The 144,179-nt window shown below is 38.3% G+C and overlaps 1 protein-coding gene across 1 annotated transcript; it reads right to left on the minus strand.

Moving 5' to 3' along the window:
* Positions 1-6,628: 6,628 nt before the first annotated feature.
* WDR44 (WD repeat domain 44) lies at positions 6,629-102,697 on the minus strand. Its single transcript, XM_049872653.1, has 20 exons — positions 102,191-102,697; positions 66,357-66,390; positions 59,551-59,625; positions 55,131-55,767; positions 54,523-54,653; positions 53,350-53,445; positions 51,933-52,069; positions 50,702-50,785; positions 47,352-47,458; positions 46,435-46,586; positions 44,697-44,835; positions 43,243-43,307; positions 28,480-28,593; positions 15,798-15,920; positions 13,627-13,818; positions 13,329-13,430; positions 12,867-12,982; positions 11,599-11,726; positions 11,088-11,222; positions 6,629-7,740 (listed from the first exon to the last, which is right to left on the minus strand). Exons 1-20 carry the CDS (start codon positions 102,265-102,267, stop codon positions 7,646-7,648), a joined length of 2,739 nt encoding a protein of 912 aa, XP_049728610.1. The 5' UTR covers positions 102,268-102,697; the 3' UTR covers positions 6,629-7,645.
* Between the last annotated feature and the right edge of the window lie 41,482 nt (positions 102,698-144,179).

A 144,179-nucleotide genomic window follows, 5' to 3' on the forward strand; every position in this document is an offset into this window, starting at 1 on the left:
ATATGATATATCCATACAATGGAATGGAATACTAGTAGGTAATAAAAAGAAATTAAGTACTGATACATGCTACAACATGGATGAACCTTGTAAACACTATGCAAAAGTCAAAGAAGCCGAACACAAAAGGCCACATATTGTATGATTTCATTTATAGGAAATGTCCAGGATTGGCAAATCCATAGAGACAGCAAGTGGATTAGTGGTTGCCTAAGGCTGGGGAGAGGCAAGTGGGAAGTGGCTGCTAATGGGTACAGGGTTTCTTCCTGGGGTGATGAAAATGTTCTAAACTTGGATTGTGGTGATGGTTGCACAACTCTGTGAAGATACTAAGACCACTGCATTTTATACTTTAAATGGGTGGGTTTTATAATGGGAATGATATTTCAATATATATGTTAAAGATACTCCGAAGATTTTATACTATGGTGAAATGGGTTTGGATCTTAGTATCTGGATATATCTAAACTTATATACTCATCACAGCCTCATAAGCCCTGACATTCAGAGCTCTCAATTTGCTTCATCTTTGAGCTTGCTTGCCTGGTTTAGATGTATTCCATGTATAACCTTAAACACAGGACCCCAAAAAACACAGCCATTGGCTGACCAATTAATTTTACTATTTCCAATTTCCCTTTGTTACTACAGTTTCATTACTTTTAAAATTTATTTTAAATAAAATGACTGCTTGGGGGCAGACGCATTGTAGCCAAGTTAGGGGTTTGTCAGGCCGCTTCTATACAGGTCCATAGCACAAACCTCAAAGATCAATGTACTCAACTTTTAGAGCGCATTTGTTTTTAGAATGTCTTTTCATCAAGAGAAACAAATCAAATTATTCATAACTAAATTAGAAATTACTTTTCTTTGAGAGAACAGATTTCATACTTTCAAATGAATTACTAATTCCTTAATGTGTCACCAAATTTTGTGTGTTCTCAAATAAGTTGGCTTTTTGATAATTCAGAATACTGCTTATATATAAGCAAGGAGGAATCAATATCTGGTTCCATGTTGAATTAGGAAAGTGGGTTTCTATTTAACCTCTGACGTTCCTCCTATTTATTTTTTAAATCAGTAAGTGGCATAGCATTGATAAATAAGAAAATCAGAGAATACCCCCTCAATTATGTGAACAGTCTGGATAGAATCATCACTCCTCTTTCCCATATTAGACAGACTCCATCAAGGGCTTGACATAAACTATGCACTTGATGCTTACTGAATGAGTGAAACCTCCGTGCAGCAACAGGACAAAAGAACTGTAAAACTGCTTCAGGATAATGCTAAACATCAGAAAACAAAGCCGGAAGTGGTCTAGAGAGTGCCACTTACAAAATAGTATATTCACATCATTAAAACCCAATAGATTTTGGTAGAGGGGCAGACAAATGAATCTAATATTAAAACACCTCAGAAGAAAGGTCTGGTGATCCACTTCTGAAAAATCAGCCATTAAAAACTCTGCAGAGCAGTTCTTCTCTGACACACATGGGGTTGCCATGTGTCAGAACTGACTCAGCCGCAACTGATAGTATTAAAAAAGGTAAAGTGGATGAGGGAAAAAAGACAAAAGGACTATACAAAATGTACGCTAGTTGGTAAAGTTGTTTCTCACAGGAGTAAACCAAAAAACCCATTGCCATCGAGTCAATTCTGACTCATAGTGACCCTACAGGACAGAGTAGAACTGCCCCATAGGGTATTCTAGGCTGTAATCTTTATGGGAGCAGATTGCCAGGTCTTTTCTCTTGTGGAGTGACTGGTGGGTTCAAACCACTGACCTTTTGGTTAGCAGCCAAACTGCTTAACCGTTGAGCCATGATACATGTACTTTCTAGCTCTGTCCACTGAGTAGGCCTAGAAGCAATAACAACAAGTAAACCCAGCACCCAGGTCTTGGTTTCTAATATCATTCTCCAATAAAAGGAACCAGGGATCATTGGAGAAACGGCTGATTCTAGGGCTAGGGCAGGGAATGTACAAAATGAACCTGGAGAATCTTATAGTGGCAAAAAAAAAAAAAAAAAAAAAAAAGATGGGAGTATGTCAAAAGGAAACAAGAGCCAACCTGAAAGAGCACTCAATGGCCGAAGCTGGAACAAACAGATCAAAATAAATAGTATAGTAGTGGATTATAACCCAAAGTATAAAATAAATACCCATGAGTCCATGCTGATAAAAATAAATGGTCGAATAAATGGAGAAGAGGTCTATTTCCTGTTTAGAATTCTAAATGCTTAGTGATGGCTTTTGTAGAGTATGGAAAGGGAGGAAAACGTAACTTTACAGTGGAGAAACCTGAACAAACACTACCTTAGCCAGGTCATGTTGATACCCAACAAATATGCAGTATATACCTTTGATATGATGTAATGAAAAGAACAATTCACCTCTGTGGTCTTCTTCCTAAATACCCATAATCAGATATCGGATAAACCCAAACTGAGGGGCATTCAACAAAATACCTGACCAGTACTCCTCAAAACTGCCAAGGTCATCAAAAGCATAGAAAGTCTGAGAAACTGTCAGTTTAGAAAAGCCTAAGGAGACATGATTACTGAATGGATTATATCCTGGATGGGATCCCAGAATACAAAAAGGACATTAGATAAAAACTAGTAAAATCCTAGTAAAGTCTGCAATTCAGTTGAGACTGATGTACTAACGTTTGTTTCTTAGTTGTAATGTAAGATGTTAACACTAGGGGAAACTGGGTGCGCAGGAGATATGGGAACTGTATTATCTTTTCTGGAAATCTGAAACTTTTCTGGAATAAGAAGTGTATTTAAATGAAAAAAAAAAAAATTGTGGTTAAATGCAATGTGGTATCCTGGATAGGATCTTGGAACTGAGGAAGAACACTAGTGGAAAAACTGATGAAATCCAAATAAAATCTGGAGTTTACTTACAAGTAATGTATCCATGTTGGTTTCTTAGTTTTTTAATTTTTTAATTCTGTTGTTGTTTAGAATATACAGAGCACAACAGAGACCAATTCAACAGTCTCCACATGTACAATTTAATGATGTTGATTACATTCTTTGACTTGTGCAACCATTCTCACCCTCTTTTTCTGAGTTGCTCCTCCACCATCAACATAAACTCACTGCCCTCTAAGCCTCTATCTAATCCTTGGACTTGCTGTTGTCACTTTGATCCCATATAGTTCTTAAAACAGCATAATGCTCAAGGCAGACATTTTTTACTAGTTAAGCTATACTATTATCTGGTTTTAAGATGACTTCTGAGATTATCTCAGAGCAACAGTTTCAGGGGTCCATCCAACCTTTATGGCTCCAAAAAGTCTGATGTACATGAGAATTTAGAATTCTGTTCTACATTTTCCCATCTTTTGATCAGGATTCTTCTTTAGACTCCTTCATCAAAATGTTCAGTGAAGGTAGCCAGGCAGCATCCAGTTCTTCAGGACTCACTGGACAGGATGCAGTTGTTTATGGAGACAATTAGCCACACATTCCCTGTCTTCTTCCTATTCCTGACTCTCCTTCCTCTGTTGCTCCAGAGGTTTCTTAGTTTTGACAAATGTACCATGGTGATAAAACTGGGTGGGTATATGAGGACTGTGTATTTTCACTGAAATATTTCTGTAAATCTAACGTTATTCCAAAAAAAAAAAAAAAAAGTTAAAAAAACAGAAATGTAATGCAGAGTAACTAAACACACAAGCAAAATCTATCTGCTTGGACCACCCTAGATAACCTACATGATAATATCTGATTTGTCTGGGACTCTGTGGTGAATCTCTTCATCTCTACACACATCTTCACCACTAGCCCTGTTGTATCAACCTGAATGTATTTCATGTGCATGAAAGTGACTGTGGTTAACGGGGAAGTCTGGGTTCCCTAGGAGACTAGATGACTCAAATCTAGAAAAACAAAACAAAAAGGATCAAGCATCAGAACTGAAGGGAACAAGTGAGAAGTTGCAGGTAGGGAAGGTCTATTATTCAAGAAATCAGTGCCAAAACAAAAGACAGTTAAGATTTTTCAGGGAGACAAAGATTCTAGGTTTTCTCTTTCCAACTGATGTCTTACATGTAAACTCTTTTATCTGTATTATCCTTGCTGCTGGTAATACTACGTTCACAAAGATTGGCCTGAGAATCAAGTGGCTGCTCTTGAAAACGTATGGGGAATCACTAAGTCCTAAACATGTCTTTACCATTAGTCCTTATAACAATTAAGGTAATTAAAAATATTCTGATAACTCAATTGCTTACATCCATGGGGAGATCTGGACTCTGATTCTCAAAACTATACAACTGGAATTGAAATTTTGGAGATGAATACATGAATGTTAAACATACATTTCAAAGAATAAAAAGCCAAATGTCCAGCTGTATAATTTAAAGACCAGGGAAACTGACATGCTAAAATAAGTTGTCATTAAAAAAAAAAAAAAAATTTTTTTAATTCCAATTTAAGTCAACAAGGGAAAAGGCTCAATATGACTCTTCAAAGAGCTTTTAATGATATAGGGCTTTAAACTTATTCATGTAGTACAGTAGTCCCCAACCTGTCACAGCAAGTCCATGATGACATTTTCACCAAAGAAGAAATTGGAAAAATAAGGCAAAGTAATTGCTTCTTCAAAAGCTAAGTGTATTCACTTTAATAGACTGTTCATTGCTCTAAGATTAGAAGATTGTGCTCTATTTTTTGTTACCGTATTAGATTGTTCTCTTTTATGAAGAGGCGATAGATGATAGTAGATGGTGGTAGTTTTTTTTTCTTTGAAGTGTTTCAAGTTGGCAAAAAAAAAAAAAAAAAGAAGTTGGTGCCCTATGTCAATCCCCAAAGTGATATTTGCCCATGAAATCCCAATGTCTGGAAACCACCTCCGTATACTGTCTTTTTTTTTTGGTGAGAGAGCACTCAGGGAACCAATGGGAGGCCGTAAGAAATGTACTTTTGTTGAGTACACCTACTGGCTAGGCACCCAGGTTTACATGTATATGATTTCTCCATAAAGCTTTACAATATGAATTAGGTATTCTCATTTTACAGATAAGAAAATGGAGGTTGATAGCAGATAAATAACTTGTATAAGGAATGTACGAAGACAGGAAGCCAAATCCACATTTCTCTGTCCCTAGAATACTGTTTCCTATAATGCCACATCCCTTGTTACAGAGAGCTTCTAACACTAATATTGAGGAAGAATATTCTTCATTCTAGGAAACCCTGGTGGCATAGTGGTTAAGAACTACAGCTGCTAACCAAAAGGCCAGCAGTTCAAATTCACCAGCTGGCTCCTTGGAAACTCTATGGGGCAGTTCTACTCTGTCCTATACGGTAGCTATAAGTCAGAATCGACTCAATGGCAAAGGGTTTTTTTTGTTTGTTTGTTTATTCTTCATTCTTTCTTTGCATACATTTTGATGTTACCTTTTCAAACTCACTTTCTGACTTGTAATTTTGCAGTGTATTTATATAGTGATAATAAACATTAAAAAAAAAAACCTTATAAGTGTCAGTCAGTATTATTCTCTTAATCTTGGTTCCCAACTTTTTTGCCCTTTTCTTTAAATAAGCATATAAAACTTATCAAGAAATCTTCGTATGGTAACACCCTAATTATCCGCATTTGGCACAACCAGCAGCACCAGGGCAAACCACAAGTCCTCAGGCTGAAGTCAGTGAGAGCCAAGCTGCCTCAAAGAATTGAAGACATCAAGAGCAAAGAAGAAACATGGGGCCAATCATACTGTCACCCAGACCTTGAGACTGAAGATACTTTGTGACTGGTTAGTAAGCCAATGACATGACAATTCAGTCTGTCAGGTAAAGTACATAAGAATAAGAAAGCCAAAATAAGGAGGAAGAAAGAGAGGGCAAGGACAGGGAGAGAGGGGGAGACAGAGTGATGAGAGAGGCCGAAGGAAGTGGGAAGGAGAGCACGCACATAAAATTGGCACTGGAAGAAAGCATGGAGGCAAAACGAAGGCAAACGTGCAATTACCTAGAAAACCTAGAACACTCCAAAACCAAGCAGGATTAAGAAGGGTGAGACTGTAGTTCCCTAGCTTCTAATTTATATACTGAAAACAAACGCAGCAAAGAAATATAAACTTACAGATGAACTCTTAACAGTGTTCATTTTAGAAATATATATTTTTAAAAGGCATGTAGCTGGATGAACCCTGGAACCTACTGCCCTGAGATAATCTTTAAACCTTAAACCAAAAATACCCCGAGAAGTCTTCTTAAAACCAAAGAATAGTTCAGCTTAACTAGTACCAAATGGCTGCCTTGAGCATTGTGCTCTTTTAATATGTATCTATATGGGATCAAAAATGACAAAAGCAACTCAGAAGATTAGATAGGAAGCTTAGGAGGCAGTGAGTTTATGCTAATGGGGGAGGAACAACTCAGAAAAGGAGAGTGAGAACGGTTGCAGAACTTGAAAAATATAATCGATGTCACTGAGTTGTACATGTAAGTGCTGAATTGGTCTATGTTTTGATATGTATGTTCTCAACAACAAAATAAATAAAAAGGGACATAGCTATTGCAGTATAATTTAGGGGTCCAAAATCTGAATTTCTGTTTCCTAAAATTCAAATTATTAAAACAAGAGTTTAGTTTTCTCACATTCTTCAATTTACTGAAGTCATCCAAAAATAAAGCCACATGTTTAACAAGTGTTGGTGACCAACTTTTAATAACACATATTTAATTTTCAGAAACATATGCTTACCATCAACAACATTGTCAGGGTTACACTGCCCCAGATGTTATTTCATTGGTACATTATATCAATATTTACAAAGGCTTTCAAATTCAACAACTCAAAACAAAACAGCTTAATTTTTAAAACTACAATGCTTTAAAAAAATGTAAACATTTCATTTTTACATTATTGTAAAAAAGAAGACTCACTCCTTTATGCAACTTAATTTTTTTTTTAAGTGAGCAAAGCCTGTACTCATGAATAAAGAATGAAAAGAATTCTTTACATAGAAACATTGTGCTCCAGTGTGGCAAGAAAAAAATATATATATATATACACATACAAAGAAAAGAATCAAGTCCACAATTTAGACCACACAAAAAAAAATCTTGTCCCGAAATTGAAAAATTTATAAAAATAATTTACACATGGTTGTCGACCTTGTGAAAACCTGTATAGCATGTTCAAAATCATAACTCAGTCAAAAGATACCACTTTTCCTTAAAAATGAAATTTTGTGCAAAAGAAATAGTTTAAGCTAAAAACAAGACCGTCCCCTAGTAAGAAGCCAAAAGAGCCATGGAAATAATTTAACTCTGTTAGATTTAGTACATATAATCAAAAGGCACACATATGTGATTAATATATTAATATATTTTCATGCAGAAAACTGTGCATGTTCACAACAATTACATAATAAAAACACAAACATAACAAAACATAAAGCCTAATGTTTGGAGATGTTATTCTAGCCACATTCCTTTCTAGTCTACAAGGCCAGGGTTTACTAGATCATCAACACTGCTTCTCAAAAATATACTATATTTGAACAATTTTCAATTAAAAAACAAAAAACGATGTCAGCCTGAAGCACTATAATATTTTTTCAGTTTTGATACATATAGAAACTTACTGATATGCGTATTTTAAATGTGATTTCAAATTAAGATACATTTTTCCTTTTATTAATAAACACTTTGATTGCTCCAGTGAAGTCAGCAGAGAGAAGAACTTCTGTGTTATCTGTCTTCATAACACCTTAAAAACATAAAAAAAAAAAAGTTTTTAGTTGATTTTACAGGGAACATGAAGCCTGCTATGACAATTGTCACATGGCCAAGACCCTCCACCTTTCAGAGGAAAGGTTCTCTGCCTACCTTTTCTGTCTCTTTTTTTGGCTCATTCCGGTATGCTTTCATTGCATTGTACCTTCCCTCCTCTCTGAGGCTCATGTCTACTTACCTGTCTTAGCTGGTCTTTCCCTGGCTTGGGATATAGTCCCTGGGGGCCTGGATGCTCGGTCCCAGGTAGTCTAGGCCTCAACGCCGTCTAATGCTTCATTTCATGGCAAGGGGCTGTTATTCAGCCCCCAGGACTGGAATGACGGCAGAATGCAACCAGCCGGGCAAGTCTGAGGCTAACAGGGGTCTCTAATGAAGTTGACAGTACGGTTTAGTGTAGAGCAAGACATACTGAAACGACTGTAAAATGAAGTGTACACGTTTGCTGTGAATGCTGACAGCACCTTTGCCTTTCAGCTATGTAGCTATGCTGAACAGCAAAACGGCTTACCTCTTATATTTGCCAGTTGTGTAAAAACATTCAATAAAAACAAATTCAGTGTTAACTACCTCTACTGCACATAGGCCAAATTGTAGATTTAAGAAGGTATGGTTAGTAGGAAAGAAAAGAATGCTGACTTTAACTGGAAAGTTGTATACAGGATGTGCTAGGCAAAATGGTTTCACTCAGATTTGCTAAAAACATACCCTAAGCCTTTGAATATTCCCCATCACCTTTTTAGCACATCTCAAAGTGGTGCTGTGCAGTAACAGCAGCAGCAAAGGACTGAGGGAGATGCTGAAAGGACAGAGAAGAAAATAATTCATCATATACATAAAATGCGTCATAAGACACAATGATAGTGAAGATGTTAATGATGTCAACTACAGGCCAGGCTTTTTGCGGAGCACTTCACATATGTTACCTTTAATTCTTACCATCACCCTGTAAACTACGTATTAACACCATTTTACACACGAGGAAAACAAGCTCAACTTGCCAAATATGTCAGAGATGAAGAGATTGGGCAATCATATATACTTTATGATCCTGTACCCTTGGGTATTAAGATTTTAATCTTAGATTACACCTGCTGTTGTGTGCCATCGAGTGGAATTCACTAATTAGATACCAAACCTGTTGCTGTCATGTCGATTCCGACTCATAGCGACCCTGTAGGACAGAGTAGAACTGCCTCATAGGGTTTCCTAGGCTGTAATCTTTATGGGCACAGATTGCCAGGTCTCTTCTCCCATGGAACCGCTGGTGGGTTTGAACTGCCCAACTTTTTGCCTAGCAGCTGAGCACTTAACCATTGCGCCACCAGGGCTGTCTAGACACCTAAAACCAAACCAAACCCATTGTCGCTGAGTCAATTCCAACTCAAAGCGACCTTACAGGACGGAGTAGAACTGCTCCATAGGATTTCCAGGGAGCGGCTGGTGGATTCAAACTGCTGACCTTTTGGTTAGCAGCTGAGCTCTTAACCACTGCAGTACCAGGGTTGCTAGATAGGTACAAAACAGCAAACACAAATCTGAGTATGAGCCTTTAAAAGTTGTACCTCTTTAAAAAGGACCCAGCGAAGTAATTGAACCTTAGTTCCATTAGAAGTTTAAAAAAAAAAGAAGAAAATCAATGTACTCTTCGTTTTTCCTCAAATTCTAAAAGCTGGAATTTCCTGTGGAATATATAAGGGAGAATGTATAGAGGGTAAAAAGGTATCACTAGAAAAGAGAAAACCAAATGACTAAAGTTAGAAGACAGAAACTGGATTTGGTTCTGAGAAGATAAAGAAAATAGAAATATTTCCAAACTAGGTATTTTGTAAGGGTTTAATAATTCTGACTCAGTGTATTTTTAAATCTTTTGTAATTAAAGATGTGTTACATTGAAGTTAGACTGAAGTTCACCTTTGTTTATCAGAAATTTTTTCATTGAGAAAAGAAATTGATAGTATAAACACTACCACTAGGGAAATGACTTGAGGTTAAATTAAAAAATACTTTTGAGTACTTTTCTGTATTCAAATATTTTTTTAGAAGTACCCTTTGTATTTTGTATCTATTGTTGTAGCTTTAAGTCTCTCTAAAAGGCCTGGCTGTAATCTCTAGAGTTAGAAAACACATTAAGAAGCCATTCTGTAATTGATGTGACTAATACAAACTTGTTTTCACTAACTGGTCCACATTTGCATGGCATTACTATACTCCTAATGACTAACAGTGACCATTTTTACATAATTAGCACTCAATACCACTTGTTGATGGTTTCTGTTCACTTCAGAATCTGAGGATTTTATATAACTGGAATTACTACTCATTCTCAAAGCCTATGCTGCAAATGGCAAGAAATTAAAACCCAGTGCCATGGAGTCGATTCCAACTCATAGCAACCCTAGAGGACAAAGTAGAACTGCCCATAGAGTTTCCAAGGCTGTAATTTTTGTGGAAGCAGACTGCCACATCTTTCTCCTGAGAAGTGGCTAGTGGCTTTGAACCACTGACTTTTCAGTTAGCATAGCAGCCAAGCGCTTAACCAACAAGCCACCAGGGCTCCTTGGCAAGAAATTAGTCTTGTAAATAGTTACCTATCCTGAAAACCTGAGAAGCTGTTAAATTGTGACAAGCAGAAAATAACAGTTTGTATTTTAATTCATTCATTTGACATACTTTTATTAAGTACCTAGTATATGTAGGCACCCCAGTGGTGCAGTGGTTAAGCGTTAGGCTGCTAACCAATAGGGTGGCAGTTCGAATCCACCAGCTGCTCCTTAGAAACCCTATGGGGCAGTTCTACTCTGTCCTATAGGGTTGCTATGAGTAGCAATTGACTTGACGGCAATGGATTTGGGTTTTCTTTTAAAATATGAAGGCAAGCACAGTGCTACCAAAAAACCCCACTGCTATCAAGTTGATTCCAACTCAAAGCGACCCTATAGGACTGAGTAGAACTGAACTGCGATACAACAATAAATAAGACATATAAAGTCTCTGTCCTCACGGAGATGATAGTTTAGTAGCAGAGATAAATGACTGAAGAAGTTTTGTATTCCTATGTCTTGTTTGCATTTCTCCAAAAAGAATGGTTGGCCACAATTAGAAAATTCCAAAATTTTCATTTTTAATTCCCAGTTGAATTTAAAAGAAAAACTTCAGAGGAATATGTTACTGAAATATTCAGAAATGGATATCCTACAACCATTATGTTGTAAACAATATTCTTTATACTCATGAAAACCTCATAATACCCATTACTAGGAAAGTGAGGCTACTAAATGCTGACTAGAAAAAATACAGGCCAAATTAAACAACAGTGCCTACCAGACGGCATGGTATCCAAAGCCTCAGGATCTTCATCTTTACCGTTGCCTTCTGATTTTTCAGATTGCACATCCAAAGATAACATTAAACTTGGGTTTGGAGCAAAGATTGCCGATGTGACAACTGCATTATGAGCTGAGAAAAAAACATTTACTTCAGCGTTAACTGATAAACTTGATACTAAACATCAAGACACACAAAAAGTGTGTATATTATATGCCAAATATCTTTTAAATCTAATAGCAAGAACCATCAAAAAGAAACAAAACCAAAAATATTTTCTAATAAAATACCACATACAAGTTCTGAGATTCCATGACTTCTCAAATTTTACAGTGTAAGTTCTTCCTTAGTATAGAAAAATCAAACAAGTAAATCCAAACACAAAGCAAAAGCAGTCAGAACTGCCAAAGTGTCTCTCTAAAATAATGCCTATACAAATTTACTTCCAATACATCTTCATTCTAACTTTATTCACAAATAAGACATGCAAAAGTAGGCATTAACTTACCTTTAATACCTTCCCAGAAGTCATTACGATCTCTTCTGACTGAAGTAAACTTGCTTAGGTCATGGTAAGTACTCCAAATATAAACATATTTATCTTCTGAGCCACTAACAAGGTAACTAAAATCATGGCTAAAGGCAGAGGAAGAAGAAAAAAAAAAAAAATCAAAATTTTGTTTAGGTTTTGCTCTTACCAGTACTTCCTACTTTAAAATTCCTAAAAAACACCTGAGAGAGCTTGTTGAAAATGTAGGCTCCTAGTCTCACTCCTTACTTTGGATGCTGAGGTCTGATATGGGGCCCAGGCAAACTGTATTTTTATCAAAGCCCTAGCTGGTTCGCCCACACTTAGAGGAACACTGGCCTAAGGAATGAAAAACTTTACCAACTGAATAACTGGGTAATTACTAGGCAAAGCAAGAAGAAGGGAAGAACTGATAAGTGCTGAATGCAAGAGGGTTAGAGGGAAAAAGGGGTGGGTAACCCTATTTCAAAGGAGCCCTGGTGGCACAATGGTTAAGTGCTTGGCTGCTAACCAAAAGGTTGGCAGTTCAAACCCACCAATGATTCCTTGGGAGAAAAACCTGGCAATCTGTTCCCGTATAGATTTCCAGCTTGAGAAACCCTATAGGGCAGTTCTACTCCGTCATATAGGGTCACTATGAGTCAGAATTGACTCAACGGTAATGGGTTTGGTTTTTGTTTTTGGAAAGGTATAAATACAGAGACATTGGGCTTTAGGATGATAAAACGCTTTATTAGCTCCTGTACCTAAAAGGATCAGGATCACTGGGCAGGGTGGGGTGGGGAAGTAAACCTTCTTTTAAGGGAACTGGAAAAAAGAGGGTGAGAACGGCTGCACAACTTGAAGAATGTAATCAACGTCACCAAATTGTACACGTAGAAACTGCTGAAGTGGAGTAAGTCCTATAGTGTATATTTTCAACAACAAAAAATAAATTATTAAAAAAAAAAAGTACATAAAAAGGTAAAAGCAAAAAGCTACAGGTGGGAGTCTTCTAATTCTCATTGTGTAACTAACTGTGTGACTTTAGGCAAATCACTTAATGTTTGTCATCTTAGTTTCTTCATTTGCAGAATATGGGCAATTCTAACTACCATACAGGTGGATGAGGTTAAGTATTATGTAACGATAAAATGAGATACCAGGTGTCAAAGTGCAAAGATAATAAAAACATGAAAACATAAGGCATAGATGAATGAAAAAATGGGAGTAGGGGAGAAATGTTCTAGTCTCTTTTGAGAATTTACCTGAAACTTGCTTTGATCTGGCTGCTGCTATTGACATAACCCTTATACTTCATGGACAGGGACAAATCTCTAAGATCATATAGTCTGATTCTGGAGTCATTTGAAGTTACCAGTATCTACAAATAAGTCAAAAGTGAAAAACATCATTTTTAAGTCTATATTAAGCTATAAGCCAAAAAGGTGCTACACACATGCAGAACAAATACACCTCCCGAACTAGAAAAAGCAGTAGTACCGTATTTTTCTCAAATAACGTGCACACACATATAACGAGCATAGTGCACCTAGGAAAATGTGTGAAGGGATTGCACGGTTGGGAAAAAAATGTATAATGTATGTGTTATTTGCATAAAAAGTGGTATTCCATAGGAAAGGGAATATATTGCTAAGATATTAAGAGCTAATATTCAAGAGCTGACATATAGTGTGGAGAGAGATAGTTCTGAATAGTATATGCAGTACCTTATTTTCTCCAGGTAAAGGCTCAATGCCAGTAATTTTTCTTCCAACCCTGTTGCGCCCTCTGGTAGATCGGACATGTATTTGCGTATGGTATTTCAAATGCTAAAAAGAAATCATAAATTAAAAATTAGAATTAGGAGGAACCTCAAAGATCAGATCAATTTCTCAGAAAGACATGGTATCATTTGCTCCAATTTACAGGTAAGATAGCTAAAGTCCAGAGGATCAACTTCCCCAAAGTCACAAAAGTGTTTTTCTAAGTATTCAATTATATAGATTACATAAAATCATCAGTTACCTCTGTATCATAGAAAATACATCTGCCATCATATGTCCCAATAACTGCATATTTGCCATTCTGACAGAAATTTGCAGCTGTGATCAATTTTGTTTGACCATCTACTTCATTCCACAAAGCCACTTTTTTGTCAGGTATATTCCAAAGGCGGAGCTTTCCATCCAAGGACCCACTTAGAAAATACCTGTCATCCTAACAAGTTGGCAAAAGAGAAAGCTTTCATTTTACCACATCAAGAAAAAGCCGTTAGCAAATCAAAATATTAGAAATAATGTTTAAAACATATAGATCTCTTTTAAAAGTACAAAAGCAGTCTTCAGGCAAACATAATTCTATTCACCAAAAACAGTAACAACAATTAAAAGCCTCCACATTCGGTTTGAAGAAATGATGCTCTCCATCACTTAAACTGCCTTTTCCGCAATATGGATGTTAATAGATGTGTCTGAGTGTGTGCTGCATGGGAGGAGAGTTCTGTGATCAAGTAAGTTTGAGAAATTCTGGGCTGCAGACTTCAGGATTCTCAGAGCTGTTACTAAGTTAACACGCATTCTGAATCTCCAAAAGGGGGATAAAACAGTAGTGTTTCCAATTTCTTTAATCACAGACTTTGTTTTGGTGGGGAGGGAATAAAAACGAACATCTAGCAGGAACATGCTTTGGGAAACATTATCCTATGATGCTATGTTTGCCCATATCCTCCTCTGGGATACATGGAACACTTGGATAAAAGAGAAACACCAGTTAGTGGCCCACAGGAGCAGTCATTATTTTGAACTATGGCAATAAGTCAGTGGAGAAGTATGTCACTATTCAAATTCTCTATTTGACTTGAAACCAGGGGTTCTCAACTGGGAACAATTTGGCCTCATAGGGACATCTGGCAATGTCTGGAGACATTTTTTATTGGCACAACTGTGATGGGGGTAGGGGCCAGGGATGCTGCAAAACATACTAACATGGACAAGACAGTCTCTTCCCCGGCCCAAAATCTTAGTTCCAAGGTTGAGAAACTGTGTTATAAATGAGACCGGTCCTATCATTAAGCTGATCTAATTTTTGATAATATAAGAAGTGAAGATTAAATAACCGGAATGCCAAAACAAGAAACAGTGTCTCTACTCTGTTCAATATTCTTATTCTTACCCAACCCTGAACTTTGAAAACAATATGCTAAGTGAAATGAGCCAGACACAAAAGGGCAAATATTGTATGACTGAATGTATATGAAATATCTAGAACAGATAAATGCATAAAAACCAAAGTTTACTATTGGTTACCAGGGGCTGGGGGATGGGACAATGGGGAATTATGATGTAAGGAATACTGGGTTTCTGTTTTGAGTAATGAAAAACTCATAAAAAGAGGTGACGATCATACAACATGGTGAATGCAATAAATGTCACTAAATTGTAAACTTAAAAATGGTTAAAATGACAAATTTTTGTTATATGTATTTTACCACAATGAAACAAACAAACAAACAAAAGACAATGGGGAAAAAAGAAGGGGCGTTAAACATATACAGATGAGGACATAATCGGAAATATAATTATACATCAGTGGAGGCGTGTGAACGTTGGTGGGTCAGCGCTCAAGTCCTCCACTTGTTTTAATCTAGCTAGTGGAGTCAGCATCAACATGTGATTTCTCTTGTGCTTAAAGTGGCAAAACGCTAATTTAGGCATTGATAATAAGTGATATTGAGATGAACAATGTTTTGACATTTGATAGGAATTAAGTATCTCTTCTAATGAATTTGGGCCTTTGACCCTTTTAATCTTTTCTTGTTTCTTCCTTCCTCCGCCCTGCCAATTTTCCTGCCTATATATTTCCCTTTCTCATTTATCTATATACTGTCTCCCCTTCTTCCTCCATCGTTAGTAGGATACTTTATTTCTTTATACCCTTCATGTCTCATAAAGAATTTTGAGTGTCTTTTCACTGTTATATTGAGAATATAACATTCCTAGTTCTTCTAATTCAGACTAGCAAAATACCGACTTTTCTCAATTTTTACAACAAAATGAAACACTAAATTAAGTTGCTTTTAACTAAATGGCTGTTAATTTTTTTTCCTGTAATCTAGTAGTTGCTCTCTAGAGAAGCCAGGTTCTCTTACCTTCTTTATAGTGTAATAACCACAAAAACCTATATAAACAGTTACTTACTCTTGGATGAAAAGCTATGGCAGTGACAAAATCTATATGTTGAAAACAGCAAAGACATTCTCTTCTGGAAATGTGCCACAACCTGACTGTTTTATCCATGGAAGAAGAAAGAAGAAAGTAGTTCTATGGAGAAAAGGACATTGATCATTTTACCACCATATGGAGAAAAAAACAAAACTTACTTACACAATAAAAATGAACTTCACAGCTATGTATCTCAATAGTTTTATTATTAGTATTGTTGTATGCAGCATCAGAATGAACAGAAGATTATTCAAATCACTTGGAAGATCTCATTTTTTCCCCAAACAGTTAATTACCATATTTCATTGTTCTCAGAATTTTTCACATTAATTATTCTGAAATTAGGGTGAATCTTATGGTTTATGTCAAAAGAAATTTACCAGGCACCATGCAGAGGACTAAGTTGTACCTTAGTTGTCATAGCCTTCATATACAGGAACTTAGCTATGAGTACAAGGCATCTATTCATTTAATTGTCACTTCGGTTCAGTTATTTCCACACTGACAACACTGGTGGACTTCAACTCACATCTGGACCCTTAACTGTCAATTACAATGTTTTTAAAAAGATTGCCCTATAATGCAGCATGGGAATGACAAGTTATTGTGCACCTGTCACATCCTAGGCAAGGCAATTAGACAGTAGAAACTGTCAAATCTCTCAAAATAGATCACAGAATTTTCAAAGCTAGAAGACAGTAGTATTAACTAATTCAGGCAAAGTGACAGCCCATTGCTCAGAACCAAACAACTATCTGTCAAAATCTTCCAGCTGATAGAAGCTCTTTAACTTCCAAACATAATCTATTCAAAGTGGAGAACTATGACTTTTACTGAACTAGGAAACCCAAACGACACCCCAGTATTCTTTGGTATGCTTAAAAGGTGCTAAACAAATCAAGGTAAAAATAATGATGATCTCTTAACTACCACCCCCATGTATCTGTCAGTTTGTTGTACTGTGGGGGCTTGCGTGTTGCTGTGATGCTGGAAGCTATGCTACCGGTATTCAGATACCAGTCACCCATGGAGGACAGGTTTCAGCTGAGCTTCCAGACTAAGACATACTAGGAACAAGGACCCAGCGGTCTACTTCTGAAAAGCATTAGCCAGTGAAAACCTTATGAATAGCAGCAGAACGTTGCCTGATATAGTGCTGGGAGATGAGCCTCCCAGGTTGGAAGGCACTCAAAAGACGACTGGGGGAGAGCTGCTTCCTCAAAGTAGAGTCGACCTTAATGATGTGGATGGAGTCAAGCTTTAGGGACCTTCCTTTGCTGATGTGGAACAACTCAAAATGAGAAGAAACAGCTGCAAACATCCATTAAAAATCGGAACCTGGAATGTACGAAGTATGAATCTAGGAAAATTGGAAATTGTCAAAAATGAAATGGAACGCATAAACATCGATATCCTCGGCTGAAATGGACTGGTATTGGACATTTTGAATCCGACAATCATATAGTCTACTATGCTGGGAATGACAACTCCAAGAGGAATGGTGTTGCATTCATTGTGAAAAAGGACATTTCAACTAAAAGCAAAGAGGTTTCCGGGATAAAATAAATGCTTCAAAGTTCAGCGGACCAGGGGCTGGGGTCTGGGGAACATGGTTTGAGGGGACTTCTAAGTCAATTGGCAAAATAATTCTATTATGAAAACATTCTGCATCCCACTTTGAAATGTGGCGTCTGGGGTCCTAAATGCTAACAAGCAGCCATCTAAGATGCATCAATTGGTCTCAACCCACCTGGAGCAAAGGAAAATGAAGAACACCAAGGTCACACAACAACTAAGAACCCAAGAGACAGAAAGGGTCACATGAACCAGAGACCTACATCATCCTGAGACAAGAAGAATTAGTTGGTGCCCGGCCACAATTGATGACTGCTCTGTCAGGGAGCACAACAGAGAACTCCTGAGGGAGCAGGAGATCAGTGGGATACAGACCTCAAATTCTCATAAAAAGACCATACCTAATGGTCTGACTGCGACCAGAGGAATCCCAGTGGCAATGCTCCCCAGACCCTCTAATGGCACAGGACAGGAACCACCCCCGAAGACAACTCATCAGACATGAAAGGGACTGGTCAGCGTGGGGGAGAGAGATGCTGATGAAGAGAGAGCTAATTAAATCAGGTGGACACTGGAGAGTGTGTTGGCAACTCTTGACTGGAGGGGGGATGGGAAGATAGAGAGAGAGGGAAGACGGCAAAATTGGCACGAAACGAGAGACTGAAAGCGCTGACTCAATAGGGGGAGAGCAAGTGGGAGAAGGGAGTAAGATACATGTAAACTTACATGTGACAGACTGATTGGAATTGTAAGTGTTCACTTGAAGCTTAATAAAAGTTAATTAAAAAAAAAAAAATCTCAAGATCTATCTTGAAGTACGATGCTGTCTGTGATAGGATAACATCCATATGCCTACGAGGAAGACCAGTTAATAAGACTATTATTCAAATTTATGCACCAACCACTAAGGCCAAAGATGAAGAAATTGAAGATTTTTATCAGTGGCTGCAGTCTGAAAACGATCGAACATGCAATCAGGATGCATTGATAATTGCTGGCGATTGGAATGCAAAAGTTGGAAACAAAGAAGGAGGATCAGTAGTTGGAAACTATGGCCTTGGTGACAGAAACAATGCTGGAGACCAAATGAAAGAATTTTGCAAGACCAATGACTTCTTCATTGCAAATACCTTCTTTCACCAATATAAACGGCGACTACACACATGGGCCTCGCCAGATGGAATGCACAGGAATTAAATTGACTACATCTGTGGAAAGAGACAATGGAAAAGCTCAATATCATCAGTCAGAACAAGGCCAGGGGATGACTGTGGAACAGACCATCAATTGCTCATATGCAAGTTCAAGAAACTGAAGAAAACCAAAACAAGTCCATGCGAGCCAAAATACAACCTTGAATATATCCCACCTGAATTTAGAGACCATCTCAAGAACAAATTAGATGCACTGACCACTAATGACAGAAGACCAGACGAGTTGTGGAATGATATCAAGGACATCATACATGAAGAAAGCAAGAGGTCCTTGAAAAGACAGGAAAGAAATAAAAGACCAAGATGGATGTCAGAGGGGACTCTGAAACTTGCTCTCAAACGTCAAGCAGCTAAAGCAAAAAGAAATGATGAAGCTAAAGAACTGAACAGAAGATTTCAAAGGGCAGTTCGAGAAGACAAAGTTAAGTGTTATAATGACACGTGAAAAGAACTGGAGATAGAAAATCAAAAGGGAAGAACATGCTTGGCGTTTCTGAAGCTGAAACAGGAAAAAATTCAAGCCTCAAGTTGCAATAGTGAAGGACTCGATGCGGAAAATATTAAACAACAAAAGCAGCATCAAAAGAAGATGGAAGGAATACACAGAGTTACTATACCAAAAAGAATTGATCAATGTTCAACCATTTCAGGAGGTAGCATATGATCAGGAACCAATGGTAATGAAGAAAGAAGTCCAAGCTGCTCTGAAGGCATTGGCAAAAAACAAGGCTCCAGGAATTGGCAGACTATCAATTGAGATGTTTCAACAAATGGATGCAGCGCTGGAAGTGCTCACTCGTCTATACCAAGAAATTTGGAAGAGAGCTACCTGGCCAACCAACTGGAAAAGATCCATATTTATGCTTATTCCCAAGAAAGGTGATTCAACCAAATGTGGCAACTATCAAACTGTATCATTAATATCACACGCAAGCAAAATTTTGCAAAAGATCATTCAAAAGTGGCTGTAGCAGTTTATCGACAGGGAACTGCTAGAAATTCAGGCCAGATTCATAAGAGGACATAGAACCAGGGATATCATTGCTGATGTCAGATAGATCTTGGCTGAAAGCAGAGAATACCAGAAGTACCTGTGTTTTATTGACTACGCTAAGGCATTCGACTGTGTGGAACATAACGAGTTATGGATAACACTGCCAAGAATGGGAATTCCAGAACACTTAATTGCGCTTACGAGGAACCCGTACATAGATCAAGTGGCAGTTGTTTGGACAGAACAAGGGGATACTGAGTGGTTTAAAGTCAGGAAAGCTATGCATCAGGGTTGTATCCTTTCACCACACCTATTCAATCTGTATGCTGCGCAAATAATCTGAGAAGCTGGACTATATGAAGTAGAATGGGGCATAAGGATTAGAGGAAGACTCATTAATAACCTGCAATATGCAGATAACGCAACCCTGCTTGCTGAAAGTGAAGAGGACTTGAAGCACTTACTGATGAAGATTAAAGATCATAGCCTTCAGTATGGACTGCACCTCAACATAAAGAAAATAAAAATTCTCACAACTGGACCAATGAGCAATATCATGATAAATGGAGAAAAGACTGAAGTTGTCAAGGATTTCATTTTACTTGGATGCACAATCAACCGCCATGGAAGAAGCAGTCAAGAAATCAAAAGATGCATTGCATTGGGCAAATCTGCTGCAATGGACCTTTTTAACCAGTTGCAAGAGCAAAGGTGTCACCTTGAAGACTAAGGTGTGCCTGATGCAAGCCATGGTATTTTCAATCACATCATATGCATGTGAAAGCTGGACAATGAATAAGGAAGACAGAAGAAGAATTGATGCCTTTGAATTGTGCTGTTGGGGGAGAATATTGAATATACCATGGACTGCCAAAAGAATGAACAAATCTGTCTTAGGAGTACAGCCAGAATGCTCCTTAGAAGGAATGATGGCGAGACTGCATCTTACATACTTTGGACATGTTGTCAGGAGGGATCAGTCCCTGGATAAGGACATCATGCATGGCAGAGTAAAGGGCCAGCGGAAAAGAGGAAGTCCCTTAAGGAGGTGGATTGACACAGTGGCTGCAGCAATGCGCTCAAACATAACAAGGACTGTAAGGATGGTGCAGGACCGGGCAGTATTTTGTTCTGTGGTATATAGGGTCGCTATGAGTTGGAACCGACTCGACGGCCCCTAACAACAACAACACTAAGTACTTATGATGCATTAAGCATTGCTCCTAGTACTCTACAGCAACCCTATGAGGTAGGTACATTATTATCTCCTTTATTCATAAAGAACAAGAACACTGAGGTACAGAGAGGTTAAATAACTTGCTTGAGATTACACAGGTCAACACCATGTAGTCCGGCTCTAAAGCCAGGCTCTAACCACTACACTACTGTGGAGACTGGTTAAGTAGAACACATGTTATGAAAAGCAACAAGATGCTTTGTTATTTGCTGAAAGTAATTAAGATTCTACAGTCTCTGAATGTAAAAAGACTAAGTGCAAATAATGAACTTGATACATAACTGTTCTGATAAATATATGCTGGTTTTATTTGTAGCCTAGTGGCGCAGTGGTTAAGAGCTCAGCTACTAACCAAAAGGTCGGCAGTTTGAATCCACCACCTGCGTCTTGGAAACCCTATGGGGCAGTTCTACTCTGTCTTATAGAGTCACTATGAGTCGGAATTGACTTGATGGCAACAGGTTTGCTTTTTTGGTTGGTTTTAGCTAGTTTAAAAAGTGTGAATTTTATACGGTATACTTGTTTTTAAACAGTGTACCTTATAATTAAAAAAGGGAATTTTAAAAGATCAATAATAACTTCTGAAACAGCCATCATTTTTACTTTCAAGATCCACTCACTTCCAGTAGTTTTGAGGAGTATATGCAGAGTTTACTTTAAGATGCCCTGTTTATTAATAATTGTATAAAACTAAACCTGCTGTTCATCAAAACTGACTTAATTCAATTCTTTCTATAGTCCATTGCTTTAAGCATACGAAAGAGAGATTAAGACATCTCTAAAATATTAAGTGAAGATGCTGAATACATGCTAAGACGTGTTCTATTATACCAAGAGGTTTCTGTTCATTACTCACTGAATAAAAAAAATCAAATACATAATTTTCATCAACTAAGCACTGATTTTGGTAGTCAGAGGACCAGAATTCAAATCTAAATTCTATCTATAACTAGTTTTGTGATCGTGGGCCAGTTACAGAGGCCCAGTGTCCTCATCTACAAAATGAAATACCACCTACCTCACGGGGCTGTTATTGTAAGAACAAGGTAATTTCAGTTAAAAAAAAAAAAAAAAAAATTCTAGTTACCTGGTACAAAATAAGTCTTCCACAAATACAAAACACACTATAGATATCAACCATGCTAGACACTGAAAAGAAACAACAGTGAAAGATCTGCTCCTTACCCTCGAAGGGCTTAGAATCTTCTTGCAAATAAGACTTAAAATATGCACAGGAAGTGGTTAAGTAAAAATGAAAGACATTTTAAGAAAAGAACACACAGATAAGTGCTACAAAAATTCAGTGAAATAATCAATAATTGCTTTAGCTTCCAGGAAGGCCTTATGGAGGAAATGGGATTGAAGAAGCATAGTAATGGATGAATGTATTTTGGTTAGGTGGAGATGAAGAAGAAAGATGCTCAACATCTGGGGCTAGAACAGCAGGGATTTTGTTCATTTTTTGTAGTGGTTAAGTGCTACAGCTGCTAACCAAAGGGTGCAGAGTTTGAATCCACCAAGTGCTCCTTGGAAACTCTATGTGGCAGTTCTACTCTGTCATATAGGGTTACTATGAGTTGGAATTGACTCAATGGCAATGGGTTTGGTTTTTGTGGTTGGGTGTGGGGGATGGGGAATGCGAAGACATGCCCATTCCTTAATGGGACACAGCCCTGTTGAAATAACTGTCATTTAGACCAGTGCTTCTCAAACTATTTGTGGTGAAGGACCGTTTTTGTTTTTGATTTCCAGTGAGTTGTAGACCAAAACTATCGTAAAATATGGGGGAAAAAATTATTAGGAAAATGAAATGAAAATAAAAGACATAAAACAGAAGCCCATTTTTATCATCATATAAAATAGAAGCCCTAATTTTTAAATACTAGATTCAACAAGCATACTATTGCTCTGAAAAACTGCCGTAGAAATTTCTAAATGCTTTCTCTCCCTTTCTGTATTTTTCTCTTCACAGACTGGTATTCTACATTGATCTGGTCAGGGACTGGTAAGAAACAGTTAATGGACTGACACCAGTCCTTAAAAATATATACTACTGGCTTCAGGCAAGTAGGTAACAAGATGGATATTAACTCACATTGTTGCTCCATTCTAATTTCATTAAAAAAAAAATCCAGGACAGCAAGCATGGAAGAATTTTAAGATTTCTTAAATCTCTGCAACACATCCAACATTTTGTCATTTTTGTAATTGCTACCTAGTTTTTTTTAGTGATTAGCTGATGAGGCACAGGAATGGGCCAGAGAGTAATGCTCCAAAGCAGCCATGTGCTTTGAATCCCAACTCCCCCATTTCCTAGCTATGTGTCTTTAGGTAAGTTCCTTGACTTCTACTAACCTCAGCTTTTTACCCATAAAGAAACATCAGCTACCTCGTAAGGTTGTTTTGAGGGTACAAATAGGGAAGACGTATACTTTGAGTCCCCCACGTGTCTGTCAGTTTGTCGTACTGTGGGGGCTTGCATGTTGCTGTGATGCTGGAAGCTATGCCACCGATATTCAGATACCAGCAGGGTCACCCATGGAGGACAGGTTTCAGCTGTGCCTCCAAACTGATAGAGACTAGGAAGAAGGACCCGGGAGTCTACTTCTGAAAAGCATTAGCCAGTGAAAACCTTATGAATAGCAGCAGAACATTCTCTGATATAGTGGTGGAAGATGAGCCCCCCCCCCCAGGTTGGAAGGCACTCAAAAGACGACTGGGGAAGAGCTGCCTCCTCCAAGCAGAGTCGACCTTAATGATGTGGATGGACTAAGGCCTTCGGGACCTTCATTTGCTGATGTGTCACGGCTCAAAATGAGAAGAAACAGGTGCAAACATCCATTAATGTATGAAGTGTGAATCTAGGAAAATTGGAAATCGTCAAAAATGAAATGGAACGCATAAACATTGATATCTTAAGCATCGGTGAGCTGAAATGGACTGGTATTGGCCATTTTGAATTGGAAAATCATATAGTCTACTATGCTGGGAATGACAATTTGAAGAGGAACGGTGTTGCATTCATCGCCAAAAAGAACATTTCAAGATCTATCCTGAAGTAGAACACTATCAGTCATAGGATAATACACATACGCCTACAAAGAAGAACCTTTGATACGACTATTATTCAAATTTATACACCAACCACTAAGGTCAAAGATGAAGAAATAGAAGATTTTTATCAGCTGCTGCAGTCTGAAATTGATCGAACACGCAATCAGGATACATTGATAATCACTGGCGATTGGAATACGAAAGTTGGAAACAAAAAAGGAGGATCACCAGTTGGAAAATATGGCCTTGGTGATAGAAACGATGCTGGAGATAGAATGATAGAATTTTGCAAAAACAACGACTTCTTCATTGCTAATACCTTCTTTCACCAGCATAAACGGCGACTATACACATGGACCTCGCCAGATGGCACACACAGAAATCAAACTGACTACATCTGTGGAAAGAGACGATGGAAAAGCTCAATATCATCAGTCAGAACAAGGCCAAGGGCCGACTGTGGAACTGACCATCAATTGCTCATATGCAAGTTCAAGCTGAAAGTGAAAAGAATCAGGGCAAGTCCACGAGAGCCAAAATATGGCCTTGAGTATATCCCACGTGAATTTAGAGACTATCTCAAGAAGAGATTTGACACGTTGAACACTAATGACCGAAAACCAGATGAGTTGTGGATTGATTTCAAGGACATCATCCATGAAGAAAGTAAGAGGTCATTGAAAACACAGGAAAGAAAGAAAAGACCAAGATGGATGTCAGAGAAGACTCTGAAACTTGCTCACGAACGTCGAGCAGCTAAAGCAAAAGGAAGAAACAATGAAGTAAAAGAACTGAAGATTGCAAAGGGAGGCTTGAGAAGACAAAGTATTATAATGACATGTGCAAAGAGCTGGAGATAGAAAACCAAAAGGGAAGAACATGCTCGGTGTTTCTCAAGCTGAAAGAACTGAAAAAAAAAAAAAAAAAAAAAATCAAGCCTCGAGTCGCAATAGTGAATGATTCTATGGGGAAACTATTAAACGACAAAGGAAGCATCAAAAGAAGATAGAAGGAATACACAGAGTCATTGTATCAAAAATAATTAGTCGATGTGCAACCATTTCAAGAGGTGGCATATGATCAGGAACCGATGGTAATGAAGGAAGAAGTCCAAGCTGCTCTGAAGGCACTGGCGAAAAACAAGGCTCCAGGAATTGATGGAATATCAATTGAGATGTTTCAACAAACATATGCACCACTGGAGGTGCTCACTGGTCTCTGCCAAGAAATACGGAAGACGGCTTCCTGGCCAATTGACTGGAAGAGATCCATATTTATGCCTATTCCCAAGAAAGGTGATCCAACTGAATGTGCAAATTATACAACAATATCATTAATATCACATGCAAACAAAATTTTGCTGAAGATCATTCAAAAATGGTTGCAGCAGTATATCAACAGGGAACTGCCAGGAATTCATGCCGGTTTCAGAAGAGGACGTGGAACCAGGGATATCATTGTTGATGTCAGATGGATCCTGGCTGAAAGCAGAGAATACCAGAAGGATGTTTACCTGTGTTTTATTGACTATGCAAAGGCATTTGACTGTGTGGATCATAACAAATTACGGATAACATTGTGAAGAATGGGAATTCCAGAACACTTAATTGTGCTCATGAGGAACCTTTACGTAGATCAAGAGGCAGTTGTTCTGACAGAACAAGGGGATACTGATTGGTTTAAAGTCAGGAAAGGTGTGCGTCAGAGTTGTATTCTTTCACCATTCCTATTCAGTCTGTATGCTGAGCAAACAGTCCGAGAAGGTGGACTATATGAAGAAGAACGGGGCATCAGGGTTGGAGGAAGACTCATTAACAACCTGTGTTATGCAGAGGATACAACCTTGCTTGCTGAAAGTGAAGAGGACTTGAAGTGCTTACTAATGAAGATCAAAGACCACAGCCTTCAGTATGGATTGTGCCTCAACATAAAGAAAACAAAAGTCCTCACAATTGGATCAATGAGCAACATCATGATAAACAGAGATAAGACTGAACTTGTCAAGGATTTCATTTTACTTGGATCCACAATCAACATCCATGGAAGGAGCAGTCAAGAAATCAAAAGACATATTGCATTGGATAAATCTGCTGCAAAGGGCCTCTCTAAAGTGTTGAAAAGCAAAGAAGTCACCTTGAAGACTAAGGTGCGCCTGACCGAAGCCATGGTAAATATTGAATATACCATGGACTGCCAAAGGAACGAACAAATCTGTCTTGGAAGAAGTACAACCCCTTAGAAGGAAGGAGGGTGGAACTGCGTCTTACATACTTTGGACATGTTGTTAGGAGGAATCAGTCCCTGGAGAAGGACATCATGCTTGGCAAAGTATAGGGTCAGCAGAAAAGAGGAAAACCCTCAATGAGGTGGACCGACACAGTGGCTGCAACAATGAGCTCATGCATAACAATGATTGTAAGGATGATGCAGAAGTGGGCAGTGTTTCGTCTGTTGTGCACAGGGTCGCTATGAGTCGGAGTGGACTCAATGGCACCTAACAACAACAACACTTTGAGTACGTATAGTTTGTATCTCCAGCACCTACAACACTACCTGGCACAGCGTAGTGATGGTGAGGATGATGATGATAATAATGGCTAATATTAATTGAACATTTACTATGTTCTAGACAAGTGCTTCATATTTACTAGCTCAGTTAAACTTCTTCTATAACCCTATGAGGAAGCTACTTTTATTATGCCTATTTTGCAGATGAGGCATGGTGACATTAAGTAACTTGTTAAAGGTCACACAGTTATAAGGGGCAGACTAAATAGGATATGAACCTTGGGAATCTGGCTCCAGAGGTTCATGCTCTTAACCACCAGGTTATATTGCCTGCGTAGGTGGCAAGAGAACAGTGATCAACTGGATGTTTTGAGTGGATGGAAAGTACTTGACATACAGCAGGTTATCTGCATAGATTCTCAATAATTCCCACAACCACAGTGTGAGGTAGAGAGTGTTTGCTGCTTTAACAGGGGGAATTTGTGATAATCTGCCTGAGGCCATGCTGTAAATGGAGATACCTGTTGCCACACAGTGTATTTTGACTCACAGATGCCCTACTGGACAGAGTAGAACTGTCCCATAGGGTTTCCAAGGCTGTAATCTTTAAGGAAGCAGACTGTCATATCTTTCTCCCATGGAGTGGTTGGTGGGTTCGAACTGCTGACCTTTCAGTTAGCAGCCAAGCGCTTAACCACTGCGCCATCATGGCTCCTGCAAATGGAGATACCAGAGGTCAAATCCAGATCTTCTCTTTTTAAGTCTCATGCTCTTTTTACTATTTACTGCTGCCTCCGTGAAAGAAACAAAGGGAGTGATGAGTGAGACAGGAAGAGAATCAAGAAATTATAGTGTTCCAAAGCCAAGGAGTATTTTAAGAAAGATCAATAGCATCAAATCAGCAAATGTTAGAGAAAGGTTAAATAGAATGAGTTCAAAGAGATGGTATTAATTCTGACAAGAAGGCTGTCAATGGAGATCCAATTTCTTCCAGTTAACGGTGCATTTCAGGAAAAAATATTGGCTTGCTTTTAGAAAGTAAAAAGAGTGCAAGATTCCCTATATGTGCTGTGTACTTCTTATTCCAGATGAATACGATTATCAGATTAAGGACACGTTAGATTTCCATCTTCTCACAACTCACTGACACAGGGCAGGGAAGGAGAATAATGGATCACATGATTAGGGCTCAGTTTATAAACCAGACTACCTGTAACCAAGATGAGTCCTAAGCTTGTTCCAAGGTGGTTAAAGAAAGACATTATGACAGATGGATTATGAAAACCATCCAGAACATCTAAATAGTTACGACAGGAACAGCGATTCATAAATGGAATGATTCAAAATCTGGAGCTCAGGGAAAGCCTGACTTTCTAAGATATACTAGTGTTATCTTAGTGGACTATGAGGTTCTCCTGACATAGTTAAAATATATGGACATCATTGCTTTTATGCATTAGTTTTTTTCTTGAAATTCTTAATAGATTTGAGATTCTGATACTGATAAATTTTAATACAAAGAAAGCTTAAGGCATTATGCAAAAATTCCAAGTGCTTCATGCTTCAAACACTTTACATAAAATTTAAAATCTCTCTTTACATTTTGGCAAAATTGCTAAGATAGTCGATGAATGGCAAAATAGCTCCTTCTGACAGAATTTTGTTCTAAGGGAAAAGAAAATAACGGAATGAAAATTTACCATTGATTTATAGATTATAATTGTTAAACCTAAATTAGTAATTTCTCAAATATAGTAGATTAATCCCAAATCAGCCTTCGTTAGACAGACCAGACTTCACCTTTGTAGTTGACGTCATACCTTTTTTGTTGAGGACAGTTACCTTGCAAAATTACTATATATAAACATGTATAGGAAGATCGAGATAGAAGTCATTAAGTAATATAAACACTTATTAGCCTAATCTGAGGTTTCTTTTTTACTTAATTTATAGGTAACTCCCACAAAGTATATATGAACATTTGAACACTTGACAATCATACAGATAAAACATTTGTTTTATCCTAAAGTCATAGTTACACAGAATTAATATGTAATTCAAATGAGTATTTCTTACTTTAGACCATGAAAGGTCAAGGAGATCAGCAGTATGTCCTTTATATTTACAAAATGGCCGCTGTCGAAATGGTGCATTTTTATCATCAGGGTCTTCATCAGTTCCACTGCATACCTATTCAGGCATAAAGACAAACTTTAAAATTAAGTTTTGAAACTAGTAAAACAAAGTTTCATACTCCTCCCATCCCATTTGTTCTCTCATCATTTTGTATGATGTGACTGAAATCTTGATTTACTATGAGCAAACTCTCCTTTATGCTAAATCTACTACTCACCACCTCTTCTTTACATCTCCTTGCCCTAACAAACTAAGATCATCCCTGAAAAAACTGCATTATCACAATCTTTTTCCTTCCTTAACGGAGGCCCCACTTTATCCTTTTCTGAGCATCTACTCCTTTAGGAAAGGTGGGAGCCAGCACCAGGGGGTGAATCATGATTGGTATAAACTAATCAAGATTAGCTCATTCCTTTTCCCAGTGATGACTGGTTTAGTTATGGGCACGTGCTAGTTTTTGCCAATTAGACATGAGGAAAAGTTTACGGGGTAAAAGGAGATGGAAGGGGAAGCTTCTAGAAAGATTTTCTTGCTCTTAAAAAGGGACATACAAAAGGGACCTTCTCTCTTTTGTCTTTGAATATTGTTGTCTGCATGTGACACCTAAGACTCTAGCAGCCATCTTAGGACCATAAGGGAACATGCCCAGGAGAACAAAACAACAGGAAAAGAATAGCAAAGCAGAAAGATGGGAGGACCCTGTGTCCCTGACATTACTGATGTGCTGAATTAACCAACCCTGGAACCGCCTTACCTCCAGACTTGATTCCTCATTGTTTAAGCCATTTTCAGTTGGGTTTCTGTTATTTGAAGTCAAAAGCATCCTGACAGAGGTACATAGAAAATGATGCCACACATGTGTGCTGTGCATCTAGTTTATTAACACGCTTTTGTATTCATTATCTGAACGAATCCTAACAACTCTGAGGTAGGTACTAACATTATGAAGATGAAGAAATTAAGAAAAAAAATTGAGACTTAGAGAGATAATAAAGGTCACGAAGTCACCTATATACACCTGAACCAAAGTGGGGATACAGGTTATCTAACTTGTTTGTCCCTGAAATGTTTTAGAGGATGTAGCATGAGCAAAAATATCGAGTGTTAGCCAAGCCGGGTTAAGTAGAATGCTAAGGATGGAGAAAAAAGTATATGGAGATATAGCAGGGGGTCCAGGTGGAAAGGTACTTGAGACCACATCATAAAGAGCCTCGAATTTGCGGTTTAAGTGTTCAGGTATTCTAAGGCAACAGGGAGCCAAAGAGGTCTCTGTAAAGGAAAAATAACACTACCTGGCTGATGCTTTGAAAATCCTGGCAGTGCAGTGGTTAAGAGCTATGGTTGTTAACCAAAAAGGTCAGCAGTTCGAATCCACAGTTCTACAGGGTCGCTATGAGTCGGAATCGACGCGAGTGCAATAGGTTTGGTTTGGTTTTTGGCTGGTGCTTTAGAGAAAGAGAATTCTGGGCAATAAGGTAAAAGATGGGAGAGAGAGACTAAGGCAGGAAGAGCAGTGGATAAATTTAAGCAAGTACGATGAGGGCCTGAACTAGAACAGTGGCCACAGGGGTACATAAAAGCTACCACTATCATATGTCTAGAACTTTACAGTTTATAAAAACATCTTCACATCAACTGTGGAGGAGGAACAGCAATGTGGACTCCCTGGCCTTTTGCCAAATGCTCCTAACCCTAGATGACTGCAACTACTTGCCCTAATTCTAATTCAGACTAATAAGCACTGCTGGAAGACAAAACTAAACAGGCTCGTCCCATTACATAAAATTCAACTTCTTGTTTAATAATCCTTTATCTCCTTTGCATTAACTTCTTAGCATATTTCCTTTAGCAGAGTGTGATCGTTATGTGTCACCTCGGCTAGGCCATGATTCTCAGTGGTTCAGCAGACATTATGTAATCATTCTCCATTTTGTGATCTGATGTGAGCAGTCCATCAGTTGAAAGGGGAGTTCCTTTGGGACGTGGCCTGCATCTAACATATACGAATGTTCTGGCAAAGCTCGCCTTTTGACCTCCAGTTCCTTAGAAAGTGAGCCAGCAGCCTGTCGCCTGACCTGCCGATTTTTGAGTTCATCAGCTCCTGCAAGCACATGAGTCAGAAGAAGCCTCCAGCCTGATGTCTGAACCCACAGGGATTCGGGACTTGCCAGTCTTCACAACTGTGTGAGCCATTTCCTTCATATAAATCTCTTTTTTTTTTTATATACGTACTATGAGTTGCTATCGACCTGATGGCAATGGGTTTGTTTTTTTTTAATATACATATTTATATACATACATGCTTCACTGGTTTTGTTCCTCTAGAGAACTCAGCCTAAGACACAGTGATTCTAGGCCTCTTCTTTACTCCTTAAACATCCATTTCCTTCTCCCTGCATGCTACCCTTTTTCGAAGTATTTAAATAATGTTTTTTTGATTATAAAATAATACATGTTTGGTATAAACAATTCAGAAAATATAGAAAGTAGTAAAACTAAAATTAAAATCACCTGTAAGGTACTCACATTTTGACTATCTTCAATCTTTAACATTTTAAAAAAACATAATTGAGATCACATTGTCTACCTAATTCGGTATCCTCCTTTTTATTATACCATGAGCATTTCCTGTATTTTGTTCTTTGAAAAAATTCACTGGTTGCATAATATGGATGCGCCATAATTTAATCATTTTCCATTTGTTGTTCATTTAGGCATTTCCAACTTTTTTGCTAACATAAATAGCAATTCCATAAACATCTCAGAACATGACTTTTATCCACATTTAACTACTTCCTTATCCTTATATAAGGGGTACTACTGGGTCAAAAGGTTTAAACCTGAGACTTTAATAGTGCCTTCTGTTTACTTAAATAAAAGCAGGGAAGTTTATTAAAGAAATTGGAAAAAAAAAAAAAAAGAGAAGTAGAAAGAATCAAATAAAAACCACTTAAGATCCTACCACTTAGAGATAACTACTATTAATAATTGAGTGTATTTCCTTTAAGTCTTTTATCTATAAATATTTACAGACGCTTTTTAGTAAAAATTGGGATTAATATTCTATGCAATTTCCCATTCTGCTTTTTTACTTTATATTTTATTGAGAACATTTTTTAATGTCATTAAGTAATCTTTTAAAACAATTTAAGGACTTCATACTATTCTACTGTATGAATTATACCATAGTTTTTATTTTCCAACTCTTAGTATTTAGGTTGTTCAAATTTTAGCTACTGTACGAACACCAAGGATTCCCTGGGTGGTGCGAATGGTTAACATGCTTGGTTACTACCAAATGGTTGCAGGTTTGAGTCCACCCAGAGGTGCACCAAAGAAGAAAGGCCTGGCAATCTACTTAAGAAAATCAACCACTGAAAACTCTATTAAATAGTTCTACTCTAATACACACAGAGTCACCATGAGTTGGGGTCAATTTGACGGCCAACTGGTTTGAAGATCACAAAGATGAAAATTATTTTACATATATCTTTGGACATATCTGATTATTTCTTTATAATAAACTACTAAAGGTAGAATTACCAAATAAAATGTTGTCATTTATTTCTATGTATATGTATTTTTGACTTATTATGGATATTTCAAATACACATAAAAGTAGATACACCAGTATTATGAACCCCCTGTATCTAGCACCTGATTTAACAATTATCAACATTTTATCTACCTATTGTAATCAATTCTCATACATTTTTAAATTTATTTTTGCTGGGGCATTTTAAAGCAAAATCTAGGCACCATTAATTTCACCAATAAGCACTTCAATATATATCTCTAACTGATAAGCCTCTTTTAAATATTAACTATCATGCTGTTAAAAAAAAAAAAAAAACAAACCATTGCCGTTGAGTCAATTCTGACTCATAGCAACCCTACAGAACAGAGTAGAACTGACCTATAGCATATCCAAGGCTGTAAAAATTTATGGAAGCTGACTGCCACATCTTTCTCGCACAGAGTGGCTGGTGGGTTCAAACTGTCGATCTTTTGGTTAGCAGCTGAACACTTAACCACTGTGTGACCATGCCATTCCAAAAAACCAAACCCGAACCAATTGCTGTGGAGTTGATTCTGACTCATGGTGACCCCATAGGAGAGAGTAGAACTGCCCCACAGGGTTTCAAAGGAGCAGCTGGTGGATTCAAACTGCTGACCTTTTGATTAGCAGCCATAACTCTTAACCACTGCACCACCATGCCATTACCACACACACAAAAACACCAACGTGTTGTCTAACCCATATTTAAATTTCTTGACTATCTAAAAATGTTGTTTTAAAGTCGGATTGTCATGAAAAAAAGAAAAAAAACTGTAAGACTTTTGATATTTATTAGCACTTACTATATACCAGATAGAAGCGCTGTTGGCACAGTAGTTAAGTGCTTGGCTACTAGCCAAAAGGTCATGGATTTGAACCCATCTGGTTCTCCACGGGAAAAAGACATGGTAGTCTTCTTTCATAAAGATTTACAGCCTTGGAAACCCTATGGCTTGCTCTGAGTTGGAATCGACTTGACGGCAATGGGTGGGTTATGTACTAGATACTGTGTTGGCTACTTGGGATACCAAAATAATGACATATTATCATCTAATTAATAGTCAGAGAATGTAGTAGCATGGAAAAATACATCTTCTAAATAAGTGAAGCATAATTCTTTAAGCACCAAAATATCTGTTTTGATCTTTTTTACTGTTAAATCCTCATTGTTTATAGTGAATAAATTCTTATTAGTCCTAATAAGTAGCAAGATCAACAAAGTGGCAGAAAGGGTCTGGACTAGGATAAGTCTCAAGGGCCACTTCCTAGAGTCTATTTATTCTCAGTATAGCAGCCAGAATAGTTCTTTTAAAATATAAATCAGATTAGCTCATTCTTTGTTCAAAAACTCTTCACTGGCTCTCATGTTTCTTAGAGGAAAATCCAAAGTCCTCTCAATGGCCTATATGCTCTGATGGCTCCCCATCTCTACCTATTCAGTTTGCACTACTCTTCCCATATGATCAATGCCTCATATTCAGATTTCACTCAAATGACAACCTCTCAGTGAAGCTTTAGTCGTCCACCTATTTATCCCTTTGGCATTACTTTATCTCCTTTTTTCCCTCCATGAAACTTATCACCTTTTAATGTATTACAAACTTTACTTATTTTGTTTCTCAGTTTCACTCCATTAGAATTTAAGTTCCATAAAAACAGATTTTTGTCTCTTTTTGTTCACTACTATAGCCCCAGATCCTAGAAAGTGTTTAACACATAGTAAGCACTCAATAAATATTTGTTGACTAAATGAAGGCACAGTCTCAGTCCTCAAGATGCTAATGGTTTAGTGGAGCGGAATGGTTAAGAACATAAGCTCTAGAGACAGATCAGAGCTGGGTTCTAATTCTGGTGCTATATTTACCAACCATGTGAAATTGATGAGTTACTTAATATCTCTAAGCCTTCTTTTCTTCAACTGTAAAATGCGGTTATTTAAAGTACCTAGTTTTTTTTTTAGTATGTACAGGGCTGTTGTGAAGTGAAATAAGACATAAAAGTGCTTAGCAAAGTACATGGCACACAGTAAGCGCTCACAAAATGTTAGCTGTTATTACATAAAGGAATTAATACGGTGCAGTATAGTGCTTTTAACAGAAATATAGGCAAAGTACCATGGGAACAGAAAAAGAGCACATGAGTAATCATGCATTAGATGAAGCAAGGAATGCTTCAGAGAGGAGACTTTTGAGATAGGTCTTAAGTGAATTTACCAAAGAGGAATAGTATATGTGAATACTTGGAGTCAAAGTTTTGTTTTGTAGGGGCAAAAATAAACAACTGAGTGCCTCAGAACACAGGGTTTGTGAGAGGGAATGGTGGGAAATAACAATGAGAGCTGAGGTCAGGTTGATCTCTGAAAGACTCTGAGTCAAGCCAAGGAATTTGGACTTAATTCTATAGGGAGAAAGAGAGACAAAAGGAGTATTTAAAAAGGAGAGTAACATGATGAGATTTATTTTGTAGGAAAATAATTGTACTGGCAGTGTGGATAAAAGACTGAAATCTGGGAGAACAGTGATAATTGTCCAAGCAAGAAATAAAGGCCTGGATTACTGCAGTAGAAATGTAACAGAATGGCAAGATTCCAAAGACATTTCTGAGATCAAATGGGCAGGACTTGGTAAATGAGAAGATGTTGGAGGGAGAAAAAAGAGTAAAATATGATCACGTTTTCTAACTCAGGAAATGGTATGACTGTTAACTGATATCAAGAACACTGCCAAAGGAGTTTTCTTGGAAGAAATATACTTAATTCTGCTTTAGACATATTATCATTGTCGATGTCTGTTTTCCCCTATGCAGAGTTCCTTGGCATGGACTTTCCACTGCATTGCTATATTCTTGGTGTCTAGCACATTGCAGATATTTAATAATTGTTGACTGAATCAAATATAAACCCACATATATTTTAATAAAATGCTGCATGACTACATTCCCAAAAAATTACCTCTTCCGATGATCCATCATGAAGTCATAACCATAATAAATATCTATGCACCCAATGACAGGGCTCCAAAATACATAAACTTTAAACACTGAAAAAAGAAATCAACAGTTCCACAATAATAGTAGGAGACTTCAACACATCACACTAGGTAAAGGACAGAACATCTAGAAAGAAACTCGGCAAAGATACAGAAGATCTAAGGGACACAATCAGCCAACTTGACCTCACAGACCTATATAGAACACTCCACCCAACAGCTTAAAACCACTGGGTAATAGAAGAAATCAAAGATGGAATCAAAAAATTCCAAGAAGCAAGTGAGAATGAAAACACATCACACCAAAACCTCTGGGGCACAGCAAAGGCAGTCCTCAGAGGTCAATTTATACCAATAGATGCACACATCAAAAAAGAAGGGACAAAAATCAAAGCATTAGCTACACAATTCGAACAAATAGAAAGAGAACAGCAAAAGAAGCCCACAACCACAAGAAAGGAGAAAATAAAGATCAGAGCAGAAATAAATGAAATAGAGAATAGAAAAACAAAAGAAAGAATCAACAAAACCAAAAGTTGGTTCTTTGAAAGGATCAACAAAATCAACAAACCACTGGTCAAATTGACAAAAGAAAAACAAGAGGCAACACTAATAACCCAAATAACAACAGACCCAACTGAAATAAAAAGGATCATAACAGGATACTATGAAAACTATACTCCAACAAACTTGGAAACCTAGAGGAAACAGACAAATTTCTAGAGACACACTACCTACCCCAACTACCACAAACTGAAGTTGAAAATCTGAACAGACCCATAACAAAAGAGATTGAAAAGGTAAGAAGAAAAAACTCCCAACAACAACCAAAAAAGCCCCGGCCCAGATGGCTTCACTGGAGAATTCTACCAAATATTCAGAGAAGAGCTTACACCAGTACTACTCAAACTATTTCAGAACACAGAAAAGGAAGGGATACTACCAAATTCATACTATGAAGGTGGCATAACCCTGATACCAAAACCAGGCAAAGACACCACGAAAAAAGAAAATTACAGACCAGTATCTCTCTTATAAATACAAAAATTCTCAGCAAAATTCTAGCCAATAGAATTTGTATCATCATGACCAAGTGCGATTTACACCAGGTATGCAAGAATGGCTCAACATTAGAAAAACAATCAACATAATCCACCTCTCATAAGTAAAAGAATCACCAGATCATCTCAACTGACGCAGAAAAGGCATCTGAGAAAGTCCGACACCTATTCCTGATAAAAACTCTCAATAAAATGTGTATAGAAATTTGTCAACATGATAAAGGGCATCCATAGAAAACCAACAGTCAATATCATTCTTAATGGAGAGAGGCTGAAAAACATTCCCCTTGAGAACCGAACAAGAAAAGGATGCCCCTTATCACTACTCCTATTTAACACGTTGAAAGTTCTAGCTAGGGCAATAAGGCAAGAAACAGAAATAAAGGGCATCCAAATTGGTAATGAAGAAGTTAAACTCTCCCTATTTGTGGATGATACGATACTATACATAAAACTAAATCCACTGCCGTAGAGTCGATTCCGACTCATAGTGACCCTATACACAGAAAACCCAGAAGACTCCATGAGAAAACTACTGGGACTAATAGAAAGATTCAGCAGAGTTACAGGATACAAGATCAACATACAAAAATCAGTTGAATTCCTATAAATCAATAAACAGAATGACAAAAAGGACATCAGTAAAACAATACCATTTATAATAGCCCCTAAAAAAATTAAATACTTAGGAATAAATCTAACTAGGGGTGTAAAAGACCTATACAAAGAAAACTACAAAACACCACTGCAAGAAACCAAGAGAGATCTACATAAACGGAAAAACATACTATGCTCATGGATAGGCTGAGTCAACATTGTGAAAATGACAATTCTACCCAAATCAACCTACAAATACAAAGCAATCTCAATCCAAATACAAACAGCATTCTTTAAAGAGATGGAAAAACTAATCACTAACTTTATACAGAGAGGGAGGAGGCCCTGGATAAGTAAAGCACTAAGGAAAATAAAGTAGGAGGACTGACAGTACCGGATCTCAGAACCTACTATACAGCTACGGTAGTCAAAACAGCCTGATACTGGTATAATGACAGACACACTGATCAATGGAACAGGATTGAGAACGCTGATGTAAATCCATTCAACTACAGTCACCTGATGTTTAACAAGGACCCAAAGTCCATTGAATGAGGAAAAGTCAGTCTTTTTAATAAATGGTGCTGGTAAAACTAGATGTCCATTTGCAAAAACAATGAAACTGGACCCATAGCTCACACCATACACAAAAACCAACTCAGAATGAATCAAAGACCTGAATATAAAACCAAAAATTATAAAGATCATAGAGGCAATAATAGAGTCAACTCCAGAGGCCCTAATACACGGCATTAACAGGATACAAACCATGACTAACAACACACAAACTCTAGAAGATAAGCTAGATAGCTGGGATCTTCTAAAAATTAAGCACTTATGCTCATCAAAAGACTTCACCAAAAAAGAGTAAAGAGTAAAAAAATCTACAGACTGGGAAAAAATTTTTGGTGATGACGAATCTGACAGAGGTCTAATCTCTAAAATCTACAGGAAAATTCAACACCTCTACAACAAAAAGACAAATAATCCAATTAAAAAATGGGCAAAGGAAATGAAGAGATACTCCAGCAAAAAAGACATTAAAGCAGCTAACAGACACTCGAGGAAAAGCTCATGATCACTAGCCATTAGAGAAATGCAAGCCAAAAGCACAATGAGATACCATCTTACCCTGGAGTTACTGGATTGAATCAAAAAAACAGAAAAAAAATAAATGCTGGAGAGGCTGTGGGGAGACTGGAACTCTTATGCACTGCTAGTGGGAAACACAAAATGGTACAACCATTTTGAAAAACGGTATGGCACTTCTTTAGAAAGCTAGAAATAGAAAAATACTATATGATCAAGCAATCCCCCTCCTAGGAATATACCCTACACAGAAATAAGAGTCGTCACAGGAATAGACATATGTACACCCACGTTCATTGCAGCATTGTTCACAATAGCAAAAAGATGGAAACAACCTAGATGCCCATTAACAGATGAATGCATACACAAAGGTACATACACACAATGGAGTATTACACAATAAAGAACAATGATGAATCTGTGAACCATCTCATAAGATGGATGAATCTGGAGGACTTTATGCTGACTGAAATAAGTCAATCACAAAAGGACAAATATTATATGAGACCACTACTGTAAAAACTCATGAAAAGGTTTACATACAAAAAGAAACAATCTTTGATGGTTATGAGGGAGGGGATGGGTGGGGATGGAAACAAACGCTAACTAGACAATAGATAAGTGCTAACTTTGGTGAAGGGTAAGACAGTACACAATATTGGTAAGCCAGCACAATTTCTACAAAGCAAGGTCATGGAAGCTCCACAGACACATCCAAACTCCCTGAGGGACTGAATTACTGGGCTGACGGCTGTGGGGCCCATGGTCTTGGGGAACATCCAACTCAACTGGCACAACATAGTTTATAAAGAAAATGTTCTACATTCTACTTTGGTGAGTAGCATCTGGGGTCTTAAAGCTTGTGAGTGGCCACCTAAGATATTCCACTGTTCTCACCCTGTCAGGAGCAAGGGAGAAAGAAGAAAACTAAAGACACAAGAGAAAGATTAGACCAAAGGCCTAATGAACCACAACTACCATAGCCACCACCAGACTGAGTCCAGTACAACTAGACGGTGCCCGGCTACTACCACCAACTGCTCTAACAGGGATCATAATAGAAGGCCCCAGGCAGAGCTGGAGAAAAATGTAGAACAAAATTCAAACTCACAAAAAAAGACCCAACTTACTGGCCTGACAGAGACTGGAGAAACCCTGACAGTATGGCCCTTTTAGCTCAGTAGTGAAGCCAGTCCTGAGGTTCACCCTTCAGCCAAAGATTAGACTGGCCCATAAAACAAAACAAAACAAAACAAAAGGGGCACACCAGCCCAGGGGCAAGGATTAGAAGGCAGGAGGGGACAGGAAAGCTAGTAAAATGGAACCCAAGATCGGGGAGGGAGAGTGTTGACATATTGTGGGTTTGGTAACTAATGTCACAAAACCATATGTGTACTAATTGTTTAATGAGAAACTAATTTGCTCTGTAAACCTTCATCTAAAGTACATTAAGAAAAAAACAGAGCCAACCCACTGTAGGTTGGGTTTGCCTGGATGGCTCACCAGATACAGTCTGAGTCCTTCTGAACTCTTTGCCTATAGTTTCAGTGGTTACCACCTTGGTGCCCTGGATGTGTTTAAACCTGTTGCTGTTGAGTCAATTCCTGTTCCTGGTGACCCCATGTGTTTCAGAGGAGAACTACACTTCTATAGGGGGGTTTTCAATGGCTGTAATCTTACGGAAGTAGATCGTCAGGAACGGTCTTTCTTCGTTGTGCTGCTGAGTGGATTTGAACCACTAAGAGTGCAAGCCATCTGCAACACCAAGGGGCCTAAGCTATATTTGAGTCACTCCAAAAGTCAGCCTACTGAGAGCTGTGGTTCTGGGTTGTCTGGGGACTTGCACAGTATCTGGCAAATAGCAGGCACTCAGTAAGTATTTGTTGAATGAATGAATGCCTGCCTGCATGGAGCCTAACTTCCCTCAGAAATACACAAATCCTCTCTGTAACTTCCAGATGGAGGGCCACACTGCCTCTATTTACACATTTTCAGTGACCAGGGGTACACTCACTATTTCATGGAACAATGTAAGTTATTTTTGGAAAGCAACACCTTATGAAAAAGTTTTTTCCAGTAGAGCAAAATGCTACCCTATCACTTCTTCCCCCATTTGTCTTCTGGGGTCCCACACACCAGTCTTTGCCCCAGCACAGCTGCTTCAGAATTTGAGACCATGTGCCCTTGGGTCTGCTCTTTGTTAGAGTGAACAAACTGTTTTTTCTTCACCTGTTGCCCATACCTCCCTGATGCACCTCTCTGTATGATCCTGATTTCTTATTTATATTGCTAGTAATTCATGCTCCTGGTGGAAGAGAAACCAGATTTCAGGTCTGTGCAGATGTCAAAAGGTAATGCTACTTAAAAAACAGAACAAAAGACCCCTGAGGTCACCCTGTATCTAAATAACAAATTGGCTAAAAAAATAATATCACCCGTAAGTACTGTAATTCTTTAAAAAATCACCTATATGAGACTAAATGGTCAACAATTACTTTAAAACAAAGACGAGAATGTAAGGGGGCAGGGAAAGTAGATTAATGGAAACGGAACAACCAGGACGAAAACAATGAGAATGTTCATGAATTGTGAAGAATGTAATCAATGTCTTGAACAACCTGCGTAGAAACTGTTGAATGGGAACCTAAAATGCTGTGTAAACCTTCACGGAAAACACAGTAAAATATTATAATTAAAAAAAGAAAAGAAAAAAAAAAAAGAGTTGAAGGCCTAGATGTAAGTGACAATGGTGGAAGAGGGAACAGACTCCACAGGCATCTGGGAATAAGGGTAGAGTGGATAAGAGCTTGTAACTAATTTGACATGTGCATAAGGAAGAAAAACTGATAGCAACCCCAGAGTGTTTGACTGGGTGAATGGGCCAGTAAATAAGGTTCGGAAGAGAGGAGAAGCAGGATTGTGCATAGATGACAGATTCTGTCCACACATTTTATATTTTCATGAAGGTCCATTACCATCTAGCCAGTTACTCAAGCCAGACACCTAAGGAGTCATCCTTCTTAATTATCATCAGTTATTCAGTCAGCAAGTCCTAGAGACTCGACTTCTTTTACATCTTCGAATTCAGTTTATCTTCACTGTTCCTATCTCTGCCGCTATCATAATCTATCATAACCAAAGTGCCCATGTACCTCCTGGATTAAGAGCCTCTTCAGTGATTTCCCTGCCTGGAGCTCCCATCCAACCTACCCTTCGTAGTGGTACCAGAATGCCCTTTCTTAAACAAAACTCTGAACATATTAATTAAGCTCCTGATTAAAACCCTCCAAAGGCCCTCTCTCCTCCCCAAGCTTGCAGGATAAAGTTCCAACGCCTTGGTTTGACACACAAAGCCATTAAAAACCTTGCTTCTACCTACCTCTCCTATGACTCGCTCACTGCAGCCTTTGCTCCGGCTGCAAGGAATTTCTTGTAGTACCTTTAACATGCCATGATGTTTCAGCTTCCAAGTCTTTGTACTTCTCTCAAACAGCCAACTTCTAGCTCAAATATCGTCTCCTCAAGGAAACTTATTATTATTATTGTACTTTAGATGAAGGTTTACAGAGCTAGCTTCTCATTAAACAGTTAGTACACATATTGTTCTGTGACACTGGTTATCAAACCCACGACATGTCAACACTTTCCCTATTACCAACTTTCCTGTCCCCTCTTGCCGTCTCGTCCCTGGCCCTGGGCTGGCGTGTCCCTTTAGTCTCATTTTGTTTTATGGGCCTGTCTAATCTTTGGATGAAGGGTGAACCTCAGGAGTGACTTCATTACTGAGCTAAAAGGGTGTGCAGGGGCCATAGTCTTGGGGTTTCTCCAGTCTCTGTCAGGGCAGTAAAGCTGGTCTTTTGTGAGTTAGAATTTTGTTCTACATTCTTCTCCAGCTCTGTCCAGGAACTTCTACTGTGATCCCTGTCAGAGCAGTCAGTGGTGGTAGAAGGGCACCATCTAGTTGTACTGGACTCACTCTGGTGGAAGCCATGGTAGATGTAGTGCATTAGTCCTTTGGACTAATCTTTCCCTTGTGTCTTTAGTTTTCTTCATTCTCCCTTGCTCCTAAGGGGGTGAGACCAATGGAGTATCCTAGATGGCCACTCACAAGCTTTTAAGACCCCAGACACTGTCTTACCCTTCACCAAAGTTACCACTCATCTATTGTCTGTTTAGTGTTTTAAGGAAACTTTTCTTGATACTCTGATTTATAAGGCTCCTATACTTCTGTAGTACCTTCTATAGGATAAGCAAGCAAGCAAGCCCAGTGCCCTCGAGTTTATTACCACCTAATTGTAATTGTAGTATTTATCTATTTCACTAGCCAGCAGGGTGCCCGAGGCCAGAGACTCTGTTTCAGTTGATTTTATAGAATCTAGCAGTGTCTAGACACATATAGCAGGCACTCAAAAAACATCTTTCAAGGGAGTTCATTTTGAGATCTATTAACTGATGTGCTTAAAAAACATGTGGAAATATCCTAAATATTATTACTTGAAAAGGACAGGTTATAAAAATAGCATGTATGTTAAGGTCCCAGTATTGTTTTAAAAACATAAAGCTAGTGAAAAGAAACAAAGAATTATGGATCTAAGCCAGTTCAGGGCTAGGGAGAGCAAGCAGGAAATCATCAGCTTATAGACGCAAACTGAAGGTCACACAGAGATGACTGAGAATGGTCGAGGACAGAATCCTGAGAAACAGTACCAGTTAAGGGGGTGAAAGAGGGAGAGACAGCAGGAATATAAGAAGAGACCAAGAAGAAACAGGACCATGGAAAACCAAGAGGAGTATGTTTAAAGTCGGAAAAAGTTAGTGTCAAATACTAGAAAGCCAATGGAATCCCAGAAAATATTGCTGAACAGGTGGACAGTTTAGGTTCTCCCTTGCTTAGCGCAGTACATAAGAAGCACAGGTGACAATTTAGGGTAACATTTTGTATTCCGTTTATGTTTAAAATTGGCTGTATGTAACCTTTCAGCTCTAAGATCAAGTGAAAAGCATTAAGATATTTCAACTACCTGAAACTGGTAAAGCATTTATTAAACCAAGAAGAATGAGAAATTAAAATGTTTGAATATTTTTTCTCTTTCCTTAATTATGTATTTGGATATCCATTATTATTATTCTAAAATATCTAATATGGATTTGAGTGAAGGGGATTTTGTTGTATTTAAGTTTATATTTGTAGTTTACTGGCTTGCATAATATTGTTCACTGTCACTTTAAATATCAAATTTTTCATTTACCAATTCCAATATTAGAAAACTCTTGCTTCCAACTCCAAATGTTAATTTTTTAATTAAGTGCATTTATGCAAGAGTAATTTCTGAAAATCAATCAGATACTTTATGGTAAACAAATCAAATCATAGCATTTCATAATAGTAACCATAAAACTATGAACATACCCCTGTATCTGTATCAGATTTTGATGAATTTAGACTTTCCTGAGAAGGTGACGGGGACACACGACCTAAAAACAACATGATCATTATAAAAGCACATGTATGCATACATACATATAATCATAATTAATAATCAGAGAATGTAGTATTCTGGAAAAATACATTTTCCAAGCAAATGAAGTATAACTCCTTAAGCAACAAAATATTTTTTATCTTTTTTACTGTTAAATCCGCATCATTAATAGCAAATAAATTCTTATTAGTCCTAACAAGTAGTGAGATCAACAATAAAGGGGCACAAAGGGTCTGGGACAGGATAAGTCTCAAGGGCCACTGGAAATAGTCTTTTTGTTCCAGGCAGTGAACAAAAGAAATGACAAATGGCTAGGATGAGAAAAATTCACTTATAGTGAACAAAGTTTAACTTATCAATTCACCATCTTTAATGACGTATTAGAGCATAATGTAAGCAATGTCCTTAAAAGCTACTAAAGTATATAGGTCCTAGCTTACCAATTTAGTGAATTCCTCTACATTTCTATGTTCCTGGAGCCCAGGTGGCGCAGTGGTTAAGAGCTTGGCTGCTAACCAAAAGGTTGGCACTTTGAATTCACCAGCCGCTCCTTGGAAACCCTATGGGGCAGTTCTACTCTGTCCTATAGGGTTGCAATGAGTTGGAATCGACTCAATGGCAATGGGTTTTAAAAAAATTTTTTAAAATGGGTTCTATGTTCCTCAAACTGGTGCTTCTACTATTCTATTCTCCATTGTTAGTGGATCTTCACTACCTTTCTCTCATCCGTTAACTTTTTGTTTTCAGCTTTGGCTGATGGGGGTGGTGGGGTGGTGGTGGTGGTAGAGAAAATTTATTGCACAGGTAACTAATTTCAGAAAAAGAATCCCATAAACTTAAAACTCCTATTTCCATTAATGCGTCATACTTTCTTGGTACTTACCACGACACGTTAATATTTTTACATAGCTGTCATCAGTGTGTATACAATATTCTTAGGTTTTGCTTTTCCTTTAACATTTTTTCATATACCTTTTGATATACTGACAGTTCATATTTATTTTCCATGGCTATGTATCCTTTAATCTTTATTTACTAGATTTATATATTATTCTCATTCTTTTTTCTATATTAATCAGGTCTTTCATTTTAATCTAGGGTAGAACTGAAGGTTGCCAGGGAAAACCAGATAATAATAGTTGATGAATATAAGGATGCACTACGCTTGAGAAGAGCCAAAGCTGAAAGCTTTTGTGGTAGTTGTTTTCATTGGGTTTAAAGGTTTTTTTCGCTCTTGACGTCTGTCTTAATTTTAGGTTTGTGGCTGTTAATGGAAAGTAGTGGTTGCTGCAAATGATTCTCAGATAAGAAGGGCATTATTATACCTACAATGTAAAACTTCTAGATTTCTATGGATTTTAAAAGCCCATCAATTAGTGAATACCTTCGGTATTGTATTTCATTCGCATATTGTTGAAGTAGTCAAAAGCATTTTTTAAAGCCCATATTCTCACTACATTGTCTTGTCCAGCTGAGGCAAGTAATCGGCCACAGTGAGAAAATTTCATGGTCCAAACAGCTCCCTATGAAAACAAAGTTTCAAATTTATTTCTTTAAAAGTTGAAACATTAATTTTAAGCCAAAGTTAAAAATCATGCCAAATGAGACATAAGAAGATATTGCTGACATTATTAACACCACTTGATGCTGAAAGCCCAGATGAGGTAGTAGCAGTTTGCCATAATCTAAACTAACAACTTCAAGATCATAAGTCCTGTCCTCATATTAATGGAAATGAGAGTTCTAAAGAGCTTCATAGGGTTTTCAGTGGATGATTTTTTTAGAAGTACATCACCAGGCTTTTATTCCAAGGCACCTGTGGGTGGACTCAAACCTCTAACCTTCCAGTTAGCAGCCATTAGGTTAATGTGCTCCACTGACTGAAAGGTTGGAAGTTTTAACCCACCCACAGGATCCTTGGAAGAATCCTGAGATACTGAAAACAGTGGGGAGTGTGTGTGTGTGTGTGTAGGAGTGTAAAAGAACGCAAACCCTAAGTTGGAAAGGCCAAGTCCTACTACAACAAATACTGTTCTAACACACATCTATGCATAAAAAAAAGATTATCCAAGCTAGAGGCAAAAGAGCTCATTTACTGGAATAGTATTAATTTCCACAAAACTCAAGTAGATTAAGGAATTTGTCATTTGGAGCCCACTACAATGGGATTTCACTTAAAACAGGAAATAAGGAGTCAATACAGTACAAGGAAATTTATCAGATTCTTTAGTACTATAATGAACTCAAACATTTTATGTGTAGCTTATAAGCACCAAAATTTAAATTGTAATCTGGCTGCCATCCACTTATGACAACTTTTAAAGGCTATATAATAAAACAAATGTATTTGGAAGGTAGCTTTTAAAAATCACTTTTTAAAATTCTTATATCCTTTGTATCACACACATTTTCTTTTATCCCCATATAATCTAGAGCTGATTCTAAATATAATAACACAAATGTAGATGAACTGAGGAAAATTCAAGGACATCAGTTTCTTTTCTTAGCAAGGGGAGAAAGACAGATCAAAGTCCACTTAGGAACTGTAAGATGCTGAGAGATGACAGGGTTTTAGATTCCCAGATCAAGGACACACAGCATCATTTTTCTACTTCTGGGTCTTATTGCTGCCTTCCTTGTGTTCCAAACATTTTCAGAGGCAACTGCAATACAATCTGTGCACTTTCATCTACTCTGGTACCTTTTAACTCTGATAAAGAACTTGTACCTCCCACTCCTCGTTTACACCAAGTACCTGACTTTAGAAAACACACTGAGCTTCTGAAATACTTATGTAAAGTATTTCAAATACACTGGGGAACATTTTAAACATTTTTCAAAGTGACACACCAACCCCTAATTCAGCTGCTTTAAAGATTTGTAGCTTTATATTTCTTAATGACACAGGGCTAGAGTTTTATTCAGTAACTTAACTTCTTGAACAATGTTTAAAAGACAGACGTCTGCATTATCTATTCATTAAATCTTATTAATATACATTTGCTCTTCTTGAGTCATGCTAACAAAATCACACACATTACGGAGAGATCAGCCCTATATAAGTGAAAGTATTTCTCCCAAAAGAAACAGTATCAATTCTGAAGTGTAAAAAGGCAGCTTACCATATGTTCTCCACTAAGGTCTTGCACCACTTTGATCTGATCAAAATCGTAAGGTCCTTTAAAACCATGTGCTGCTTTGAATTTAACTGGTCGTGTATACGGCATTCCTTCGTCATCACTTGATGAAGGGTCATCTTGATCAGTATGAAACACTTAACAGAAAAGCATTAATAGAAATCAATACCAGCTAATATGGATATAGCAACTATCATATCTTTATACCCACTACTCACTAACAAAATTTATTACACGGAAAAGCAAAATTTGTCTGTTACTAAATTGCATGCTGGTGAAGAGCATGGAGTCTGGTGTCAGATTGCCTGGGTTCAAATCCAGCTCTGTCATTCATTAGCTATGTGACCACAGGCAAATTACTCAACCTTCCTATGCCTCAGTTTTCTCATCTATAAAATGGAGATAATAATGGGATTTACCTCATAGGTTTTTTTTGAGGATTAAATGAATATAGGTGAAAGTGTTGAGAACAGTGCCTGTACAGAATAAGTACTATGTATTTATTAAATCAAAGAAATGAGTGTAAGAATAATAACGGCATATGAAGTTAAGATCTATGCAAATTTAGAAATTTTACCTAATTTTGAAAATATTTATAAAAAATAAATAGCCGTACAAAACTAATTTATAACTGATTACTAAACGCTCTTCCAGGTGGTCACATTCACAAAGAAGGTACAAATTCATGTTTAAGATGTACAAATTCACTTTTCCTCAAACTCATAAAATGTAGTGACAGAAGAAATAATTTACGATCTATTTAAATATTAAGATATTAGCTATAAAGACTTCATTCTTTTCGATTAAATAGATTAAATAGAATGCTTCTTATAAACTCTAGGTTAAATTTAAGTGATTACAAATTCATTGAATATTCAGTAAAGATGTTCTATTTCATTTACCTTCATCTCTAACACTTTTAACTTTATTTACAGCACGTTCACCATATTCTTCAGCAAGGTGCTTTGCTCTCTTTACTGATTTTCCTAGGAACTTCTTCAGCTGAGTCCTAACCAAAACAAAAACAGAAAGAATCTCCAGAAACATGTCTTATTAACTCAACAATTCATGCATATAACTCATCAGCTGTAAATGGTAAAGTATATTATTTTGAAATAACCTATTTCTTTACATATACAGTAGATGCTTGAGTTTCCAAATCCCTTATGCTATGGAATAAATATATTCAAGTCAATATGGTTACAAAGAAAATACAGGTGCTTCCCCTCAATTTATATATCATATACTCTAGGGTATCAATTTTCAACTGTGAATAATAATTTTCAACTATGGGAGGAGAGTGGCTGGGAGGGATTGGTTAAAGTACATATACCTGGGCCCCACCCGCAGATAATCTGACTTAGAGGGCCTGGGGGGAGATGAACCTGAAATGAAAACTGCTTCAGGGAGTTGTTCTTAAAAGTACATTTCACCAATTAAAATAAAATGTAAAGAGGTATTTACTTAAAAAACAGAATGCTTTGGTAGCCCAAGATACTCTGTTGTCCCGTCTTTTTCAGGTTGGATATTTAGATGTAATAAAACTTGGCTGCACTTTCCCAGTAGGTATGCCTAAACACAATGTAACCCAAGTATGCACCTCAACCTTCTATAAATGGAACTTATTTATTCTTTTTCAATTATCTAACTCCCAAATTTCACATATTACGATAATGAAAACAAACCACAGTATGTGATGTTTAAAACAAAAGAATGACAAATCAGGGGAAAGTTTTTACCAATTCATCGGAGCTTATGATATTAAGGATAGTATTTGAAAAGACTGCTAAGCTATATACACAAAGATGTTTGTTGCAGCACTATCTAGAATAGATAAAAAGCAGAAATAAGTGAAATTTTTATCCACAGAGAATGAATAAATAAATAATGGTATATCTATACAACTTAAAATGATTAAGACTAATGAGGCAAACCTCAGTTCTTTAAATATACCTAGCTCTTTTTTCACCTTGGGGCCTTTGCACATATGGTTATTTATGCCTGGAACACTCCTCCCCTGGCTAATTGAAATTCATCTTTTAGGTCCCAGATCAAACAGCCCTGAACAAAGAGCCTTCCCCTTGGCTCTTCAGACTAGGTTTCCCTGTTACATAGTCTCACCGCACACCACACTTTTCTTCTACAGGAATTACTACAAATGTAGATTTATCTGTGTAATTACAGGTTTAGTATCTGTCTCATTTAACCATAAGTTCTATGAGGACAGAGACTATGATTTATGATTGTCGTGCTAACTATTTTCCAGCACCTAAACACCCACACCTGGCTCATAGAAAGACTGCAATATATTTATGAACTATTGGTACTGATATGAAAAGATGTTGACAACGTATTAGATTTTAAAAAAGCAAGTGGACAAACTACAGGTATAGTTTAATCCCATTTCTGTGAGAAAAAAAAAAACTTCTATGGAAAATGGACCAAACCATGGACACTGATTATTTCTAGAGGTGAGATTAAGACAGACGTCTGTTCATTTTCTGTTTTACACATTTCTTTATTACTTTTGGAAATCAGAGAGCAAAAGATGATAAACCATTTTTAGCAACATTATAAGGTCTCTGATACCTGTAACTCTGAAGCTACATTTTTTGGATAACTACAGATTCATTACTACCTTATAAGCAAGAAAACTGACATTCTAATCATTTTGGAAGAGAATATTTCTAAAATATATACTTCCATGCTTTCTAAATGAATTCAATGTTCAGTAAGTCTCCTTCCTTGAAAACAGGGTCATTGTTACCATCTTTACTGTTCTTCAATATATCCAGGGCCATTCAAATGGATTACAGGTGTACCTTAATGTTGGTTCTCTTCCCACCCCCAGCCTTCAAAGTAGCTGGACAGGGCCCAGGGAAGCAGAACCCTGAGCCAGTCTCTTCTGACCATTCAGCATTCAGTTTAAATGTCATCATTTCCTGTGTGTGTCATGACATGAGAAAAGATTGGAAAGCACTGCTGTACAGAATAGTTGTTCTATGCATGACTTCTTTTATCATTTTTCTGATTCTTCTCTCAGTCAGAATTGTACCTGACGTGTCTTACATGTCCACTTACACATGGTCACAATTTACTGCTTCTATTTTTCTATGAGTTCAGAAAACAGATGACCAGAATGTTTAAGAAATTAGGCAGAAAGTAAGAACAATGGCTTTGAATAAACCTGAGGAGCATTTCCCTTAGAAAGATGCAAAAGCTTTAGTGCATGAACTATGTGTTATCTCTCCTGCGTAATTCCCAATTTCTCAGGTTCCTGAAAAGTTCTAGATATCTGAGGTATTATTACATACTTCAATTTGAGCACATCTTTTCTAAAAATTCTTATTGCTTTCTCTCATACACCTACTCTTGGAAAGGAACACTCAAATGGACAATGTGCTTTGGGCCTCAGAATGAATTATTGTCATTTAAGTGACTTGTGTATGTTGTTGTTGTTAACTGCCGTCGAGTTGGCTCCTACTCCTGGTGGCCCCACGTGTGCAGAGTAGAACTGCACTCCATAGGGTTTTCAGAGTTGTGGCCTTTTGGAAGCAGATTGCCAGGTTTTTCTTCTGAAGCACTTTGGGTGGGTTTGACCCTCCAACCTTTTGGCTAATAGTTGAGTGCTTAATGGTTTGTGCTACCCAGGGACTGCCAACTTGTGTATAGTCCAGCAAAATTAGTATGCCCACCACTGTGCTAGAAGTCAGTTGGTGAAACGAAAGGATGACACAGAAGAACGATCACGATCCTTTCACAGCATACGCTTAATTGTGTAACATCTTGCTTGCTAAGTCAAAAACACTTTAATATATGATACAGGGCAAAAGTGAGTTAATAGGCTAGAGGTATCACTGAAGTTGGAAAAAGAAGACATTAACTATGAGCTGGGTTAGCCAGGAAGAATTTCATAGAGCTGGGTTAAGAAGGACAAACAGGGTCTGCAGAGATGAAGAAAAAGGAACAGACAACTTTAAGGAGGGCAATCATTATCATTCTAGTAACACTTGTGATGCCTACCATGCCTACAGGGATGATTCAAAACTTAGTGATCATTTACTTTATTGTCAGATGCTATAAAAATGACCAACACAGCCTCAAGGAACTCATAACTCATTGGCTGGGGACAGGGAGAGTGGTGGTGGGAAGCCATATGAGCTGGACAGAGCATAGATTTAACACAGTATGGTGACTCTCCTATTTTATATAAAAGCTTGAAATGAAGAAAAAGGATGTACTATAAACTCACGTTTTCTGTTTTAACCTTCCACCATCAGTATCTGTTGACTGAGACTGCAATTTCTCTTCATCATCTGACTGTGCCGCATCATTACTGTTAGGAGGCGAAGAAGCCATGTCAAAAGAAACTCTCCTGTGCATCTGGAAATCTTTATTTATACTTACTATATAATTAGCAAATCTTTACCAGAATAAGAAAAAAAACCTTTGTTAACAGGCTTTATATGATTTTACTTTAAAATATGACCCTGAGAATTTAAGGACTGCAGAGATTGAAGAATAGAATCTTTAAACAAGTTACAATGTACAAAATCTAAGTGAATGTAATTTAGGAATTTATGAAATCCTACTACAAACAAGGCTTTTTGCTGGGCAAAATGTGCTGCACAGACGTTAACTTCCAGATATCTTCTTACCCCACTCATCAGATATATCATGAATTATATTTAATAAAAAAGCTTTTGCTTTTACAAAAAATTATACCTTAGATCCATACACATCTCACAATAAAGTCAACCAATTCGCTCTAAGCCATTTTCTAACCCTCCAAAGACAGTAAAAATAGTTATAAAATTTATGATTCTTCAAGCAAGATTCCAGAAAGTGAGGTGTTCATTCCACATGGCTTTTTGGCATCAATATATTTTTATACTGCCTCTTGTTGACTCGATGGCAATGGGTTTGGTTTGTTGTTATTGCTGGGTGCTGTCGAGTTGATCTGACTGATAGTGACCCAGTGTGACAGAGCAGAACTGCCCCACGGGGACCTCTTGGTTGTAATCTTTATAGGAGCAGATCGCCAGGTCTTTCTCCCCCGGACCTGCTGGGTGGGTTAGAACTGCCAACCTTTCGTTTAGCAGTTGAGTGATTATTGCACCACCAGTGCCCCTTACACTGTCTCTACCATAATACAAATCATTTTTAAAAAAGAAAAACTAAATACTAGGAAATTTTAAATAAGATTTATGTGGTTTTTCTCAAGTAATTGTGCAATCATGAGAGAACAAATTTTAACGATACATAAATTCCAGACTAAAAAAACAGATTAAATGAAATCAAATTAGAGAATGTCACAGTACATAAACAGAGAAATCACCATTTGGACTACCCAACCCAATGCCGTCGAGTAAATTCCGACTCATAGCGACCCTACAGGCAGAGTAGAACTGCCCCATAGAGTTTCCAAGGAGCGCCTGGTGGATTTGAACTGCCAACAAATGACAAATAATGTTAGGCCATACCTTACATATTCCTTAGTCCTCCTCATGATGTGTAGAGTGAGAGGATTAATCCCTGTTGGCAGTTTCTCTTCGGCAAGACTCAAAGGTATTTCTTCTCCAGTATCCAGATTCTTAATCATTACACTGGCTAAAATTTCCTGAGATAAAAAATAACAGTGAGATGATCTATAATGTAATTATTTTTTTTTAGTCCAGAAAATTCTCAAAGATGTAAGCAGAGGATTTTCTAGACACATTCAATATTTTTTCACAATAATTTTTTAACATCTTATTGAGATATAATTCATATACCATAAAATATATCCATTTAAAGAGCACAATTAAATGATTTTTGCATATTCACAGAGTTGTACAACCACTACACCTCTCTAAGTTTACAACATTTTCATCATCCTTAAAAGAAACCGCATATTGACTAGCAGTCACTCCCCATTTCCCTCTCCCCAGCCCCTGGCAAGAGATCTGCTTATTCTAGACATTTAATATAAACGAAATCATATAATACATGGTCTTTTGTAACTGGCTTCTTTCACTTAGCATGATGTTTTCAAAATTCATTCATGCTATATCATTTACTTCACTCCTTTTTATTGTTGAAACTTACTCCACTGTATGGATACACTACATTTTATATATCCATTCAACAGCTGATGGACATTTTGGTTGTTTACACCTTTTGGCTATTATGAAAAATGCTGCTATGAACATTCGTATATAATGTTTTATGTGGACAATGCTTTCATTTTTCTTGGGTACACCTAAGAGTGGAATTGCTGGGTCATTTTTTTATAGTAACTCTATGTTTAATATTTTGAGAAACCATCAAACTGTTTTCCAAGAAGTAAAATATTTTTTAAAAATGTACTGTTTAAAAGAAACAAAAAATAGCTGGTAATAGGGAACCCATTAGAAGGGAGAGTGAGAAGGGAGAGTGCTGACATGTCATGGGGTTGTTAATCAATGACATTGAACAATGTGTGTACTAACTGATGAGAAACTAGTTTGTTCTGTAAACCTTCATCTAAAGTACAATAAAAAAAAATAAAGTTCAAAAAAAATTTTGCCTCAAAACTTCATTATAAATTAATTGACCAACAGATGTATACTAAACAATTTTAATGGTAAGAAGCATTGAGTCTCTATATAGCGTACATTATCTAATATGTATAAAAACAGGTTGTATCTATAACATCAAGTTCTTTATAAGTGTACTTTCTATAAAATACGGTCCTTGTTTTAATACATTTATTCCATCATATAATTGTATGAAAGGGTAAGTTTAAGGCATAGTTGCAAGATCCAGCATATTAAAAAGAAAGAAAAACCTAGACAATCTTCAATTTTCATTTGTCTCTTACAACATTATGATTTTTATATTTCATGTTTTTAAGAACCAAAGCAAAAAATCTAACTATACCTCATCAGTAAGCTCTCTCCCAGAGTTGGATCTAGGTCTCTGAGGGCCCATCACTTCACCTGCTACTGTCTGCCCATCAGGTGCTTTTCCATTTTCCTGAAATGATAATTTTATAAACACAAAGCAGACTGAGGCAATTTCTACAAATCCTCAATTATTCATTACCACACACAGTTCTAAAGAATTCCATAATTTAGATAATGGAGCGTACTGAACATTTAAACGGAACACTCAGTTTCAGTCCTTTATTATTCCCAGCATGCTGAAAAAAGCTAGGTACCAAAACTACTGCTACCCCTGAAATATTCTGTTTTAGTAGTCTTGAAAACAAATTAATGCTCTATTTGGCCCTGGTCAAAAAGCAGTTCTCTACTAGTAGAATAATGACAGCACTAAAATTGCTATTAATCAGGGCTGTAGGCTAACTCAAAGGTAGGGGTTAGCAAACTTTTTCTGTGAAGAGCCAGGTGGCAGTTTAGACTTTTTGTGTCACGTACGCACGTTCTTCATTTTTTTAAAAACAATCCTTTAAAATGTAAAGACCATTCCTAGCCCGGGGACCCTACAAAAACAGGCTGCTGCTGACCCCTGTTCTAAGGCTATGACAGGACAATAATCTTCTATCTCCAGTCTACTAGCTCACCCCACAACAGCTACTGCTTAAGCAACCCTTGAGTTCCAGAATTTGATTATGGTAAGATTCATGTTATCATGCCCACTGCCTGGTATGATGACACTTTTCACGATTAGGAAAAAGAAAATTATTTTTTAAAACTTCCCAATTTTGACCAATATAGGTCAGGTACACGAAGATGACAGCTGGAATTTACTAATATCAATGATATTACAAACTGCCGCATCTGCCATTTTTTCAATGTCTACTACATGCCAGGTACTTGTCATAATTCAGCTCATCTCATCTTTGCAATAAATCTTCAAGAAAGGCTTTTTCCCATTTTATAAACGGGGCACCTGAGACTTAGGGTAAATAGCCTGGTAGGGTCACCCAGCTTGTTATTACCAGAGCTAGACAGGAGAAGGAAGGGGGCCAGGTTTTGGGGACAAGGAAATAAATATTTGGCCTGGAGAAGAAAGAAGGTTCAACAATCAACAAACCAGTTCACTGCAGAAAGCGGTAAAGGCCTGTATCAAGTATAACACCAGTTCACCAACCTGAGCAGTAACTACTTTATCGCCACTGGTAGCACTTGCCAAATCAAGGGAAGGCTGAGAATCCTTGGCTGTGCTCTCTGAAACTATGTTTGTAGTTAGGAGAGTATCGGACACAACACTCTCTTTGGCAACTGTAATGACAACAATAATAATAGCAATAACTAACATTTATATAGGACCTTATATATAGCTTATAAAGTACTTTAACTTTTATTTGTTTGATTCTTATAACAACCCTGCGGGTTAAATGGTTTTATTACTCTTCCTTTACATATCGGGAAACCAGGGTTCAAACAAGTTAACTTCCTTAACATAACCAGGATTTGAATTCAGAGCTTAAGTTTCCAAATCTCACATTCTTGTCACCATGCCACTCAAACAGTAACAGATTTGGAGGTTTGAAGTCTGCTGAAATGTTCAGTGATAGTAATATAACTTATCACCAATGTAAACATTTTCATTCTTTTGTCTATTACCAAAGAAAAAAATTTTCTAACATGGCCGTCAATGTGGCTTTATGCAGCATAAACTGAAATAAATATCAGAAAGCTTAGTTTCAACTTTAAAATTTTTTCCACAAAAATAGTTATTTCTCAATTGCTACTTGCCTTCTAGATCAGGAGTTTTAAGAGCCTCAAACTCTGATTCGCTTTTCTTTTTTCTTGGTGGTGGAGCAGGTCGAGATGGGGGTGGGGGTCTAGGAGGTGGGATGTTAGTTGGAGGGGGTGGGCGTGCTGGAACAGGCTTCTTTGTACTAGCCACTATATCAGGTTCTGGAGTAAGCTGTCTTGGAGGTTTGGCAGGAGCTCCTTCTTCCACTGCAGTAAAATCTTTAGTAGATACGGACCTTGAGGATGCAGATTCTAGAACCTCACTTTGTTTGACTTCCATGGCTTCCTTGTTCAATACTTCTCCTTCAGTTTCGGGCACATCAAGCTCCTCAGTTGAACTTATTTCAGTTGACTTCGTGGTTTCATCTGCTGGCTTCTCAAAGGCGTCATCAGAAGGAAAACATTTTTTAGATTCTAATTCAGTTTCTTCAAATACATTCTGACTCTCTGCTTTTTGGGAATCTTCCTGTAGTACTTTATCTATGGCTAATGGTCCAGGTACATTGCTAAGATCTGTTCCAGCTGTGACAGGACTTGCAGTGGCCTGATCAGAAAGTCCTTTCCCTTTGGAATCCAAAGAGTCATCTTCAAGTTGTAGTACTTTCTGACTTTCCTCAATAATACTTTCAATAATCTGATGAAAAGTTAAAAATCCATTTTTTAAAATAAAGCTATTTACAAGAACATGACAGCTTCATTTATACAGCACTTACCATGTGTCAGGCAACATTCTTAACACTTTACATATTTTAATCTTTATGAGATAGCATTCTTACTATCTTCATTTTACAAATGAGGGAATTAGGATACAGAGAGATCAAGTGATTTGTCCAAGGTCACAAAGCTAGTAAGTGGTAAAGCTAGCATATCAATCCGGGGAGTTTGGCTTCAGAATCTGCACCTTTAATGATTATAGTAGGAAATCGTGTTAGTACATATAGTCACAGAAGTACCAGCAATCCTGTAAAATAAAGTTCAAGCCTAAAATTACAGTAAGACTCTTAATATTGTAGTTCATTTACTTATTTATGCAAAATTCATGGTAATAACAGTCTGATGGTTTGAGCCTTGTTAACAAAATCATGAGAATCAAACCCCTCCCAGTATAAAAATTCAACTTGTTTAGTTCTGTACTCAAGCCTCACAAAAAAGCCAGCAGATTAACATTCTTAAACAGACTACACCCAACGCCTCACTGTTCAGACCGATGGCAGGGCCAATAAATATTTCGAACACCCAGTCCCATCTTGCCCTTTTTTCCATTTTATTTCTCATCTGTAGCTGAAATGTGTCGTCTAAAAACATTTAGAAAAAATGTATCTTTACCGAGTCCTGTCAGTATTAACATTTTAAATTTCACAGCCCACCTCTCTTTCTACCATGCCCAACCACGATGACTTCTGCTTTCTCTGTTCCTTGGCTTCTGAAAGAAGACTGTCTCAGAACTGTCCTGATCCGGCTTACCACAAATTCATGCTAACCTGAACTGGGTATTGCTGCCGCTCAGTAGTATCCATCCCTGATTTCTGACATTTCTGTATAATAATTTATTTCAATTTTCAAATTTTTAATCCTCGATCTTTTACCAGAGAAATATTAAATAGAGTCCAGTTAATTTGTCAATTAGGTGGTCACTGAGCACCGAAGACCTTAGTGAAAACAGAGGCTGGATTACAGAGGGCTAAAGAATGAATAAGGTGAAAAAACAGAGACAGTCAATATAGTTTACTTTTTCAAGAACCTTGGCTATTAAGGGAAGAGGCTGCTGGCATTTTTATAAGCTGAGGAGAGGAGCCAATGGATAGGAAGATATTAGAGCAAAGTTCTGGTAAAGAAAGGAAAGAGGGCCTACTGTGGGTTAGACACAATATGCACATTCTCATTTAGTCATCATAAAGGCCTTATAAAGTAGCTGGATTATCTCTCTTCCATAAAAGCAGACGCTTGAGGTAAAAGATTAGGAATTCTGTCCAAGGTCCCACAGCTAGTAAGATACAAAGCCAAAATTGAAATCCAGGTCTTTCTCAAAAACTCAAGTGTTCTTAGTATTATACCATGATGAAAACAAAATTGCATGTAAAGGAAGTGAGAGATGTTAGAAAGTGGAGTCAATTCAGGTTTCTTAGCCTCTAATGTCTCCGTGCAGTAGGAAGCATGAACTGAGTGTAAAGGTTTGAAACAGCCACTATACATAATGGAAAGGCCCACGCTCTAAGGGTGAAAATAAAGTTGGGAATCCTAAGGCCTTCTCTAATCCCCTAAGAGCAATCTCTCCCTCCTCTGAACTCCTATCATTCTTACTAGTTTGTATGGTAAAAACCAGAATATAAATAAAAGGAAGTATATGGGCTACCTCCGCAAGTATATTTTCTCCACAACCAGGTAATTAGTTCCTGGAGGGCAAGGCCCTATTTTCTACCTCCTGATATGCCCCCCACAGCACCTGTTTATGGTGCCTGGCCCTGTCAATTTTCTCAGGGTGTTAAGAGGCCACTTAAATAGAAAGACCAAGAGAACAATGAGAATCAAGACCAGTACAGAGGTAATCATGCCAAAGCACTGTTTGATACACAAAAGGTTGCCACGTGTCCAAGGCATATCAAATAAACCCCAAATGTTTCATACGACATATGGCATTTCCATAATCTGGCCCTAACTTTGGTCTCTAGTCTCATCCTTAAACAGTCTGCACATTGCCCATCTCCATGCCTTTGCTCCTTCATTTCTGTCTGTCTAAATCCTATTCATCCACCAAGAATCAGTTCAGATGCTACTTCCTTCCATCAAGTCTTCCCCATTCCAACTCCTAAGCAGGAAGTAAAATGTCCCCCAGTGTTCTTATTCAGTTTGAACACTCATTGCAATTAGTTTTGTGTTTATTTGATTTCCTCTACTAAAATGTAAGCTACTTTAGAGCAGGGATAATGTTTTGTTCCGGAATATATCCTCACAGATTTTATCATTAATGCTTGATACTTAATTGAATTGAGAAGGCTTGGACTTAAAAAGTGATACCCAGACTCTTAAGCCTCAGTCTACTGACTCGTAGTGTTTTCTTACTATTTTTCAGCTTCTAAAATTTCCTTAAAAATCTTTTTTTTTTTTCTGCTACCAACTACAGAAAGTTATCCATTGGTAATTTATCCCTAAAAAATAATTCTTACAAAGGGGAAGAAAAGCTATAGTGGAAAAATGGGAACATTCCAAGAGTCCAACAAGAAAGGGTAGATATACTGTAATATATTCACTTAACGGAAATTGATGCATGAAATGAAAACTGATTATTGAAATCATATAGAAATATGAGGAAAATCCAAAAATGTAAGAGAAAAAGGTAGAATATAAAATTCTATCTACACTACAATTAAGCAAATAAATGGAAAAGGACCAGGAGGGAAAAATCAACACAGCTGTTTGTCACAGTGTAGAATTGTGGACAAAATTTCTTATTTTAAAAAAAGGTTCCATATTTGTTATTTATGCTGACACACAATACCAGCACTTTTCCCAAAGGGGGTAACTGTTCATTTTAAAGCAAAAAGTGACCAACATCAAAATATACAGTCCATTACATTTCTAAACTTCATAAGGGCTCTCAACTGGAGCAATTTTGCCCCCTTAACCCACAAATGTCTAGAGACATTTTGGGTTGCCACAACTGTGGTGGGAAGATGGAAAGCTACTGGCTTCTAGTTGGGTAGAAGCCAAGGATGCTGCTAAACATCCTACAATGCACAGCACCCTCTCCCCACAACCAAGAATTATCCAGCCCACAATGTCAATTGTGCCACTGTTGAGAAACTCTGGGTAGAGGATGTACCATCTGGTTGGTCTCCAGAAACCTACTGTCTAGGACAGCGCATGGGACACAGCACTCAAGAAGTGTATAAATGAACACACACCATCCTGCCTTTCTCCTTGTGTTTACCTTGATATTGTGAACTATCTATATTCAAAATTTCTATCTTGTACTCAGTTTTCTAGTAAACCAATTTCTGAAGCTTCATAGCATTGATTCTTTAAATGGTATCAAAGGTATTATCAGAGTAATAACTTGTAAAGACACCACAATGTACTGCACTGAGCTTTTCAAAACCCTTAACTAACTCCTAGTATTAACCGCCTCAAAAGCAGCTATAGCTTATTCTAATAAAAATACAAGCTTAAAAACACAATACAAAACATTTTTGAAAATGCTGTTTCAAAGATAAATTAGGAATTGCTTAGAATATGAAAATGACTTCGAAAAGCCTGATGGGTCTTCAATCACAAATTTAACAGATTCAAGGAACATTTACTGAGTATCTATGTATATAGAGCACTATAGTGAAAGAATGATGTACAAATTTTCCACGTTAAATATACCACTAAACGTGATGTGTGATGTAGACCTAATATTACATTATATCTTACCAACCTTTTTAGACACATCTTGTTTTGATTCTTGTACAGGGGACTCATTTCCAACTTTGTATGCAGTGGTCTCTGTTTCCTGTTTAATAAGGAAAAAATAACCAAATGATGGCAACCTTTCTGAAAAACTCTACTTAAAATTGGTATAAATCAGAAAATATAGTATTAATAAATCAAAGGCCCAAAAAGGGCTTAGATATTTGTATACTGACAAGTGCCTAGAGATTATATGCCAACGGGGATAATTTGATTTGCAGAAGGTCACCAATCAGCAATTTTCTGTTTTCCTATTGTAATAAGTTATTTTCCTTTAAATGTGAAAGTTTTCCCAATTTTTAACAGTAAAAAAAACTGCACAAGAAGATAAAACCTACTAAGTACCTTTGTAAACATAAGGATTAAAGATGTAAGCAAAGGGTTGAATCGGAATTGTTATTTTCCCCAAAGTACTGTTCCATAAATACACACAATACAAAAGCAAATAACACAGAAAGCCACATACAGAATAGTTTTCTTAAAATTCTACAGGCTTTAGTTAAAAGGAATCAAAGTGTAACCAAAAGTTAAACAAAGCACCTTAAGTCCGTAGGTGAAAAAAATTAAACCCACCAAAAATACATATATATCTACGTATACATTCATATACACATACGTACATATATATATATATTTGGAAGGTTATAAATGGATACTGCATTTCTGCTGTAAAAAAAATTAGGGTAAAATAAGACAATTGTATATTCACAAATCTTAATACAGTATTCTTTTCTAAAGTTGTCTTATATTTATAATGTAGAGCAATTTGAACGTCTATATATTTATAGTAGTACAGCAATCTGAATGCTACTACTGGTGCACATCACAGAGCTTGTAAGAATAAGGTCACTAATCATTTTTGACAGATCACTGACCTAAGGGACACAAAGATGGTAAGTATCAAGGTAGCACTTACATAAGCATCAGGATACAACCATGATAAAATTATTCCAGAGATTATTATAATGCTAACTAGTTTTTTTTTTTTTTTTTAACTACTGTACTAGGGAAATTTCTTTAAGACTTCCAATATCATCAATCTGAAAAGTTGTTTCATTGAATTCTTCCCAGCACTGGGTAAACAATACCAATTTTACATAGACTCTTCCAAAGAAAAGTTGTTTCAGGAATTTTAAATGTTAGGTAATTCAAACTCTTTACCACAGCCCATGAAAAATCTAATACGATATGGTTCTTGCCAGCACTGCTGACATCTTCTACATTTCTCATCCCCTTCTCACACTACTCCCTCACAGCTATCCTCTGGTTGACTGGATGGTTCCTTACCATTAGGATTGTAGCTCAAATGTTATTGCTTCAGAAAAGCCTTCTCCAACCATCTTAAAACAGCCTCCCTCCCTTACCTTTCTGGAAACCCTGGTGGCGTAGTGGTTAAATGCTATGGCTGCTAACCAAAAGGTCGGCAGTTCAAATCCACCAGGTGTTCCTTAGAAGCCCTATGGGGCAGTTCTACTCTGTCCTATAGGGTCACTATGAGTCGGAATCAACTCGATGGCAACAGGTTATTTTGGGTCTTACCTTTCTATCACAGTATCCTATCTTTTCCTTCACTGCACTTATCACCATCTGAAATGACCTTGTGCACTTGCTTATTTTTTTTTTGTTTCTTCCCTTCCCAACTAGAATGTCAGCGCCATGGGAACAGAGACCTTGTTTGTTCTGCCCACCACTATTTACCCAGTACTTAAAAGACTGTGGCACTAGGCAATCATTTGCTGAATGAATGCTAAGAAATGCACGTTCTGGTTTTTCTTCAGTTCATACACATATCTTAAGTTTATATATCCTTTAATGGAATCTCGGTTTTAAACTAAAACAAATCTAATCAAAACCAATTAGTAAAACAGCCTTGAGAAGTTGAGGGAGCAAGAGAGAATACTTGAAAGCTCATGGTCATTAAGAACAATGAATTCGTATTAGAAAAACATCTTAAGCTGTCCTACCAATTAAGCATTTTTATCCAATCGACCTCTAATAACTGTTCATTAGTAGGCAAATCCAAAGCACTGTACAACATAATTCCATGGATATTTCCCCTAAATTGAGCTAAGCAAAAAACACACTAAGAATTCCTTTACCTCAATTGAATTTTCTTTAATGAAGTATTCACAAAGATCACAGATGAACACTCTTACACTGACCAAAAATGCCAAACAGTGATTAGACTTCTATTTTATTTGACTTTAACAAAACTCTGTTGGACTTTGAACTTCTGAAAGATACTAACTCCTATAAGGAAAACTGCTGGTAGGTCACAAGTTTAAAGGAGTGATAAGGCACCTACCAGAGGACCTGATTTCTAGAGAAGTTAATCAGAAGATGTCTTAGTAAAATCTGAATTAGTATAGGCAGACAACTATGATTCTTTCCCAGTGATGTATAACGTCCAGGTCCTTGTCCTAGCACCCCAACCCAGGTTTTGGGGATAAAGAACAGGGTGCCAAGCATGTGCCTGCAGACAACTAATAGCAATTTAGCTGTACTTGAGACAGTTCTCATTTATTACCTCCTTCTGAAGATGAGTTGCCCTGTTACTAAAATGCACTAACTCCTAAACCCCAGCTTGCCCACTATCAGGCCATTTCTCTAAACCCCTACCTATCACAATACCAGAAATATGCTTCCTTAAAAGACATGGCACATTATTAAATTTCTACATTACTTATAGGGAGCCCTGGTGGCACAGTGGTTAAAATGTTCACCTGCTAACCAAAAGGTCAGTGGTACAAACTCACCAGCCATTCCGCGGGAGAAAGGTGTGGCAATCTGCTTCTGTAAAGATTACAGCCTTGGAAACCCTATGGGCAGTTCTAATCTGTCCTACAGGGTTCCTATGAGTTAGAACCAACTTGACAGCAATGGGTTTGACTTGGTTACAACATTTGTATGACTGTTACCCTCTATCTGTGTTAGATATTAGAGAGCTGCCTGTACCCTCTTCATAGTATTTGGTTAAAAGATTTGAGCTTTTCAATTTTAATAAGCAGTACAATTAAGAAAAGACTACATCACATTTACGAATCATTTGTACAAAAGTGATCTATACTCAGAGAAATAGTCACTATTATCAGTTAGAGAACATTAAGCTAAAAAAGTAAATTATGAAAAAGTTCAGGCCACTTTTAGTTTTTAGTAGTAAGGCATAATGTTATGGACTAAATTGCGTCCCCCCAAAATATGTTGAAATCCTAACCCCTGTACCTGTAAATATGACTCCGTTTGGAAATAGTTTTTCTCTTGTTATGTGAATGAGGCCATACCAGTGTAGGGTGGGTCCTAAACCTCATCACTTTTGAGTATATAAAAAGAGCAGGTTAGACACAGAGACACACAGGGGGAAGAGGAAGACAGACAACAGAGACAGATGCACCTATAAGCCCAGGGACATCAAGGATTGCTGGCAGCTACTAGAAGATGAAACAGACAAGAAAGGACCTCCCCCTACAGCCACACCTTGAATTCAATCTTCTAGCCTCCTGAACTGTGAGAAAATAAATTTCCGTTCTTTAAAGCCACCCACTTTTGATATTTGTTGTGGCAGCTCTAGGTAATGAAGACAGAGGGGACGTTATTAACAGTGACTAAAGTGAAACTCTATGGGGCAGTTCTAGTCTGTCGTACAGGGTCGCTATGAGTCAGAATCAACTTGATGGCACTGGGTTAAAGTGAAATTAAATTTTTTTTTTTAGAAATGTGACTTCCATTCTTTTTCACTGAGAAGAAAAGAAACCACTCTTACATGGTTGTCACATACACCTATCCATTCCTAGGAGTATATCCATACCATAGAATACACTACTTTATCCCTGTGTCTGAGTCTTATGTCGACATTCTAACTGCCTCTAACCAGCTCTCTCTCTGCATATGATCTCTTTCCTCCAAATTTCTTTCATGTTTCCACAAATAAAATCTTTCATTTTTCTTAAGTCCCCAGCCAAAAGCCTTGGACAGTACAGGTGTCCAAATCAAACCTATGCCTTCACGTTGATTCCGACTCATGGTAACCCTATTGGACAGAGTAGAATTGCCCCAAAGAGTTTCCAAGGAGCAGCTAGTAGATTCGAACTGCTGACCCTTTGATTAGCAGCCAAGCTCTTAACCACTGTGCCACCAGGGCTCTAGTACAAATAAGATGTACAAAAATTAACTTTTTAAATTCCCTGCTTCAAAACTTTAAAGCCCAGAGTCCTTCACCTGGCATTCAATGCTCATCACAATCTGGCCCTGTCTTAGTTATCTAGTGCTGCTATAACAGAAATATCACAAGTGGGTGGCATTAACCAACAGAAATTTATTTTCTCACAGTTTAGGAGGCTAGCAGTCCAAATTCAGGGTGCCAGCTCTCGGGGTAGGTTTTCTCTGTCAGCTCTGGAGGAAGGTCCTTGTCAATTCTGAGCTTCTGCTCCTAGGTGATCTTCATGGACGGGTTTGGCATCTCTCTTCCTCATCTCTGCTCTGCTTGCTTATTTAATCTCTTTTATATCTCAAAACAAACTGACTAAAAATATCCTACACTAAACCTGCCTCATTAACATAACAAAGGCAACCCATCCCCAAATGGGATTACAACCACAGGCATATAGGTTAGGATTTACAACACATATTTTGGGGGGACATAATTCAATCCATAACAGGTCCCAACTTACCTTTCCAACATTCCACCACTGAAACTTTTACAAAGGTCATGCTACTCCATTCAATGCTCCCAGCAAATTCTATACCTTTGCATATTAATTAGTTCATACTATATCCTAACATACACTGCTCGGTCCATCTTTCTCTACCTATGCAAATCGTTCTTAATTTTCAAAGCTCAGTAAAAGTTCTACCTCTTCCCTGAAATTTTTCTCTATTCCAGGTATCAGTGCTCTCATGCTTGCTCTACCTCTTCCCTCCCTTCTCCAAACTCCTTGCAGCAGTTAATATTTATTCTATTCCGTAAACATCAATAACTCGTATCTCCCTTCCTATACACGTTTCTGCAAGGCTGTAAAAATCCTCAAAAAATCAAGACTATAAATAACTTTTCTTTGAATTGCCAAAGATATCAACAGATATACCGTTACACATAATATGCACTCAGTTGTCTGAGTACATTCATACCATAGAATATTACTCAGCAATAAAAAGCAACGGATCATTGATACACCCAAAAACTTGGATGGATTTCAAGGGAATTACGCTGAGCGGGGGGAAAAGAAAAATCTCAAAAGGTCACATACTGTGATACCATTTATATAATATTTCTTGAAGTGACAAAATTATAGAGATGGAAAACAGATCAGTGGTTGCCCAGGTTAGGGGTGATGTGGGAGAGGTGGTGAGTGTGATTATAAAGGGGTGGGCCAAGGGAGATGGTTGTGGTGGTGGTTACAGGAATCTACACAAAATGACGTAAAACTATACACTCACATCGTACCAATGTCAAAATGATATAGCCATTGAAGACACTGGGTAAAGGATACACAGGAGATCTCTGCATTATCTTTACAGTTTCCTGTGAATCTATAATTACTTCAAAATAAAAAGTAAAAAAGAACAATACCCAACTTCATATTTACTAAATATATACATTTGCTATCTAATGTTATTCAGGTTAAGAATAATCTGTAATTACTGGGATAAAGACAATTCTGGAAACCTATTTGTTATAACCTAAACATATCTTGAGAGCTAACTGACTTTTAAAACCTACAAGCATAACTAGTAATTAATTGCCTCTGGATATAGGGATTGGGAGGTGGGGGATCAGGGATAGGAGGAAAGCTAAATTTTTACTATCTACTTTTTGCACTGAGTGAATTTTAACCATGTGCATGAATTATTTTCAAAAATCGGTTTTAGTAAATATTGAGTAAATACAAAATAAGGTTTATAAAATACAACAAATAAAGAATTATAATATAATCTTTCCTAAACAATTATTTTAAGAAAAACAATATATTAATTTTGCGTTCTTTTGAATGTAATATAAATGGGATCTTATTGCATGTGTTTTTCTGCGAATTGCTTTTTTTCCCCTACTGAACGCTATGGTGCTAAAATTCATCCATGTTATTGTTTAAAATTCATTCATTCATTCCCACTGCTATACTATAGGCCATGTGAATACACTACAGCTTATTAAAAAGACCAGTATCCATTGTGTTTAAGTAGAAGGTAAGCACACTGGAACTGAAAAAAAAAAAAAAAAAAAAAGCATGTTCCAGATTACACATGTATTCATACATGCATACACATATAGTGTATCCTCCATTTGATGCAAATAGTTCTGTTTGGTGATATTCTTGTACTTAAAATGGCTCTCAGTGGCATAATATCTCAGTACAAACCCCTCTGCTTGGATATAAGGCTGGGATTGATTTTTCCATATAGTGAAAAGGGTATAAATGTTTTGGTTACTAGACATTTTTGCCATGCAAGTATTACTTTTTCAATTAAAACACATACATACCAAAAAAAAAAAAAAAATAGTATTTTATAGTGTTCTTTTGTTCCATAAATCATAAATGAAATACAAATTAGTGGAAATCTGAAAAATACTTACAGTCCCTTTGTTATAGCATAATATTTAGGTATTTCTAGGGTACCTAATTATAACTAGAAGGATATAATGACAGTATTATTGAGCAAAAATTAAGTAAAAGAAGGCAAAAGCAAGGAAATGAAGAAATATATAAAAGAGAAAACACAAATGAAAAATGTACACAATTTGCAGAAACACACTCATAACTTTCAAAAAGCATAATTTACCTTTAATGTTGTAAGTCCAACCTTTCCTGGAGACCTGTTGAGAAATAAAAGCAAGGAGGTGTTTGAGTAGCGGAAGTGAGAAGGGAAATATTTCTACACACTTATTAAAGACAAGCCCACACTTTTAAACACACACACATATACATATTTTTTAATGTTATAATTTTTTTCATAGTTTTTTTTTTTTGTACTTTAGATGAAGGTTTACAGAACTAGTTTCTCATTAAACAGTTAGTACACATATTGCTTTATGACATCAGTTAACAATGCCATGACATGTCGTTGCTCTCCTAAAAACTCACATATATTTTGTGATTGAAAAAAAGTCTTGTATGCATATAGAAAATGTGGGAAACATGAAAAAGTAGAGAAGAAAATTAAAGTGACACATAATCTTACCACCTAGAAATTCTGGGGACTCCCTGGGTGGTACAAATAGTTAATGCACTCAGCTGCTAACTGCAAAGTTGGAGGTTTGAGTTTACCCAGAGGCACCTTGGAAGACAGGCCTGGTGATCTACTTCTAAGAAACCAGTCACTGAAAACCCTATGGAGTACAGTTCTACTCTGACACACATGGGATCATCAAGGAATCTATATTATGGCAACTGGTGTGTGTGTTGTGTGTGTGTATATATACACATATGTACACACATGTATATATAACACATTATTACTACAATAAATATCGTTGTATATAAAACTGTGTATATCTTCATGATGAATTTCCTTAAAATACATTCCCAGAAGTAGAATGGCAGGTCAAAAGTATGCACATTTCTCTCCTGAACGGTGGTACAAATTTATACTCCCACTGCTTTATGAGGGCCTGTTTCCTTAATACCTCTGCCAAAAATGTGTGATATTCTAAAATCTGTATATCAATTTGACAGGAAAAAGTGTATCTCACTGTTGTTTTAATGGCAGTCCTTTGTTTTTAGTGTGGCTCAACATGTTCATATGTATTTGATATTTACATTGCTTTTTGAAGAAAGAGGTTTATGTTCTCAATTTATTTTCCTACTGAAAACTAGCATTCTGGATTTTCTTAAACAAAGACTACTTTAAATATAACAATTTTTAAAAGTAATTTTTCACCAATTATTTTCACATACCCTATTTTTAACTGAAATACAAGCAGTTTGATATCTGCTTCTAAGCATAAGAGAGAGACACGCCCTTATGGTGGCTTATTATATACTTCCGGGTTAAGCAGTAAGAAACAGTTTTAGATGCAATGATCCCAGATGATACAACTTTGGGTTAGAAGGCACCTTCAAGACCATCTAATCACACAGCCTCTTTTTACAAAGGAACTGAGGTCCTGAGAGATTACATAAGTGACTTTTCATCAAGGTCACATATCTTGGGACAGAACCAAGGGAAGCAGCTAGATCTCTAGTCTTTACTACACCAGCAATACTCTTTATACACAAAATTGGCCAAGCCACATTTGATACAGGAATCCTTGATATCTAATCAAAATTTACTTTGATATAAAATTGCTTTTGCCATATAACAGAAAATCAACCCCTTATTCAACAAACATTTATAGAATACCTACTATGTATCAGGAACTAGAGTTTTGAACATAAGACAAAATTTTAGTTTGTGGAGCTTTAAACTTGTTTTTTTAAAAATAGGTAGTTGATATAAACAAACAAAAGATCCTAACCCACTGCCATCCAGTTGATTCCAATTCATGGTGACCCTACAGGACAGAGAAGAACTGCCCCATAGGGTTTACAAGGCTGTAATCTTTACAGAAGCAGACTGCCACATCTTTCTCCCAGGGAATGGCTGGTGGATTTAACTGCTGATCTTTCACTTAGCAGCAAGTGCTTAACCACTGTGTCACCAGGGCTCCTTGACATAAAAGTTTACTTAATTGCAGTGCCTTAATAAAGGACAATTTCCCGAAGTGAAAATGTTTATATTCCCAAATGTTTGGCTTCCCTGATAAACCCACATTGCTATGTAACAAAATCTTGTTTTTCCAGAGGTGATTAAGACAAAGGCTACCCCAATTAAAAAGAAAAAAGATCCCACACAAATGGGATCCAATACAAGTGGTATTCTTTGCCAACACCATAAAATACAAGTGATACCAAACAACAGCAGATAACAAAACCTTGAAGGGGCTCAAATTTCCATGTAGTACAAATTCTAAATGCCCATCAGGGGCGGGGGGAACAAAACCACCTGCCACAGAGGAATAGAAGGCAAGGGGAATTAAGATTAAAAAAAAAAAATTACAACCCCTATGAGGTAGAGAAGGGAGGAAATCTTCCTTTCCCCCAAACCTTACTTTGAGAAATTTGACCAGGTTTTTTAGCTGCTTGTCAAATAGAAGAATATGATGTCACATTTATCCCTCATGTCTTGTTTCATGAACAGCACCTTCTGGTTAGCCGATTCATAGAATCTAAGTTATAGGCCAATTGTTAGTGTATATGGAAATAGTCCAGATTGGCTCTGATGGGGCTTTATACACAGCTGTGCATAAACTGTAAGGTTTTCACTGGCCTATTTTTTAAAAGAAGTATATCACCAGGTCCTTCTTCCTAGTCTGTCTTAGTTTGTAAGTTCCATTGAAACTTGTCCACCATGTGTGGCCCTGCTGGTACTTGAAATACTGGTGGCATAGCTTCCTGGATTACAGCAACATGCAAGCCACCACAGTACAACAAACTGACACACTAGCAGTGGATTTCATTTTACTTGGATCTACAATCAACGTCCATGGAAGCAGCAGTCAAGAAATCAAATGACATACTGAATTGGGCAAATCTGCTGCAAAAGATCTCTTTTAAGTGTTCAAAAGCATGTATGTCACTTTGAGGACTAAAGTGTGCCTGACCCAAACCATCATCTTTTTCCACCACCTCAAATGTATGTGAAAGCTGGTCAATGGAAGACCAAAGAATTGATGCTTTGAATTATGGTGTTAGCAATGAATACTTAATACACCACGGACTTCCAAAAGAACAAATCTGTCTTGGAGAAGTACAGCCAGAATGCTCCTTGGAAGTGAAGATGGTGAGGCTTTGTCTCATGTACTTCAGACATGTTATCAGGAAGGATCAGTCCCTGGAGAAGGACATGCTTGGTAAAGTAAAGGGTCAGTGAAAAAGAGAAAGACTCTCAATGAGATGGATTGACACTGTGGCTGCAACAATGGGCTCAAACATAGCCAACAACTGTGAGGATGGCAAAGGACCGGCAGTGTTTTGTTCTGTTGTACACAGGGTCGCTATGAGTCGGAGCTGACTCAATGGCACCTAACAACAGTAATAAAAAACAAAAAATAAGGAGTAATTTTTTACTTCCTTTTGAGCAACAAGACACAGTGAAAAAGGCATGGGTTTTTGAGCAGATGAACCTTGTTTGAATATTGTTTCTACCGGTCTTGATAAAATCACTGCACTTCTCCAAGACTCAATCTCATCTGGAAAAGGGGTAATACTATTTACTTAATAGGACTGTTATAAGGATTAAGTAAGGAAGTACCTGGGGTACACACAATAAACGGTAGTTTCTTTAAACCCATTGCCGTCGACTCGATTCCAACTCATAGCGACCCTGTAGCATAGAGAACTGCGCCATAGGGTTTCCAAGGCTGTAAATCTTTAGGGAAGTGGACTGCCACATTTTTCTCCCATGGAACGGCTGATGGGTTTGAACCACTGACCTTTTGGTTAGCAGCCGAGCGCTTAACCACCATGCTACCAGTTTTTGGCAGCTTTGAATTACTTCATCTAAACTCACAGATGGTGAGGTTCACCAAGTTTCTCAAAGATACTTTGGCAGTCTGCCAGTAATTTGGCACCTAGGAATCATTTCTGGAACACAGGAAAGATACCCTACAGCTTGTCAAACTCCAGCCCACTTAGCAACAGGGAACATGAAAAAAAGCTGGATTATACTGTGTTGGTGATTAAAATGGGATCCTGCCTGCATTAATAAATTGGTGATGTCATTAAATTAAAAACTAACAACAAAAGACACTCATGCCTGAAGCATGTTTTACAAGTTACCAAATCGCTAAGGTTTTGGTAGGCAGTAAAACATTTCAAACTATCCTAGCTTCTTCCAGCATATTAAGCTGAAAATCCTCTTTAATAGCACAGCCTGTAAGACCAGAACTATTTTGGCGATCATTTTTTGATCCATTAATAGAACATTAGAATCTAGTCAAAAATAAAGGCATATTTATAATTTGCAAAGTTGGCTAAAATGATTTGCATCATGTGCTAAGATGCGAAAAGAACAATTCATTTCACTGTGAGAAACAGAAAATCATTATTTAGTACTCCCACACAAAGCTTTCCTAATAGCAGCCTTGTCAATAATATAATAGCCATAATTTACTAAGCATGCACCAAAAACTGCTAAGACTTGACACACTCTTGCTTCTTTTGTCCTCACCACCCTACTACAAAAACCAAAACCAAACCCACTGCCGTCGAGTTGATTCTGACTCATAGTGACCCTACAGGACAGAGTGCAACCACCTCATAGAGTTTCCAAGGAGCACCTGGTGGATTCGAACTGCCGACCTCTTGGTCAGCAGCTGTAGCGCTTAACCACTACACCACCAGGGTTTCCACCCTACTACAAGCTGTTTAAATTACTTTCCCTATTTCACAGAACAAAAAATTGAGGCTTAGGACAGACTAATTTAAATTTCGAAGCTAGTAAATAATAGGGCCAGAATTTGACCCCAGTCAGTTTGTCTCCCAGGCCTACTCTCTTAACCACTTTGCAATGTTGTCTCCTTTCTGGGTAAGGTCTTCAAAGATGACAGTCACGACACTACTAGGTTACAACACTAGTACAATTGGTACTGTGAATAAGCACCAAAGTAAAGGCAATTAGAGCTGCTTCTTTTCTTTTCTTGAATTGGACTACACTGAATAAAATCAAAGGCTGAATCCTGACCTGCCTTTAAGAACTACAAGTAACACCTAATTGATTTGGCTCAGCCAGGGAACGAAATATTCCTTGTATGTAAAATTTCCAGACAGATGAAGGTTCTCTTTGAATGACAAACTTTTGAAAATATTTTAACTACTTTTGGATTTAAAACATCAAAAGCAGCTTGTAAATAAATACATGAATAGGCTAATAAGCCTTGGAGTTTCAGTAATCTTTCGTTGAAAACACTTTCTTAAAGAAAGGATATACAAATTTCCTTTTTTTTTTTTTAATGATTCAGAGTAATTATCATGATCAAATACTATATTTTAATATGGTTAATGCCCTCAGGGGACCTTAAGGTGCAGGGGATTTATCTGCCTTTACACTAAAGGACCCTGGGCTACTATGCTTGGAATGTCTGTGTTTTATAGTTTTGTATCTATTTACTCACTTTAAGTGGTCACAGGCCTGCCTTTAAAAGCTTTCCTCCCTCTAGCCTTCTAATGTGTTGCTTCTACTCTACATTGACAGGAAATCGGATTTTTAAAAAACGAAATTTTATAGTAAAGAAAGGCTCTAGAGATTCTGAGGATCTTCCCGTGAGTTCTGTACTTGACTTTAATGTGGACTTTTCGACACTTCTTTTCATTGCTCAAAGGCTTTTTTAAGTGCTTATTTCTTGTTTTCTGTTGTACAGGCAGTCCCCAGACTGTGAACAAGTTCCAGTCCTAAATCTAAGTCTAATCTGCACGTAAGTCAGAACAGTTAGGTACGGTTTGTATCTAATGTCAGTCAAATGTTTACCTTAGTATATAATGTACCTTTTTATGCATAAAAAACATTAAAGAAATACTTCCATATACTCTAAAACATCTTTAACGTTGTACAGTAATAATAATGTCTTGATGCATGTCACAAAGTAGTGCCTGTCTGTTCCTAGGAACCACTGCACGTACCTCAAATGTTTAATAGGCTTTACAGGGGTTGATTCGTAACTACATTATATGTAAGTCGGACTTTCTTAACCCGGGGAACTGCCTGTACCTGAGAGTTTTCATTAACCAAAGGAGGGGCCACCAGGTAAGTGAGGTGGTACTAATCTTCTGTATTCCTAGACAACCACTCAGCTCTACTTTATAACTCAGTCTCTAACTTCAAAGTAGAGATAATAACATTATACTATTTCAGCGGTTTATATGCCTAAAAAAATTAACTATTCATGTTCAAGTCTGGGAATGGGTGGGGAAAATGGGAGACTAGGAGTCAAGAAAATTAAGTGCTACTCTTGACTCTCCTATCAGCTAGCTACAAGGTCTTAAGCAAAGGTTTTTAAGAGTTCCTGTAATTTTATGACATTTTATATAGAGGCTTTTCATTAGTTTAGGACTAAAGATATAACTTATACCATGATTAATGATCTAAATCTCATATCCTTTGATTTCCCTTATATTTGACATATAGGAAACATGGACATAATCTGATACACATACCCAATAATACTCAGATAAGTCAAGTAACTAGGAAAATATTCCTTTAAAATGTTACAGATACCTAAATAGAGCAAGTGAGATTTCTCCTTTTTACAGGCTAAGGCCGGTATTTTTTTTCCCAGAAAAAGTCCAAATGCCTACATAAAATAACTCTTTTCATGCCCCACACAAATGAAAAAATTTTAAGAAAATCCCAAAGTTATATGTAGTCATATTTAAGTATAGGTGGTATACCTCACTTTAAAGAAAACCTAACCGAGCAAAATGAGAACTTCAGAAGTTCATTTCTCTCTCTTTTTAATAATTTTTATTGAGCTTTAAGTGAACATTTACAAATCAAGTCAGTCTGTCACATATAAGCTTATATACACCATACTCCATACTCCCACTTACTCTCCCCCTAATGAGTCAGCCCTTCCAGTCTCTCCTTTCGTGACAATTTTGCCAGTTTCTAACCCTCTCTACCCTCCTATCTCCCCTCCAGACAGGAGATGCCAACACAGTCTCAAGTGTCCACCTGATACAAGTAGCTCACTCTTCATCAGCATCTCTCTCCTACCCATTGTCCAGTCCCTTCCATGTCTGCTGAGTTGTCTTTGGGAATGGTTCCTGTCCTGGGCCAACAGGTTTGGGGACCATGACCGCCGGGATTCTTCTAGTCTCAGTCAGACCATTGAGTCTGGTCTTTTTATGAGAATTTGGGGTCTGCATCTCACTGATCTCCTGCTCCCTCAGGGGTTCTCTGTTGTGCTCCCTGTCAGGGCAGTCAGCAGTTGTGGCCGGACACCATCTAGTTCTTCTGTTCTCGGGATGATGTAAGTCTCTGGTTCCTGTGGCCCTTTCTGTCTCTTGGGCTCATGTTATCGTGTGACCTTGGTGTTCTTCATTCTCCTTTGATCCAGGTGGGTTGGGACCAATTGATGCATCTTAGATGGCCGCTTCTTAGCATTTAAGACCCCAGACGCCACATTTCAAAGTGGGATGCAGAATGTTTTCAAAATAGAATTATTTTACCAATTGACTTAGAAGTTCCCTTAAGCCATAGTCCCCAAACCCCCACCCTTGCTCCGCTGAACTTTGAAGCATTCATTTTATCCCGGAAACTTCTTTGCTTTTGGTCCAGTCCAATTGACCTGACCTTCCATGTATTGAGTGTTGTCTTTCCCTTCACCCAAAGCAGTTCTTATCTACTGATTAATCAATAAAAAACCCTCTCCCTCCCTCCCTCCCTCCCCCCTTCGTAACCACAAAAGTATGTGTTCTTCTCAGTTTTTACTATTTCTCAAGATCTTATAATAGTGGTCTTATACAATATTTGTCCTTTTGCCTCTGACTAATTTCGCTCAGCGTAATGCCTTCCAGGTTCCTCCATGTTATGAAATGTTTCAGAGATTCGTCACTGTTCTTTATCGATGCGTAGTATTCCATTGTGTGAATATACCATAATTTATTTACCCATTCATCCGTTGATGGACACCGGGGTTGCTTCCAGCTTTTTGCTATTGTAAACAGAGCTGCAATAAACATGGGTGTGCATATATCTGTTCGTGTGAAGGCTCTTATTTCTCTAGGGTATATTCCGAGGAGTGGGATTTCTGGGTTGTATGGTAGTTCTATTTCTAACTTTTTAAGAAAACGCCAGATAGATTTCCAAAGTGGTTGTACCATTTTACATTCCCACCAGCAGTGTATAAGAGTTCCAATCTCTCTGCAGCCTCTCCAACATTTATTATTTTGTATTTTTTGGATTAATGCCTCATTTCTCTTTTTAAAAGAATTTATCATAGGCTATTTTTAAAACAAATATTGCTGATGCCTTTAAATATCTAATTAACAAGACAATTTAAACAATGTGTTTCTTACAAAGTTAAACGAAAATAATATATAACTTTAAAGGGCTAAACATCCTTGCTTACCTAATGGCTTAAAAAAAAAAATTCCAACATATTAAAACTAATTACAAACACTATATCTGGTTTTGCAGCATAGTTTCTGAAATTGAAGACAGTGTCTACCAATGGTGCTATTAAATTAAAAAAATTTTTTTATTGTGCTTTAAGTGAAAGTTTACAAATCAAGTCAGTCTCTCATACAAAAATTTATATACACCATGCTATGTACTCCTAATTGCGCTCCCCCTAATGAGAGCACACTCCTTCTCTCCACTCTCTCTTTTCCTGTCCGTTCAGCCAGCTTCTGACCCCCTCTGTCCTCTCATCTCCACTCCAGACAGGAGATGCCAACACAGTATCATGTGTCTACTTGACCCATGAAGCTCATTCTTTACCAGTATCATTTTCTATCCCATTGTCCAGTCCAATCCCTGTCTGAAGAGTTGGCTTTGGGAATGGTGCTATTAAATTTAAACATGAAAAAAAAAAAAAAAAGAATCTTTGAAACAGCTTCAAAATAAAGCCTGCTTCAAAAATAAGTATTGGTATTCTACTTAAAACATGACTTACAGATCAAATACTGAAATTATTTTTAGTGTGGCTTCCTCTTACGTTTTGAATATAAAGGCAATTTTCAGATTAGTTCTTCACAACTTTCAATAAGCGTGCGCTGTTGCTGTGGAGTCAATTCTGACTCACAGTGACCCTACAGGACAGAGAAGAACTGCCCCACAGTTTCCAAGGAGCAGGTGGTGTATTCAAACTGCCAACCTTTTGGTTAGCAGCCGTAGCTTACCACACCTCTTAACCACTGAACCACCAGGGCTCCAACTTTCAATATAGATAGAATATTTTAATTTATTATAACTTGTTTTCTATAAGAAAGGTATTTTCACATACTACCTAATGTTCAGTTTATACTAAAAAACTCATGTTTGAATATAAAATGGTGTGTGGCAGATGCTTTCTCCAGTACTTAATCCATTTAGCACCTTAATTTTAGGAGTTTTCCTTTTGCAGCTAAGGTATTGATATGCAGTACCAAAGTATTTTACTATCTGCACAACACTCACTGTTTTAAAAACATTTATATAGTTTCAAAAAGGTTGCTTTGTAGGATGACATAGGAATTATTTCTTTTTTATAATATCTGACCTGATCCAGCGATAACCTTCAGACACCTGAGATAAAATTCTCATTAGACTAACCTCATTACTCTCAAGGGTAGGTTCCTAGAGTCAATGGGATTTAGATCTGATGACAACTGCAATTTATCCAAAAGTTGCCCACTAGTTTCCATAGGAAGCGGTATGCAAATTCTTTATAACTCTGACATCATAGTACTGCATTCAATACAATTTCCGCAAAACATAAATATATAAGCAAAGCAATATTTTATTAATCTTCTTAGATGACTGTACTTTGGAACTTGTAAAACCTGACTCTCTAATTTGGTACTGTCAATAATGGTATCCATTTACTTTACAGAAACAAAAATCAGTCCAACAGAAAACACAGCAGTAGCAATTTGGAAGTAGCATAACAAATGTGGGTTTTCTGCCACAGTTGTTAAAAGTGAGGATCCTACCTACTGATGTCACCTACTGTTAAAGAAACTTTCACTAATTCTTTTTTAAAATCCTAAAAGGATAAAGAAATTCAGCCAGAAGGTAAGAATGAAATTTTGTTAAGTGTTTGAAGGAACCTTAAAAATCATTGAGATCAATAATCTTATTTTACATGTGAGGAAAATGAAGCCAAAAAAGGTTAATTTAGTTCATTCACTTAACACTTACCTATTACTTAACATATGCCAGGCACAGTGCTAGATGTCGGGTGAAATGAGCAAAACAGACACGGTCCTGCCCTCATGGAGTTCATGCTAAGGCCTACATAGGACTAGCTTAAAAGTCTTGCAGCCTCTCAACCTACCTTAATAATTCTAATGTCCCTTCATGGTTTCACATGGGTAGGTAGCCAGTCAAGTGAAACTGTGGCCACTTACTAAAACTTTGATTTATCTAGAGATACCACAAATCTCCCACGGAAGGGTTGGGGCCCCAGAGACTAAAAGGGCAACGTGACATCAACCTGGAAGTATAAGGACTGTAAACTTAGCTATATAGTGAAAGAACATGAGCCAGAATCAGAAGATCTGAGTTTTAGTCCTGAATCTGCCAGTAACAATCTGTGTCCATAAGAAATATTTTAAAGGAAACATGCAAGAGTTTGGAGGGATAGAATGGGCACATATCCAAGGAAAATTGTAAAAACCTGAAAGAACAGTATCAGAGAGGCTTAGACTGCATTGAGATTAAAAAAAAAAAAAACAAACTAGAGACAAAGATTTTCCTTAATTTATACTCAGAACAGGAACAACAAAAAGAAAAGTGCAGGTCTGTGCTGATTTGAGGGCGAAGTCTATCTAGTGTAAAAAAAAAAAAAGGCTGCCTCAATTCTTTGTTTCCAATTTAGATTAGTGATAGTCAAAGCAGACAAGGGAAAAACAAATTGTGGAATGAGGAAACAGAATCCCAAAGCATTCAAGGAGATAATAGTACCTAACAATTATAAATGAGTTCAACCTTCCTGAGTACTCTGAGAATTTATAGATAAGATAGCTCAATTCCTATCTAAAGGCTTTGAAAAATCAGAGAGAATAGAAGAGGATGCTGTAATGAAAACACTCTAATATGCAACACTGCAAAGCATGCAGATGCCAAACTATAGACAAATTCATCTGATATCAATCCCAAGCAAAATCCTTAAACACACTGTTGTTAAAGGGTTTAAGAGCCCTAGGCAAGGGAAAGATGCTGATTAACTATCAGTGAGCATTCACAGAAAGGAAATCATGCAAGATTAACCTAATTTCTTTCTTTCTTTTTTTTTGATAGGGTTATTGGCTTAGAATATAAAGGAAATACTGTACACAAAAAATATCTGGATTTCAGCAGAAACTTTTATAATCTTCTCATGATATCCTTTAGATAATAAAAGGATTTAAGCTAGAAGATAATATATTTAGGTAGGTTTGTAACTGGTTTAACAACATTACTTGAGGTGTGTTAATTAATGGATCAATGAAAAACCAGAAGGAAATCTCAAATAATTTCTCTAGCGCTCTATCCTACTTGATGTTCTTACTAATGTCTTGGATGAGAACACTGAAGGCATATTTACCAAATTTTCAGATGACACAGTTAGGAGGAGTACTGGCTGACAGGATCCAAAAATATTTCAACAGGCGAGAACAACGGGCCACACCTTAACAGAATGAAATATAGTAGGGATAACCATAACATGCATGATGGAAGAGATATGGCTTAATAGCAAACCATGTGAAAATATTTAGGTATTTTTGTTGATGACTTGGACAGGGTAAAGACGATGACACGGCTGCCAAAATGTTTAATGTGATCTTAAGCTGCACTAACAGAAGTATTATGTTCAAAGCAAGGGGAATGGTAAGTTCTACTCCTTATAGAGAAGAGCACACTTAAAGTATTGTGTACTATTTGGGAAATGATATTTTAAAAGGAACAAAGATAAAATAGAACACACCCAAAAGAGAGAAACGAATTTGGTGAATGTTCTAGAAACCGAGTAGAATGATATAGAGAACTAAGGATGGCTATCCTAGAGAAGAAAGAAAAGTAGCTGTCCTCATGTGTTTGAAACATCATACAGTAGAACTAAGATTAAGAGTAGAAATTACAAGGAGGTTGACTTTTGCTCGGCCTAAGGATCTTAATAACCACCACAGTATAGAAATGAGAATGAGCTATTTCCCTGGATACTGTGTTCAAACAGAAACTGAATGACATCATAACGGGGATACTGTGTAAGTTTGGTACAGATTACCTGTTGGGGCTTCTTCTTTCTAAGAATTAATATTTCTAAAGCTACAAACTCTCCAAATCTCCATTTCCACACCTGGAAATGAGGGTGAGATTAGTTGAGCCCTTTGTTCAGTCAGCACTTACTGGTTGCTTACCATGTGCCAGGCAGTGCCAGGTGTTGAAAAAAAGACCAAGCCCTTTCCCACAGAGAGGTCACAATCCCATGGGTAAGGCAAATATATGAACAGATAATTTCAATGCAATGTGGTAATTGCAATGAGAGACAAGAACACATGATTATGATATCTTGGAAGCACGGGGGGGTACCTAATGGTGAGTGGAGGAAGGGGATATATTGGGAAAGGCTTCCTGAAAGAGCCCTCCCAGCTCTTTCTACAATATAAAGTTATACCAGGCTACGGAGAACTGTAGGAGTCCTGGATGGTGCAAAACGTTAAAGTGTTCAGCTGTTAACCAAAAGATTGGAGGTTGCAGTCCACCCAGAGGTATCTGGGAAGAAAGGCCTGGCAATCTACTTTAAAAAATCAGCCGCTGAAAACCTTATGGAGCACAGTTATACTCTGATACACATGAAGTTGCCATGAGTCAATTCTGATGTGAGGGCAACTGGCAAGAGAGAACCATAAGTGCTTATAAAACATTTCAATCCTCTAAACTAGCACTTCTAAAGATGAATTATTCTGTTTACTGATGGTTATTCTAGTCTGTCCAAATAGTTCTTACATGGGAGGAGCTAGAAGCCTAGCTGTGTTTTTTGTTTTTAATTAATCAAGGAAAACAGAGCCCTTTGAGATTTTTGTTTTGCTCTAGGAATCCAGAATTTATACCTAGGTCATTTCATCTAATCAAACCTATATGCATGGCCTTGCTCTTGTTTCTTTCCCTCCATTTGGCATACAGTACCTTTTAACCATTAGTGATCTTTCTAAGTAAGGACAAAAACGGAAGCTTTGCCACTGTAGAAATCAAGTAAAGATGAATCTTTTATTTCAGATGTGGTCCAGTAAACATGTCTTCAATCTAGAATCTATTAATTACCTGAGCTGATCTTTGTGAAATTGGTGACTGTCTCTTGACTAAGATTTTGCATTTATTTTGGAAAGTATATACAATGAAACTGCATATAGGCTAATTTTCTTATAGAAGTCCATTTTTCAGTTTGACTTTAAATTATCCTTAGTATGCAATATTTGATATGTACAGAATAGTAACCCAAAAACCAAACCCGTTGCCACTGAGTTGATTCCGACTCATAGCAACCCTATAGGACAGAGTACAACTGCCCCAGAGAGTTTCCAAGGAGGGCATGGTGGATTTGAACTGCTGACCTTTTGGTTAGCAGCTATAGCACTTAACCACTACGCCACCAGGGTTTCTTGCAGAAGAGTATATATAGCATATATATAACTATGAAGCGTAACAAATAAAATGAACTCCTGTGGCTTACCATGTCACCAGAGAACTATAAGAGTTATCGATACCAGTGCAGCTAATGCATGCTGTAATCCATCTGCCTGTCCCTCCCTCAGAGGTAACCGCTATCACAAATCTTATTGTTCTCTTTTTTGGTTTTTAAAAGTTTCATCATACATGCATTCATCCCTAGACAATACATTGTTAAGTTTTTCTACTTTTGAATTTTCATTGGTGCATGTCGTACTCATCTAGTGTTGCTGTAACAGAAATACCCCAAGTGGATGGCTTTAACAAACAGAGGTTTATTCTCCCATGGCCTAATAGGCTAGAAGTCCAAATTCAGGGTGTCAGCTCCAGGATAATGCTTTCTCTCTCTGTTCTGGGGGAAGGTCCTTGTCATCAATCTTCCCCTGGACCAGAAGCTTCTCATTACAGGGACCCTGGGTGGTATGAGGTCCCCCTATCTCTCTGCTCGCTTTGCTTCTCTATTTTATATCTCAAAAGAGATTGACGTAAGACATAACCTAATATTGTAGATTGAGTCCTGTCTCATTAACATAACTGCCCTTAATCCCACCTTATTAACATCATAGACGTAGGATTTACTACACATCGGAAAATGACATCAGATGACAAAATGGTGAATAATCACACAATACTGAGAATTATGGCCTAGCCAAGTTGACAGATATTTTTTTTTGGGGGGGGGTGTCACAATTCAACCCATAACAGTGCATTTCCAAAGAAAAAAGTGTTGGACTCTAAACAACAAACGTTGCACTCTAAAACCTTAGCACTCCCATCAGAGTAAAGACTATCCTTGTCATTGCAGGCTCTAATTGTATTTAAATCTCATAAATGTGCCCATACCCAGTAGACCCTTCCAGGGCTGCCAGATTTAGCAACTAAGCATATAGAACAGCCAGTTAAATTCCAGTTTCAGATAAACAACAAATACACTTTTAGTATGTTTATCTGAAATCGGAATTTAACAGGGCATCTTGTATTTTATCTGGGAACTCTGCCCTCATGCCCAAGTTAATTAGGTGGACAATTAACCTATGATCTGTTAGTGTGTGTTAAAAGGACAAAGCGGAAAGAACTGCATGGCCATTGTCCTTGTGTAAATATTCATCTATGTATGGGGGAGAGTTCACTGTCTGCAAAAAAATGCACTTGTGTATTCGGTCAAAGCTTTTCCAGATAGTACATTTAGGCTATGCTTAAATGCAAATACTACATATATGGTATTATGTACATTTATCCAAAACATTCAGTGAAGAGTAGGAAGGGGAATTAACAGTTTCATTTTACTGGCTTAGACTGAAAAAAAAAAAAAACAACAACAGATGGCTACTGCAACAAATCGAAAAAATTTCTAAATATGTAAGTGACTTATGACCATTATGTATGAAAGATATTTATATGAAACTGCTTTTCGTCAATGTGTTCAAAATGAGGTTAACCTATACAGGTTAAATAAAAATCAACAGCCAACTTTCTAGCTAAACATCAGCTAAAATTATTTTGTTATTAAAAAAAAGATTCAGTTACTATACACACAAAGTCATTTTAGGATACTCTCCTCATTTTATAAAAAGGATATTAGAAATATTTCAGATTAGTTATTTCTATACCAATCAAAAAAGCTGATGAGCCTCTGCAATATGAAGTAGAATTTGCTTCTCAATTTTGTCAGCACATTCCCTCAACATCCTCCCACAACCTCAAGTTCCTGGATTTGAATGGCAATTGACGGAACCCATATAGATTAGATTCCCCAAATAGAAACACTGCCTTCCTAGCTTACTGCAAAACACATGTTTTAAAATCAGGCATTCACATGGCAGACTATAGCAGGAATCTAACTTGGTTTTTCAGAGTGTCTGCAAGTGGTTTCTCTCCAGGCAATCTTGGATCACCTTTTCCAATTTTAAACGCAACCTTCACTGCTCATGTGCTATGAATTTAGGGTAATGAGGACTTAAAATCATGGTGCAAGTGCTCAAATCTACTTTTAAAATAAGAACACTGAATTTCTGTAGTTTCAAACAGCTCCCATAGGCCATCCTAGGACTAGTTTCTCCTCATTAGCTATGAACAGATCCTGCTGCCTCTTGGGTTTGGTGTTTCCGTTCTTTGCCTGAGGGCTAACTGGAAAACACACACACACACACAACCTGTAAGCCTTCCCTGAATAGGGAGGAATAAGTGTGCAGACTAATCTACACTTGCCACCTGCTTCATATTCAACTAAACTAGACACTCAAAGAATCGCCTCCTAAATTAATATATGTATTATCCCATACCTAAAGGAGCCCTGGTGGTGCACGGGTTAAGCAATCAGCTGCTAACCAAAAGGTCTGTGGTCTGAACCCACCAGCTGCTCTGCAGGTGAAAGAGGTGACAGTCTGCTTTTATAAAGATTTACAGCCTTTGAAACCCTGTGGGGCAGTTCTATTCTGTCCTATAGCGTTGCTATGAGTCGGAATCAACTCGAAAGCAGTGGGTTTATCTTGTACTTAACATTCCCATTTCCAGACTTTGCATTATGCTGGGTGAAAAGAATATAAAAAACAATTGGGGATCATACAAAAAAACTGATGAGGTCTTCTTTTCTTCCTATTAGTAAGGTGACTTTTTTTTTTTTTTTTAGGCACAGAGGAAAAAAAGGTGGTTGGCTCCTCTGAAAAAGTCTCTTGTCAGGCTGTAAAATTCCTGATATAGTTACAAAGAGGTAAAAAAGAGTGATGACGTGACTTAGCTGGAATACAGCTGGGTTGCTTAGGAAAAATTTTTCTTATAGGAAAGTGACTACAAAGGGTTTGACTAAGAAATTATAGTTTGGTTTTGTTTTTATCCCCCTCCCGTCTCCTCTTTCTGCCTTTCCTATAAAGAAAATATAAAAGTCAGATGAGCTTAAGTGCTGCATCAAGAAACTGAATCAAGCGGAGCAAAGAACAGTTTGCCTGTACAAAGAAGGTGCTGGGATTCTAAGCTCCTTGAGCAGAACAGGATATGAGCCTAGGTGAGGCCTATCTTAGTCAGTCATTCGAGAAAGCAGGTTATTAAGGGGTTTTGATTTCTAAAGCCAAGCAACCTGAAATAGGAAGGTCTGATGGCAAACTAAGACCGACACTGAAGCGCTAAGTCTAAACTGGGGGTCAGAAGGTTTCTGACGCTCAGAAAGCACTGACCTGAAGATTTTTCTCCACTTAGGCTAAAAAAAAAAAAAAAAAAAACTTTTTTTTTTAGGCTAGTCAGAAAACAACACACACACACACACACAAATAAAATAACCCAAGGGTGAACAAAAAATTGAAGCAGTTCAGACTTAGAAAACGAGACACTTTGTATTTTTAAATTTTGCTCTAACTGCATAGTTTTTAACATTTGGTTAACATTGAAGTTGAAATATACATACTGATTTTGTTAATTATATTCTTATAGAAAGCTTCACTAGATTACGTGCTAAGTGAAAACTCCCCACAGAAGGCTGGGAAGCCAAGGACCCCTCCCCACAGAAGGCTGGGAAGCCAAGGACCACCTTCAACCTGGTAAGAGTACTCTAATTAAAAAAATGGTATTTAAATGAAAATCATCTACTAGCCTTTCAAACCCAAATTATTTGTGACAGTACCATGCCCATTTTCATAGTCCTATTTTAAGTTAGTTACTATCAAAGAGCCCTGGCGGTGTGGTGGTTAAGTGTTTCTTGGCTACGGAAAGGCTGCTGGCTCAAACCCATACAACCGCCTCACCGGAGAAAGACGTGGCATTCTGCATCCATAAAGATTACAGCCTTGGAAACTCTACAGGCGGTTCTACCCTGTCCTATAGGGTCACCATGAGTCGGAATCGACTTGACAGCAATGGGTTTGGTTTTTTGGTTTTAATGCCCAAAGTGAGAATCCCAACTAAACCTAAAAAGTCTAGGAACAGCCAAAAAAAAAATAAAACCTAGGCAAACATAACCTATCTTATCTTCCTAGTACATCCTAAAAAGTCATGTTTGAACTGGGTACTAGGAAATAGCAATCACTCAAATTCCTAGATAAATGGCAATGGCTCATTAACAAGGTTAACAAAAAGCTGAGGCTATAGTTAGGACAATGATCTAATATGGAATTAACTGAATTCTCAAAATGTGAATTACTACTTTTATTATCCTTTGAAAGGCCATTTTGTTTTAAATACTATAAAAGCCTAGAAGTAGAATATACCTAAACATGCCTAATTAGCATCAGTGACATTAATAAAAATAGATGGTGAGAAAATTTAGCACAATGGCTCTATATTTTTTTGAAAGTAGATTTTGTGGCAACATTTAAAAGTGATCTTTAAGAGATGCTGATGAAGAGTGAGCTATTTGTATCAGGTGGACACTTGAGATTGTGTTGGCATCTCCTGTCTGGAGGGGGGATGGGAGGGTAGAGAGGGTTGGAAGCTGGCAAAATTGTCACGAAAGGAGAGACTGGAAGGGCTGACTCATGAGGGGGAGAGCAAGTGGGAGTATGGAGTAAGGTGTATATAAACTTATATGTGACAGACTGACTTGATTTGTAAATGTTCCCTTGAAGCTCAATACAAATTAAAAAAAAAATCTTTAATGAAATAAAGGAAACTTTATCATGAAATATAAATCTGTTCACATATAATTATAAACAGAGTGGACCCTTAAGCAACTTTCTCTTTTCTAAAATGACAACCTGATTTTTCAAAAATTATTTACATAATAAATGTAGCTACTATATTCCAGAAAGAACCGCCTGGTAATCTATTTATAGACAAAATAACAGAAAAATAAATCATTTCCCTGGGCCTACTCGAGAATTCTAAACTAAAAAGATTCTACTCTGCACGTTTATAACCGTTCAATAAATACCAATGTTGAAACTGTAACTCTGGGGTACGTTAGCCATCATGATGTCCCAATTTGTCATAGTGGGTCAGAATAAAAGTCACTTCCATTAATGATTAAAAGTAATTTCTAGTAAAATTGGGACAAAAATAAATAACTAAATTTATGCCTATCTGGTGAAGTTAACACCTAATGCAAACTTGGTAAATCACACTGTAACTTATTTTTTAAAAAGTAAATAAGATGTGGGGCTACAGGCCATACTATAGAAGCTTTATCAAATTAATGTACTAATATGATTTTGTAAGTTATCCAAAACAAGCAATGGTCAACTAATCTTAAAAAGTAAATGTCACCATCTAAGATGCATCAATTGGTCTCAATCCACCTGGATCAAAGGAGAATGAAGAACACCAAGGTCACACGACAACTAAGAGCCCAAGAGACAGAAAGGGCCACATGAACCAGAGACCTACATCATTCTGAGACCAGAAGAACTAGTTGGTGCCCGGCCACAATCGATGACTGCCCTGACAGGGAGCACAACAGAGAACCCCTGAGGGAGCAGGAGATCAGTGGGATGCAGACCCCAAATTCTCATAAAAAGACCATACTTAATGGTCTGACTGAGACTAGAGGAATCCCGGCGGTCATGGTCCCCAAACCTTCTGTTGGCCCAGGACAGGAACCATCCCCGAAGACAACTCATCAGACATGAAAGGGACTGGACAGAGGGTAGGAGAGAGATGCTGATGAAGAGTGAGCTAATTATATCAGGTGGACACTTGAGACTGTGTTGGCATCTCCTGTCTGGAGGGGGGATGGGAGGATAGAGAGAGTTGGAAGCTGGCAAAATTGTCACGAAAGGAGAGACTGGAAGGGCTGACTCATTAGGCGGAGAGCAAGTGGGAGTAAGGAGTAAGATGTATATGAACTTATATGTGACAGACTGACTTGATTTGTAAACATTCACTTGAAGCTCAATAAAAGTTAATAAAAAAAAAAGTAAATGTCAGTAACTTCTAAGGTCAATTTTAAATAAAAATTAAAGCCCTAAAGGACCTGTCGCAACACCCCTGCTTTTTAAAATTGAAATCAATCATTTCTATTATCAGTGACCTGATTATTTAGACTGAAATTTCTCGGTTTTCTTCTGAGTTCACTGCTCATCACCAATGATGGGCCAAAACCAACCGGGTTCCTTCCAGTTGATTCCAACTCATAGAAACCCCATCGGCCAGAGCAATGCTGCACCACAGGGTTTCCGAGGCTGTAAATCTTCACAGAAGCAGACTGCCACATCTTTCTCCTGTGGAGTGGCTGGTGGGTTCAAACTGCCAACCTTTTGGCTAGTAGGCGAGTGCTTAACTACTGCATCACCAAGAGCAAAATTTAAACAAAGCCATTTAAAAAAAAATTTTATTGTGCTTTAAGTGAAAGTTTACAAATCAAGTCAGTCTCTAATACAAAAACTTATATACACCTTGCTATACATTCCTAGTTGCTCTCCCTCTAATGAGAAAGCACATTCCTTCCCTCCACTCTCTATTTTCATGTCCTCTCAGCCAGTTTCTGACCCCCTCTGCCCTCTCATCTCCCCTCCAGACAGGAGCTGTCCACATAGTCTCATGTGCCTACTTGATCCAAGAAGCTCACTCCTCACCAGTATCATTTTCTGTCTTATAGTCCAGTCCAATCCCTGTCTGAAGAGTTGGCTTTGGGAATGGTTCCTGTCCTGGGCTAACAGAGGGTCTGGGGACCATGACTTCCGGGGTCCTTCCAGTCTCAGTCAGACCACTAAGTCTGGTCTTTTTACAAGAATTTGAGGTCTGCATCCCACTGCTCTCCTGCTCCCTCAGGGGTTCTCTGTTGTGTTCTCTGTCAGGGCAGTCACTGGTTGTAGCCAGGTACCATCTAGTTCTTCTGGTCTCAGGATGATGTAGGTCTCTGGTTCACGTGGCCCTTTCTGTCTCTTGGGCTCGTAATCACCTTGTGTCCTTGGTGTTCTTCATTCTCCTTTGATCCAGGTGGGTTAAGACCAATTGATGCATCTTAAATGGCTGCTTGCTAGCGTTTAAGACCCCAGATGCCACTCTCCAAAGTGGGATGCAGAATGTTTTCTTAATAGATTTTATTATGCCAATTGACTTAGATGTCCCCTGAAACCATGGTCCCCAAAGCCCCATCCCTACTACGCTGGTCTTCGAAGCATTCAGTTTATTCAGGAAACTTCCTTGCTTTTGTAAACCAAGCCGTTTTTATTTATTCAATTTTTTTTGTACTGAAGAAGCCCTGGTGGCTCAATGGTTAAGCACTCAGCTGCTAACTGAAAGGTCGGTGGTACAAACCCACCAGCCGGTGTGAGAAAGGACCTGGTGATCTACCCCTGTAAACATCACAGCCCAGGAAACCCTATGGGGCAGTTCTACTCTGTGACATAGGGTCGCTATGAGTCGGAATCGATAGCACACAGCAATAACTCCCACAGTAGGCACTCAATAAATGTTTATCAAGTAAACATAAAAAAAGTTTTTTCTTTTCTTTCCTTTACTGTTTTTATCTCTGATAAAAAGTTCAGTGGGGAAGTAAGTTGTGAACTGACGACTGAACTGAGGTTTTGGTGTAATTGGTAGCTTTTAATGATTCATGTTCTTCCTCAATATCAAGAATAACAGAAAAGAACATATTTCAGTAAGATTTAACATTAAGCACTCTATGTTACAAATTATATTTCTATATTTTATGTATTTGAATTTCTATTTCTATATTTTTTTAATGAAACAAGTATTAAGGATTGATAAATGCTCTAGAAAAATCTAGCAAGTTACCTAGCAATACACAGAACATTCTATAGACCAAGTTTAACACCCCTATTATTTATTATTTTAAGAGTATTCAATTTTATTTACATCTTAAACAGTAATTACTGATAATGTAATATTTCTAATTACCTATCAGGAATGTATTTTTCCCACTAATTTGATAGCCATAAGATGTTTGATTAGGTGAAAAATGTTAATAACTACCACATGCACTCACTGTGACTATTACAAAACAGGTTTGAGGAAAGAAAAAAAAAAAAAGACTGTTTTCAGTTAGTGGCTTGTGGCCAAAAACATGAATCGGAGTTATTCTAAAACAAACAAAACAACCACACAACACCGTACTGTGGTCTAACTAAAGAAATGACAACAATCTACAAAACAATTACAGAAAAAAAAAAAAATCCAGGACAGAGACTTTTTGATGAGGCAAAGAGGCCACATCAGTGTGGCTCACATCCTGAGGGGTTTTCTCTTAGAAACAAAGAACATACCCTTTGAAATGCAGTTAGCAGTGTCCGGGATTCTAGCTCTTTAAGTAGCAGCGTCACTTTCTGACCTGGCTACCATTCCATAATCAATTACGCCAAAGCATAAAAAGAAGAGCATAAAAATAGTTTTGTTGTTTTTTTAAAATTGTTTAAAGGAGTAAATTATACACACTCAAATGGTAGGAGAGTCATCCTCATCATTCATGTTTAAAATACATCACAGAATGTTTATAGTTTAGAAAAATAGGGAGGAGCCCAATGTTTTAAATTGCCATTCATCTAGTTTTTTTTACCTCTTACAGGGTGTGTCACAAGTCCCTTACCCTCTCTAAGCTGCCAAAGTCTTATTTGCAAAATTAGGGTAATAACTGTCCTACCTATCTCACAAAAATTGTCCTGTCTGTCGCACAGACCTTCAGGATAATTAGAAGAGGTAACCTGAGTGAAAGCAGGCTGAAAACTAAAAGTCAACTTTAGCTGACAGTATGGCATTATCATCCTTTCGTGTAACAACATACAGGCCTATAATACTTACTGTGACTCTAATACTGTGAACTCACTCATCCCTCAAAAAAGTTGGTAACAAGGAATTGATATGATTACAGGATAGCTGGCAACACCTCCCAAAGCTTCACCGTTAACATTTAATATTTCCAAGTACAGGATATTCCCAAGTTACAAAGGTCCCATAAACCCAAACCACTGTCCTTGCCCCTTCTTTTCCTCTTTCCTTCTTCACCCTTATAGGAACTGGTGTGTGTGCGGGGAGAAGGGAGGTTTAGGGAGATGGGGAGATTTGAGAGGACCCGGAAGTTCAAAAGTAGAACTGTGAGAAGTAGAATACTAGAGAGCATGCTACTCTGTCCCCACCTCAACCTTTTGTGATTGCTACACATAAACCGTGAACATCTGTCTATGCTGCAGAATAACGGTTAAAAGTCAACAACCAAGAGATATGATCCTGAAACATAATAGGGATAGTAAGTTCATTTAGAGGAAAGGAGCTTGAGCTCAGTCATTAACCTTACCCCTAGGGACAATCCAATAAACATGAAATACCAATTGCAAAATACTTACAAATCTACTCACTTTCACTCACAAAGTTATCAGCTTTATCAAGCTATTTCAGTAAATCCATTCTGCTCACCTATCTTCCACTAACATGGGTGATCCACCTCCCACCTTCGATTTACCAACACCACTCACGAAGGTAGTCTCTATATCCAATTTAATCAATCTTTCCCTTACTCCTTCAGGAAGTTCCCACCCTTTATACTTCTTCCATCATTGTCCTTAGGCTAGGGACTCTATAGTAACCATATAGGATAAACTAGGAAAGAGAAAGCTGGGGACGAAAGGGGTGGCACTGGGGTTGAGAAAAACATTCAAGCCACCTGCCATTTCAGTTTAACATGGGAAGATAAGCATTATTTCTAAATCACAGGGGTACTTTTTGAAAAACACGCACAATGTTTTAAGAGAAGAATTCTACTTTGGTTTCAAAAACTAAATGATCTATGCTATTGTTACATATAAAAATGATACCAATACTGGTGCAGTCATTGACAGATTAACCATCTCCAATTCAGATAATCTGAGAGATTAATCATGGATATTTAGGAGGTATCACTACGCTATGCAACATTAACCAGCATGAGCACCAAAACCAAATACTAACAGAAGCAGTTTATATATTCTGAATAATTCTTCAATATCCTTATTTTTGGCAAAACAAGCAATTTACATTTTTAAATTTAAAAATATTTTAGTTATATGAATTCTGAGGTTTTTAAAACATAATAAATGTATTTGTCAAGTAACTATTAAAGACATATAGTAATGACTCATACAATACGCAGTCTTTTCTTTTCCCATTTATTCAACGGTTACAGAGAAACCTTTTGTATTTAATGTCTAGACAGTTTTGTCAAATTAAAACGAATTATTGTGTTTTTAGGCAAATAATGCACACCTTCTATCTTTGTTTGCCAACTGCGCCCCCGTAAGGTTCATAAGAGCCACTATGCCAATTTATTTCACATGTTGCTGTGAGAAATCAGTAGTGTGTTTAGAAAAATACCTCAGAGGGGTAGGGTGCGGTTGGCAAATATAGAAGGCACGTGTTTATTTGCGTAAAAATGCAGTAACCTAAAACCCAAAAAAAAAAAAAAAAAAAAAAACCAAACCCACTGCTGTCACGTCAATCAGGTCAATTCCGACTCATAGCGACCCTGTTGGGCAGTGCAGAACTGCCCCACAGAGTTTCCAAGGAGATCTGGAGTATTTGAACTGCTGACCTCTTGGTTAAACAGTTGTAGCACTTAACCACTACACCACGGGGGTTTCCACAGTAACCTAAAGCCAAACATTATTTTTACAACCTACAGAAATCATTTTTGTTAAAAGCCAGATTAATTACTTTTGATAGTTGTTGATGAATCAAGATGCTTTTAAGTCACTTCGGCTAGTTCATGATGATTATTGTTGTTAGGTAATGTCGAGTTAGTTCCGACTTATAGTGACCCTATGTAAAAAAGAACAAAACAATGTCCTGTCCTGTGAAATCCTCAAATTTTGCTATGTCTGAGTCCATGGTTGTACCAACTCAATCCATCTCATTGAGGGTTTTTCCCTTTTTTGCTGACCCTCTACTTTACCAAGCATGATGTCCTTTCCAGGGACTGGTCCCTCCTGATAACATGTCCAAAGTACCTGAGACAAAGTCTCACCATCCTCATTTCTAAGGAGCATTCTTTTTTGCTGTACTTCTTCCAAGACAGATTTGTTCATTCTTCTAGCAGTCCAGGATATTCAATATTCTTCTCCAATGCCATAATTCAAAGGGATCAATTCTTCTTGAATCTTCCTTATTCATTGTTCAGCTTTAGCATGCGTATGAGGCAATTGAAAATGCCATGGCTTGGGTCAGGTGTACCTTAGTCTTTAAAACATCTCTGCCTTTTAACATTTTCAAGTTTTGCAATGTGTCCTTCGATTTCCTGACTGCTGCTTTCATGGGCATTGATTGTGGATCCAAGTAAAATGAAATCCTTGACAACTTCGATATTTTCTTCATTTATCCCTGATGCTGCTTGTTTGTCCAGTTGTGAGGATTTTTGCCTTTTTAATGCTGAGGTGTAATCTATACTGAAGGCTGTAACTTTAATTGCATCAGTAAGTGCTTCAAGTCCTCTTCACTTTCAGCAGGCAAGGTTGTGTCATCTGCGTATCGCAGGTTGTTAATAAGTCTTCGGTTCAGCTTCTCAAATTATTTGCTCAGCATACACACTGAGTAAGTATGGTGACACAAACTTTTTTCTGATTTTAAACCACACGGCATCCCCTTGTTCTGCTGGAATGACTGTTTATTGGTCTATGTACATACAGGTTTCTCATGAGCACAATCAAGTGTTCTGGAATTCTCATTCTTCTTAATGTTATCCATAATTTATTATGATCCACACAGTCAAATGTCTTTGCATACTCAATAAAACATAGGTAAACCTCTTTCGTGTATTCTCTGCTTTCAGCCAAAATACATCTGACATCAGCAGTGATATCCCTTGTGCCATGTCCTCTTCTGAATCAGCTTGAATTTCTGCCAGTTCTTTGTTGATGTACGGCTGCAACTGCTTTTGAATTATCTTCTGCATAATTTTACAGGCATGTGACATTAGTAATATTGTTTGATAATTTCTGCATACTGTTGGAATACCTTTACTTGAAATGGGCATGAATACGGATCTCTTCTGGTCGGTTGACCAGGTAGCCATCTTCCAAATTTCTTGGCATAGACAAGTTGCACTTCCAGCATTGCATCCATTTGCTAAAATATCTCAATTGGTTTTCTGTCACCTGAAGACTTGTTTTTTGCCAAGGCCTTCCTTCAGTGCAACTTGGACTTCTTCCTTCAGTATCATCAATTATTGATCATATGCTACCTCCTGAAATAGCTGAATGTTGACCAATTCTTTTTGGTATAGTGAATCTTTGTACTCCTCCTATCTTCTTTTGATGCTTTCTGCATTGTTCAATTTTTTGCCCATAGAATCCTTCAATATTGCAACTTGGGGCCTGAATTTTTCTTTAGTTCTTTCATCTTGAGAAATGCCAAACGTGTTCTTCCCTTTTGGTTTTCTAACTCCAGGTCTTTGTACATTTCAGTATAATACTTTGTCTTTTGAAACAACCCCTTGAAATCTTCTGTTAGCTGTTTTACTTTATCATTTCTTCCATTTGCTTTAGCTATCCTATGTTCAAGAGCAAGTTTCAAAGTCTCTTCCAGCATCCTTTTTTTTTTTTTTTTTAAGTATTTTTAATGACCTTTTGCTTTTCTTCATGTATGATGCCCCCAATGTCACGTCACAACTCTTTTGGTCTTTGGTCATCAGTGCTCAATGCATCAAATCTCTTCTTGAGATGGTCTCTACATTCAGGTGGAATATACTCAAGGTCATACTTTGGCTATTGTGGACTTGTTTTAATTTTATTCAGCTTCAACTTGCACATGAGCAATTGATGGTCTGTTCTGCAGTTGGCCCCCAGGCCTTGTTCTGACTGGTGATATTGAGTTTTTCCATCATCTGTTTCCACAGATGTAGTCGATCTGATTCTTGCGTATTTCATCTGGTGAAGTCCACATGTATAGTCCTTGTTTACGTTGTTGAGAAAAGGTATTTGGAATGAATAAGTTGTTGGTCTTGTAAAATATATCATGTGATCTCTGGCATCATGTTTATCACCAAAGCCACATTTTCCAAGTACTTTCAAATTCCGATCACCAGTAATTATCAATGCATCTTGACTGCATTTTTGGTCAATTTCAGACTGCAGGAGTTGGTTAAAATCTTCAGTTTCTTCATCTTTGGTATTAGCGATTGGTGCATAAATTTGAATAATAGTCATATAAACTGGTCTTCCTTGTAGGCATATGGCTATTATCATATCACTGACAACTTTGTAACTTCACCCTGTTCCTCTTTAATTTGTCATTCCTGGTAATAGTAGACCATACGATTGTTGGATTCAAAATGGCCAATACCAGTCCATTTCAGCTCACTAATTCCTAGGATATCCATCTTGAAGTGTGCCATTTCGTTTTTGACAACTTCCAGTTTTTCTTGATTCATATTTCGTACATTTCACATTCTGATTATTAATGGATGTTTGCAGCTGTTTCTTCTCATTTTGAGTCACGCCACATCAGCAAATCCCAAAAGTTTGACTCCATCCACGTCATTAAGGTTGACTCTACTTTAAGGAGGCAGCTCTTCCCCAGTTGTATTTTGAGTGTCTTCTAACTGGAGGGGCTCCTCTTCTGGCACCATATCAGACAATGTTCTGATGCTATCCATAAGGTTTTCACTGGCCAATTTTTTCAGAAGTAGATTGCCAGGTCCCTCTTCCTAACCTGTCTTAGTCTGGAAGCTCTGCTGAAACCTGTCCTTCATGGGTGGCCCTGCAAGTATTTGAAATATCAATGGTATAGCTTCCAGCATCACAGCAACATGCAAGCCACCACAGAGTGACAATTTGACGGGCAAGTGGTGGCTCAGGATGATACTGAGTCTAAAATCACATCTGCGAATATATTTCTTAAATGGTCACCCTTGATCCTGAAATTTATTCTAGTTGATATTACAAAGAGATAACCATTAGATGCTGGTGATGCAATGCATTCAAACTTCAAGACAAAAACATTGAAACTGAGGAAATCAGTGTGAGGAAATTGCTGCTTAAACTTTTTTAAAAATTGTATATGTTTAAAATGTTTGGAGACAAAAAGGTTTAGTGAACTTAAAAAGACACTGACACTGATGAATGCCAAATTGTAAACTGGCAGACATCTGCAGCTGGTAATAAAATGCTAAAACCTGAAGAGCTTTAGCAGAACCTGATTATATGGTAATCCTAGTTATCTGCAGGAAGGCAAATGAGGTAGAAGAATAACTGATGGGCTGGTTGCTATAGTAACCAAGATAAATTTGTACACCGACTGTGGAAAAACACTGGGGTTGCCATCAGGTATGGGGCCCACACTATGTCTTATGTGTTTTTCCCTCAATTTTGAATCATGAGATGATAGACTGACACAAAGAATGCTCAGTTTGAAACCAGAGAACAAAGTTATACTGTGAAGAGTAAAGAAGCACCTAATTAAAGGTTTAACTGGTTAGCAGGATAACACAGCAGCTGGAAGTGAACAGACTTTCAAATACCTTGTGAAATTCTGAAGAAATTAGTTAAGCTCTGGGTGGAAAACAGAAATATAAGTTAATTATCATTTCAAGTTAACAGGGCAGCATAAAGTACTAACAATTTTAATTACTTTAAATTTTGTTTGTGGTATTTCTTAAAGGTTATTAATCTCTTACTGAAGGAGTTATTTAATTCATAATGTATGTGTGCATCTAAAACAACACTGAATGGTATGATTTGTCTTGTCTTAGTTATCCAGGCCCAGGAAAGAAGCCTTATAACTTGGTCTCTATACCTGTTGCTTGGGTTACCTCCTCTAACCTCCATCACCACCTCCGTGACCTCATCCTCCTACTCCCTGACACCACCTCCGCTACTACCCTAGAAAGTATCCACGAGAATTGTGGGCAGAATATGAGAAGGAAACAGTCTCTTCGTGGGGCTTGCCTGGCAAATTCACCTGACTTTGTCAAAGGCATAAGAATGAACTGAAGAGAACACATGAATTGCTGTGTAAAGGCTATGCAATAAGTCTCAAATACCAACAATTAAAAATTATTTCCTATTCGATAAGATCATCACTGAACTTCGATATGTGGAAACTACCTAGGATTTTAATGTTTTTAAAAATCAAATTTTATCTACCCTGTTGAGTAGGTTATCACAAAAACAGAAGAGTTTTCAATTTACAGGAGTTTGTACAGATTAAAATTGAGTCCCCAAACTGCCACACTGCTACAATCTATTTTTTCTCCATAAGTAAACAATTCAGAACTTGAATTTACTAGTTAATACTTAGGGTTTTTTTTCCCTCAGTTCAATACATTACACGGGTGTGATAAAACAGCATTTGTAAGTATTTTTCTATCAATCTGCAAAAACAATAGCAATCAAATACAACCTATGATTAAATGCCAACCCATGAACAAAAGCCATTTTTAAGGAACCTTTCCTAAAGTAATCCTTATCACACATGTTTAAAATAAAAACTTGTATTAATTTTCAAATCAGAGAGAAATGTTTCTGATACCTAAGTGAGAAACTGAGTTTTCAACAAAAGCAGCTATGCAACTTTTTGTTTTTTAGACTAAAACAATTCTTTAGGACAGTTTGATTTCAGTAGCTATCCATGACTTAAAATCAAGATGCATACCTCGGGTAAGTTAGGCATTACTGAAGAAGAACAAAGTGAGAGGCCTCACACTACTGGAGTTAAGAAATTATACCGCCACAGTAGTCAAAACAGACTGGTACTGATACAACAACAGATACACAGACCAATGGAACAGAATTGAAAATCCAGACATAAGTTCATTCCGCCTATGAACAGCTGATATTTGACAAAGGCCCAAAGTCAGTTAAATGGGGAAAAGACAGTCTCTTCAACAAATGGTGCTGGCATAACTGGATATCCATCTGCAGAAAAATGAAACAAGACCCATAACTCACACTATTTACAAAAACGAACTCAAAATGGATCAACGGCCTAAATATAAAATCTAAACCGATAAAGATCATGGAAGAAAAAATAGTGACAATGCTAGGAGCCCTAATACATCGCATAAACAGAATCCAAACCATAACTAACAATGCACAAACACCAAAAAAACTAAATAACTGGGAGCTCCTAAAAATCAAACACTTATGGCTCATCAAAAGACTTCACCAAAAAAGTAAAAAGAGAGCCTATAGACTGGGAGAAAATTTTTGGCTACAACATGCCTGATAAGGGTCTAATCTCTAAAACCCAAAGGAAAATCCAACACCTCTACAACAAAAAGACAAATAACCCAATTAAAAAAATGGACAAAGGATATGAACAGACACTTCACCAAAGAAGACATTCAGGCAGCTATCACATACATGAGGAAATGCTCACGATCATTAGCCACTAGAGAAATGCAAATCAAAACTACAATGAGATACCGTCTCGCCCCAACAAGGCTGGCACTAATCCAAAAACCATAAAATAATAAATGTTAGAGAGGTTGAAGAGAGATTAGAACACTTATGCACTGGTAGTGGGAATGTAAAATGGTACAACCACTATGGAAAACAATTTGGTGCTTCCTTAAAAAGCCAGAAATAGAAGTCCCATACGATCCAGCAATCCCACTCCTTGGAATATATCCTAGAGAAATAAGAGCCCTCACACAAATAGATATAGGCACACCCATGTTCACGGCAGCGCTGTTCACAATAGCAGAGAGATGGAAACAACCTAGGTGCCCATCAACAGACGAATTTGGAAACAAATTATGGTACATACACAATGGAATACTATGCAATGGTAAAGAACAATGATGAATCCGCGAAACATCACACAACATGGATCAATCTGGAAGGCATTATGCTGAGTGAAATTAGTCACAAAAGGACAAATATTGTATGAGACCACTATAAGAACTCAAGAAAAGGTTTAAACACGGAAGAAAACATACTTGATGGTTACAAGGGTGGGGAGGAAGGGAAAGGGGAATTCACTAACTAGATAGTAGACAAGAATCATGTCTACTATCTAGTTAGGTGAAGGGAAGGACAACACACAATACAGGGGAAGTCAGCACAACTGGGAGAAAGCAACAGCTAAGAAGGGCAATTGGCATAACAGAGTTTATTAAGAAAAAGTCATGTACCCCACTTTGGTGAGTGGCATCTGGGGACTTAAAAGCTGTGAGCAACCATCTAAGATGCATCTATTGATCCCAACCCACTTAGAGCAAAGGAGAATGAAGAATACCAAAGATACAAGGAAAATATTTGCCCAAGGGACAAAAGATCCACATTACCCAGAGACTCCTTCAGCCTGAGACCAGAAGAACTAGAAGGTACCCAGCTACCATCCATGACTGCCCTGACAGGGAACACAACAGAGCATCCCAGATGGAGTGGGAGAAAAACGTGGACCAGAACTCGAATTCACATAAAGAGGCCAGACTTTATTGTCTGACTGAGACTGGAGAAACCCCTGAAGCCATGGCCCCTGGATGCTCTGTTAACCCAGAACTAAAACCACTCCTGAAGTCCACTCTTCAGACAAAGATTAGGCTGACCTATAAAACATAAAATAATGCTCATAAAGAGTGTGCACAGGAGACCAAACGGGCCGTTCCTGTCCGGAGGCAGGATGAGGAGGCAGGAACGGACAGGAACTGGTTGAATGGCCACAAGAAACCTGGAGTGGAAAGGGGGAGTGTGGTGTCACATTATAGGGATTGCAACTGTCACATAACGATATGTGTATAAATTTTTGAAGGAGAAATTAACTTGAGCTGTTAACTTTCAACTAAAGCACAAAAAAAAGATAAAAAAAAATCAAGACACATACTTTTGCTACCACTCCAATCTAAATGTGGTAGGTGGCGGTTGACACTACTCAAGTTCTAAAATTAACATAGTGTAGCACAGCATAACAACAACATAAGATTACCCACTGTTCCTACATCAACTATCCTGCCACTTTTTTCCATCATGACTTGGGGAAAACTAAAGGGCAAAAGTTAGGGTCCTTTAACAGCCGACGTCCTCTGATTGCAAGGTATGAAGAAACAAACACATTAGATAGGAGTAGACCATCTTAGGAGCCCAGCAAACAGGGAAGTGCCAGGAACTTATATCAGGAATATCAACTAATACTTCCCCTCTATCCACAGACATAGCAACATATTATAAATGAGGAATCAGAAGACTTGGGTTCTAGTTTCGAATCTGCCACCAATCAGCAATGTGTCACTTCCCCTCTCTGAGGGTAGGTTTCTCTATCAGAGAATTGGAAGGGCTAGGCTAAACGATCTCTCATCCCTTCCAACTCTAAAAAAATTATGATTCCATCCTTTTTTCAAGGCCTCAAAAAACATTTGGCTGACACTAAAAAAAAAAAAAAAATACATAAAATGTCACATTTATTTGTGCATGCATTAAAAAAAAAAAAAAACCAAACCCATTGCTGTCAAGTGGACTATGACTCATAGCGACCCTACATATATTAAAAAAAAACACAAAAACCCAGTGCCGTCGAGTCGATTCCGACTCATATACATATATATATAATGTAGGAATTGACTCGATGGCACTGGGTATATATAACTGGTTTTGATTGGATTTGCTTTAGCTTAAAACCAAGATTCCATTAAAGGGTATATAAACTTAGGAAACCCTGGTGGCGTAGTGGTTAAAAAGGTCAGCAATTCGAATCCACCAGGCGCTCCTTGGAAACTCTATGGAGCAGTTCTACTCTGTCCTATAGGGTCGCTACGAGTTGGATGTGTATATATAACCCATACTAATTAGCAGGGGCATTCATCTCATACATCATTTACTCAATAAATACTTACCATAATTTCAAATCTATGGCTCTTGACCATGTATCAAAAGTCATTAAGTTTGTTAAATTAAAAGGTAAAATAAAATGCTGGCAAGATTTCTCAAGAACTTAAAGCTTATCAATAAAAGCATATTCTTAAACCTCAATTCAACAGAGTTGGAAGGGCTCTCAGAGTGTAATCTTTCAATTTAAAGAGAAGGAAATGAAATGACTCACAGTCCAGGCCTCTTTTCTACTATACCACAGTTCTTCCTCCTCCCCTTCCCGCACTATCAAAAGATAGCACCTTAACAGAAAACATCTGATTATGAAACTGATCTGGGTTCTAGTCCTGGCTCTGCCATTTATTTGTTGTGGCACCTTGGCCAAGTCATTTCCCCTCTCTGGGCTTGAGTTTTTCACATCATTTGCTATGAAGGGGTTTATCCCTCACGTCCCTTCTAGTGTTAACAAGCTATGATCTTGTAAAACTCCTATCTAATAACACAAAAATACATAATTGCTGAAAGAAAAAGAGGGGATTTCCAGCCAAGAGAACTAAAAAGTTCTAGCTGCTGGTTTTAAATAAATAAGTTCAACTCTGCAGGATGGTACTAAAGCATTTTACTCCAGAATATCTTGGGGAAGGACCCCTCCTTCCCCCTACCCCTCCCCTCGTGTTGGGTAGCTATGATGTACTAGGACAAAATACTGAACTAGGAGTCTGAAGAGATGGTTTCAAATCCCAGCTCTGCCACTTACAAGCTGTGTCTTCTAGGACAACTCATTCAACCTCTCTGAGCCTAAGGTTCCCCATATGAAAAAATAAAAATAAGGAAACTCGAAGTTTAGAGATCAAACAAAATAAAACATTATAAATGTGGTATATACTGCAAAGCTGGGAAAGTGGAGACGATCTACTACTGAGGAAAACCACGCTGTACTGGAATTGAAAACCTTTCTACCAAAAAATTAGGCTAATTTTTAACTTATTAAATTTGCTTTAAAAAAGTAGAATACCAAAGCAGAAGACACCATTGGAGCAGAAATGCAAGAAACAAATCAATTTTAAGAAATGGATTGTGTATTTAGATTCTGCTGGTTAATAAAACATGAAATAACTCTCAACTGCCTACTCGGTTTAGTGAGATTTGGTGAAATGGTCTTTGTATTCCTGAACACACAATAGCAAGCAACATTTCTTAAAGTGCCCAAATTCAGTCTATTAACCTCTTGGAGTTTGTCTAATGTGACAATCCAGTTCATACCAAGGAATAGGAGGTATTTCTGATGACCACATATCTGGTGACACCATCTGTTTCCACTAAATCAACATTTCTCACTGCATTTCCAGGTGGTTCTTAGTTGCCCAGGCAAGTCTCATTACCATAAAAAAAAAAACCAAAAAACTACCCATACCTTATGCAAATAACAAAACCAGAGGAAAGGGATGTAGGAAAATGTAAATGAAGCCAACCTTTTTCTTTCTTCCCAGCACTGCTAATTCTTTTCACATGCAATTCCCTAGATGAGCTTAATTGTCTTCTAAATTCCCTCGGAAACTCTATGGGGCAGTCCTACTGTCCTATAGGAGGATCACTATGAGTCGGAATCGACTCGACCGCACTGGGGTTTTTGGGGAAGACAACATGAAGCCGTGAAATCCACAAACTGACACTGTAGTTTTTATCCGTAGAGCTCAACATACTCAGTATTTGGGCAGGTTAGAATTAAAATTAGAAAGCCGGGTCCCAACACACTTTACTTTTCACCCAGCATCAAAGGATCCAAGTCCTTGAGAACTTGTATTATCCCACTGGGGAAGAAGTGACTATCAATTCTATCAAAATGACTCATCCAGTTTAGATAAATTAAATAGCTCCAAGTTCTGGATACTTACAAAGTAAGCACTGTGTGAAGTTAATAAATTTGCTAATTCCAAGAAAGGAAGGAGAAAGGAATGTTGGAGTACTCTCTTTGTGCCAGGCACTGGACTAGGCAATTCACACAGCTCCGGATGTAATTGTCATTCAAAATTAAACTTATTTTACTCAACGTAAAGGAACAATATCTATGTTGCTCTAAACTGATTACAACAAGTAAACTGTTGTTTCCTCCTCTCCCTCCATCTCACATACATACACACAAAAGTCAATCATTTAACCTGAATTAACAGTTCATTACTTTTGAGAGTTTTGGAAACCACAAAAACAAAATTTAATTTGAAGGCAGCAACACTGAAACCAAATGTATTTTCTATCCTCTACCATCTCGCCATGAACTTGTCTGATGTTGAACCTGAAGGAGATTCAGTGTCATCTCAAGGGTGGCGAAAGTGATCTCAAAATCACCCAAAAATCCAACATAATATGAAGGTTGGTGGCTACACACACATCTGTAATCTACCAATGCACATTTATGACCGCTTTGATAATTTTTCTTGGTCTAGATTATGTCACATACATTAGATTTTAGAACCTACTTCTAGAATGTAGGGACAACTTTATTTGCATCAAACAGGGTCTTTTCTTCCGCAAGGAAGCAGGAGAATTGAAGGCAGGTGAACTCCTGGAACCATATTAGTGCCTTACGTTAAAATACAAATTTTTCCAATTCTCAAGCTCTTACAGCATGAAAATATATTTCATTGCCTCTAGTACCACACAAGTCCATATAAAAGTTCAGCGAAATCGCTTTCAACATTATTTCAACTTTGAAAAGTGAAAGAGTGGGTTACCAGAAATCCTAGTCAAGCGAAGCATTCCAACTACTGTACTTCCTACTCAGGGTCTCTCATGTTAATCAAAAGTAAACTAAAACATCTTGCAGAATTAGATAAAGAGCACAAAGCTGTGGCTCTCCTACCAACCACCAGATTACTCAGCACTTGTTTGTTTGTCTGTAGTCGGTTGTGTACATTTTCCGGCTACCCATATAGACCGCATTCTTCCTAACGATAAGGACCTTGTCTTCGATTTCCTTTGCCTCACGGTAAGGTACTATTTTAATAACACACTGCTGATCTAGAGTACATCAGCTGGAGGACTTTACTAAGTAAATACCCAACCTTTCCTCCACTCCTTTTCTTCCTCTGCAAGGAAAAGAGGACAGCAAATAGGGGAGAGTTACAGCTACCTCTGAAACGAATAGGTAAGTCAGCCGTAAAAGGAAGGAAAAAAAAAAAATGTGAAGCGCAATTACTCCTGCTACTGCCCCTTTAATCTATGGTCTCCGAGGCCAAAACGGACGTTTGAAAGGTAAACCCCAAACCCTGCAAATACAAATCGCTGGCTCTCAAGCACGTCAGCTGTCTCACCTCGCAAAAAGCAGGGCAAGCCAAGAAAAGGGCTCCGAGTGAGCCCCTGGGGCCGTTCATCAGGGAGAGGAGGGAGGGCGCGGTTACTCAGGTGGGTAACTCCCCCTCCCCTGCATCACCCTCCCTAAGGAGCCCCACGTCTGAGGTCTGAAGTGCCGGAGTGTGATTGTGGGAAGCAGCGGGACCTGAGAGAGATATGAGGCACAGAAGCAGCCAGGAAACGGGGATGCTCGGCTTCTGAGCCGTAACTCCAATCACTTACGTTAAGGGGTAGCCGCCCCCTAGGTGCACATCTTCAGGGGCATCGTAGAATTCCTCGGTGTCGCTCTCCGACGCCATTTATAGGACACACCCGCGGGTGAGGGGGCCGGCGCCGCCTGAAGAGAGGGTGACTCTCGTCTCCTCCTTGCCGTCCTCCACCCCGGCGAGACTGGGGAGGTGGGTCCCGGGCAAGGATGAGAAGGGAGCAGAAAATCTGGAGTGAAGAGTCGGTTAGGGACAGAGGGCCGCCCTCAGCTGCCGGGCTGCGGGAATGACCCGGAGAGCGTCCGCCTGAGGAGGCGGCGGTGGTCCGGGGACTACTGCTGCCGCCGCCGCCGCCGCCGCTCCTGGCGCTAGGTGTACAAGGAGAACGAAAGAAGAGGCGGTGGCTCTTCTCCGTGGGGGAGGGCGGGCGCGCCGGCGACAGCAGCTCCAATTTCTCCCGCAGCCGCAATTACAGCAGCTGGGAGAGCTGGTTGTCCGCAAAACACCGACGCGCACCTACCATCGCGAGATTTCGGGAGGTGGACGGTAAGGCGTGGGCGTGGCGAAGAGGAGGCGGGGGCAGTTCTGAGAGGCAACGCTCGGATTACTTTTGCCCCAGAAGCCTATCAAAACGGCCCAAGCGCGTTGAGGGCGTTCGGAGGGGCCGGAAGTAGCCCGGAAGGGAGGTGGTGAGCCTCAATAAGGGAGGAGTCTAGAACTTGCGCAGGAGCAACGTGGTGCCCGGGTTCTGAGGGCGTGTGCACCGATGTTGGTAGGGCTTTGCGGAGTTGCTTTACGTACTTACTCAGCAGTTCCAAAGGGAGGCATTTCAAGAGGGATGATTTTGAGTCTGTTTTTAAAATTTCTCTTATATATGAGGAAATGTTGTCGTGGCCTTTTTGGTTTGCATTTACATTGTCTTAATTCAAGCCCGGAAGATCCCACCTTGGGGCGTAGGCAGGGCCACCACCTCTTGCGTTACGTGAATATCTCGCTGGAAACCCTGGTGGTGTAGTGGTTAAGTCGGCAGTTTGAATCCACCAGGCGCTTCTTGGGAACTCTATGGGGCAGTTCTGCTCTGTCCTATAGGGTCTCTATGAGTCGGAACGGACTCGACGGCAACGAGTTTTGGTGGTATCTACTACAAGATCTCTAACTGAGATCCCTAGATACAGTCCTGCCGGCCAGAGGATAAGATTCATGAGAGACACGCGAGGAGTGTGCCCGTTCCACGGAGTTAGGATGAGTTTATTGCTGGAGCTGGGCCAGTATAGGAAACCCTGGTAGCATAGTGGTTGAGAACTATGGCTGCTAACCAAAAGGTTAGCGGTTCGGATCCACCAGGCACTCCTTGGGAACCGTATGGGGCATTTCTTCCCTGTCCTGTAGGGTCGCTATGAGTCTGACTCGACGGCAACGGGTTTGGCCAGTATAAGGCCTCCAGTTACTTTTTTTTCTACAAATATCTGTCGCTGCCCACACTTAATGTGAGAGAAATTTTTACATACGCCCAAGATGTGGGTCAGTCAAATGGTAACTAATGTACTGAGCAGAAAACAGTTGCAAGGCTAACACCTAGTTAACTTAATTGTGCTCCTCCACTGACCAATGTCCAGTGATGAAAATAAAAAGGTACTTTTTAAAAGACCAAGATGTTCTTTCTTAAACGGGGCATTGACTTTCAAAATGATTACATTAACTTTCCTTATGATCGTGAAGCACAATTATTTCTCCCACTGACATCACGGCTGTCAGCCACTTTGAGCGATTTGCGCAGCCTCAGCTGTTACTCAAAATGGCGGCAGAAAAGATGAGTGGGGCCAGGGACATGGGTTGGCATTTAATTATAGATTGTATTTGATTGCTGTTGGTTTTGTGGATTGATAGAAAAATATTTATAAATGCTGTTTTGTGACACCCATGTAACATAATGAACTGGGGGAAAAGCCTATGTGTTAACTAGTAAACTCAAGTTCTGAATTATTGACTTACAGAGATAAAATAGACTGTAGCAATATGGCAGTTACAGGACTCAATTTGAATCTGTACAAACTCCTGTAACTTGAAAAGTATTCTGTTTTTGTGATAACCTGCTTAATAAAATAGGCTAGATAAAAATTCGACGGCACTGGGTTTTTTGTTTTAGATAAAAATTGGATTTTTAAAAATGTTAAAAACTTAGGTAGTGCCCCGTATGTGATTTACTGTATATAAATATGTATGCAGCACACATAAACATGTATATACACATGCCTACAGATGCCCCTGTATACCCACACCCATATAATCACACATGCCTTCCTATACACATATATGCATATGTATCTACATATTTTTTTGGTTGTTATTGTCATTGCATAGACTATTTGTTTCAGTATTATATATGGCTACTTTTACAGCAGAGTTGAGTAGTTGAGACAGGGACTGTATGGCCTGCAAAACTTAGAATATATACTATCAGGCCTTTTACTCTGGACATGTTGTGTAATGGACTATTACGTAGCTGTGCGCTACTGTTCAAGACTCTGGAAGAAAGCTAACTGGAATTATCTTAAAAAAGGAAATTATTGGCTTGAATGATCAAATACAGTCAGCTGTGCTATAACACTTGTTCGTTCCACTGTGATTGGTATCAGAGAACAATTTGAGCATAACATGAATTTTGTGTTTGCTTAAGCGTGGTTTTGTCAGTAGGAAACACTAGGTGAAATCAGAAAATTGCATCCAACCGAACCAAACTTCATCAGAATACAAAAAAATGCACACACACGCACGTACAGACACTTGCCTCAAGCATCTACCAGCTGCCTCACTTCACCGTGTGTGTTATGTATTAGACCTATCCACATCTCTTGTTAACAATCTTTTGTCTAATTTCAGATAACCCTCCTTCCACTAACCCAAAACTCGTTGCCTTCGAGTTAGTTCTGACTCTTAAGACCCTATAGGACAGAGTAGAACTGCCCCATAGGGTTTCCAAGGCTGTAATCTTTAAGGAAGCAGACTGCCACATCCTTCTCCTGTGGAGTGACTAGTGGGTTCGAACCTCAGACCTTTTGGTTGGCAGCCAAGTGCTTAGCCACTGTGCAAACAGGGCTTCTTCACAGTAACAAGTTATAACCCTTCTAACACCCACTTCCACAGGCAAACTTCAGGTCTTTTTCAAAGTAAAGTGCCATCTTTATTGTAGAATCTATGTATTTCTTAACCATTTTAACATTTGTAAGGAGTCCCTGGGTGGTACAAATGGTTAACGTACTCAACTGCTAACTGAAAGTTTGGAGCTTTGAGAGAGGTACCTTGGAAGAAATGCCTGGCAATCTGCTTCCGAAAAATTAGCCATTGAAAACCCTATAGAGCCAGTTCTACTCTGACACACATGGGGGTATGTCAGAATTGACTGCATGGCAACTGGCTCATCTGGTTAATGTGTAAAATTGTGCTACCATTTTTATTAGGTTCATTTTTTTTATGTGTCACTGACAAAGGTTTTTTTTCCTTCATTTTTTTACTGTGATAAAAATATATCTGATGTTTGCAAAGTCAACAAGTTTTATGTGTATAATATAGTTACATTGATAGTACATCATGTACATCCATTACCACTATCTTTTTCCGAATTATTCTACCACCATTAACAGAAACTCAGTGTCCCCTAAGCCATGACTCCCTTTCCCCGCTCCCTCCCACCCATGGTAACCACTAAGCTTTGGTCTCTATACATTTGTCTATTTCATATACATGGGATCATACAATATTTGTCCTTCCGTAACTGACTTATTTCACTCAGCATAATGTTCTCAGGGTTCATCCATGTTGTAGCATGTATCAGAACTTCATTTCTCTTAATGGCCAAGTAATAAACCATTGTATGTGTATGTCACATTTGGTTTATTCACTTATTTGTTGATGGACAGGTAGGTTGTTGCCACCTTTTGGCTATTGTGAATAGTACTGCAGTGAACATTGGCGTACAGGTTTCTGTTTGCGTTGATGCTTTCAAATCTTTTGGGTATATACCTAGGATTGGAATTGCGAGGTCATATGAACTGATAAGTTTTTGAATGTTCTTTCCCAACTCCATTTTCTGTCTAAGCCATTTTTTTTTTTTTGCCCAGTTTTACGTAATACAGGAATTCTTAGGATTGCATGTGTTGCCTTATAGCAGAATTGACTGTAATCCAGAAGCAGTAGCTTCAGGCATGGTTGTGTCCAGAGCCCAAGTGATGTCAATACTCCTTTGGTCCATCTCTCATCTTTGCTTATCTCTGCTTTTTTTCGTGCTTTGGCTTCAATTTTCCTACTCAGACAGCTTCCATCTTGTAGCCAGGGAAGATGCTGCAGACAATTTCAGTTATTACTATTGTTGCTAGGTGCCATCAAGTCAGTTTCGACTCATAGTGACCCTATGTACAACAGAACAAAACATCACCCAGTCCTGTGCCATCCTCAAAATAGTCGTTATGCTTGAGCCCATTGTTGCAGCCACCATGTCAACCTATCTCGTCATGGGTCTTCCGCTCTTTTGCTGACCCCCTACCTTACCAAACATGATGTCCTTCTCCAGGGACTGGTCCCTCCTGATAACATGCCCAAACTACATGAGGTAAAGTCTCGCTATCCTCGCTTCTAAGGAGCATTCTGGCTGTACTTCTTCCAAGACAGATTTGTTCATTTGTCTGACAGTCCATGGTATATTCAGTATTCTTCATCAACACCATAATTCAAAGGCATCAATTCTTTGGTCTTTCTTATTCATTGTCCAGCTTTTGCATGTATTTGAATAACAGTCGTATTAACTAGACTTCCTTGTAGGCCTATGGATACTATCCTATCCCTGACAGCATTGTACTTCAGGATAGATCTCGAAATGTTCTTTCTGATGATGAATGTGATGCCATTCCTCTTCAATTTGTCATTCCCGAAATAGTAGACCATATGATTGTCCAATTCTTAGTGGCCAGTACTGGTCCATTTCAGCTCACTAATGCCTAGGATATCAATGTTTATGTGTTCCATTTCATTTTTGACAATTTCTAATTTTCTTAGATTCATACTTCATACATTCCACATTCTCATTATTAATGGATGTTTGCAGCTGTTTCTTCTCATTTTAAGTCATGCCACATCAGTAAATGAAGGTCCCAAAAGCTTGACTCCATCCACATCATTAAGGTTGACTCTCCTTTGAGGAAGCAGCTCTTCCCCAGTCGTATTTTGAGTGCATTCCAACCTGAGGGGTTTCATCTTCTGGCACTATATCAGACAGTGTTTTGCTGCTATTCATAAGGTTTTCACTGGCCAATTTTTTTCAGAAGTAGACTGCCAGGTCCTTTTTCCTAGTTTATATTAATCTGGAAGCTCCATTGAAACCTGTGCACTAGGGGTGAACCTGCCGGTACTTGAGATACCGGTGGCATAGCCTCCAGCATCACAGCAACACGCAAGCCACTACAGTATGAGAAACTGACAGACGAGTGGTGGATTATTTTGTAAACAAGGGGAAATATTAAAAGAAAATATATAGCCAAGCATATACAATGTAGATATATATATAAACTTAAAGCCTGAAATTTATTTCTAACACAATACATGACTGTGAGACCTGGGCCTATTGCAGGCATCCCACTTTGCTTCCGGATCATTTTAATAAGTGCCACTGAGAAGATGAACTTGGAAAAATTACCTACAAAGCGAATCTTGGAATGTAATCAGTCGACTGGTTAAAAAGTCATATTTTCTACATTTCAAAGTCATCTTTTCTGGACTGCAGGCCTGAGACATAAAGAGAATAGTAATGGGAATTTTAAAGTAATTGTGAAATGATGCACTGATGTGGAGCTTCTAGAAGCAAAGTATAATGTTAGAGGTACACTTCTAATAATATGGACCAGCCATAATTTTGTTTTTCAAAATAAGTAAGTAGTATACATGGCCTTATCTAAAGGGAGATGAACTAAGACATATGAACTTTATGCTTCAAAATATCACCTCAGATCATAAACAGGAAACATCTTTTGTTTCTCTTCCCATGGCATCTTTATGTATGTATTTTAATTGCCAAAGCTTAATCAAATGGCAAACATTTATTTAGAAATATGAGTCATCATGAGTAAACACACACAGGGACACTCATACACACATTGAACAACAACAACTGAATTTCATGGAATCTTACAATTGGAAGGGACTTTCAAGCTCACTGGTCCATACCTCATATCTGATGCATGAATTCATTCCATAAACTTCCCCAAGCTTACTATTTACCCACTCCATTTTTTATATGTTTTTTAAAAATGTTATTGTGGTGATATATATATATATATATAAAACATAAAATTTGCCGTTTTATTCCATTTTAAGTGTATTATTCAGTGACATTGATTGCATTCACAATGCAACCATCACCTCTATCCATTTCCAACCCTTTTTCATCACTCCAAACAGAAACTCAGTACCCATTAAGCAATAACTCCCTATTCTCCATACTCCCCCACCCCCACCCCTGGTAATTACTAATCTGCTTTTGTCTCTATGCGTTTGCCTTTTCTAGATAGTTAATTCATTTTTGATAAATCCAAATGTTAGCAAAGTTCTTCATTGTATTTAGCCCAAATCTACATTTGTGTAATTTCTATGTACTGGTTATAATTCTGTCTTCTAAGTCCGTACAAAACCTTTCATCTGTTTAAAGATGGTGATCTGTCCTCTGTCTACCACCCATCTGTCAGTTTGTCATATGGTGGTGGCTCGCATGTTGCTATGATGGTGGAAGCTATGCCACCGGTATTTCAAATACCAGAAGGGTCACCCATTGTGGACAGCTTCCAGACAAAGGCAGACTAGGAAGAAAGGCCTGGAGATACATCTAAAAATTAGTGAGAACCCTATGGGTCACAACAAAATGTTTTCCAATATAGTGAGCCCCCTAGGTTAGAAGTCAGTCAAAATACACAGTGGCCACAACAATGGACTCGAGCAGACCAATGATTGTGATAATGGTGCAGAATTGGGCAACATTTTGCTATGTTGTTCATGGGGTCGCCATGAGTAGTAGCCAACTTGATGACAAGTAACAACATCAGTCCTGATGTGTTTTCACCAAATGTGTTCAGAGACTGAGATAAGTGGGAATTTCAACTGCAAAATTAAGGTAATACATTAAATAAATGTATTACATGTGTACATGCTAAGCATATCTACCGTATGTATAGGGTACCTGTTTCATGATATTCTTTCTGTGTATTTAGTAACAATATGTTTATTATAATAGCTCTTCATACTTATTTTACTTATCTCATTTAATGCTAATAAAATAATAACAATTGCTATCTTTAAATTAGGGCTTACTAGGTCCCAAGCACTGTATTAAGTACTTTAAATATAATATTTCACTTAATCCATAGACTATATGAGGAAGATACTACTATTATCCCCATTTTATAGATAGGGGAAACAGATTTAGAAGAGTTAAGTGAACTTGCCCAAAATTCCACAGCTAGTATTTAGTAGTCAGGATTTGAACTTAAGTCTATCTGAATCCAGTGTTTGAACTCTTAAACACTTTATGGTAGTGAAGATCATATGAAAATTGAGATATTGAGAGTTTGTGACATATCCAAGTTCATACTTTTATTTTATTATGTAATTTTTTGTTCTCTCTCTAGAGTTTGCTATAGTTTAACTAACTTGTAACAAATGAGCCATGTTAATGAGTGACGTGTCCTAAATAAAAATATTACAACAAATAAAAATCAAAGCAATTGGTTAATATTACAGTAGATTATTTTTCTCTCATTTTTAAAACAGTGTTTTATGTCTAAGTGGGTATATCTCAACCATGGAAATTGTGGTAGGCAGAATTCTAAGATTGCTCCCAGGATTCCCAGCCCTGGTGTACACACATCTTCTCCCAGTTATTCAATCTAACACTAATTCAGGTGCTGCTATGAAAGAATTTTGCAGAGGTAACTAAAGTCCCTAATCAGTTGATATTAAGCTAGGAAGATTATACAGGTAGGCCTGATCTAATCTAATGAGCCCTTCAAAAACTAAGAGTTTTCTCTGGCTGGTAAGGGAGAGGAAGTCGGAGAGTTGCACTCTGGCTAACATGAAAGAAAGCAAACATCCATGTTGTGAACTGCTCATGGGGGCTGCTTGATGCAGAATGTAGGCAGCTTCCAGGGGCTGAGAGAGGCTCCCTGCTCACAACCGGCAGTGAAATGGGGCCACAGTCCTATGGTTTCAGGGAACTGAATTCTTCCAACAACCTGAATGATCTTGAAAGAGGACCCCAAGTTTCAGATGAGAACATAGTCCAGTCAACACCTGTATTTTAAACTTTGTGAGACCCTGAGCAGAGAGCCTAGCCATGCTGTGTCCAGACTTCTGACCTATAGAACTATGAGATAATAAATGGGCATTGTTTTAAGCTAGTAAGTTCATCATCATTTGTTATATATCAATAGAAAACTAACACAGGGGCAAATATCCCTATCCTCCCTCTCCTGGTTAAGAACCACAGGTCGTGATAAAACAAATGTAATACATCAATAGGTGCTGTTTGCTTTATGGAAAAGTTTTTGAGTACACTTGGGGAAAAAGTAAAACAGGAGTCAACATTAAGATGTAATATGGTGACAGAAGAGAAAAAAGTAAGTTCAGAAAAAAAACCTAATATGCATTTAAAATATGAAAGAAATGTCTACCTTCACACACACTCACATGCATGCATGTGTATGACTGTGTGCATGTGTGTCCACATGCATACACATACAAACACATACACTACACCCTTAAATCAACCCCATTTGCAAAATGTTCTCAATTGTGCTGCCCACGTGATGTTAGGGATTGTCTGATTCCCTACTTCTGTCATCTTTTCTCATGGGGCGAACATGCTTGCCTTTTAGAGCTTGGGCTTTTTTTAATGTTAATCTTACTGCTGGCCTTCTAGTAATCATATGGTTTCACTTTGATTGCTCCATCATTCATTTGTTTGTTCAACAGATGTTTATTAAAGGGTTACTATGTGCCAGGCATTTTGCTAAGTATTGGGATAGTAGTGGTATGGCCTAGTCCTTCTGGGTTTAGCTTCTTATCCCTGTTGTCTAATTTCTTGATTTGAGTTCTGACTTTGAGCTCCAGTACCCTGTGCCTGGAATCTGACAGATGTGACCCAGATGTGGGATTGGGCCTCGCAATAGTCATTGCCAGACCTTGAACAACTATGTCTCTTACTTCTCATTTATGACTTTTTGCCTGTTTCTCATCTTTGAAGCCAAATTGTCTAGACACTAGCCTTCTCCAATCTGCCTTCACTACAGCCTTCCTACATTCCCTGATAGTGTTAAATTCTGGACTCAAAACTTAGATCATCCTGTTGGATCTTTCTGCCTGTTTCAGTCATCCTTTCCACCTTTAAAACCTTTCCCACTGGAATCACATTGACTGGTTGTTCTGGTTGGTTAACAACTATTCCCTTAGACCTGGCTTGCCCACATACACCTTGGAACTATGAAACAGTGTATATAATTTTAGTTTTTTCAAATTTTCTGACAAACTTTTATACTCAAAATGACCATTTTGTCGGGAATAGAGAACCAGGCATCTGGCCTCAGTCTTGAACAAAAGTCTAAAAGCAATGACCTAAGAAGAGGGATGGGGGTGAAGAGGAACAACCATTTATTCTGTACTTATGATTTGTCTGGCACTTTACATATTATTTTAATTATCCAATTCTCAGAACCTTCTCTTCATTTTATAGGTAGGGACCTTGAGCACAATGGAAAGAGTCAGAATATGAACTTAGGTGAGCCTGGCCCTTAAACATGTGCCTTTCCGAGTATACCACACAAAAAAATGCATCCTTTATTTCTATTTTTCCTTTGGGAGTTACAGAAGATAATCAGTCCGGCCAATGGTCAAGCTAGGAGTTAGAATTAACCGAGCTCACTTACCAGATAACAATTCAGACTCTGAAGGAAAGGTCTATATTAACCATACGTAATCGCAGTTTTAGTATTCTGGAACAACCCGTGAGGCTTAGTGAAGTAACTGCACTCATTGTCCCTTGCACCTTTTAAGAATGACATTACTGAGTACCCTGAACGTGGTCAAGCCAGAATTCTCATGTGAGCTAATTAAGGATTAGCATTAGCCTAGTAAGTTTAGTAGACAGAGTGGGGATGCTAACTAAATACGGACTGAATCTGAGGAATTATGTATTTCACTAATTTTGGAGTATATTCAGCTCTTACCTATTAGATATTACCTCTTTCCCATTCTTTTTTTTTTTAATTGTGCTTTAAGTGAAAGTTTACAAATCAGGTCAGTCTCTCATACAAAAATTTGCATACACCTTGCTATACACTCCTAATTGCTCTCCCTCTGATGAGATAGCACAGTACTTCACTCTCTCTCCTCGTGTCCATTTGGGTAGCTTCTGGCCCCCTCTGCCCTCTCATCTACCCTCCAGACAGGAGATGCCAACAGAGTCTCATGTGACCACTTGATCCAAGAAGCTCGTTCTTCACCAGTATCGTTTTTCATCCTCTATTCCAGTCCAATCCCTGTCTGAAGAGTTGGCTCTGGGAATGGTTCCTGCCCTGAGTTTCCCATTCTTTTTAATATTTCTTTCTGTAACTCCCATTCGATGTATTTTGGTCCTTCTCATTATATTCTCCATGTTTGTTAACCTGTCTTTCATATTTTTCTTGTGTGCGTAGTGATGTTTATTGGTGAGAACATGTTCATTGGAACCTTCTCTTTGGAAATTCTTTGAAGCTTGGGTTTAAAGTGCATTTCTCCAAAGAAAAGTTGCATTTGCTCCTGCTAGTCACCTGGGAATACTACCAATACAGAAACACTTTAAGCTAAATTTCTGGTGTGAGGTGTTTTGATCATGCTAGTAGTGTGGGTACTGACCCCAGACCTGCATGAGTACAGATTTAGGTTTATGAAGTCTCAAGGGAATTTCTCCTTTTTTTGCCACCCTGCCCAGAGCCAAAACCAAGACAGGCACATATATCCCTGTGGGTGGTGGATGCCCCTCACCCCATTTATCCATTAAGAGTTTCACCCTTTGGGAGTCTGACTTTAAGCAGAGGAGGAGGAGGATAGTGTGTGCCTGATTCAACTTCTAATCTTGCTTGGACCCTAGAATTTGTCTCCTTTGTCCCTTGTCCCTTGCAACTATTCTCTAGGGTCACTAGACACAAGTAGATATCCCAAGGTAAATGCCAGTATCATAGCTTCCTTTTTCCTCTGGGTTAGTGCTGACATATCCTTGTTGTTGTTGTAAGTTGCCATCAAGTCATTTCTGACTCATGGTGACTCCATGTGATCCTTCAAAAAACCAAACCAAACCCATTTGCTGTCAAGTTGGTTCTGACTCAGCAACCTTATAGATCAGAGTAGAACTGCCTCGTAAGGTTTCCAAGGAATGCCTTGTGGATTCGAACTGCCGGCCTTTTGGTTAGCAGCTGAAGTTTTAACCACTAAGCCACCAGGGTTTCCATGTGATCCTTAAAAAACTGACTCTTAATTTCCCACCATCTCAGCCATCCCTACAAGAGCATATATTCAGTCTCTCTCTCCCTCCCCACTCTCCCCTCTCTCTCTTTCCATCACCATCATTTTAAGATGCGCTATACTGAGAGGTATTTCTTTGGATGTCTGTTCTGCCAGATTATTTCAAGTTAATTCTGTTTCACAGAAAATTAAGGATTTAGGTAGGTGGATTAAGTCTTTATGAAACTGTCATGGAGGAGGTTCTTTAGGCAAAAAGGAAAACTGACTGTATAGAAGTTCTACCTGTGGAACTATGTTGATGAGGCCATTGTGGTGGAACCATGTTGTTACCAGATTTATAGTGTCTTTGAAAATAGTGGTATATGGGGTCCTGAACCAGGTAGTGCCATAGCTACTTCTACCAGTAGGCACGTCCTGAAGAGGCCAGTTTACTTTATGGACTGGAGAGCTGCAGAAAGTGGGTTAAACACTGGGTGGAAAGTAAGACTCCCTTTTTTCCAGGAGAGTATGAGGTTATCTAATCTGCCTAAGAGACATGGAGCTCCAATCTGCTTGAAACTGAGCTACTTTATTGCTGAAGAGCCACAGACTTTGTCTAAAAAAAATGCATTACTTTCTTTGGTTGGAATTTAAGTCATCCTCCTTTGGGCATACAGTTGTTAGTAGATACCTATTCAACATTCATCGTTTTGGTTGACTGATGAAAGTTAGTGAGGCTAGTAACAGAGACATGTTTCTCCATGTCATATACCATATGTAGGGAACTCTGAACCTAACATAACTCATACCAGCCCTCAGAAAGATCCTGAATGCTATCAGTCTCTGAGGATACCCATTGTAAATCCAAGTCATTCCATACATGAAAAGATACAAGGCAAAAGGCAATTAACTAGTAATACACTGAGCTGATACTGCCCCAGGATAAGTGTTGGGATAGTAGTGGAGGATATTTATGGTATTATAGAGGAACTGTGTTATGGACTTGTGTAGTGAGGGAAATGGGGGAATTTTTCAGCTTATTCTCCAAACCAGCAGTGGTTTTTCCCAGCGAAAGGTGTTTAAAATACCCCTTCCATAGTCCACCTTAAGGAATGCTGCTTTAAAAAATGAGAGAATCCAGTTGTTCCAGAGAACACAGAAGCAGATTGTTTTTTAGACAAATGATCCTCAACCTGGATTCCCCACCCCATCCACAAACTTGGGTCTTGCCAAAATCTCAGGTATTCTAGGAAAAGGGCACATGTTACTTGAAAAAGAGCTACTCAGGTAACTCATATACTCTCTTCCCTCCAGCTAGCCCCAGGTTTTGGAACCATCAGGTTAGACATTAACTGACAGTATTGCCAATTACAATTGACTAGTACAGCCAGTAAGCAGAAGTTTGCAGAACATATTGGAAGGAAATAAAGCTTAACATAGAAATCAATCAATTCTAGATAATTAGAGCAAGGCATGGAATTCCTAATCAGCACCCTGAAGCAAGAATCAGATCTCCTAGTTCAGTCAGCATAGGATATTAACAACTTGGTAGACATAGATGATCCCCAAAACCTGGGAAAAAAATGTACACAGGGATGGTTCCTTAGAAAGGAGTATTTGGAGATTGATATTAAAATGTCTGTAGACCCTTATAGTTTCTTTTATCTAAATACATGCAAACAAGTAAACAAGCAACGTGTATGGTTATGTGTGCATGTTTGTGAGCATGCACATGTGTATGAGAAGATACGTAGTTCTTATTATTAGAGTTCACATTCATTTATTCTCAACAGGTACTTTTGCTGTCTTCATAAAGTCCCAAATTAAAGAACTTTCCACATACTGTTATGGGTGCATTACCTAATGACCACAGTGAAGATACTGACACCTAAAGTGAGCAAAGACACATAAGCAGCATCTCTTTCTGCAGTGGTTTTCAAACTATAGATTCACCTGGGGAACCTGCTAAAATACAGATTCTTAGACTTCATCCCCCAACCCATTGCTGTGGAGTCAATTCCGACTTATAGCAACCCTAAAGGACAGGGTAGAACTGTCCCATTAGGGTTTCCAAGGCTGTAATCTTTATGGAAACAGATTGCCACATCTTTCTCCCATGGAGCAGCTGGTGGGTTCAAACCACTGACCTTTTGGTTAGCAGCCAAGTAATTAACCACTGCACCAACCAGGGCTCCTCTTGACTTCATCCCAGACCTATTGAATTTTGATCTCTGGGAGGAAGCTTCCCTCAGGTGACTGTGATGTAGATAGTTCTTAAAAAAGGTTTATTTGAGGAATCATTACATTATATTTTCGTATCATACGGAAAATTTGCCATTTCACCATCAGACTGAGGATTCTTGCCGTAAACACTCAAGAACATCTATAGAAAAATGCCTTCCACCCTCAAAGTGACTGTGAAGTTCGGAATGGACAGTCTGAAAGTGGAATATTAACATGTAAATATAACTTGTAAATGCTTGATGGGAATTAGCGGGGAGTGCTTTTGAATATGTAGATATGTATTGTGAAATCCTGAATGGGGGAAACATTACACTTGAGGGAGGTAAGGAAATATAGCCCTACATCCTGGGTGAGTGATACCTGGGGAACAGTAAAAAAATCCAAAATTCAAGAGTGTTGGGAGTATGAAGTTCTACATTCCTGTCCTCCCATGGAGGGTGGGGGAGGCAGAAAATGGCAGTGTTAGCCTTGTTGAAATACTGGTGAATAGTTGGGTGATCATGAAAGCTGGGCAAAGATGGTCAGAACAGTAGGATGACTCTGAGACTTGCTGTCTTGAAGTGGCAGCTGCATTCCCAGGTTGGGATCTGGGTCTTTGATTGTGGTGAGAGCAGAGTGCACCTTATTAACAAAGTATGGTGTTTGCCTGTTTGAATTAATCAAGTGGCCACCTAAAGGACTAAAGTGAAGTGGTTGCCTCTGTTTTTGTCCATCTCAGAGGTGCTAGGACCAGAGGGGTGGCAGGCATAGCCTGAGGCACTGTAAAGTGAACTGAGGAGCCTGTGGCTGCCTGAGGCAAAAGAGGGTCATTGAGACACCAGGGTCAAAAGCCCAAGAAGAGAATATCCTTGAGAAACTGGGACACTTAAAGCCACCCAAGTGTGTATAATTCAGAGAGCTACATGCATGCCCAGAGCAAGGTGCATGCCCAGAAAGGCCTGAGGTAATCTTAAAGTTTCTTTATGGGTGGATCTCTCAGCACACTTTAAGACTGGTTAAGAATTGGCCCAGCATAGAGCCAATCGGCAAATACTAGAAGAGAGTTTTTTTCCCAATTGCTTTCTTTCTGTTTGTATCTGCAAAAATAGTTTGGAAAAGTCACTAAGCTAATGGATTACCACAGCCTTCAACAACAGAAAAAGAGAGGAAAGGAGAAAGGAAGAGAAAGAAAGAACAACAACATCTTAGCAAGCCCTGAGGTGGGAGAGAACCTGAGTCTTAGAACTACCACATTATCTATTTACATGTCCTCTTTTTAACCAAAAAAATCACGAGACATACAAAGAAACAAGGATGGGCTATTCAAAGGAATAAAAGAAGCAAAAGAACCCATCCTTGAGGAAGACCAGACATTGGATCTACTAGATACAGATTTTAAAACAACTGTTTCAAATATGCTCAAAGAGCTAAAGGAAATGAAATATGAAAAAAATAAAAACATTAACAAACAGAAATTTTATGTAAGGGAACCAAACAAAAATTCTGGAGCTGAAAAGTACAATAACTACAATTAAGAATGTATTAGAGAGATTTAACAGCAGATTTGAACTGGCAGAAGAAAGTATCAGCAGACTGGAAGATAGTACAATTAAAATGATCCAGTCTGAGGAACAGAAAGAAAAGAGAATAAAGAAAAATGAACAGAGTATAAGAGTATAAGAGACTTGTGGGATACCATTATGCAGATCGATATATGTGAGATTGGTTTCCCAAAAGGAAAAGAGAAAGAGGCAGAAAGAATATTTAAAGAAATAATGGCAGAATAATTTCCGATTTTGATGAAAGACACAAATTGCCCGTACAAAAAGTTCAGTAAACTCCAAGTAGGATAACTCAAGGAGATCCATGCTGGGACACATTATAATCAAACTGTCAAAAACCAAAGACAGAGGATCTTGAAAGCAGCAAGAGAAAAGTGAATTGTCATGTATGAGGGAGCCCCAATAAGACTAAAGGGGGAGCAGTATAGGAGCAGAGTTTTTTTGTATGTTATTAAATTTAAGCTGGTATCAGCTTAAATTAGGTTTTTATAAATTTATGGGGGTAAATGTAATCCTCATAGTAATCACAAATTTCTGAAAAAATACACAAGGAAATGATGAAAGAATAAAATTGATTTATCTCAAAAAATTAACTAAAGACAAAAAAGAGCAGTATTCAAAGAAATAAGGGACACAGAAAGTAAATTGCAAAATGACAGAAGTAAATCTTTCTTTATAATTATTTCAAACGTGAATGAATTCAAGTCTCCAATTAAAAGACACAAATTGGCAGAATGGATAAAATAAATGACTATGTTCTCTACAAGAGACCCATTAAAAAAAAAAGATACAAACAGGTTGAAAGTGAAAGGATTGGAAAAAAAGTTACAAATGCTTAATTAAACAGACATTTTTGCCAAAGACAATATACAAATGGCCAACAAGCACATGAAAACATGTTCACTGTCATTAGTCCTTGTTGTTGGCTGCAGTTGAGTTGGCCCTGACTCATGGTAACCATCATGCTCAACAGAACAAAACATCATCCATTCCTGTGCCATCCCCATGACCAGTTGCAGCTCAGACCGTTTTGTTCACAGGGTGTTCATTGGCTGATTCTTGGAAGTAGATCATCAGACCTTTTTTCCTAGTCCATCTTAGTCTGGAAGCTCCACAGAAATCTGTTCCTCAGCATAGCAGCAATCTGCAAATCAAAATGACAAAGAGAAACCACTTCACCCCAGTAGAGTGGCTAATGATTAAAAAAAAAAAAAAAAAGAGGGAAATAACAGGTGTTGGTGAAGATGTGGAGAAATTGGAACCCTTATCCAAAAGAAATGAAATCAGGAACACAAACAGAAACCCATACACCAATGTTTATTGCAGCACAATTCCCAAAAGCCAAAAGATGGGAACAACCAAAATGTCCACCAACAGATGAATGGATAAACAAAATGTGGCATATACATACAATGCAATACTACCTAGCCATAAAGAGTGGTGAAGTCCTAATATATGGTATAAAAAAAAAAAATCTTGAAAACATTTTTCTGAGTGAAATAAGTCAGTGACAAAAGGACAAATATTTTATGATCCTAGTTATATGAAATATCTAGAATAGGCAATCGTATAGAGAAAAAAGTTTATTAGTGTTTACCAGGGATGGGAAATAGGGGAAAAGGAGGCATCATTCATTAGTGGGCTCTGAGTTTTTGTTGATGATGGTGGAATGATTTGGAAAAAGATAGTGGTGATGGTTGTACAACATGATGAATGTAATCAATGTCACTGAATTGTATATGCAAAAATTGTTGAATTGGCAAATGTTTTCTTATGTATATTTTTACAATAAATTTTTTTTTTAATTCCATGCAAATAGAAACCAAAAGGGAGATGGGGTGGCTATGTGAAAATCAGAAAAAAAAAGACTTTAAGTCGAAACCTGTTATAAGAGAAAAAGAAGGAAATTACATTATGATAAAATGGTCAATTCATCAAGAAGATATAGCAGTTATCAATATATATACACCTAGCTACATAGCTCCAAAATAGTGAAGTAAACACTGATGGAACTGAAGGGAGCAATAGACAGTTGTACAGTAATAGTTGGGGACTTCAACACACCACTTTCAATAATGGATAGAGCATCTAGACAGAAGATCAACAAGGAAAGAGTACCTGAACGACACTATAAACCAACTAGATGTAACAGACATTTATAGAACACGTAGCAGCAGCAAGATATACATTCTTCTCCAGTATACATAGGCCATTCTCTAGGATAGGCCATATGTTAAGTCACAAAAGAAGTCTAGAGGGCAGGGCCAAGATGGCGGACTAGGTGGACGCTACCGCGGATCCCTCTTGCAACAAAGACTCGGAAAAACAAGTGAATCGATCACATACATAACGATCTACAAACTCTGAACAACAAACACAGACTTAGAGACGGAGAACGAACAAATACGGGCAGACAGCGATCGTTTTCAGAACCAGGAGCCAGCGTACTAGGCAGGTGACCTTCGGAGCCCGATCTGGGGCAGAGCCCAGGGGGGCAGAAGGCACAGACAAGGGGCCCAGCCCTACCCCCCAAACTCATCCCGGGAGGGAGCCTGGCCGGTTGGCGCGGGTGGCGTAGCGGCGCAGCCGGTGGGAGAAGCACCCAGGAGGCAGTGACTGATCTTGGAGCGGGGAGAGCAGCGTCCCAGCCGGGGAGCCGTCCCGCCGGGAGATTGGCAGGAAGTGGGCGTGGCGCGAGCAGGGGGGATCAGCTATATTTCCCTAAAGCGACCCCTGGGGGAGGCCCAGACGTTCGTGCAGGCGACGCCCACCCAGTTCACGCGTGCGGCGCGGCGCACCGGAGGGAGAAGTCACCAGGAGGAAGTGACTGGTCTCGGAGTGGGGAGAGCAGCGTCCCAGCCGGGGAGCCGTCCCGCTGGGATTTTGGCGGCGTGGGCGGGGCGTGAGCGCGGGGACCAGTTATATTTCCCTGAATTGACCCCGGGGGCAGGCCCAGCCGTTCGTGCGGGAGACGCCCACCTAGTTCGTGGGAGCGGAGCGGCGCGCCGGAGGGAGAAGTCCCCGAGAGGAAGTGACTGGTCTTAGAGCAGGGAGAGCAGCGTCCCAGCCAGGGAGCCATCCCGCCGGGATTTTGGCAGGCGCGGGCGGAGCGTGAATGCGGGGATCAGCTCTATATTCTGAGGTGCTACACTCCTGGCTCTCTGATCCCTCCCCCACCATCCCCAGGCGGCTCCATTAACATCCGAATACCCTGAGCCAGAGGGAGAATTCAGATAGGGATCTGACTGCATTTTTTTTTTAGCTGATTACCTGGAAAAACTAGTTTCCCAGTGATGGCTCGGAGACAGCAGTCCATATCAAACCACATAAAGAAACAGACCATGACAACCTCTCCAACCCCCCAAACAAAAGAATCAAAATCTTTCCCAAATGAAGATACAATCCTGGAATTATCAGATACAGAATATAAAAAACTAATTTACAGAATGCTTAAAGACATCACAAATGAAATTAGGCTAACTGCAGAAAAAGCCAAGGAACACACTGATAAAACTGTTGAAGAACTCAAAAAGATTATTCAAGAACATAATGGAAAAATTAATAAGTTGCAAGAATCCATAGAGAGACAGCATGTAGAAATTCAAAAGATTAACAATAAAATTACAGAATTAGACAACGCAATAGGAAGTCAGAGGAGCAGACTCGAGCAATTAGAATGTAGACTGGGACTTCTGGAGGACCAGGGAATCAACACCAACATAGCGGGAAAAAAATCAGATAAAGGAATTAAAAAAAATGAAGAAACCCTAAGAATCATGTGGGACTCTATCAAGAAGGATAACTTGCGAGTGATTGGAGTCCCAGAACAGGGAGGAGGGTCAGAAAACACAGAGAAAATAGTTGAAGAACTCCTGACACAAAACTTCCCTGACATCATGAAAGACAAAAGGATATCTATCCAAGATGCTCATCGAACCCCATCTAAGACTGATCCAAAAAGAAAAACACCAAGACATATTATCATCAAACTTGCCCAAACCAAAGACAAACAAAATTTTAAAAGCAGCCAGGGAGAAAAGAAAGGTTTCCTTCAAGGGAGAATCAATAAGAATAAGTTCAGACTACTCAGCAGAAACCATGCAGGCAAGAAGGGAATGGGACGACATATACAGAGCACTGAGGGAGAAAAACTGCCAACCAAGGATCATATATCCAGCAAAACTCTCTCTGAAATATGAAGGAGAAATTAAGATATTTACAGATAAACACAAGTTTAGAGAATTTGCAAAAACTAAACCAAGACTGCAAGAAATGCTAAAGGAGATTGTTTGGCCGGATGACCAATAATATCAGGTACCAGGACAATACAAGGTCACAAAACAGAACGTCCTGATATCAACACAAATCAAATAGGGAAAGCACAAAAACAAACAAATTAAGATTAATTCTAAAAAGTAAATAAATAAACAAAATAATACACATAACAGGGAATCATGGAAATCAATAGATAAATGATCACAATAATCAAAAAGAGGGACTAAATATAGGAGGCATTGAACTGCCAGATGGAGAGTGATAAAACGCGATATAGAAGGATACAAGTTAGGTTTTTACTTAGAAAAATAGGGGTAAATAATAAGGTAACCACAAAAAGGAATATCAATTCCATAACTCAAGAAAAAAGCCAAGAAAAACGTAACGACTCAATAAACATAAAGTTAAACATTATGAAAATGAGGATTTCACAATATATTAAGAAAAACGTCTCAGCACAAAAAAGTATCTGGAAAAATGAAATGGCCAACAACTCACATGAAAACGCATCAAAATGACAGCACTAAAAACTTATTTATCTATAATTACGCTGAATGTAAATGGACTAAATGCACCAATAAAGAGACAGAGAGTCACGGACCGGATAAAGAAACACGATCCATCTATATGCTGCCTACAAGAGACACACCTTAGACTTAGAGACACAAACAAACTAAAACTCAAAGGATGGAAAAAAATATATCAAGCAAATAATAAGCAAAAAAGAAGAGGAGTAGCAATATTAATTTCTGACAAAATAGACTTTAGACTTAAATCCGCCACAAAGGATAAAGAAGGACACTATATAATGATAAAAGGGACAATTGATCAGGAAGACATAACCATATTAAATATTTACGCACCCAATGACAGGGCTGCAAGATACATATATCAAATTTTAACAGAATTGAAAAGTGAGATAGACACCTCCACATTTATAGTAGGAGACTTCAACACACCACTTTCGGAGAAGGACAGGACATCCAGTAAGAAGCTCAATAGAGACACGGAAGACCTACTTACAACAACCAACCAACTTGACCTCATTGGCTTATACAGAACTCTCCACCCAACTGCTACAAAATATACTTTTTTTTCTAGTGCACATGGAACATTCTCTAGAATAGACCACATATTAGGTCATAAAATAAATCTTTGCAGAATCCAAAACATGGAAATATTACAAAGCATCTTCTCAGACCACAAGGCAATGAAGCTAGAAATCAATAACAGAAAAACTAGGGAAAAGAAATCAAATACTTGGAAACTGAACAATACCCTCCTGAAAAAAGACTGGGTTATAGAAGACATCAAGGAGGGAATAAGGAAATTCTTAGAAAGCAACGAGAATGAAAATACTTCCTATCAAAACCTCTGGGACACAGCAAAAGCAGTGCTCAGAGGCCAATTTATATCGATAAATGCACACATACAAAAAGAAGAAAGAGCCAAAATCAGAGAACTGTCCCGACAACTTGAACAAATAGAAAGGGAGCAACAAAAGAACCCATCAGGCACCAGAAAAAAAAACAAATAATAAAAATTAGAGCTGAACTAAATGAATTGGAGAACAGAAAAACAATTGAAAGAATTAACAAAGCCAAAAGCTGGTTCTTTGAAAAAATTAACAAAATTGATAAACCATTGGCTAGACTGACTAAAGAAAAACAGGAAAGGAAACAAATAACCCGAATAAGAAATGAGAAGGACCACGTCACAACAGAGCCAAATGAAATTAAAAGAATCATTTCAGATTACTATGAAAAATTGTACTCTAACAAATTTGAAAACCTAGAAGAAATGGATAAATTCTTGGAAAAATACTACCTACCTAAACTAACACATTCAGAAGTAGAACAACTAAATAGACCCATAACAAAAAAAGAGATTGAAACGGTAATCAAAAAACTTCCAACAAAAAAAAGTCCTGGCCCAGACGGCTTCACTGCAGAGTTCTACCAAATCTTCAGAGAAGACTTAACACCACTACTACTGAAGGTATTTCAAAGCATAGAAAATGACGGAATACTACCCAACTCATTCTATGAAGCTACCATCTCCCTGATACCAAAACCAGGTAAAGACATTACAAAAAAAGAAAATTATAGACCTATATCCCTCATGAACATAGATGCAAAAATCCTCAACAAAATTCTAGCCAATAGAATCCAACAACACATCAAAAAAATAATTCACCCTGATCAAGTGGGATTTATACCAGGTATGCAAGGCTGGTTTAATATCAGAAAAACCATTAATGTAATCCATCACATAAATAAAACAAAAGATAAAAACCACATGATCTTATCAATAGATGCAGAAAAGGCATTTGACAAAGTTCAACACCCAGTTATGATAAAAACTCTTACCAAAATAGGAATTGAAGGAAAATTCCTCAACATAATAAAGGGCATCTATGCAAAGCCCACAGCCAATATCACTCTAAATGGAGAGAACCTGAAAGCATTTCCCTTGAGAACGGGAACCAGACAAGGATGCCCTTTATCCCCGCTCTTATTCAACATCGTAGTTGAAGTCCTAGCCAGGGCAATTAGGCTAGACAAAGAAATAAAGGGTATCCAGATTGGCAAGGAGGAAGTAAAGCTATCACTATTGCAGATGACATGATCGTATACATGGAAAACCCTAAGGAATCCTCCAGAAAACTACTGAAACTAATAGAAGAGTTTGGAAGAGTCTCAGGTTATAAAATAAACATACAAAAATCACTTGGATTCCTCTACATCAACAAAAAGAACACCGAAGAGGAAATCACCAAATCAATAGCATTCACAGTAGCCCCCAAGAAGATAAAATACTTAGGAATAAATCTTACCAAGGATGTAAAAGATCTATACAAAGAAAACTATAAAACTCTGCTACAAGAAATTCAAAAGGACATACTTAAGTGGAAGAACATACCCTGCTCATGGATAGGAAGACTTAACATAGTAAAAATGTCTATTCTACCAAAAGCCATCTATACATATAACGCACTTCCAATCCAAATACCAATGTCATATTTTAAGGGGATAGAGAAACAAATCACTAATTTCATATGGAAGGGAAAGAACCCCCGGATAAGCAAAGCATTACTGAAAAAGAAGAAGAAAGTGGGAGGCCTCACTCTACCTGATTTCAGAACCTATTATACAGCCACAGTAGTCAAAACATCCTGTTACTGGTACAACAACAGGCACATAGACCAATGGAACAGAATTGAGAACCCAGATATAAATCCATCCATGTATGAGCAGCTGATATTTGACAAAGGACCAGTGTCAGTCAATTGGGGAAATGATAGTCTTTTTAACAAATGGTGCTAGCATAACTGGATATCCATTTGCAAAAGAATGAAACAGGACCCATACCTCACACCACACACAAAAACTAACTCCAAGTGGATCAAAGACCTAAACATAAAGACTAAAACGATAAAGATCATGGAAGAAAAAATAGGGACAACGTTAGGAGCCCTAATACAAGGCATAAACAGAATACAAAACATTACCAAAAATGAGATATTCAGGCAGCCAACAGATACATGAGAAAATGCTCTCGATCATTAGCCATTAGAGAAATGCAAATTAAAACTACGATGAGATTCCATCTCACACCAACTAAAAATCTCGATCATTAGCCATTAGAGAAATGCAAATTAAAACTACGATGAGATTCCATCTCACACCAACTAGACTGGCATTAATTCAAAAAACACAAAATAATAAATGTTGGAGAGGCTGCGGAGAGATTGGAACTCTCATACACTGCTGGTGGGATTGTAAAATGGTACAAGCACTTTGGAAATCCATCTGGCGTTATCTCAAACAGTTAGAAATAGAACTACCATACAACCCAGAAATCCCACTCCTCGGAATATACCCTAAAGATACAAGAGCCTTCACACAAACAGATATATGCACACCCATGTTTATTGCAGCTCTGTTTACAATAGCAAAAAGCTGGAAGCAACCAAGATGTCCGTCAACGGATGAATGGGTAAATAAATTGTGGTATATTCACACAATGGAATACTACGCATCGATAAAGAACAGTGACGAATCTCTGAAACATTTCATAACATGGAGGAATCTGGAAGGCATTATGCTGAGCGAAATGAGTCAGAGGCAAAAGGACAAATATTGTATAAGACCACTATTATAAGATCTTGAGAAATAGAAAAAACGGAGAAGAACACATACTTTTGTGGTTACAAAAGGGGGGAGGGAGGGAGGGAGGGAAAGGGTTTTTTATTGATCAATCAGTAGATAAGAACTGCTTTGGGTGAAGGGAAAGACAACACTCAATACAAGGAAGGTCCGCCTAACTGGACTGGACTAAAAGCAAAGAGGTTTCCGGGATAAAATGAAAGCTTCAAAGGTCAGCGGAACAGGGGCTGGGGTCTGGGGAACATGGTTTGAGGGGACTTCTAAGTCAATGGGCAAAATAATTCTATTATGAAAACATTCTGCATCCCACTTTGAAATGTGTCGTCTGGGGTCCTAAATGCCAACAAGCGGCCATCTAAGATACATCAATTGGTCTCAACCCACCTGGAGCAAAGGCAAAGGAAGAACACCAAGGTCACACGACAACTAAGAACCCAAGAGACAGAAAGGGCCACATGAACCAGAGACCAACATTATCCTGAGACCAGAAGAACTAGTTGGTGCCCGGCCACAATCGATGTCTGTCCTGTCAGGGAGCACAACAGACAACTCCTGAGGGAGCAGGAGACCAGTGGGATACAGACCCCAAATTCTCATAAAAAGACCATACTTAATGGTATGACTGCGACCAGAGGAATCCCGGAGGCAGTGCTCCCCAGACCCTCTGATGGCACAGGACAGGAACCATCCCTGAAGACAACTCATCAGGCATGAAAAGGACTGGTCAGCGGCGGGGAGAGAGATGCTGATGAAGAGTGAGCTAATTAAATCAGGTGGACACGGGAGAGTGTGTTGGCAACTCTTGACTGGAGGGGGGATGGGAAGATAGAGAGGGAAGCTGGCAAAATTGGCACGAAAGGAGGGACTGAAAGGGCTGACTCAATAGGGGGAGAGCAAGTGGGAGAAGGGAGTAAGATGTATGTAAACTTACATGTGACAGACTGATTGGAATGGTAAATGTTCACTCGAAGCTTAATAAAAATTAATTAAAAAAAAAAGAAGTCTAAATAAATTTAAAAAGATTGAAATCATACAAAATATCCTCTCTGACTACAAGGAAATGAAACTAGAAATTAAAAATAGGAGGAAAACTGGAAATTCACAAAAATATGGGAATTAAACAACACACCATTTAACAGCAATGGGTAAAAGAAATCATAAGAGAAATTAGAAAATACTTAGAGATGAATGAGAATGCAAGAACAACATACCAAAACCTATGAGATGCAGCAAAGGTAGTCTCAGAAAGAAATTTTCAGTGGAAAATGCCTACACTAAAAAGAAGAAAGGACCCAAATAAATGAGCTAACTTTATACCTTGAGAAACTAGAAAAGGAAGAACAAACAAAGCCCAAAGCGACCAGAAGATGGGAAACAATAAAGATTATAAACCGAAAAACCAAACCCACTGCTGTCAAGTAGATTCCGACTCATAGCGACCCTACAGGGCAGAGTAGAACTGCCCCATAGAGTTTCCAAGGAGTGCCTGGTGGGTTTGAATTGCCAACCCCTTGGGTAGCAGCTGTATTACTTTACCACTACGCCACCAGGGTTTCCCAATAAAGATTATAGCAGAGATAAGTGAGACAGATTAAAAATAATAATAATACTAAAACCAATGAAACCAAAAGCTGGTTCTTTCAAAAGATCAACAAAATTGACGAACACTTAACTAGACTGACAAAAAAAGAAAGAAGATGCAAATAACTAAAATCAGATACGAACATGGCAACATTGCTACCAACATTACGGGAATGAAAAGCTTACAACAGAATATGATGAAAAGTTGTATTCCAACAAACTAGGTAAACTTGATGAAATGGATAAATTCCTACAAACATACAAACTACCCAAATTAACTGAAAATCAAATGAAAGATCTCAACAGACCATAACAAGGGAAGAGATTGAAACGGTAATAAAAAAAAACTTGTCAACAAAGAAAAGTCCAAGATCAGATGGCTTCACTGGTGAAGTCTACCAAACATTTAAAGAATTAGCACCAATTAATTTTCAAATCTTCCAAAAAGTATAGGAGGGAACACGTCATAACTTGTTTTATGAGATCAGTGTTACCCTGATACCAAAGCCAGACAAAGAAGCTACAAAAAAAAGACCAATATCTTTTATGAATATAGATGAAAAATCCTCAACAAAACACAAGCAAACCAAATCCAACAGCATATTAAATGGATTATTCATCATGACCAAGTGAGATTTAATACAGGAATGCAAGTGTGGTTCAAGAGAAGAAAATCAATGTAATACACCACATTAATAGAATGAAGGAAAAGAACCACACAATCATCTCAATTATGAAGAAAAGGCATTTGACAAAATCTAACATCCTTTTATGGTAAAAACACTCGGTAAGCTAGGAGTAGAAAGGAAATTCCTCAATCTGATAAAGTGCATTTATGAAAAACCCAAGCTAACATCATAATCAATAATGAAAGACTGAAAGCTTTCCCTCTAAGATCAGGAACAGCACAAAGATGCCCACTTTCCCCACTGCTGTTCAACATTGTACTGGAAACCCTCACAACTGGACCAGTAAACAACATCATGATAAACAGAAAATAATGAAGTTGTCAGGGATTTCATTTTCTTTGGATCCACAATCGATGCCCATGGAAGCAGCAGTCAAGAAATCAAACAACGTATTGCATTGGGCAAATCTGCTGCAAAAAAACCTCTTTAAAGTGTTGAAAAGCAAAGATGTCACTTTGAGAACTAAGGTGCGCCTGGCCCAAGCTATGGTGTTTTCAATCCCTTCATGTGCATGTGAAAGGTGGACAATGAATAAGGAAGACGGAAGAAGAACTGATGCTTTTGAATTACAGTGTTGGTGAAGAATATTGAATATACCATGGACTGCCAGAAGAACAAACAAATCTGTCTTGAAAAAAGTACAGCCAGAATGCTCCTTAGAAGCAACGGTGGCGAGACTTTGCCTCACATACTTTGGGCATGTTATCAGGAGGGACCAGTCCTTGGCGAAGGACATGAGGCTTGGTAGAGTAGAGGGGCAGTAAAAAAGAGGAAGACCCTCAAAGAGTTGGATTGACACGGTGACTGAAACAATGGGCTCAAACATAGCAATGATTGTGAGGATGGCACAGGACAGGGCAGGATTTAGTTCTGTTGTACATAGGGTTGCTATGAGTTGGAACCGACTACACGGCACCTAACAGCTGAAAATTTTGGCAACCAGTCAATAAAAAGAAATAAAACATACCCAAGTTGGAAAATAAGAAGTAAAATTATCTCTATTCGTAGCCAATATGATCCTATATATAGAAAATCCCAAAGAACCCACAAGAAATTTACTAGGGCTAATAAATTTACTAGAGCAAAGTGGCAGGGTACAAGGACAACACACAAAAATCAGTCAGGTTTCCTTCAGCAGTGAGCCTTCTGAAATGAAATTAAGGAACAATTCCATTTGTAATAGCACCTAAAATAATAATAAAATAAAATACCTAAAATAATCAAATAAATTTAAGGAATAAGTTTAACCAGCGAGGTGATAAACTTGTACACTGAAAACTATAAAACATTGCTGAATCAAATTAAAGAAGACCTAAACAAATGGATGCACATTCTGTGTCCATGGATTGGAAGAGTTAATATAGTTAAGATGTCAGTAGTATCCAAAGTGATTTATGGATTTAATCCCTATCAAAATTTCAATAGCCTTTTTTTGCAGAAATGGAAAATCTAAATCTCAAATTCATATGGAACTGCAAATGGCCCCAAATAGCCAAAGCGATGTTGAAAAAGAAAAACAAACTAGGAGAACTCACACTTCCCAATTTCGAAGTGGGAAAAAAGCTACAGTAATCAAAACTGTGTGGTCCTAATATACAGATAGAGATATAGACCAATGGAATAGAATTGAGAGTGCAGAAACAAACATATATCTATGGTCAATTGATTTTGAGCAAGAGTTCCAAGTCCATTCAACGGGGAAAAAATAGTCTCTTCAACAAATCGTCCTGGGACAACTGGATTTCCACATGCAAAAGAAGGAAGTTGGATCCATACCTCATACCATATATGAAAATTAACTCAAAATAGATCAATAACCTAAATATAAGAATTAAGACCATAAAAGAAAACACAGGATAGAGCTTTAGGATGGAGTTTTTGACAATGGATTCTTAGATATGCCACCAGAAACAAAATCAACAAAGGACAAATTAGACAAATTGAACTACATCCACATTAAAAACTTCTGTGCAAAAGGACTTCATAAAGAAAGTGAAGAGAAAATCTACAGAATGGGAGAAGATATTTGTAAGTATATGTTATTGTTAGGTGCCGTTGAGTCAGTTCTGACTCATGGTGACCCTATGTATAACGGAACAAAACACTATCGGGTCCTGCGCCACCCTTCCATCATTCTTAGGCTTGAGCCTATTGCTGCAGCCATTGTGTCAATCCATCTTGTTGAGGGTCATCCTCTTTTTCCATGACCCTCTCCAGGGTCTTGTCCTTCCTGATAAGATGCCCAAAGTACGTGAGATGAAGTCTTGCCATCCTTGCTTCCAAGGAGCGTTCTGGCTGTACTTCTTCGAAGACAGATGTGTTCATTCTTCTGGCAGCCCGTAGTATATTCATTATTCTTTGCCAACACTGTAATTCAAAGCATCAATTCTTCTTCCATCTTCCTTATTCATTGTCCAGCTTTCACATACATATGAGGCGATTGAAAACACCATGGCTTGGGCCAGGCTCACCTTAGTTCTCAAAGTGACGTCTTTGTTTTTTAAAACTTTAAAGAGGTTTTTTTCTTTTTTTCCAGCAAATTTTCCCAATGCAGTACGTCATCTGATTTCTTGTCTGCTGCTTCCTGGGCCTCAATTATGGATCCAAGTAAAATGAGATCCTTGACACCTTCAATATTTTCTCCGTTTATCATGATGTCGCTTACTGGTCCAGTTGTGATGATTTTTGTTTTCTTTATGTTGAAGTGTAATTAATTTTTTCATCAGTAAGTGCTTCAAGTCCTCTTCACTTTCAGCAAGGAAGGTCGTGTCATCTGCGTATTGCAAGTTGTTAATGAGTCTTCCTCCAATCCTGATGGTGTATTCTTCTTCATAGAGTCCAGCTTCTCAGAGTTATTTGCTCAGGATACAGATTGAATAAGTATGGTGAAAGGATACAACCCTGATGCACACCTTTCTTGATTTTAAACCAGGCAGTATCCCCTTGTTCTGTTTGAACAACTGCCTAAGTACAGCTCCTTATGAGCAGAATTAAGTGTTCTGGAATTCCCATTCTTTGTACTTTTATTCATAATTTGTTGTGATCCATACAGTCGAATGCATTTGCACAGTCAATAAAACACAGGTAAACATCTTTCTAGTATACTCTGCTTTCAGCCATGATCCATCTGACATCAGCAATGATATCCCTTGCTCCGTGTCCCCTTCTGAATCCGGCTTGAATTTCTAGTAGTTCCCTGTTGATGTACTGCTGCAAGCACTTTTGAATGATCTTCAGCAAAAATTTAGTTTGTGTGTGATATTAATGATATTGTTCAACAATTTCTGCATTCTGTTGGATGACTTTTCTTTGGAATGGGTACAGATATGGATCTCTTCCAGTCCTTTGGTCAGGTAGCTGTCTTCTCAATTTCTTGGCGTAGACAAGTGAGTGCTTCCAGTGCTGCATCCATTTGTTCAAACATGTCAATTGGTATTCCATCAATTCCTGGAGCCTTGTTTTTCACCAGTGCCTTCAGTGCAGCTTGGACTTCTTCCTGTAGTACCATCGGTACTTGATCATGTGCTACCTCCTGAAATGGTTGAACATCGACCAATTCTTTTTGTACAGTGACTCTGTGTATTCCTTCCATCTTATTTTGATGCTTCTTGCTTCATTCAATATTTTTCCTGTGGAATCCTTCAAAATTGCAACTTGAGGTTTGAATTTTTTCTTCAGTTCTTTCACCTGAGAAATGCCAAGTGTGTTCTTCTCTTTTGATTTTCTATCTCCAGGTCTTTGCACGTGATAATACTGTACTTTGTCTTCTCGAGTCGCCCTTTGAAATCTTCTGTTCAGCTCTTTTACTTCATTTTGTCCTTTTGCTTTGGCTACTTGAAGTTTAAGAGCAAGTTTCAGAGTCTACTCTGACATCCATTTTGGCCTTTTCTTTCTTTCCTGTCTTTTTAACGACCTCTTGCTTACTTCGTATATGGTGTCCTTAATGTCATTCCACAACTCGTCTGGTCTTCGGTCATTAGTGTTCAATGCATCAAATCTATTCTCGAGATGGTGTAAAAATGGCCTGAGGGCAGTGTCTGACCTCCTCCAACCCCACAAGGGGGAAGGAGAACCAAGATCAACAGAGCAAGGCTGACTCCCATGAGGTGGAGGACAGACAGACCTCCTCTCTCTGCCATCTTTACTAATTCTGACAAGTACTGTCCCTTGTACAGCACTGTCTATTTCTCTGCTGGGTTTGATAATTCATTATGATGGCCACACAGAACTCACAGACAATACTCATGATTACAAAGTTTATTAGGGAAGTAGCAGTTTACTTCAGGCCCAGGAACACTCAAGGATACAGTTCTTTCATCAGGACAGCCTATTCCCATCCATGCTCCCACAGGCACACCTCTCCCTGGCCCTTGGCCTCTGCCAAAGGCACTCAGCTTTCCCTCTCCATGGACTGGGAAGCCCACCATGCTGTTTCCTGCTGCTGTATTTATGCTACCAGGTCTCTTCTGCCACCACTTCTCACCATCTTCAAGGTTACAGCAGTCTCTCTCTCTTGGTCTTCTGCTTCCAGGAGCTTCTAGGTACAGGGATCCCGGATGTACTGTCTGCTCCTGGCTCTTCTTCCTTGTTGGTAGTAGGATCCTCTTCTCTGCTCTGGAATTGGCTCTCTTTTAAGGCAGAACTGACCAATCCCCTTAAAAAAATAAAAAATAAATATTTTTTATTTTTTTAAGGGGATTGGTCAGTTACAAGACCATGGCTAGAAAGGCCACACAAAAGTAATCAGTCTAAGCTGAGCTGGGATATACTCAATGTCATATTTTGGCTCATGTGGACTTGTTTTAGTTTTCTTCAACTTCAACTTGAACTTACATATGAGCAGTTGATGGTCTGTTCCTCAGTCGGCCCCTGGCCTTGTTCTGACTGGTAAAATTGAGCTTTTCCATTGTTTCTTTCCACAGATGTAGTCTATTTGATTCCTGTGTATTCCATCTGGTGAGGTCCATGTGTATAGTTGCTGTTTATGTTGTTGAAAAAAGGTATTTGAAATGAATAAGTTGTTCATCTTGCAAAATTGTGTCATACAGTCTCTGGAGTCATTTATATCACCAAGGCCATACTTTCCAATAACTGATCCTTCTTTGTTTCCAACTTTTGCATTCCAATCGGCGGTAATTATCAATGCATCTTGATCGCACGTTTGATCAATTTCAGGCTGCAGAATTTGGTAAGAATTTTTTCATCTTTGGTCTTAGTGGTTGGTGCATAAATTTGAATAATAGTCATATAAACTTAACTTCCTTGTAGGTGTATGAATATTATCCTATCATGGACAATGTTGTACATCCGGATAGGTCTTGAAATGTTCTTTTGGACTGTAAGTGTGATGTCATTCCTCTTTAGTTTGTCATTGTTGGCATAGTAAGACCATATGATTGTCCGATTCAGAATGGCCAATACCAGTCCATTTCAGCCCACTAATGCCTAGGGAATTGATTTTTATGTATTCCATTTCATTTTTGATGACTTCCAATTTTCCTTGATTCATACTTCGTATATTCCATGTTCTGGTTATTAATGGATGTTTACAGGTATTTCTTCTTATTTTGAGTCATGCCACATCAGCAAATGAAGGTCCTGAAAGCTTGACTCCATCCATGTCATTAAGGTTAACTCTGCTTTGAGGAGGCAACTCTTCCCCAGTCATCTTTTGAGTGCCTTCCAACCTGAGGGGCTCATCTTCTGGCAGTATATCAGACAACATTCTGCTGCTGTTCATAAGGTTTTAACTGACTTATTCTTTTCAGAAGTAGACTGCCAGTTCCTTCTCCCTAGTCTGTCTTAGTCTGGAATCTCTACTGAAACCTGTCCACCAAAGGTGACTTTGCTGATATTTGAAATACTGGTGGCAAAGCTTCCGATATCACAGTAACAAGCAAACCACCACAGTACAACAAACTGACAGACACGTGACATATATATTTGGTAAGGGTTTAATTTGATAAGGGTTTAATATCCAGAATATATAAAGAACTCCTACAACTCAACAACAAAAAGAAATAATTTAATTAAAAAATGAGCAAATAACTTGGATAAATATCTCTCCAAGGAAGATATACAAATGGCCAATAAGCACATGAAAAGATGCTCAACTTCATTAGTCATTAGGGAAATGCAAGTCAAAACCACAATGAGATATCACTTCATGCCAATTAGGATGGCCATTCTATGAAACGAAACAAACAAAAAAAATAATAAGTATTGATGAGGATGAAATTGGAACACTTGTGCTTTGCTGGTGGGAATGTAAAATGTTGCAGCCAGTGTGGCAAAGCTTAGAGGTTTCTCAAAAAGTTGACAGAACTACCATAGACCCAGGAATTCCATGCCTAGGTATATACCCAAAAGAGTTGAAAGCAGCAACTCAAACAGACACATGTACACCAATGTTCATTGCAGCACTATTCACAATAGCCAAAAGGAAACAACCCAAGTGCCCATCAACAAATAATGGATAAACAAAATATGGTATATCTATATAATGGTGTATTATTCAGCCATAAAGGGAAATGAAGTCCTGATGCATGTCATGACATGGATGAACCTTGAAAACATTATGCTAAGTGATGTAAGTCAGACATACACACAATAAACATACTGTATGATCCCTGGGAGGTGCAAAAGGTTAAGCGCTTAACTACTAGCCAAAAGATTGGTGGTTCAAATCCACCCAGAGGTGCCTCTGAAGACAGGCCTGGCAATCTGCACCTGAAAGGTCATGGTCTTGAAAACCCTATGGAACAGTTCTACTCTGTACACACAAGGCTGCCAAGAGTTGGAATTGACTCGACGGCAACTACCAACAACAACATATGAAATGTCTAGAATAGGCCAAATTATGGAGAAAAAGATTAGTGTTTACCAGGAGCTGTGGGGAAAGAGGGATATGGAGTTTAAAAATAATTCAAGAGTGCTTTTTGGAAAAAAGAGAACAGGAAAACATGCAGAATGAGCAGTGTCAGGGATGGGAGGGAGATTGGAAGAGCTAGGATGGCAGCTGGAAATTGCAGGAGCCAGGAAAGAGTCTTAGAAAAAGTTGATAGAAACTGGAGACATTATCAGGATATTATAATCCTGGGGGCAAGGGCTAGGAACAGTGTGGGAGCAGGGCCTCTATTGCTAGCAGGGAGGAGGAGATAGAGACAGGACATCCTAAGAGCAGCCAGAGGGAAACTAGCCAAGTGGCTAGCCAAAGCCAAAAAAAGTGTATGTTGGAGGCCAGATAACAAAGGAGTTTAACCCTCTAGAGACTAAAAAGGAAGTTAAAGGCTCTACTGTAACATGGGCCTCGAAGGTGGAAGTAGAGAAGATTAATTAGAAAAACTAGGGGTTCAAGGTCAGAATCTAGTGACTGTTGTCACTTCTGTGGGTTAAAACTAGTGTTAATGGTGAATATCTGGGAGAACCTAGTTAGTATTTTAACCTGCTAAAAGTTGAGTAATGCTTTATCATCACTGTAAATATGAACAGCTTTTCTCCAAATTTTTCTCTCAGTGCTTTAAGTTTAGTTGTATTCTGGAATAGACCAAGGGAGCTTGTTTGTAGAGAAAAAAATGAAGAACCCAGCTAGGGGGTTTCCAGGTCCATTTCATTTCATTTGCAACCAACCCCAATAGAACTTTCAGTTAAAGAGCAAGATGCTCACTCTTCAAGTCCTGAAAATAGGAAGAACATTTACTGCTGTTATTCCAAAACAGTCCTCCTTAAACTAGGGCTGACGTAACATAGAGACTTCTGGCTCTGTCTGTAGTTTTTAGACTATGCTTATACCTAAGAGTTTGTAGATATGTATTCTCACTACTTTAATTTTTTTTTTTTTTTTGTAATATCATGAATTCAATTTGCTTAAGATTTAGTACGTTTCATTATTTCATCCAACTACTTTTGAACCCTGGCTTTTTTGATCTGAGCGCACATGCACCAAGACAATTTCTTGCTTCCAATCTGTGGCCTTATCAAATATTCAGGTCCCTGTTATTTTTTGAACACCCCTCAGTGGTACTGCAGAAGAAAGGCCTGGTGACCTGCTTCCATAAAGATTATAGCCAAGAAAACCCTGTGGAGCAGTTCTACTCTGTAGCACATAGGGTCACCATGAGACGGAATCTACTTCATGGCAACTTTTTTTTGGTTCATTTGTAAAGGCGTAATGGTCCCAGGCCATGAATATACTATGTGCATCAAGATGGATGCAGTGAAAGAAGCTGAGAGGGCCTTTTCACAAGACACCCCCACCAAAGCAGAGTACAGGTTAGGAGAATATATGGCTCAGACATGCTCCTTCAGCTCAGGTTAGGCCTTCACATATCCCTGTAGCCAGAGACCTCCAAATTGTGGTTACACACGCTGTGTGAAAATGGCTGGCTTATCTAGGATAAAAGCCCTGAGTTTTCTGCTGTCTTCTTTGTTGTGGAATGGCAAAAACAGGTGTCCTCTATTTTCCGTGGTCTCACAACTATCTCTCTTCTAATCCTAGCAATGTCTTCAAGATTTTTGGACTAGGCTGGCTGAGCTGTCCTCATGACTTTTTTAGCTAAGCAGCTGTTGATAAGAATGTGATGGTGTAATGAAGCCATCTAAGGAAGCTGCTCTGGGGATAAATTGTCCTTGGTCTCAGGATCAAGTTCTATCTAAAAAAGAAAATTTTAGGTGGATTCATTGCACTGGGTGTATACCACCAGGCTTTGGCATGTTGCTACATACCAAGAGTAAATGCATCCCCAGAAACAAAGTAGTGAACAATATAAATAGCTTCTGAAGAGATTTATTAATTAAATGATTATTATAGGAAGCTAGAATAATTATATCTTTGAACAGGTTGAGGTTGATGTTAGTGAAGACAAACATGATCCTTTACACTATTGGTAACAGTATTTAGTCTAAATAAGCAAGACAGTTTTTACACTCTTATAAGGTATTATTGTTGTTAGGTGTGGTCGAGATGGCTCCAACTTATAGAGACCCAGTGTACAACAGAATGAAACACTAAGCGGCCCTGTGCTGTCCCCACAATCGTTGCTAGGTTTCAGCCACTGTGTCAATACATCTTGTGGAGGGTCTTCCTCTTTTTCGCTGGCCCTCTACTCTACCAAGCATGATGTCCTTCTCTAGGGACTGGTCCCTCCTGATAATATGTCCAAAGTATGTGAGACAAAGTCTCATCATCTTCCTTTCTAAGGAGCACTCTGGCTGTACTTCTTCCAAGACAGATCTCTTCGTTCTCCTGGCAGTCCATGGTATATTCAGTATTCTTCACCAATACCATAATTCAAAGGCGTCAATTCTTCTTTGGTCTTTCTTATTCATTGTCCAACTTTCACATGCATGTGAGGTGATTGAAAATACCATGGCTTGGATCAGGAGCACCTTAGTCCCCAGAGTGACATCTTTGCTTTCTAACACTTTAAAGAGATCTCTTGCAGTAGGTTTGCACAATGCAATACGTCATTTGATTTCTTTTTAAGTGTGTGTGTGCGTGTGTTCCTGAATTTTTTATTATTATTTTTTATTGTGCTTTAGATGAAGGTTGACTGAACAAATTAGTTTCTCATTAAACAATTAACACACATATAGTTTTGTGACATTGGCTGCCAACTCCAAGATGTGTCAACACTTTCCCTTTCTCAACCCTGTGTTCCCCATTGCCAGATTTCTGGTCTCCTCCTGCCTCCTTGTCCCTGTCTCTTGGGCTGGTGTGCCCATTTAGTCTCGTTTTGTCTTATGGGCCTGTCTAATCTTTGGCTGAACAGTGAACCTCAGGATTGACTTCAGTACTGAGATCAAAGGGTGTCTGGCAGCCATATTCTCAGGGTTTCTCCATCCTCTGTCAGACTGTCGTCGTTTGATTTGACTGTTGCTTCCATGGACATTGATTGTGAATTCGAGTAAAATGAAATCCTGGACAACTTTAATATTTTCTCCATTTATCATGATGTGGACTATTGGTCCACTTGTGAGGATTTTTATTTTCTTTATGTTGTGGTGTAATCCATATTGAAGGCTGTGATCTTAGATCCTCATCAATAAGTGCTTCAAGTCCTCTTCACTTTCAGCAAGCAAGGCTGTGTCATCTGCATAATGCAGGTTGTTAATGAGCCTTCCTCCAATTCTGATGCCATATTCTTTTTCATATAGTCTGGCTTCTCGGACTATTTCCTTAGCATACAGATTTAATAAGTACGGTGAAAGGTTACAACCCCGACGTGCACCTTTTCTGATTTTAAGCCATGCGATATTCCTTTGTTCTGTTCAAACTACTGCCTCATGGTCTCTGTGCAGGTTCCACAGGAGCACAACTAAGTGTTTTACAATTCCCATTCTCTGCAGTGTTATCCATAATTTGTTATGATCCACACACCCAAATGCCTTTGCACAGTCAATAAAACAGGTAAACATCTTTCTGGCATTCTCTGCTTCCAGCTAAGATCCATCTGATATCAGCAGTGATATCCCTCTTTTGAATCTGGTTTGAATTTCTGGCAGTTCTCTGTCGATACACTGCTACAACTGTTTTTGAATTGTCCTCTGCAAAATTTTATTTGCCTGTGATATTAATGATATTGTTCTATAATTTCTGCATTCTGTTGAAGGACCTTTATTTGGAATGGGCACAAAAATGGATCTCCTCCAGTCAGTTGGCCAGGTAGCTGTCTTCCCCATTTCTTGGCGTAGATGAGTAAGTGCTTCCGTTGTTGCATCTCTTTGCTGAAACATCTCAAAAGTGTTCCATCAACCCTGGAGCCATGTTTTTTTGCCAAAGCCTTCAGTGCAGCTTGAACTTTTTCTCTGAGTGCCACTGGCTCTCAATTCTAACTCCAGGTCTTTGCATGTTTCATTATAATACTTTACTTTGTTTTTTTGAGCCGCCCTTTGGAATCTTTTGTTCAGCTTTTTAATGTGATCATTTCTTCCGTTTGCCTTAGCTACTCTAAGTTCAAGAGCAAGTTTCAGAGTCTTTTCTGACATCCATTCTTGTCTTTTCTTTCTTTCCTGTCTTTTTAATATCCTTTTGCTTTCTTTATGTATGATGTCCTTGATGTCGTCCGACAACTTGTCTGGTCTTCAGTCATTAGTATTCAGCATATCAAGTCTATTCTGGAGATGGTCTCTAAATTCAGGTGGGGCATACTTGAGGTCATACTTTGGCTCTTGTAGACTTGTTTTAATTTTCTTCAGCTTCAACTTAAACTTGCATATGAACGATTGATGGTCTGTTCCTCAGTCGGTCCCTGGCTTTGTTCTGAATGTTGACATTGAGTTTCTCCATCATTTCTTTCCACAGATGTAGTGGATTTGATTCCTGTGTATTCCATCCAGCGAGGTCCACAAGTATAGTCACCATTTATGTTGTTGAAGAAAGGTGTATGCAATGAAGATATCATTGGCCTTGCAAAATTCTATCATATGATCTCCAGTGTTGTTTCTATCACTAAGGCCATTTTTTCCAACTACCAATCCCTCTTTGTTTCCAACTTTCGCATTCTAATCTCCAGTGATTATCAATGCATCTTGATTGCATGTTTGCTCAATTTCATACTGCAGAAGTTGGTAAAAAATCTTCAATTTCTTCATCTTTGGCTTAGTGGTTGGTGGGTAAATTTGAATAATAGTGGTATTAACTGGTCTTCCTTCAAGGAATAAGGACATTATCCTATCACTGACAACATCCTTGTAGTTCAGGATAGACCTTGGAATGTTCTTTTTGACAATGAATGCGACAGCATTCCTCTTCAATTTGGCATTCCTGGAGTAGTAGACCATATGATTGTCTGATTCAAAATGGTCAATACCAGTCTATTTCAGCTCACTAATGCCTGGGACATCGATCTTTACACATTCCTATTAATTTCTGACTACTTCCTCTTTTCCTAGATTCATACTTTATGCATTCCACGTTCTGATTATTAATGGATGTTTGGAGCTGTTTCATTTTTTTTTGAGTCATGCCACATCAGCAAATGAAGGCCACGAAAGCTTGACTCCATGCATGTCATTAAGGTCTACTCTATTTTGAGGAGGCAGCTCTTCCCCAGTCATTTTTTTTAGTGCCCTCTAACCTGAGGAGCTCATCTTCTGGCACTATATCAGACAGTGTTCTGCCACTATTCATAAGGTTTTCTCTGGCCAATTTTTTTTTAGGAGTAGATCACCAGGTTCTTCTTTCTAGTGTGTCTTAGTCTGGAAGCTCTGCTGAAACCTGGCCACCATGGGTGACCCTACTGGTATTTGAAATGCCGATGTCATATCGTCCGGCTTCACAGCAACATACAAGACATATAAGGTATTGCTACATCATTTTTTTTTTTTTTTTTTTTTTACAAAAGAGAGCTATATATGATTAAGATTTGACAAAAGTATTAATCAAAACTTGTATTTTTATATTATTGGTTGGGTTAATTCATTCGTTCAACAACAGGTGTCCTGTATTCTCACTCAACAAGTACTGTTGTTGTTAGTTGCTGCCTAGTCAATTGCGACTCATGGCGACCCCGTGAGTGCAGAGTGGAACTGCTCCATAGGGTTTTCAAGGCATTGACTGTTTATAAACAGATAGCCAGGCCTGTCTTCTGAGGTGCCTCTGGATGGGTGCAAATCACCAGCCTTTTGGCTAGTAGTTGAACTCTTAATCGTTTGTGCTACTCAGGGAACTCTCAACAGGTATTACAGTTGCAAAATTAAATAAAACATGGTTTCTTCTATCAATGACTTAAGAGTCCAGAAGAGAGGACAGATATTCTAAAAATTCATTGAAATACAGTGTAGTAAGTGTTACAGGAAATGGTAATAGTGGTTGTGGTGCAGTGAATTACTTAATATGGCCCTTCTAGCCATGGTCTTTGTGACACACACAGTGATTGAGTGGGACTATGCAGATAAGGTATATGGAACCTGTGATGTTTGGGGTTGTGTGTCAATTTGGCTAGGCCATGATTCCCTGTATTGTGTGGTTGTCCTCCATTTTATGTGTTGTGGATCCTGACCTCTACATGTTGTTGAGGCAGGATTGGTATAAGGTGTGTCTTGGGTCAAAGCCTTTCAGGAGGGTGTGACTCAAGCCCCATCCTTACTAAAGTTATGCCCTTTCCTGGGGTGTAGCCTGCATCTAAGATATATGTGTGTGTCCTGGTGAGGCTCTTTCTCTCTGCATCTAGATCCTGCGTCCAGTTCATGATCAGTTGAACTCCCCAGAGGCTTGCTCTCTGACCTGCCAATTCTGGGATTTGCTGGCCTAGCCCCTTGTGTCGGTGGCCTATCCTGTGACCTGATCTCTAGCTTCCACAGCCTTGTGAGCCAGCAGCCTGTGGTCTAAACTGCCAGTTTTGGTTTGTCAGTCCCTGCAGCTATGTGAGTTGGAAGAAGCCTACGCCTGACCTACGAATTTGGGACTTGTCAGTCTCCGCAACCACGTGAGCCATTTCCTTTATACAGTTCATGAGTTCTGTGAGACGTAGCAGCGAATTAGGGAACCCAAAGACGGGAGGGAGAGTACTGAGGGGAGAGGGAGTATTTGATGTTAGAGATGATGGAGTGGGACAGCAGCTTGGAAAAGTTGGACGTTTGGGACATCTTTAACCTCTGCCTCATAGGAACTAATTTTGTGCTGATCCTCATAAAAATATTATTCATTTAGTGGTTCTCAACCTCTGCTACACATCAGACTACCTGGAGAGCTTTTAAAAATCTTGATGCCCAAGTGACACCTTTGCCTGGAAAGAGAAGGAAAGGCTTTATAGAGGAGACTCTGTTGCTTAATCTTGACAGATTAAAAGAAGTATTAAAAAGAGGAGGAAGGTCATTATAGGCAGAGGAAATAGCACTTACAAAGGCACAGATGGAGGAACTGCAAGTCTGGACACATCAAACTTTAGCATGCAAGAGAAGAAGCTGTGATAGAAAGGTTTGGAGAACTAGGCAGGAGCCAAATCTTGAAGAGCCCTGAAGAGATATTTGTACTTTATTATGTATGTGATATGGAGCCATGAAGTGGAAGAATGCCACAATCATGATCAGCTTTTTGTTTTTAAAAGGTCGTTCTGGTGGCAGTTCTAAGGAATGGATGACCCCAAACTCGGTCAGAGAGACCCATTAGGGGGTTGTTACAGTAATCCAGGTGAGAAGCCCTGTAGGTCTGGACTAAGGCCATAGCAATGGGGATAAAAGAAGAAAAAATGGATGTGAGAAAATCTGCTTAAAGCCTGGAGGGAGGGGACACATGGCAAAAGGTACAGGACTGTGGAGTTTCTAGTTTGGGTACTGGGAGAATGAAAGCATCATTGACAGAAACAGAAGGCAGAAAGCGAAGTCAGTTTTGAGAGGCATGTATTTAATTTTAGCATCCACTTAAATGTGAAATGATGAGTATTCAGAAAGAAATTTCTAGGATGCGCTTGAGTATAGAGGACCAGAGATTTGAAAAGTGGTCAGGGCTGGACATAAAACATTTAGATTTCTACTCATCAAAATGTTAGGAATTGTGGGAGTAGGTGAATTCTGTGAAAGTTTGTAGATTTTTTCTTTCTTCCTCTTTTGCTTACCTTACCTGACAGCCCTCTAGTGACAGCAAGCACATACTACATTTTAAAAAGTGCCTTATCTCAGTTATTGTGATCATGAAATGAATATTCAGAGGCTTGAGTTTTGTTGAAATATTATTGTATTAATATTTCAAAACTAGTGGATGGTGGCAAATTTATGCAGCAAGCGTCTAGCCTGAGCTTAAAACAGTTACTCACTGTAATTCAGGAAAAATCCAGAGGACTTGAAATTGACCCACCAGGAATCTATTTATATGAGGAACTAAGGAGCCCTGTGGAGCCCTGGTGGCGCAGTGGTTGAGACCTTGGGTGCTAACCAAAAAGCTGGAAGTTTGAATCTACGAGCCTCTCCTTGGAAACCCTATAGGGTAGTTCTACTCTGTCCTATAGAGTTGCTATGATTTGGGATTGACTCAATGGCAACTGGCTTGTTTTTTTTTGTTTTTTTTGGTTCTGTGAAAGAATTTATTCTAAAGCACTGGTTGTCAACCTTGGCTACATATCATAATCACCTAGAGAGCTTTTAAAAGTCCTGATGCCTAGGATGCATCCCAGAGAAATTAATTGGACCTTCTGAGGGTGGGACCGGGTCAGGCATTAATATTTATTAAATTTCCTCATATAATTCTTTGTGCAGTTAAGGTTGAGAGCTGCTGCTCTAGAGGATGAGAGCCTAGAAATGTACAAGTTTGAATCAAGGACATGGCCTATGCAGCAGGGGAGGAGTGGTTCTGGGTATAACATGTATCTATCAATCAAATTGCCAGGCTCCCAGAGAATCATACTTGAGGCCTAGGTCTAAGGAGCTATAATAAGAGAGTAAAAGCTACTATGACTGTGTTGTCTATAAACTCAATAGCATAGTAAGAGCACAAAGAGTCAATAGATTTGGCATTGGCAACAACATGGGTGGTATTAGTGGTGGTGATTCTTTCATTCAGCAAAATTTTATTGAGAACCAGACACTAGTCTAGGTGCTAAGGATATAGTGGCAAACAAGACAGACAAGGTCCTCTTTCTGGGAGCATGGATTCTAAATGGCTCTGTTGGTGAAAATGAACCATAAACAAACAAAACCGCTCCAGGTGTGCAGAGTATTCAAGTAGAGTGATATGATAGAGAATGAGTGGGCAGCTACTTTTGGTTGGTAGGCTGGGGATGGTTGTTCTCTGGAAAGGTGACATTTAAGCTAAGATATGAATGAGAAGAAGGAGCCAGCCATATGAAGGAGTGGGAGAAAAACATTCTAGGCAGTGGGAACAGCAAATACAATGGCCCTAAGACAGGAGCAGAAGATCGAAGAATTGATGTGTTTGAATTGTGGTGTTAGCAAAATTACTGAATATACTGTGGACTATTGAAAGAATGAACAAATCAGTCTTAAAAGAAATACAACCAGAATGCTTCTTAGAAGTGAGGATGGTGACACTTTGGCTTGCT

The sequence above is a fragment of the Elephas maximus genome, chromosome X (assembly GCF_024166365.1).
Source record: "Elephas maximus indicus isolate mEleMax1 chromosome X, mEleMax1 primary haplotype, whole genome shotgun sequence".
Taxonomy (NCBI): domain Eukaryota; kingdom Metazoa; phylum Chordata; class Mammalia; order Proboscidea; family Elephantidae; genus Elephas; species Elephas maximus.

Excerpts from the sequence above, each read along its gene's own strand:
- WDR44 (XM_049872653.1), bottom strand. The coding sequence starts at position 102,267 with ATGGCGTCGGAGAGCGACACCGAGGAATTCTACGATGCCCCTGAAGAT. Across the intron at positions 66,391-102,190 it reads GGGGGCGGCTACCCCTTAAC|GTCTCCAGGAAAGGTTGGAC; the intron begins GTAAGTGATTGG and ends ATTTCTCAACAG. Across the intron at positions 53,446-54,522 it reads ATAAAGTAGTTACTGCTCAG|GAAAATGGAAAAGCACCTGA; the intron begins GTTGGTGAACTG and ends TTATCATTTCAG.